The sequence below is a fragment of the Hemitrygon akajei genome, chromosome 5 (assembly GCF_048418815.1).
Source record: "Hemitrygon akajei chromosome 5, sHemAka1.3, whole genome shotgun sequence".
NCBI classification, from domain to species: Eukaryota; Metazoa; Chordata; class Chondrichthyes; order Myliobatiformes; family Dasyatidae; genus Hemitrygon; species Hemitrygon akajei.
The window spans coordinates 119,909,377-120,053,555 of NC_133128.1; the positions used below are offsets into that span (position 1 = coordinate 119,909,377).

At 49.7% G+C, this 144,179-nt stretch overlaps 2 protein-coding genes across 5 annotated transcripts; one reads left to right on the plus strand and one right to left on the minus strand.

Annotated features, from left to right (window-relative positions):
• Positions 1 to 17,128: 17,128 nt before the first annotated feature.
• On the minus strand, positions 17,129 to 116,711 carry igfbp2a (insulin-like growth factor binding protein 2a). 3 transcript variants are annotated; one of them, XR_012098998.1, is made up of 5 exons: positions 116,099 to 116,711; positions 101,449 to 101,654; positions 91,301 to 91,441; positions 22,262 to 24,500; positions 17,129 to 21,239 (listed from the first exon to the last, which is right to left on the minus strand). XR_012098998.1 is itself a non-coding variant. In XM_073046315.1 (4 exons), exons 1-4 carry the CDS (start codon positions 116,439 to 116,441, stop codon positions 24,489 to 24,491), a joined length of 702 nt encoding a protein of 233 aa, XP_072902416.1. In that variant the 5' UTR covers positions 116,442 to 116,711; the 3' UTR covers positions 21,447 to 24,488. The 3 variants fall into 3 exon arrangements, 2 of the variants coding, with proteins under 2 accessions (XP_072902416.1, XP_072902415.1); XM_073046315.1 differs by lacking the exon at positions 17,129 to 21,239 and having other exon boundaries at positions 21,447 to 24,500; XM_073046314.1 differs by lacking the exons at positions 17,129 to 21,239; positions 22,262 to 24,500 and adding an exon at positions 78,564 to 79,517 and having other exon boundaries at positions 116,099 to 116,706.
• LOC140728111 (insulin-like growth factor-binding protein 5) lies at positions 32,861 to 63,686 on the plus strand. Of its 2 annotated transcripts, none has more exons than XM_073046312.1 (4): positions 32,861 to 33,536; positions 49,870 to 50,093; positions 50,331 to 50,564; positions 58,744 to 63,686. In XM_073046312.1, exons 1-4 carry the CDS (start codon positions 33,194 to 33,196, stop codon positions 58,864 to 58,866), a joined length of 924 nt encoding a protein of 307 aa, XP_072902413.1. In that variant the 5' UTR covers positions 32,861 to 33,193; the 3' UTR covers positions 58,867 to 63,686. The 2 variants fall into 2 exon arrangements, with proteins under 2 accessions (XP_072902413.1, XP_072902414.1); XM_073046313.1 differs by having other exon boundaries at positions 32,872 to 33,536; positions 50,445 to 50,564.
• Positions 116,712 to 144,179: the final 27,468 nt, after the last annotated feature.

Here is a 144,179-nt window from a genome sequence, read left to right on the forward strand (position 1 = left end):
GTGGGAGGCTTTGGCTGCAAGAACAGGCAGAGGCTAAGGGTAACACACATAAAATGCTGGAGGAGCTCAGCAGGTCAGGCAACGTCTATGAAAATAAACAGTGAATGTTTTGGGCCAGGATATGAGAGGTTGCGTGCTGAGCCATTTGGAATTATTTATTTGATTGGAGAAATTAGGCTAGAGATGTAAGATAGGCATCCATTAGTCTTGAGAGACCATGGATTTGCACCTTGGAAGGTTTCAGAGAGAAGACACAGGTAACAATAAGTAAGCTTTATTTTATGGTCTAGAAATCTTTAGTCCTTAATTTGGTGTAGGTAGGATGGTAGTTAAGGTAGTGGAATGCTCCTCCTGTAAGCTGTGGGATTGCAGGATCCCTGGCAGTCTCCCTGATGTCTAACATCTGTGGGTAATGCATCCAACTTCAGCTCCTCACTGACCAGGTCAAGGAACTGACACTGGAACGGGATATACTCGGGATCATCCAGGAGTAGGGTAAACATTCTACTGAGGTGGTCACACCCAGAGTGCAGTCTTCAGACTGTGGGTAGGTGGCCATGAGGAGAAGAAATGGGATTAAAAAGCCAGTGCAGGGTTTCCCTGTGGCTCTTCTCAACAACAAATATACCCCTTCAGAATCTGCTGGGGGGTGGGGGGGTGACCTACCAGGACACAGCGGCAGCCAGCCAGGCCCTTGGCACTGTGGCCGATTCTGAGGCTCAGCAGGGAAGGGAAAAAAGAGCAATAACGATAGAAGACTCGATAGTTAAGGGGGTGGACAAGAGTTACTGTGGCCGCAAAAGAGATGCCAGGCTGGTGTATTGACTCCCAGATGCTGGGGTCCAGAATGTCTCAGGGTGGCTGTAGAATATTCTTAAGGGAGAGGGTGAGCAGCCTGAGGTTGCCACCAGTGATATAAGTAGAAAGTGGGGGGGGGGGGGGTTGGTGGAAGAGTCGGACCAGGTAGATAGCACAGATGAATGAGTAGCTAAGCAACTGGTGCTTGGGGCAGGGTTTCAGTTACCTCGTCTGGGGCAGGGGTGACCTGTACAAGAGGGGCATTTTTCCTTTCAATATTCAACAGGTTTCAATGACATTCCTCATCATTCTCCTAAACTCTAGCGAGTGCAAGCCATGAGCCACCAAAAGTTCCTCACGTTAATGCTTTCTATCCCGTGATCATTCTCACGAACCTCCTCCGGACTCTCGCCAACACATCTCCGATCGAGTCCTGAGCATTCTGAAGTGGGAGGGTGAACAGCCAGAGATCATGGTCCATGGGGGTGGGGGGGGGGGGGGATCAGTGACATAGGTAGGAAGAGTGACAAGCTTCTGTAAAGTGAGTTCAGGGAGTTAGGTGCTAAGTTAAAGGACAGAGCCTCCAGGGTTCTGTCTCAGGGTTGCTACCCATGTCACATGCCAGTAAGGCCAGAAGTAGGATGATCATACAATTTAACACATGGTGAACGAGCATGGTGAACATGGTAAGAGGGAGGGCATTAGATTTTTGGGCCATTGGGCTCTCTTCCAGGGAAGGTGGGACCTGTACAGATGGGATGATTTGCAGCTGAACTGGAGAGGGAGTGCCAGAAGGTTTGCTAATGCTGAACAGGGGAGGGCATTTAAACTAGGGTTGCAGGGAGATTCAGAGTGCCAGAACAGATAGTGGAGGGTTTGTAGAGACAGATCACATTAAGACCTCAAAGTCAAGACTCAAAAAGTTGAGCATGGTGCAACTAATGCCCTGAGCTGAAGATATTTTAAAGTAAGAACTATTGCTGGAAAGGCAGGTGAGCTCGGCATGGCTCAGCACGTGGTGGTATATTGTAGCCATTAGTGAGACTTGGTTGCAGGAGGGGCAGGACTGGCAGCTCAGTGTTCCGGGTTCTGTTGCTCTAGACACAATGGAGCGGGAGGGATAGTTTTACTTGTCATGGAAAATGTTATGGTAGTGTTCCGTCAGGACAGACTGAAGAGGCATTATGGGTGGAACTGAAGAATAAAAAAGGTATGACTACAGGCAGTCCCCGGGTTACGAACGAGATCCGTTCCTAAGTCTGTCTTTAAGTCGAATTTGTAGGTTAAGTCGGAACAGGTACATACGGTTCTTATTTAGCGTCGGTTAGTCAAATGTTTCAAGCCTTGTCTTGCACTAAAGTAAAGCTAATAGGCATATTACATTGATTACAAATACAAATACTTTATTGTCACCAAACAATTGGTACTAGAGCGTACAATCATCACAGTGATACTTGTTTCTGCACTTCGTGCTCCCTGAAGTACAAAAGAAAATGGTGGGCAGCGGGATCCTAAAGCCCCTCCGCTTCTATCTGACCAGCAGCCCAGCTCTTTTCCCACACTTCCTCGGTAATTTGTGCATCTTTCCAGTTTCCATCGATGCAGTGTGTCGTTGGCAGCTCTTTGAGGTTGGTGGATGCGTCCCACGGGGATCGATCGGCGGGTCGCATCGTCGGGTGCTCCAGGTCGGGCCGAGTGACAGGGGAGGCTCCGCTGCCACTTCCAACTGTCGGGGGCCCTGGGCTGTCGATCGGGTCGGGCCCCGAAGCCAACACTTAATCCCAGAGGGCTGGGCCACCAGCCGAAACAAGTCCGTGAACTGCGCCACGGCCGCGGAGTCCCCCGCTCCAGCTGAGCCCCAGGCTCAATTTCCGAGGTCAGTGGTGGAGGCCTCACTTCTGGCAGCTGTGGATGGCCACCAATGAGCATCCGGGGCATCTTGAGGTCTCTGACATCACCCCTGTGCACTCATCCACCCCAGAGAGGCGCTGGTCGGAATGGGCCATGTCTCCAGGCGCTCCAACACGGTAGCAGGCTGCGAGTCTCCGGGAACGTGGTGGACCTTGGACCAGGCCTCGACGATCGGGTCCTGGTGCAGTCCAGTGTTGAAGCAATTCTGGCATGTCGATGATCTCCAGCTGGGTCAGTAACTTCGCCAGGCTGTTGTTGATCTTGCTAGATGTAGCAAATTGGAGGTTTAGAAGGGTTTCTCTGTTATAGGAAAGTGTAGAGGGCAGTTTGCTCGGCAGAGCATGCGCAGAGTCGCCAGTTACTGGCGCCATCTTAAATAATGATTTTGATCGACTAACCAAATTTTCAATAGCCTTTCCAGTTCAATAATTAAACCATTGCATTGCTTAGTAATAATTGTAGCTTTCATTGGGGCAGGGCCTTTCATATGCTCCATTGTTTTCACTTCATCCTTTTAAATTGTTCCGATTGTTTACTGACTGTAGCCTAACGCTTTTCCAATGACCAATGGCATTTCACCTCTTTCCGATTGCTTTATTATTTCCAATTCATTTTCAATCGTGATTGTTTTCCTTTTCTTTGATGCATCACCAGCAGTGCATTCGTAAGTACGAGTTGTCCATAATTCGGACGTTCTTAACCTGGGGACTTACTGTATGTTAATGGGGCAATATTATAGACCACCCTGCAGTCTGCGGGATTTAGAGGAACAAATGGTTATAGAGATCGTAGACTGTTGCAAAAAAACATAAGGTTGATATAGTAGGTGATTTAACTTTCCAAGTATTAGCTGGGACTCCCATACTGTAAAAGGACTAGATGGGATAGAGTATGTCAAATGCGTTCAGGAAAGTTTCCTTAATCAGAACATAGAAGTTCCAACAAGAGAGTGTGCTGTACTTGATCTCCTATTGGGGAATGAGACAGGGCGGCTGACAGTGGTTTGTGTAGGGGAACACTTTGCATCCAGTGATCATAATGCCATTAGTTTCAAAGTAAATATGGAATAAAAATGGTCAAGTCTGCAGGTTGAATTCTAAGTTGGAGAAAAGCCAATTTTGATGTTATCAAAAGGGTTCTGGCAAGTATAGATTGCGACAGGCTGCTTGCTGGCAAAGATGTACTTGGTAAGTGGAATGCCTTCAAAAGTGAAATTTTGTGAACACAAAGCTCGTATGTGCCTGTCAGAATTAAAGATAACAGGTTTAGGGAACATTGATTTTCAAGAGATATTGAGGGTTTGGTTAAGAAAAAAGGGAGATGCATGACAGGTATAGGCAGGTAGAAACAAATGAGGTACTGACAGAGTATGATAAATGCTAGCAAACACTTAAAGAAAGAAATCAGGATTGTTAAAAGAAGACATGAAGTTTCTGTAGCAGACAAGGTGAAGGAGAATCCTAAGGGATTCTACAGATACGTTAAGAACAAAATGATTGCGAGGGACAAAATTGGTCCCCTGGAAGATCAGAATGGTAATCTGTGCCTGGACCCAAACGAGATGGGAAAGACCTTAAATGGGTTATTTACATCTGTATTTAATTGGGAAACAGACACGGAGTCTGTGTAAGTGAGGCAAAGCAGAAGCAAGGTCATGGACTCGATACTGACTACAGCGGAGGAGGTGTTGCTGTATTGAAGCAAATTAGGGTGGACAAATCTCCAGGGCCTGCCAATGTATTCCCTCAGATCTTGTGGGAGGCAAGTGCAGAAATTGCAGGGGCCTTGGTAGAGATATTTAAATCATCCTTAGTGACAGGTGAGGTACCAGAGGATTGGAGGATAACTAAACTTGTTCCACTGTTTAAGAAAAGCACTGAAAACAAACCAGGAAATTACAGGCCGGTGAGCCAGTAGTGGGAAAGTTATTGAAAGGTATTCTAAGGGACCTGATATATAAGTATAGACATGGACTGATTAGGGCATATATGTCAAACTCAAGGCCCGCAGGCCAAATCCGGCCCGCGGTGGAATTATCTTTGGCCCGCGAGATAATATCTAATTACTATTAAAGCTGGCCCCAGTAATCGAAGCGCCTATGGCGTATGATATGGCTAATGCTGAGTTTATTCAGGTACCAGGTTTTCAGGGTTTTTTAGTGTTTATTCGGCAGTCTTGCTCGGCAGTCTTCTTCATAAGAAACGGAATTTGTAAAGTGAAACACTTTGTAGTTATAGCAGAGACTGAGACACATGAGAGCAGGCTGAAAAAACGGAGGCAATGAAAGCTGCGTTTGCACGCGTCCGACTGATCCGGCCTGCATGAAGCTGCATTTTGCTCAATCCGGCCCGTGACCTAAAATGAGTTTGACACCCCTGGATTAGGGATTGTCAACATGGCTTTGTGTGTCATGACAAAGGGTCTCAGCCCGAAACGTTGACTACTCGTTTCCATGGATACTGCCCGACCTGCTGAGGTCCTCCAGCTTGTTGTATGTGTTGCTTTGAGCCCAGCATCTGCAGTGTACTTTGTGTTGGCTTTGTGCATGGTAGGTCATGTCTAACCAGTCTTGTAGAGTATTTTGAGGAAGTTACCAGGGAAGTTGATGAAGGCAAGGTAGTGGATGTTGTCTACTTGGACTTTAGCAAGACATTTGACAAGGTCCCATGTGGGAAGTTGGTCAAGAAGGTTCAGATGCTCAGCTTTCAAGATGGGGTAATAAATTGGATTAGACACTGGCTTTGTGGGAGAAGCCAGAGAGTGATAGTAGATGGTTGTCTCTCAGGCTGGAGGTCTGTGACTATGGAGTGCCACAGAGATCAGTGCTGGGTCCATTGTTATTTGTTATCTATATCAAAGATTTGGATGATAATTTGCTTAACTGGATCAGCAGATTTGCAGATGACACCAAGATTGGGTGTGTAGTGAACAGTGATGAAGATTATCAGAGCTTGCAGTGGGATCTGGGCCAGCTGGAAAAGAGGGCTGAGAAATGGCAGATGGAATTTAATGCAGGCAAGAATGAGGTGTTGCACTTTGTTAGGAACAATCAGGGTATGTAACACACAGTGAATGGTAGGGTACTGAAGAGAGCAGTAGAACAAAGGGATCTGGGAATACTGGTCCATAGCTCATTGAAAGTGGTGGCACAGGGGTTGTAAAGAACGCTTTCGGTACAAATGCCTTCATGGATTAAAGTACTGAGTACAGGTGACAGAGTATTTTATTGAAGTTGTACAAGATGTTGGTGAGGCCTAATTTGGAGTTGGTGTGCAGTTTTGGTCACCTACCTATAGGAAAAATGTAAATAAGGTTGAAAAAGTACAAAGAAAGTTAACGAGGATATTGCCGAGAGCAGAGGACCCAAGTTATAAGGAAAGATTGAATAGGTTAGGACTTTATTCCTTGGAATGTAGAAGATTGAGGGGAGAATTGATAGAGGTATTCAAAATAATGACAGTTACAGCCGGGGTAAATGCAAGCAGGCCTTTTCCACTGAGGCTGGATGGGATTACAACAAGAGCTCATGGCGAAAGGTGAGAAGTTTAAGGGGAACGTGAAGGGAGACCTCTTTCACTTAGAGGGTTGTGAGAGTGTGGAATGAGCTGTCAGCACAAGTAGTGCATACAAGCTTGATTTCAATATTTAAGGGAAGTTTGGGGAGGTGCATGGATAGGAGGTGTATGGAGGGCTATGGTCCTGGTGCAGGTCGATAGGAAGGGGTAGTTTAAATGGACTGGATGGGCTGAAGGGCCTATTTCTGTACTGTACTTTTCTAGGATTCTATGATTGTATGACCAGCACGTCTTAGAAACTGTGCCCAAAACTGCTTACAATATTCCAAATGCAGCTTGGCCAACGCCTTATAAAGCCTCAGCATTACATCCTTGCTTTTATATCTCGTCGTCTCATAATGAACACTAGCAGTGCCTTTGGACCACTGATGGTTTCACTTTCCGATGGAGTCCATCTCTGGAGTTAAGATCAGTGTCTGCTGAGCATAATGAACCAGCTGTTGAAACATTAGGCAATAAGACACAAGAGCAGAATTAGGCCATTCAGCCCATCAAGTCTGCTCCATCATTCAATCATGGCTGATTTATTATCCCTCTCAGCCCCATTCTTCTGCATTTCTGGTCTAAGTGGATGTCCTCTTCTATTCTGAGGCTGGGCCCTTTGGTCCTAGACTCACCTGTTATAGAGAACATTCTCTCCACATCCACCCTGTCGAGGTGAAATAGGTTTCAATGAGATCCCTCTTCATTCTTATAAACTCCAATGAGTATGGGCCCAGAGCCGTTAAATGTTCCTCATACATTAACTCTTTCATTGCTGGAATCATTCTCAAGAACTTCCTCTGTATTTTCTGCAATGCCAGCTTATTTTGTATTATATAAAGGGTCTAGGACTATTAATAATATTCCAAGTGGACATAATAGTGGATTATGATATCCACAACACTCCAAGTAGATGTCCATTTACTTAAATAGGAAACATCCTCTCATAGCATGGAGAGCCAGGCTCCATCCCCTGAACTCTGAGCAAACAGGTTACTGCAAGCATAAATGAGCTTCCGATACAACATTCTGGAATGGCTCACCCTCTGATCTGCTGCTGAACCTTGTTTAGCCTGTACCCGCACCCTCGTACTCCACCCTCACACCTGTGTCACTGCCCGTCTGTAAGCTGAGGTCACTGCTCTGGACCCAGGTGTTTGCCTTCAAGCTTTATGGTGAAGTTCTACAATACTAAGATCACTACTCACACATGGATCCTGCATCATAACATCTTTTATTAATTCCATCTGTCCCACCGCTCATTGTGAGACCACAGCTGATCTACACTGCTCTCTCTCTCTCTCTCTCTCTCTCTCTCTCCTCTCTCCTCTCTCTCCTCTCTCTCTCTCTCCCTCTCTCTCTCTCTCTCTCTCTCTCTCTCTCTCTCTCTCTCACTCTCTCTCTCTCTCTCTCTCTCTCCCTCCTCTCTCTCTCTCTTCTCTCTCTCTCTCTCTCTCTCTCTCCCTCCCTCTCTCTCTCCCTCCCCCAGATCTCTGGAACCCTCAGGTCCCTCATTCCTGAGGCAAAGTTTTGATCTGAATCATCGACAATTCCTTTTCCCCCTACAGATTCTGCTCAGCCACTAAATTCCTCCAGCAGATTACTTGTTACCCTCAGTTCCTCGAACTTTCAAACATTTATCTATCTGCACCCTAAATATACTCAATCCCCACCTCAGTGGTAGAGAACTGGGATCGACTCCCTCTGAGAGAAGACAGTTCCACACAACCTCAATTTTAAATGACTGGGTTTTATTCTGTAAATATGTCCCTTGGTGATTCACGCTATTCAATACATATTAATATCTACCCTGCCGTGCCTTTAGGATATTGTATATTTAAATGTGGTCACCCCCTCATCTCTCATAAACTCAAGCATACATGCCAGTGACTTGAACTACTGCTTGTGCTCATTTCTGATTGCCTCATTAAAGGAAGAACGTGGAAGTTTTAGAAAGGATGCAGAGGAGACTTACACCAATATTGCCTGGATTAGAGAGGGACATCATAAGAAAAGTCTGAGTGAGCTAGGAATTTTCTGTTTGGTGCAAAGGAGGATCGGGAGGGTGACTTGGCAGTGGTGTACAAAGGACCGATAAGAGGCATGAACAGACTGAGGTATTTTTTTCAGGGCAGAAATGGCTAACAAAATGGGGCATAAATTTAAGAGAAATGGAATAAAGTGTAGAGAGAGATGTCAGTAGTAGATATTTTGCACAGAGTGGTGGGTGCTGCAAGGGGTGGTGGTAAAGACAGATATATTAGGGATATTTAAGAAACTCTTAGCTAGGGCATATGAATGATAGAAAAAATAGAGAACCATGATATGTAGGACAGAAGGGTTTGATTGATCTTGCAGGAGGTTAAAGGGTTGGCACGATATTGTGGGCTGAAGGGCCTGTACTAGTCACAATCCTTGCAACAAAAGAACACAATTAAAGTAAAATAAGCATTTTAGAGCAAAATGACCAAAGTGGCTCACAGTGTTGCTAAACTGTAGTGATTAGGGTTGTGTCAATTTTGGTTCAAGAACCAAATGATTGAAGTGAACTTGCAGTTCTTGTGGGACTTCGGGCTTCTGTACCTCCAGGAACTTAGTACAGGACAGGCCCTTCGGCCCACAGTGTTGTGCTGATTCATTAAAAGAGTAATCAGATGCACTTCTTCCTGCGTTCCCCCTGCACATCCACATGCCCAAGTAAGAGCTCCTTAAAACAACCCTTCATAATTGCCTCCCCTAGCAGTGCATTCCAGCTACACATATCACCAAAACTCTGTCCTGGTCCAACATACCGATGTCAGGGTCAAGAAATATCACAAGACCGGCCTCTACTTCCTCAGGAGGCTATACAAATTCGGCCCTTACCAATTTTTATTGATGCACAATATCTAGATCATCACGGCAACTGCTCAGGGTGTAACCACGAGAAACTGCAGAGAGTTGTGGACACATCACAGAAACCAGTCTCCCCTCCACAGACCCTGTCTACACTTCCCCACTGCCTCAGTAAAGCAGCCAGCTTAATCAAAGACCCCACCCAACCCCAGACATTCTCTCGGTCTCCCCTAAGCACCTACCATCAGACTTCCACCCCACTGTTATAGAACAGTTCCCTAGTCTGATAAGAAGGACTCTTGATCTCATAGTCTACCTCATTATGATCGTGCTCTTCATTGTTTTCCTGCACTTTCTCTGTAGCTGTCATTCTATTCTGCATTTTTATTGTTTCACCTTGTCCTACCCCAATGCACTGTGTAGTGATCTATCTGTAATCACAATTGCGAGGCAAGAATTTTACTGTTTGTGACAATAATAAACCAATACTAATATTAATACCCCCATTCACTGTGGCAAATCACTTGTTCCACACACCTCCATTGAACTATCCCCTCTCATCTTAAATTCCTGCCCTCTAATATTAGACATTTCAACCCTGGGAGAAAGTTACTGGTTGTCAATCTATGCCCCTCATAATCTTATGAACCCCTCAACCTACGCCATTCCAGAGAAAAGAACCACAGTTTGTTCAGCCTTTCCTTGTAGCACACACCCTCTAATCCAGGCAGCATCCTGGTCAACCTCTTCTACACCCTCTCCAAAGCTTCCACATCCTTCCTATAATGGGGCGACCAGAAATGAAAGCAATACTCCAGATGCGGTATAAGCTGCAATATAACTTCCCTACACTTGAACTCAATTCCTCAGAACACCACTGGTCACAGACCTCCAGTCAGAATAAGTCCCATCAACTAATACTCTCTGTCTTCTATGGACAAGTCAATGCTGAGTTCAAATGGTCAAGTCACCATGGATACCATCCATCTGAATCGTCTGGATGAGCCCACCAGAAGGGATATCAAACACCTTACTACAAACCATGAAAACATCATCCACAGCTCTACCTTCATCATCAACTCATTGTTTAGGAGAACAAACATGAGATGCTGTGGACGAAAATGAGATTCCTGAATGGTAGGCTGCCTTCGAGGTGCCAGGGTCAGGGTTCAACAACATTCTAAAGTGGGAGGGTGAATAGCGGAAGTCATGGTGCACGTTGGTACCAATGACTTGGGTAAGAAAAAGAAGGAGTTCCTCAAGAGAGACTATAGGGAGTTAGGTAGAAAACCAAAAAGCGGGACCTCAAGGGTAGTAATCTCTGGATTGCTCTCTGTGCCACCTGCAAGTGTGGGTAAGAATAGGATGATCTGGCAGATGAACCAGCAGCTGAGGATTTGGTGCAGGAAGCAGTGTTTCAGATTTCTGGGTCATTGGGATCTCTTCTGGAGAAGGTTATGACCTGTACACAAAGGACGGGTACACCTGAACCCAAGGGGAACCAGTGTCCTTGTGGGCAGATTTGCTGGAACTGTTGGGGAGGGTTTAAACTACGTTAGCAAGGGGTGGGAGCCAGAGAGGTCAGAGGATGGTTCGTTTGGTGTAATGGTAGGTGCAAAGTGTAGAGAGTGTGTGAGGAAGGACAGACAAATGTGCACCTTGTAACTGCAGGTATATATTGCTGTGCCCTGACTCAAACCACAGGTACATCCACCTGAGTACCTTGTCTAACTACAGGTAACTGTGTCCATGTAATCACAGGTGCAGCCAGCTGTGGAGTGCGTGTCTCAGCATGTGTTGTAACAAACACAACATGACTTGCTGTGCAGATACCTCTGACGATCCTGTTTTTCCTGCTCTGTGGTTTACTGTGGTATGAATCCGGGGGTGGGGGAAATCCCCTCAGCAAGCCCACACCCGGGCTTAAAGCAGCCTCGCACAGGGGAAGAATGATCTACAGGAATCCCTGACTTCAGAATCAGAATCAGGTTTATTATCACTGACATGTCATGAAATTTGTTGTTTTGCTACAAGGGTACAGTGCAAAATATACCATAAATTACAATGGGAAATAAATAGACGGCGCAAAATGAGAGCAAAAATAGTAATGTACATGGGTTCATTCACTGTCCATTCATAAGTCTGATCATGGATGTGAAGAAGCTGTTCCTAAAACGTTGAGAGTTTATCCTCAGGCTCCGGTACCTCCCAACTGATGGTAGGAATGAGAAGAGGACCTGTCCTGGGTGATGTGTGTCCTTAATGATGGATGCTACTTCTTGAGACGTCGCCTTTTGAAGGAGTCCTCGATGCTGGGGAGGCGAGTGCCTGTGATGGAGCTGGCTGAGTTTATAACCCTCTGCAGCTTTTTCTGATCCTGTGCAGTGGCCCCTCCACTCAAGATGGTGATGCAACCAGTCAGGATTCTCTCAATACATCTGTAGGAATTTGTTAGAGTCTTTGGTGACATACCAAAGCTCCTCCAACTCCTAATGTGCTCAGGATAGATCTTCAGAATTGTTGACACCCGGGCACTTGAAACTGCTCACCCTTTCCACTGCTGATCCCTCGATGAGAACTGGTGTGTGTTTCCTTGACTTCCTCTTCCTGAAGTCCACAATCAATCCCTTGGTCTTACTAACATAGAGTACAAGGTTGTTGTTGACTCAACCAGCTGATCTATCTCAGTCCTCCACGCTTCCTTATCACCATCTGAAATTCAGCCAACAATAGTTGTGTCATTGTTGAATTTATAGATGGAATTTACACTGTATCTAGCAACACAGTCATGGGGGTACAGAGAGTTAAAGCAGTGGGCATCCTTGACATGCAGTATTGATTGTCTGTGAGAAGGAGATATTATTTCCAATCCACACTGACTGAGGTCTCCCAATTAGTAAGTCAAGGATGCAGATGCAATCTAAACTAGCTCCCAATCCCTGTGACCTCCAGCTCCACATGGGATGAAACCTTCCACCACGGCATCAAACAGAGGGGCTCGGGGAGGTTGGAACTGCAGCCCAGACCTCAGGATGGGCTTCTGGTACCCGGAACAGTGGGATTAGTCTTGCCCCTTATAGAATTGGACAGCACAGTATCAGCTTCTTCGACCAACACAGCTAAGCAGTTCTGTACATACCAAGAAGGGAGCCAAGAGCTACCCAAAGTTGATTGGAAGGGGACACTATCGGGGGTGATGGCAGAACAGCAATGGCTGGAGATTCTGGGGGTAATTCGGAAGGTGCAGGATAGGAAGCGTACATCCTGAAGATGAAAAAGTATTCTAAAGGGAGGATGAGACAATAGTGTCTGACAAGAGAAGTCTAAAGCAGCATAAAAGCAGCAGAGAGGGCAAACAATATTATAAAAATTAGTGGGAAGTTAGAGGATTGGGAAGTTTTTAAAAACCAACAAGTTGCAACTAAAAGTTGGCACCGAAGCATTCTGGCTGTCACGACCAGACTATGTAACAGTTTCTTCCCCCAAGCTATCAGACTCCTCAATACCCTGAGCCTGGACTGACACCAACTTACTGCTCTTTTGTCTTGTTTATTATTTATTGTAATGCCTGCACAGCATCCTGGGTAGGTCTGTAGTCTAGTGTAGTTTTTTTCTGTGTTGTTTTTTACGTAGTTCAGTCTAATTTTTGTACTGTGTCATGTAACACCATGGTCCTGAAAAAAACATTGTCTCATTTTTACTATGTACTGTACCAGCAGTTACGGTCGAAATGACAATGAAAGTGACTTGACTTGACTTGAAAAAGCTATAAGGAGAGAAAAGATGAAATAATGAAGGTAAGCTAGCCAATAATATAAAAGAGGATAGCATAAGTTTTTTATGGATATATACAGAGTAAAAGAGAGGTGAGAGTGGATGTCAGACAACTGGAAAATGATGCTGGAGAGGTAGTAATGGGGAACAAAGAAATGGCAGGTGAACTTGATTGCTATTTTGCATCAGGCTTCACTGTGCAGTGTGCCAGAGGTCTGAGAGTGTTGAGACCAGAAGCGAGTGTAGTTGCTATTACGAAGGAGAAGGTGCTTGGGAAGCTGAAAGGTCTGAAGGCCAGATGGTCTATACCCCAGGTGTAGAAAAAGGTGGTTGAAGAGATTGTGGAGGCATTAGTAATGATCTTTTAAGAATCACTAGATTCTGGAATGGCAGACAGAATACAGACTAGGGAAGTTTGTGGTTATGCACTTTGGTAGAGGAAATAAAGTCATATCCTATTTTCGCTAGCTCATCCTGAGTACCGAGTGATTGATTGAATGTTCCAAATCTGCCTCCTAGGCAGGACTTTGTCGAAAGCCTTGTCAAATTCCATGTAGACAACATCCACGGTCTTTCCTTCATCAACTCTACTGGTAAACCTCCTTAAAAAACTCTATAAGATTGGTTCGATGTGACCTACCACACACAAAGTTAATTGAGTTCTGTCCATACAAATATTTGCATGCTCTGTATAGTCTAGTGGAGGGGAGGCTGTTTTTTGTGATGTTCTAAGCTGTGTGGACAACTCTGTGCAGGTCCTTGACACCATACCAAGCCATGATGCACCTGGATAAGATGCTTTCTATACAATGCATTAATAAAAATTGGTGAGGGTCATTCTGAGAAATCAGGTTCATGGATTTGCTGAGTGGTAAGTAGGTTAACTATTTATTTACAGGACAAGACAGACACTGAACATTCAGTAAGACCTTCAAGCTACACTCAGTTACAAATGTTTATCTAAACGGAGTGCCCGAAGTGTCAGGACAAGACAGACACTAAGCGTGCACACTGTGGCAAATACTTATCTCAAATACATGCACGGGCACTCTTTGTTGCAGCACACCTCCACTACTTATTGTTCTTATGCACTACCGATCAGCCCGCGATGACCCGGAGAGCGAAAAGAGGTCGCGCTGTTACCGCATGCTAAATTTAAATTCCATTGGGGCCATGTTGTCATCAGCTAAATGGAAGGAGTTGCAATGCTCTTTACATGGGCTAAGCCCCACTTACCACAAGGGGAGTGGCTTTCGAAGTGTGAGTAAGTTAGACACGTACTCCGACAAAGATCATAGGAAGAAGAAGAAGAGGAAAGCCCTTAACTCCGAGAGGAGTCATCGGGACGCCGTTGTGACGACGTTTCTTTAGCAGGCTGAGTTGCTAGCTCGATGCTCAACCCAGCACGGATGGAAAGCGTGCAAGGGGGCCGGCTGGATTCGAACTCGGGAGCCTTCACTCCGAAGTCCGGTGCTGATGCCACTACACCACCAGGATCATAGGAGACATCCTGAATTTGCTTACCCTCCTGAGGAAGTAGAAACACTAGTGAGCTTTTGTGATCTGCGGGCTTTAGGCCTGATGTTTTAATACTTCTCAAAAAATGTTATTATTTTAAAATTAATTTTGTTTCCCTCGTTATAAAATTAAAAACATATTGTTATTAAGTGTAAGTATTTAAACAGGTTCCAAATGTAACTGATGCTTGTCTTTATTGCAGTGACTCAGTGTCCCTGACCCCCCCTGAGGATGTTACACGTGTAGTTCCCTTGCAGTTCGAACCTCACACAGCACCAACGTTACTTTTCTCATCTGTTCCTCAGGCTGTCTACAGTCCAAATCAAAGGTTAACTCTGTGACTCTGGATGTGATCATTTTTCTTAACACTTCTTTCAAAGTGTGATGATCTGATTTTGACATGTAAGGCGGGTTTTTGTTTTTGGATGGGCAACGATGTAGAAGAATGGCTTCAATTTCCTTGCCATGATTCCGGTCCAAAGAAGGAGAATGTTTCAAATTACATTATAACCAAAGGATTGACGTTTATGGAAAGGATGAGGAATTGGGTTGAAAGCTGTCAACTATTCTGCGGGAGTGCCCATTTGGAGAAGAGTTCAGTAAATCTGTAAGGACCGATCTACTTGTGTGACGGTGAGTCATGATAGAAAGGCAGGAGATGCTAATGTGAATCATCTTCAGTGGAAATAATGCCCAGCAGAGGAAAGAAGACACGGGTGTGAGTGGTTTACAAGCTCCCGAATGCTGGACAAAGTGGTGAAATGATAAAGCCAGGTGAGAAGGGAACTAACGTAGAACAGCAAATCGTAAACTCAGGAGTTTCTGCAGATGCTGGAAATCCAGGGTAAAACTCACAAGATGCAGGAGGAACTCAGCGGGTCAGACTGCATCTATGGAAAGGAATAAACAGTCAGTGTTTCGGGTGGAGATCCTTCATCAGCACTGTTCAGCAACATAAAACAGTAGAGGCCCTTCAGACAACAATGTTGTGCTAACCAAAAATTAACCTACTCCATAATCAATCAATCCTTTCCCTCCTACACAGCCTACAGCCCTCCATTTTTCTTTCATCCATGTACCTATCTAAGAGTCTCTCAAGAACATAGGACATTTGGCCCATGATGTTGTGCCAAACTTTTGACCTACCTCATGATCAATCAATCCCTCCCCTCATATGGAACCTGTAGCCATCAATTTTACTAAAACTCACTTGAAATGTCCCTAATGTATCTGCCTCTCCCACCACTCTTAGCAGATTGCCCCAGGCACAACTTTCATGGTCATGAGCGATTTTCATCTATATATTGATTGGATAAGTGGGAAATAAAGATTAAAGGTTAGCTTGATTTGTCATGTATGCATTGAAACTTCAAAACAAATAGTGAAATGTGTTGTTTTGTATCAACCAACAACACAGTCCAAGGGTGTGCTGGGGGCAGCCCACAAGTGTTTCCACTCTTCCCAGCATGCCCACAATTTACTACCCTCACTAAACTATACATCTTTGGAGTATGGGAGGAAACTGGAGGAAACGTGTGGTCACAAGGAGAAGGTATAAACTCCTTACACAGTGGCGGGAATCGAACCCCGATCACTAGCACCGTAAAGCGTTGTACTGACTGCTATGCTATGGAAATGATGAAGAAGTTGTGGAGTGTATCAGGGAGTGGTTCCTAGAGCAGCAGTTTCCTAGACCTAACTAGCAGCAGGCTATTTAAACTTGCTCACGGGTAATGAGATGGGATGAATAAAAGATGATATGATGTAGGATCCGTGCTGAGTAGTGATCTCAGTATTGTAGAACTTCACATAAAGCTTGAAGGCAAACACCCAGGTCCAGAGCAGTGACCTCAGCTTACAGACGGGCAGTGACACAGGTGTGAGGGTGGAGTTGTCTGAGGTGGATGGCCTAAGCAGGCTCAGGGACAGATCAATGGATGAGCCGTGCCAGATATTTCAACAGTTGGTTCATTCTGTTCAGTAGACTTTGATCACAGTTATAGGCATGGATTCCATCAGAAAATGGAACTATCCATGGTCCAAAGGCAAATGCAATGTTCATTTTAATTTGTATTTATTTATTTAGTGATACAGCCCATCCAGCCCTTTGAACATCCCACCCAGTAAGCCCTGACAACCCCAATTATCCTTAAGCTATTCACGGGACACTTTACAATGAACAATTAACCTACCTAGTACGTCTTTGGACTGTGGGAGGAAACTGGAGCTCCCAGAGCAACACCTTTGGATCCCACGGGAGGACGTTCAGACAGGTCCGGAAACGGACACTGAACTCCGATACCCTGAGCTGCAACAGGTTCACACTAACCACCACACCACCGTGGCATCCTATGCTAGCATTCGATTCTGGGGGACTAAGAGCTAAAAGCAAGGATGTAATGCTGCAGCTTGGAGTATTGTGAGAAATTTTGGTCCCTTTATCTAAGAAAGGATGTGCTGGCATTGGAGACGATCCAGAGGAGGTTCATGAGAATGATCCCAGGAATGAAAGGGTTAACATAGGAGGAGCATTTGATGGCCCTGGGTATGTTTTTTAGAACACAGAGTGGTAATCCCATTGAAACCTATAAACTATACAGAGTGGATGAGGAGAGGGTGTTTCCAATATGGGGGCAGTCTATTATTCAAGTTTTATTTTCTATTTTTATGTACTGCTGTCGCAAGGACAACAAATTTCATGACATAAGTATGCCGGTGATATTAAACCTGATTCCGATTCTCAGCTGACATAGTCAAAGACCCACGTCACTGCCAGGATATTCTCCATCTACAACCACAAAACAATTCTGAATCCAGGAAGCCATTCCCATGAATTCTTTGCTTAACGACCTCCTGGATGTGTCATGGTCCCGATCGTTTCTTCCCTATCCTGCTCCTAATTTCTGTTGATTGTGCCACAGTTCCAACCATTTATTTCCCAATGACTTCTAATTCACTTTGATGACAATACACCTGCTTTCCATCTAGAACTGCAGTATAAGAACTCTGGTGTCACAGCCACTAGTTGCCAGTTCGTTGGTCTTCTTCCTGTGAGATAACTACATTTTCCGACCGCTTAGAACCATTTGTTCTAAGTTTAGCTCCAGTTTCAAGGTTTACCTATGAGACCCCGTCTCTCTGAGTCAAGGTTCCATATCAGGGCTCCGTATCAAGATCCCTCCTGTTTGCTGTTCGGCGTTTACCCGTGTAAGCATCCAAACACAATCTCCGTGCCTGTGTCCTGCACTTGGGTTTGCTTCCTTCACACCTTGCAACAGAACAAACCGGCCACTATGAGCCCAGCAGACATGAAGACCCTGCAACAAGCCCTCGCCAGCCAGGGCTCCCTACTGGGTCTGCACGATCAACTCTTCCAGGATGTCGTGGAGAACTTCGGTTCTCTGTCTGCTAACATAACGAAGATCGGTGACCAGGTGGACCATGTATCCACTAATCTTACTCCATCCTGTACTGGAACTCAGTCAAATCAGTCCAGACAGTCTGTAGTGGCAACCCCCTACGTGTCAGCAACACCCCCGCCAAGAGAGCCGTACATAACTGAACCAGAACGCTACACTGGGAATTTGGAGAAGTGCCGGGATTTCCTTCTGCAATGGTCCTTGGTGTTCGATCAGCAGTCATCCAGGTACACCAAGGACAAATCAAAGGTAGCTTACATCATGGGGTTGTTGCCGGGAAGTGCCTTAGCGTGGGCTGCGGCTATTTGGGATAATCAGCCAAAAATCTGCTCTTCATTCCCCATCTTTATCACAGAGATGCAAAAGATCTTTGACCACCCCATCTGTAAGATGCCACTAAGCGTCTATTCACCCTCTGTCAGGGCTCCTGCAGTGTCGCCAAGTATTCTGTGGAGTTCCGGACGTTAGTGGGTAGAATGATGAGGCACTCCAAGGGGTATTCTGGAATGGCTTCAGCAACATGGTGAAGGACGAGTTGGCGGCAAGGGATGACACTGACAGCCTGGATTCGTTGATCTCCCTTGCCACCAGGCTGGACAACCATCTTTGAGAACGCCATAGGGAGAGAACTGGTCGTCCACCCCCTTTGGCCACTCCACGGCAACCTGCACTGTCTCTCATCAGCACAAGCCTCTCTCTTCCTCCTGCTCCTGGAATAGCTCCCAGCCCGGCCGTTTCCACCGCCCCAGGAGAGGAACCAATGCAGCTGGGATGGAACTGCGTTTCCCCTACAGAGCAACTAAGGAGATTAAGATCGGGGAAGTTCCTCTATTGCGGCCAGTCTGGCCACTTCCGTGCAACTTGTTTCCTTCGGCCAAAAGGGAAGGGCTCACCGGTAGAAAGGAGTACCCTAGTGAGCCAGACAACATTCCCTTCTGTCACCCGAACCCGGATGCAGATCCAAGCTACCTTAAGTCATAACCACCAGTCCCTGCCTCTGTCAGCTCTAGTGGACTCCTGTGCCGAGGGAAACCTGTTGGATGAAAACATAGCTTCCTGAGCCGGAATTCCTCAGAAGCCATTGAGTACCCCTCTGGAAGCACAGACACTGGACGGTAGATGTCTGGCCCCAGTTACTCACTGCACACCACCCCTGTCTCTTATTCTCTCTGGGAACCTTCAGGAACAGGTACAATTTAACCTAATTTCCTCTCCTCAAGCTCCTATCATTCTTGGGTACCCCTGGGTTAAGCCGTCATAATCCCCACATTGATTGGTCCATTGGGAAGATAGCCAGCTGGAGTCTGTTCTGTCGCTCCACTTGTCTTCAATCGGCCCTTTCCCCTGTGAAAGTCACCGCGACATTGTCTGCCACTGAAACCCTCGACCTATCCAAGGTTCCAGCAGAGTACCACGATCTGGGAGAGGTGTTCAGCAAACAATGGGCTCTTTCCCTGCCTCCACACCACTCTTATTATTGTGCTATTGACCTTCTCCCCGGAGCCCCCCTACCCACCAGTCAGCTGTGTAACCTGTCCCGGCCAGAAAAGGAAGCACTGGAGGTTTACTTAAATGAATCTCTCGTGGCGGGCATTATCCGACCCTCATCCTCCCCTGTTGACGCAGGTTTCTTCTTTGTGGGGAAGATGGACGGTTCACTATGCCCCTGCATTGACCACTGAGGCCTAAATAGCACAACCATAAAGAACAAATATCCTCTACCCCTTCTCAACTGCTTTCGAACCACTTCATGGAGCCACCATCTTCTCCAAGTTGGACCTGCGAAGTGCCTACCACCTCCTCAGGATAAGGGAGGGAGATGAGTGGAAAACAGTGTTCAACACCCCTCTTGGTCACTTTGAATACCTGGTCATGCCATTCGGTCTCACCAATGCTCCCGCCATTTTCTAAACCCTGATAAACAATGTCCTTAGAGATTTTATTAACTGTTTCATGTTTGTCTATTTGGATGACATCTTAATCTTCCCCAGCAGTCTTCAGGAACACACCCACCATGTCCGTCAGGTCCTGCAGAGGCTTTGGGAGAACAAACTATTCGTAAAAGCTGAGAAGTGCAAGTTTCATGTTCCTTCAGTCAGTTTCTTGGGGTACATCATCGAGAGCGGGCGAGTGACAGCGGACCCCGAAAAGATCCGGGCGGTGGCGGAGTGGCCTACACCCACGACACTCAAGCAACTCCAGCAATTTCTGGGGTTTCTGGGGTTTTCAAACTTTTATTGTTGTTTCATCAGGGATTACAGCTAGGTGGCAGCACCTTTTACTTGACTCACCTCTCCTAAGACCCCTTTTCACTGGGACCCCAAAGCGGACACTGCCTTCTTGGAGCTGAAGAGGCATTTCACCTCCGCTCCCAAGCTGGTTCAACCAGACCCCTCTTGTCAATTCATTGTGGAGGTCGACACCTCCAACTCTGGGGTGGGAGCGGTCCTCTCCCAACGTTCAGGCCCTGACCAAAAACTTCATCCCTGTGCCTTCTTTTCTCACCGGCTGTCCCCTGCCAAATAAAATTATGACGTAGGGAACCAGGAGTTACTGGCAGTCAAACTTGCTTTGGAGGAGTGGAGGCACTGGCTGGAGGGAGTGAAACATCCGTTTATCATCTGGATTGATCACAAGAACCTCACATACATCCAAACCGCCAAATGCCTGAATTCCCAACAAGCCCGTTGGGCGTTATTTTTTGGCCGGTTCAGATTTACACTCACCTGTCATCTGGGGTCCAAGAACAGGAAGCCCGATGCTCTCTCCCGTCAATACATTTCCGAGGAGGGTTTTCCCAACCCCGAGACCATCTTTCCACCATCCTGTGTAGTGGCTGCCCTCACCTGGGAGATTGAGGCCATAGTCAAAGAGGCTCAACGGACTCAACCTGACCCAGGCAACGAACCCTCCAATTGCCTCTTTGTGCCTGACTCAGTATGGTCTCAGGTTCTCCAGTGGGGGCACACGTCTCCTTTCGCCTGCCATTCTGGAATCGATCGGACTCTGTCTGTTCTGGTGGCCCTCCATGGACACTGACACCCATTCCTTTGTCTCTGCCTGTTCTGTTTGTGCCTGTGGAAAAGCCTCCCACCGATCACCTGCTGGATTGCTTCATCCTCTACCTGTTCCTAGCCACCCTTGGTCTCACATGGCACAGGTTTTCATTACGGGACTACCCCCTTCACATGGGAAAACTGCCGTACTCACCGTGGTCGACCGCTTCTCCAAAGCTGTGTATTTCGTAGCCCTTCCCAAACTCCCTACAGCTCGTGAAACAGCCAACCTTCTTGTCCATCACACCTTCCGCCTTCACGGGATTCCTTCGGACATTATTTCTCCCTGGGGTCCCCAATTCATCTCTCAGGTCTGGAGATCCTTTGGTCAAGTCCTTGGAGCCTCAGTAAGTCTGTCGTCTGGCTTTCATCTGCAGACGAACGGTCAAATAGAACGGGGTAAGGATTTGGAAGCAGCACTGTGCTGCATAACCGCTGACAACCCTTCTACCTGGAGTACCCATCTCGCTTGGGTAGAGTACGCCCACAACTCCCTGGTCAGCACCGCCACCGGAATGCCCCCTCTGTTCTTCACTCATGAAGATAACATTGCTGTGCCTTCAGTTCAGGCCCATCCCTGCCGGTGCCACAAGATCTGGAAAGACACACAAGCGGCCCTGCTCCGTTCAGCCGACCGCAACCGGAGGATTGGCGATTGCCATCGGATTCCTGCACCTGAGTATCAGCCTGGGCAGAAGGTTTCGCTCTCTTCTAAAGACATCCCCCTCAAGAATGAGCCCAAGAAACTCGCCCCCGCTTCCTGGGACCATTCAAGATTGAGAGTATTATCAACCCCTTGGTGATCAGACTCAAGCTGCCTAAATCTATGCACATCCATCCTTCATTCCACGTTTCCCAATTGAAGCCAGTATCTGTCCGCCCTATGTGCCCTCCTGCCGAACCCCTTCCACCCGCCCAGATCACTGACGACTACCCAGCGTATACTGTCTGGCGATTACTGGATGTGTGCTGCCAAGGCAGGGGCCTCCAATACCTGGTCGATTGGGAGGGATACAGCCTGGTGGAAAGTTCCTGGATTCCCTGCTCCTTCATCCCTCATCCAGGATTTCCATCCGGACAATCCGGACAAGCCTGAAGGATCACCAGGAGGTTCCCCTTGAGGGGCGGGGTACTGTCATGGTCCCGATCATTTATATCCCTATCTTGCTCCTAATTTCCATTGATTGTGCCACGGTTCGGACCATTACTTTCCCAATTGCTTCTAATTCACTTTGATGACAGCACATCTGGTTTCCATCTAGAACTATAGAATAAGATCCTGGCATCACAACCACTAGTTGCCAGTTCGTTGGTCTTCTTCCTGTGAGATAACTACATTCCCTGACCGCTTAGAACCGTTTGTTCTAAGTTTAGCTCCAGTTTCAATGTTTACCTATGAGACTCCGTCTCTCTGGGTCAAGGCTCCATATCAGGGCTCTGTGTCAAGATCCCTCCTGTTTGCTGTTCGGCGTTTACACCCGTGTAAACATCCAAGTGCAATTTCTGTGCCTGTGTCCTGCACTTGGGTTCGTTTCCTTCACTCCTTGCAACAGGATGAACCTAGCATGAGGAACATTGTCAGACACCTTACTAAAATCCATATGCACCACACTGCTATTGCACTGTATCTGAATTATAGAAGAGGAGATGTTTGGTGTCTTGAGCCCTGATGGAATTTTATACATTTCCATGAGACCTCCTCTCGCTGTCCACTGACAACAGATCTAGAGTCCTCCTGGTGTCTCCCTATAGATAAGGATGGGACTGGTCCTTGCGTTAAGACTTTAAGGTGAAGAAGGTCAGTTTTGCTGGCATCAGAAGGAATCTGGTAGATGAGAAAGGATACCAAGGCTTGCAGCAGGATGAGGACCTGCTGGAAAAACGGGCTGATAAATAGCAGAGGGAATTCCATGCAGGCAAGTGTGAGGTATTGCACTTTGAGAGGACAAACCAGGGTAGGATTTACACTGTAAGTGGTAGGGCAGTGAGGAGTGAGTGAGTGAGTGTGTGTGTGTGTGCGCGCGCGCCCTCAACTCCTGGTGGAGGAGTCGGGGTGCCGTCAAGACAAGCTTTTTGCATTGATCTTCTTGGTGATTGCTCATTGTACAGCGTGTCTTGGGCATCTGACACTCAGGAATATGAAATTCTCCAGATTTTTTTTTACGAGCTTGAGTTGCTAGCTCGACACTCAACCCAGGCACAGATGGAGAACGTGCAAGGGAGCCAGCCGGATAGTAGTTGATCAGCCATGATCTCAAAATGGCGGTGCAGGCTCGAAGGGCCGAATGGTCTACTTCTGCACCTATTGTCTATTGTCTATTCGAACTCAGGACCTCTCACCCCAAAGTCCAGCGCTGATGCCACTATGCCACCAGCCAGCAAGGAGTGAGGAGTGTAGCAGAACAAAAGGACCTGGTTACAGATGCATAATTCCTTGAAACAGATGAACAGATAATTCCTTGAAAATGGCTTTGCAGGTAATTAGGGTTGTAAAGAGAACTTTGCCTCATAAATCAGGGCATTACGTACAGGAATTGGGATGTTATGTTGAATTTGCATTAGACATTTCTGAGGACAAATTTGGAGTATTATGTACAGATCTGGTCGCCTACTTACAGGAAAGTTATTAATAAGACTGAAAGAGTACAGAGAAAATTTTCAAAGACGTTTCTGGGACTTGAGGACCTAAGTAATAGGGAAAGGATAGGACTTTATCTCCTGGAGTGTTGGAGAATGAGGGGAGATTTGATAGAGACATACAAAATTATGGGGGTATAGGTAGGGTAAATGCAAACAGGCTTTTTCCACTGAGGTTAAGTGAGATCAGAACTACAGGTCATGGGTTAAGGGTGAAAGGTGAAATGTTTAAGGGGAACATGAGGTGGAACTTCTTCACGAAGGGAAGAACGTGGAGCAAGCTGCCAACAGTGGTGGATGTGGATTCAATTAAATCAAAGAGAAGTTTGGAGAAGTACAGGGCTGGGAGGGGTATGGAAGGCTATGGTCCTGGCGCAGGTCGATGGGACTTGGCAGAAGACCAAGCCAGCACTGATTCGTTGGCCTGAAGAGCCTGTGTCTGTGCTGTAGTGCTCTATGACTTTATCATTCCTTATTCAACAGTCCTGCCCTCCCAGGACACAGTTTGGTGAATCTTTCCCTGCACCATCACTTTTGCAACCATGTCTAGTCAGGCCAAACCTGCACCTGGCACCTTATCTGTGGTCTCAACCAAACCCCATGTCGTTGCACACTCCGATCCTCTCAGGATGAATGCCAGTCTCCTTTGGCACACATCACAGCCTCACCATTCAGGAACATGCCCCTTCCCATCACTACCATCGCAGAGGAGGCACAGGAGCCCGAAGGCACACACTCAAATGTTTCAGGAACAGTTTAATACTATCGATATCACGAATTACAAAACTAAATTGTGCGTAATAAAAAGGAGTAACCAGATAGTATCATTGAAAATGCTGGCTGCTTTACTGAAGCAGCGAGAAATGTAAACACAGGGGTGAGGCTGAGTTTCCGTGACATGCTGAATTGTGCCCACAGCAATGACGTTCCTTGCAGTCACGGGTAGGATAGGTGCAATACCAAAATGTTGGAGGCTCAGCAGGTCAGGTAGGTATCTGAGGAGGGAAATAAACAGTTTATTTTTCAGGTTAAGGCACTTCATCAGGTCTGGCTTTTTGTGTGTGTTGCTCTAGATTTCCAGCATCTACAGAGTCTCTTGTGTTAATGGGATAGTATTCATGGATTCATGGACCATTTAGGAATCTGATAATGGAGAAGAAGAAGCTGAAGGTCATGGGTTAAGGGTGGAATGTGAAATGTTTAAGGGGAATCCGAGGGGCAACCTCTTCACTCAGAGGCTGGTGGGAGTGTGAAACGAGCTGCCAGAGGAAGTGATGGATGTGGGTTCAATTGCAATATTTAAGAGAGGTACATGGATGGGAAGGGTATGGTGGGCTGTGTTTCAAATGCTGGTTAATGAAATTAGCCCGAATAACCGCTCAGCCCAAACTAGATGGGCTGAAGGGCCTCATTCTGTGCTGCAGTGCTCTATCATTCTATGACTCTGTAAGAGAATAGCAGCACAATTAGGCCATTCAGCCCATTGATTCTGCTCTGCACTTCCACCATGGCTAAGTTGTTATCCCTCTCAAACCATTCTCCTCCCTTCTCTCCATAACCTTTTACAGCCTTGCTAATCAAGAACCTATCAACCTCTGTTTTACACACTCTCAATGACTTTGCCTCCACAACTATCTATGGCAATGAATTCCACAGATTTAAAACCCCCTGGCTAAAGAAATTCCTCCTCTCCTCTGATCTAAAAGGACATACTGAGGCTGCATCCTCTGGCCGTAGACTCCCCCCCCCCCCCCCCACATAGGAAACATCCTTTCCACACCCACTCTGTCTAGGCCTTTCAATATTCAGTCGGCTTCAATAAGAACCCCCCTCCCCCTTTCTTCTAAGTCCCAGCAAGTAGAGACCCAGAGCCATCCAAAGCTCCTCGTATGCTATGCCTTTCACTCTCTGGATCATTTTCGTGAACCGCTTCTGGACCCTCTCCAATGGCAGCTTACCCTTTCTTCAATAGAGGCTCAAAATAGCTCACAATACCCCAAGTGTGATCTGACCAATGACTTATAATGCCTCAGGTTTATATCCTTGCTTTTATACTCTAAGCCTCCTGAAATGAACGCTAACATTGAATTTGCCTCCTTACCACTTAATCAACCTGCAAGTTAACATTTTGGGAATCCTGCACGAGGACTCCAAGTTCCTTTGTACCTCTGATTTTTGAATTTTCTTCCCATTTGGCATTTCTTCTACCAAAAAGCATGACCAAACATTTCCCTACACAATATTCCATCTGCCACTTCTTTGCCCATTCTCCTAATCTGCCTCAGTCCTTCTGCCGATGCCCTGCTTCCTCAACACCACCAGCCCCTCCACCTATCTTCATATCACCCGCAAACTTGGCCACAAAGCCGTCAAGAATGGAGAGACATGGACACTGTGTAAACAGAAGAGATTTGTGTGGTTAGGCTTTCAACTACTAACTTAATTTGTTCACACAGAGCCATTTCAATGAAATGGGATTATGTGGATGAACTTAATTAGGTTTCTGGTGGTTGTTACAGACTCGGGTACCGGTGCACTCATTTGTATATTAACGATTCCCAGTTTCTCACCGTTTCAGTAACATGTTGCTTTTCTGTGGGGCTGTGTCAGGGTGTAGAACTTTCTGTTTGGTATTTTCTTTGTAGTTTAACTCTCCTCTGCTCCCTTTTATTTTTTATATATGCGTAATTGTTCAGTAAATCTTCCTGTAATTGTAGTGTAGTTTATTCTGTATTTCGAGCAGGTGTCATGCCACTGGAATCTGGCTATCTCGTAGGTTAATTGTTATCATTTGAATGTTGTTTCTCTCCAGTCTGAGTGTGAGACAACCACAACTGTCTTCTCCTTTGTCTTCTTTTCTTTGTTAATTATTTGTTCTTGTAACACTGTAATAGTGTTACACTAACCACTATGCTACTGACGCGATTGGCGTAAAGCTATTGCAGTGCCCGCGACCCAGGTTCGATTCCCACTGCGGCACGTTCTTCCAGTAACCGCATGTGTTTCCTCCGGGTGCTCTGGTTTCCTCCCACATTCCAAGGACGTACAGGTTAGTAGGTTACTTGGTTATTTGCATGTAAGTGGGTGGGGTGGGTTCATTGGGCCAGAGGGCCTGTTATTGTGCTGTATAGCTAAATAAAATAAATTACATCAGCCATAACTACCAAGTTTATGCCTCAGAAGAACCTCTGAATCAATATCACCCGATCACCTTGCAGGTAACACCCAGGTCCTCAGAACAGTGGCTTGGAGGAGCAGTGAGATCTGGTGAAGCAAGAGATTAGAATGCAGTGGTGACTCCAGGCTTCTCCTCGTGGGACTGCTGGTTACGTATGACAAATCCGTGCGGAGTTTAATGATCCAGCGATTTGGGAATTCAACTCTTGGGAAAACATTGCCACCTCGTTCGATAAGATGCTGTTGCCTCCCAGTGGATGAATCCAATATTGCAAGTGCAATCATCACCGGGCAAGAGACTGGAGGACAGATTCTGCCAAACTTTTAAAACTGTTTATCTCACTTTTTTTTAAAAAAAAGTTTAAATCTGTTTGAGTTCTCTGCGTGTTTTCTGCTAACTCTTCTCCCGGAGCTTTGGTAGCTCAGAGAACCTTGTACATGGCTTCGGAGTAGTTTGCCAGTGAGCAGGAGATCACGGCGAGCATGTGTAACGTCTCAGTAACTTGTCAGCTGTTTCTGGGAATTATCCACTGACAGAAGCTGCTAGCTTCTGAATGGTGAATGTGGAAAGACAGCAAGGAAAGCTGAGAGTTATTACCCTGCCACCATTAGACTCACCAGCCGTTGTGGGTAACTTTACTCACTCCAACTCTGAACTGATTCCGCAGCCTAGGGCTCTACAACTCGTGCCCTCAGTATTGGTTATTTATTTGTCTGTTTATTTATTTATTTATTGTTTGCACAATTTGCCTTCATTTGGACGTTGGTTGTTTGTCAGTCTTTCTGTGTAGTTTTTCATTGACTCAAATATATTTCTTTGTTCTACTGCAAATGTCTACATGAAAATGAATCTCTGGGTAGTAGATGGTGATTATATAGGCACTTTGAGAATAAATTTACATTCGATTTTTTTGAATTCTGACTTTCGTTTGACTTTCTGAAATCATCAAAAGGAGGGAAAGAGATTTAACAAGCCGGAGAGAGAAGTAGAGCAGTGCGTGGAAGTGGTTACTGGGGTGGGGTGTTTGTGGAGGCAGGCAGTGTGGTGGAGTTGGAGAGGATTATTTTCACCGACGGTGACAGTTGCCTGGAATGGGTTACCAGGGGTTAGTGGTAGGATCGGGCAGTTCGGTAGAGTCTAAGAGGATTTTAGATATATACGTGAATATGAAGGCAATGGAGGGGTGTCAGATGATACGCGGAAGGAGGACATTTAGTATAAATCGGCATCAAAGACGGCACAACATCGTGGGCCGAATGGCCTATCCCATGTGGTACTGTTCTGTATTCTGTGTTCTATAAAGCAGCGTGCAGTGAACTGACAGACACGATGTAGCAGGGACACTGGGGCAGAACATGGAACAGTACAGGCCCTTCGGCCCACATAGTTGTGCTGACCCTTTAACCTACTCTAAGAATAATCTAATGCTTCACTCCCACATAGTCCTCCATCTTTCTATTACCCATACAGCTATCCAAGAGTTTCTGAAATGCTCCTAATGTATCTGCCTCCATGCAGGGCTTTCCATGCACAGAGGAGAAAGAACACACATGGACACAGGGCAATGTGAGCAGGAATAGGCCATTCAGCCCCTCAAGTCCATTCCTCTTTACAATACGACCAGGGATTATCTATGCTCCATATTGGTCTCTGTGCTCTGATCACCAAAAAGTTATTTACCTTTAAAAGACTCAGGTCAGTGGGACAACTACAGTGGGAAAGGAGACAAGAAGTACATAGTCATAGAGTACCACAGCACTGAAGTATTCCCTTCGGCCCATCTACTTTGTGACTAACTCTTATCCTGCCTAGTTCCATCCAACCACACCCTGACCATAGCCCTCCATACTGCCCCATCCCTGTACTTGTCCAAAATAGAGATAGTCTGAGATTGATAAGGAGGGACAGAAGCAGACAGAGCAGGGTGATATAGAAGGGCAGAGAGGGGTAATGAGAGGGGTAGAGAGGAAGAGGAGACAAAGGAAGAGCAGCAAGCATTGGGAGAGAGAGAGAGGCAGGGACATGGAGAGGGAGGAATGGGAAGAGGGAGAGAGGTTGAGATGGGGAGAGGGACGGTGAGAGTCAGTGACAGGAACTGAGAGGGTGAAGAAGGGAAGGGACAGCGAGGGGAAGAAACCTGAAATAGCAGGAGGAAAAGGGAGAGGCAGGGACAGAGGGTGGCAGCGAAGGAAGGAAAATGAAAGGAAGGAGGGAGAGGCAGAGGGAGGGAGGGAGAGAGATGGGAGACACGGAGAGATGAGATTTGACTGGGGATGGTCAGTAAGTCTGCTGGAAGATGAACGTACAGGAACAGGTGGATTGTAAATTGTGGCTTTGTACCACACAGCAGCAAATGGGACCTGACCTGACACCGATCCATCACTGAATACCAGGGCCCCAGGATTAATCACCACCCAAACAAACGACAGATATGATCAGCAGAGTGAAGGGGCTGTCCCTCGGGGCAGAAAATTCCCACTCTGCGAGCGCAGTCACAGTCAGTGACCCAGGAGTACCAGTCCAATTCTGGCTGGTGGGGGTTCCTTGAATTTTTTTCTATTAGGGGCTGAGCGACAAAGGATTTGGACAGAGATGAGTCAGTCAGAGAATGTGGCATGAATGTGTAACAGAAGGTTCAAGTCCAACTAGATTTTAAAAGGTGGGTCAAAGTGTCTACAGATGTTAGCTGTCGGTGTCTCATCGGACGGCACAGACCCACGCAGGAAAGTACACAGAGCTGGAGGCAAACTATTCTCATGGGTGGACAGGATTCAGGGCCAGTCACGAGCACTGGTGTTAATGAGGAGATTGTCTGAAGGAGAGACCAGTGTTGCCTGTGGTCTGGGCTGATCCCAGACATGCTCGCCTTTATTAATCGAAGAGTTGAGTTCAAAGGTCATGAAGTAATGCCGCTTTACAAAAGTTAGTTAGGGCACATCTGGAGTAGTGCCTTCAGTTCTGGTTGCTGGTTATAGGAAGGATGTTGAGGCTTTGCAGAGTGTGGGCTGAAGGGCCTGTTCCTGGGCCGTACCCTTCTGTGTCCTACCCTCCGTGTAACCCAGAGTGCACGAGCCACAGGTCACAGGCTGAGGGAAAATTGGATCCATCATTTGCCAGTGAATCCGGAGCAGGTGCCACTGTAGAAAGTTGCAGGGAGTGGGGCGTTGAGGGGTCACGTGAGGAGGGAATCTGTGTGGGGAAAGTAGGGTCACAGACAGCTCAGTCAGAGTTTTGGTGAGAAGGAGGTGGAGGCTGTGGAGAGCATGGGGGATCCCGGAAGGAAGGGTAATGATGGGTGGGAGCCAAGTACAATAAACCACACAAGGGTTTTGGAATATTGGTGTTTTCCCCAAGGCCTGGAAACAAGAAGCAGGAATCCCTACTCGGGTGGTTAGGGATTTTTGGAATTCTCTGTCACAGGGAGCTGTCAGTGTTGGCCTATGGAATTCATTCAGGGCTGAGGCTACAGCCTAATCTGGTGCTGGGGACACCAGGTCAGAGGGCGAAGACACGGCACCATTCTACTCAGCAGCAAGCGGCTCGAGGCAATGCAGCCAGCATAATCAAAGACCCCACCCTCCCCAGACATTCTCTCTTCTCCCCCTCCCATCAGGCAGAAGATACAACAACACGTGCCACCAGGCTCATGGATAACTCCTACCCCAATATTATAAAACTCTTTAACAGTGGAGTCTTGTCCTCATAATCTACCTCATTATGGTCTTCCCCATTATTGTCTACCTGCACCATTTTCTCTGTAATTGGAACACTTTAATTTTGTAATTGCTTTACCTTATACTAAATAAAAACTATTTCTTTAACCTTACTTTCAACAAACATCTTTTTAGTCTTTTTATTTTCATATTTTTTTAAATGTATTTTCACTTTTGCCATTGTCAAGCATGTTGAACTACATGGTATGAAAAGCACTCTATAATAAGTTATTGTTATTATTCCTACATCAGTGGATTGTTCTGTATGAATGGTATGCAGGACAGCATGGTTAATATACCGCTGTTGCAGCACCTGCAGCCCAGGTTCAATTCCCACCGCTGTCTGAGAGGAGTTTGTACCTTCTCCCCACGACCTCCGGGTTTCCTCCAGATGCTCCGGTTTCCTTCCACATTCCAAAGACATACAGGTTAGTAGGTTAATAGGTCACAAGAGTGTAACTGGGGCGGTGCAGGCTCCTTGGGCTGGAACTGCCTGATACAGAGCTGTATCTCCTAAAAGCAGTACAAATTTCTCACTGCGTCTTGATACATGGAGGATGCTGTGGTCAGCATGGAGCAGTTGGGCCAAAGGGCCTGTTTCCATGTGGTAGGACTCTATAACTCAATAACTTCAATGAACCAATTCACCAGCCTCCTCCTGGGTCATCTTATTAAGTGATTCCCCACTGTCCGGTGTTGACCCCAAGCCTCAGGAGGGGGCAATCACCCATAGAGATGAAGTATTCACTGGAATGATGCTGAGCTGGAAGGGTTAAGCGGTGATACAGGCTGCATCGCGCTGAGTTTTGAAGAGTCAGAGAAACTGGGGTTACAATAGGGGAGAAGTTCAGGAGAGTGGAGAGAATGTCATTCCACTGATCAGTCAGGGTAATGTGTGTATCCTGCCCTGACGCACACAAGGGGATATGGAACGTGCACTGGAGCAGCTTGTTTTGGGGCTCACAAGGACTGTGCCTGGTCAGTGTTTGCTGGCCATCACAAGGAACACAAGGCATTTGGCCACCAGGCTTCTCCAACCTGTCCCACCATCCAGCAGGTGTCAGGAAACGCAGAGGGGGCTTGACCCAAAAGCAGAGCAGCAGAGCCGATTCAGCGGTGAATGATAACTTCAGTAATAGACCACTAAATAACAAGGGGCCACAAAGCACGAGAAAACAGAAACTGAACACAACTGGCAACAAGGAAGTTGAAAGCTAAGAGCGACGGGTTGAGTCCGCCTCGTTCAAAGAGTGAACAAGGACTGTGGGTGGGAACTGGGATTAAATAGGCTGCAGGTGATGAGTCTGGAGTGAGTGGCTGGTGAATCCCATTAGCTGGGAGGTGCAAGCAGGACCAGGCATTGACACTGGGCACTGACAGGTCCTTGATTAGAAAAGGGATCAAAGGGGGAAGGCAGAAGGATAAGACTGAGAGGGAAATTAAATCAGCCACAATCGAATGGCCTCAGTGTAACCATAGAAAATCAAGGGTTAGCGAGGGACATGGAACGAAGGAGCAGATGGAGACAGAAGGCGTGGAGAGTCAGAGGGGCAGCATGATAGCATAGTGGTACATGCAACATTTGACAGCTCCAACAATCATGGTTCACTTCCCGCCGCTGCCCGTGTATGTTCTCCCAGTGAGCGTGTGTCTTTCCTCACACACCCCATAGGGTTGGGGGGAGTAAGTTGTGGCCGTGTAGTGTTGGTGCCAGAAACATGCTGATTTTCCCGGCTGCCCCCAGCACATCCTTGAACTGGGTCGGTTCGAAAAGAGACACATTTCACTCTATGTTTCCATGTACAAGGTTAATGTGAGCGATTGGGGACAATGCAGCTGGGCAGAACGGGTGGCAGGGCCAGGATGGGGAATGGCAGAGCAGGTTTGACGGGCGGAAAGGCCCCCACTCTTCTGCCAAACGAGAGATCGTTTTCATCGGATCAACCCGAGAATAATTCTCTAGAACAAACGCTCCAACGTTCCTCCGCCAGTATCTCTCCTCTCGCTTTGTGCCGCTCTTCCTCTCCAACCGTTCCTTTCCTTCCATCGCCCTCCTGCTGCGTTCACTCCTTTCTCATCCTCTTTCTCACTCTCTCCCCTTCTCTCTGTGAATTTCTTTGTTTGACTCTCCATTTTCCTACACTTCCTCTCTCCTCCTGCAAATAGTAATTCACCCCAGCATGCCCCATCCTCTCCGTTCTGCCCCTGACATCCTCTCTCTACCCCCATCCCTACCCCCTCTCCCCCACACTCCAGTCCTATTCTCTCCCCCCGCCTCCCCTTGCACTCCGGCGTGAGGCTGCGGGAGAAGGTGCTGAGCGAGCGGTGGGAAGGAAAGGGGTCCGCCGCCGCCGCCGCTGCTGTTTAGAAAGCTTGCCGGATGAAATCTCTAGCTTGGTGTCAGTTTACAGCCTGTCGAGGTCCGCTGCTCCCAGCTGCCAACAACATTCCCAAATACTCTCCTTTCTCGGGCGGGGAGGAGGGATTTATTCAGATCGCTGGGCAGTTGCGTGAAACCGATTTAAAAAGAGCTGCCGGAGAGCGGGGACAGACAGATCGCAGAGGATAACACAGACAGGGTTCATTCCCACCCTCCCTCTTCACCACAGCCTGTAGACCGCTGAGGAGTTGTGTTCTGTTCTTTGCAGCTGAGGAGTTGCGTTCTGTTCTTTGCAACACAGAGAGGCGATTTGAAAACTTTTTGCATAAGTTTTGGAAAAGTTTTTTTTAAGTCTTTATTTTTTTGCTGCAAAGGTTGCCTGTGTGGCGAGAAGCCCCACGGGGCTCTTCCCCCAACATGCTGGTCTCCCTCCCGGTGTTGTTGTTTCTGTCTGGGGGTCAGTGGAGCGGCTCGCTGGCGCTGGGGCCCCGCGTCCACTGCCAGCCGTGCGACGAGAAGGCTGCGTCCGTCTGCCTGGCCCCGCCGGCCGGCTGCCAGCTGGTGAAAGAGCCCGGCTGCGGCTGCTGCCTCACTTGCGCGCTGGAGGAGGGTCAGAACTGCGGTGTTTACACCGAGGTTTGCGCCGCGGGACTCAAGTGTCTGCCGAAGCCGCAGGAGGAGAAGCCACTGCACGCCCTGCTCCACGGCCGCGGCGTCTGCAGCCCGGCCAAGAGCCACCAGAGCCCCGTGCCCACGCCAGGTGAGTGTCCGGCGCCAGTCACAGCGAGCGCACGAACGGCGCAACTCCGACACGGCGACGTGAAACTCGCGGAGAACGGCGCAAACTGCAGCGCAGTGGATCCGCGGAGAGCAGCGCTACTCTCCGAGCACCGGCGCAACTCCCGGACCGGTGTAAACTCCCAGAAAGACGGTCAGCTCTCAGAGAGCGATGCACCCCCGGGGACGAGCGCGCTGTCAGTTTCTCTGCTCAGACTTTCAGATTAAGAGGGAGGGAGAGAGCGTGATGAGATGGAGGTGAGAGAAGAATTCGGGGGAGGGATAAACACAGATGGGGAGAGTGGAACGGGCCTTGGGGAGAGACGGGAGAGGGAGTGGGATGAAATGAGGAGAGTAAAGGGCGACAGGCTGATCGTGGGGAAGGGAGAGGATGAGGTGGGTGGGAGGTGAGGGGAGAAACGGAGGAGTTTCCGCAGGAGGAGTGCAGGGTGAGGGAGAGGTGGGATGAAGGGTGAGAGAAAGGGTTTCGAAGAGAAGGGGAGGGGGTGACCGGGGAACTGAGATAGGGAAGGGTGAAGAGGGGCGGGAGAATGAGAGTTGGGATGAAGAAGAGGAAGTTGGGGAGGGAGGAGAGGTGAGCAGGTCGTGATGGTGAGGGGTGGAGGGGCAACGTTAGGGTTGGAGGTGAGGGAGAGAGGACAGGAGTAAGGATTGGGGGTATGAGGGCTTTGAGGGTGAGGTGTGGAGGGAGGGGAGGTGAACAGAGTGTGAGTGAGATGAGGGAGAGAGGAGAGGTTGGTGAGATACAGGGAGGAGGGAGATAGGTTGAGTGTTGGGGATGAAGGAGAGGGGAGGGTAGTGGAGGTGAGAGGGAGGGAGGTGGGGTAATGAGAGGGCTGAGGGGAGAGGAGAGGGTGATGAGTGGTAGGGAGGGAGATGGGTTGACAAGCCAACAGTTCACTAGAATTAGCCCAGCAGCTGCAGGAACCTGTTGATGTGTGTGTGGGTGTCCTGTCCACTGGCAATGCCCAGTGTCCCCTCCAGATGTGATTTCCAGCTGCTAACATTGTTTCTGACTGTCTACTACCTCTGCCAGATGTGTAGTGGCTGCCAGATGCTTGTTGCTCCCAGCCCGGATTTTACTGGTGCTCCCGCCCTTCCTGCCTGGCTGACTCCAGCTGTGATTCCAGATGCTGACATTAAACTCCAGCTGTCAGAGGTTCAGCTGACTGTGCATTGGAACATGGAACATAAAACACAAGAGCAGAATTAGGCCATTCTGCCCATCGAACCTGCTCTACCATTCCAGCATGGCTGATTTATTACCCCTCTCAACCCTGCCTCCTCCCCATAACTTTTGACGCCCTGATTAGTTGACCTCTACTTTAAATATATCCAAAGACCTCTACAACTGTTTGTGACAATGAATTCCACAGATTCACCACCCCCTGGCTGAAGAAATTCCTCCTCATCTCTGTTCTAAATGGATGTCCCTCTATTCCAAGGCTGTGTTCTCTGGTCCTAGACTCCCCCACTACAGGAAACATTCTCTCCATATCCACTCTATCTCGGCCTTTCAACATTCAATAGATTTCAATGAGATCTTCCTCATTCTTCTGAATTACAGAGAGTACAGGTCCAGAGCCATCTAATGCTCCTCATATTAACCTTTCCGTTCCTGGGATCATTCTCGTAAACCTCCTCTGGATCCTCTCCAGTGTCGACACATCTACGTGCGAATTCCAGACAGGATTCCCTGGAATCCTGGTGGTGTCCTACATCAGCTGGCCGGCAACCATTGTGTGGGGACGCCATGGGTTGTAGGGAGAGAACACAACTGTAGTAGACGGAGTGAAGTGTGGGAATATCTGGGAGCGCAACATATTGTAGGGAGAGGACCCAGCAGTGGGGTGGGAGAGCACGTAGGCAGATGAAGTGAACACCTGGGACAACTTCCTCATGTGGTGCTAGAGCTGCCCCTGAACTGTTACCTCTGTGAGAGAGTATCACGCTGACAGGAGACAGACGGGAGACTAAAGCCCGTGATCCTGTTGAGGGAGGGTCACACTTGAGGGGATGATTCTCTGGGAGTGGCGATACTGTGGGCGTGCTGCTCTGTGGGAAGGATGTCACTGAGGGAGGGTCACACTGTGGGGTTGTTGGTAGAGGGAGTGCCGCACTATGGGAGGAGGGTGGTACGAGGGGAGGGTCACACTGTCAGAAAGCTGCCTTTTGGATGAGGTGTTAAGTAACAGCCTGCAGGTGGTGGGACGGGTGTGTGTGTGTGTGTGTGTGTGTGTGTGTGTGTGTGTGTGTGTGTGTGTGTGTGTGTGTGTGTGTGTGTGTGTGTGTGTGTGTGTGTGTGTGTGTGTGTGTGTGTGTGTGAGAGAGAGAGAGAGAGAGAGAGGGAAGAAGTCGTTTCCAATAAATGTCCAATGGCACTGTGGGATCGGTCTGTGCACTGCTTATCTGTTCCCCACAAATGAACAATCACCAGTGGTAGGTGTGAGGTCGACTTCAACACTTAAGAAGTTTGATTAAGTACACGGATGAGAGATGTGTGGAGGGCTATGGTTTAGCCGATGAACAGGACAAGGCAGTATAATAGTTTGGCATGGACATGATGGGCCAAATGGCCAGTTTCTGTGCAGTAGAGTTCTATGACTTTATGACCAGAGTGTTGCATTCTTCCTTGGCTGCTGTACACCACACCCTTACCCCCCTCTCCTTGGTGGATCTACAAGGACTGAAGGGATGGGGGTGGGAGGGTAGCTCAGCTATTAAGCCCTGTAGTGGCCTTCATTACGTGTCCTCCCAGTGACACCAAGATAGGGATTTGCACACTGTGGTGGCTGGTGGGTGTTTGGGAAACCCCTGTTATTGCCACTACAACAGTTCAGTGAGACTGCAAAACTCATCTTCCCACTACGTGTCCAGTGAGATCCCAAACCCTACCCCTCCAATGCCACCTTCCTACGCACTGTGGTCCGAGCGGTGTCCACTAAGACTGCACACTCCGTGCTTCCACCTGCAATGGTCAGTGAGACCCCATACTTCACCTTCTCACCTACAATGGTCAGCGTGGTGTCCAGAGAGACCCCACACATCATCTTTCCAGCTACAATGATTAGCTTAGTGTCCAGTGAGACCCCACATTCCAACCTCATATGGTCAGTGTATTGTAGAGTGATACTCCACACCCTACCATCTGACCTACAATGGTCAGTGAGATCTCCTACCTCAATGGTCAGTATGGTGTCCCGTGAGACCCCATACCCTACCCTTCCACCTACAATGATTGGTGTGGTGCCCAGTGAGATCCCACACTTCACCCTCCCACCTACAATGGTCAATGTGGTAACCAGTGAGATCCCACACTTCACCCTCCCACCTACAATGGTCAATGTGGTAACCAGTGCACTCTGCAGATGAGCAGTAGTGGACAACAGTGGCTAGTGGTTGGACAGTAGGAGCAATGTTGATTTTGTAATGGCCAGTGGACAACACGAGCCTCTTTTGAACCATGGTGAGCAAAATTCAGCAATAGCCAGTGGTAGCACTGGTGGTCGTTAGGAGTGGATCTGTAACGGTCAGTGGTGGACAATGGTGAATATTGTTCATCTGTCATGGTCAGTGTGGGACAGTGGTGGGAGCTATGGGCACTCATGGTCAGTGGTAGACAACAGTAGCCATCAATGGACATCAGCTGGTAGTGGTTGTGGACTGTGTATTAGGGGACAATGATGGACAGAGGTGAGCAATGCAGGTCGGTGATGGACAACAGTGGGCCCCAGCAGGAATTGGCTGGCAGTGATGAGATTGGTCAGTGGTGGGCCATGTTCATCTATAGTATCAGTGGTGGTCAGTAATCATTAGTGGGAGACAACATTGGACATTGGTTGGCAGTTAGTGATGGACAACAGTGGTGGGTTGTGATGAGCAGTTGTGGGTAACAGTGGACGGATTGGTGCTCAGTAAGGGTCAGTGCTGGACAACAGTGTGTGTTAGTGGACATCGACAGGCAGTGGTGCACAATGGTGGACCACAATAGATAGTGGTGAGCAAGGTAAATCAGTGATTGGGAGTGGTGAGCGGTGGGCAACAGCGGCTGTCAGTGGTGAGCAGCAGTAGACAGTGATGGGAGTGCACCAGTAGTCAATGCTGGTAAGTATTTTTCTCAGAACATAGAACATTACACAGAACAGCAAAGGAACGGTCCTTCAGGCCACTATGTTGTGTCGATCCAAATAAATTAGTAATCAAATGGCCAACTAAACTAATTCCTCCTGCCTACACAGCATCCATATCCTTCCGTTGTCCTCACGCTCATGTGCCATCTGAACCTCTCTTTAAAGCCCCCCATGAATCTGCTTCTACCACCACTCCAGGCTGCACATTCCAGGCACCTCTCAGTGTTTAAAAAAAAACTTGCCTCCCTCATCGCTTTTAAAATTGTCCCCTCCACTTCTCCCCCTAAATGCAAGCCCTCTTGTACTAGACGTTTCAACAGCGGGACAAAGATGCTGTCTGTCTACTCAGTCTATGCCTCTCATAATCTTACAAACCTCTATCGGATCTCCCCTCAGCCTCCACCACTCTGGAGAAGACAACCCAAGTTTGTCCAGCCTCTTGTTGTAGCACATGCCCCCCACCCCCCCGGTAGCATCCTGGAAGCCCCCTCTGCACCCTCTCCAAAGCCTCAACATCCTACGACAGGGTGACCAGAACTGTATGCAGTACTCCAGATTTACTAGTTTATAAAGCTGCAATATAACCTGCTGACTTTTGATCTCAGTGCCTTGACTAATAAAGGAAAACATGCCTTTGCTGCGCATTAACCAGTGCGGTACGGTTACACAGCCGTTAGTATAATGCTAATGCAGCACCAGCAACTCGAATGTTCAGACTAGAGGCCTGTGACACAGGGATCGGTTCTGGGTCCACTGTCGTTTGTCATCTACAGTAATAACTTGGATGACAATGGTGTTTTTGTGGCTAGTAAATTTCAGGGAGCTTATGTAAAGGTAGTCAACACAGGTAGACGGGTGGGGGGGGAGGGGGTGGGTTGAGAAAATATTTGGCACCCTAGCCTTTAGTCAGAAAAAAACACTCATATGAAAGCTGGGATGTCATATTACAACTGTACAAGACGTTGATGAGATCCCACCTGGAGTACTGTGTTCGGTTCCTGAACATAGAACATAGAAATCTACAGCACATTACAGGCCCTTCGGCCCACAATGTTGTACCGACCATGCACCTACTCTAAAAACTGCCTAGGCTACCGCATAGCCCTCTATTTTCCTAAGCTCCATGTACCTGTCTGAGAATCTGTTAATAAGACCCTATTGTATCCGCCTCCACCACAATCACTGGCAGTGCACTCCACGCACCCACCACTCTCTGTGTGGAAAAACCTACCCCCAACATCCCCTCTGTACGTACTCCCAAGCACCATGCACCCCCTCATGTTAGCCATCGCAGCCTTAGGAAAATGCCTCTGGCTATACACGCGATCAATGCCTCTCATCATCTTGTACACCTCAGCTCACTCAGCTGTAGGAAGGATGTGACTATGAGGGAAAGGGTGCGGAGAAGATTATAGTCGTAGAGCATTTCAGCACACAAATAGGCCCTTCAGGCCATCTAGTCTATGCCAAACTAATTCTGCCCAGTCCCATGTCTGGACCATAGCCTTCTATGACCCCTCCCATTCATACACCAATTCAAACTTATCTTAAATGTAGCTCTGTCGAAAATGCTGGAGGAACTCAGCAGGTCAGGCAGCATCCATAGAGCTGAACAAAGAGTCGACATTTCAGACTGAGACCTTTCTCCAGGGTCTCAACACTATACTACTGTGGGCTCTTCACCAGGGTGCTTCATGCGTTACTTGTTTCTTTTGCCTGGAGCGGTGGAGGCTGAAGGGAGACAGACCTGATGAAGGTTTGTAAAATTGAGAGGCATAGATACATAATCAGTCTTTTTCCCCAGGGAGAAAATGTCCGTTCATACAGAGCGTAGCTTTAAAATGAGATGGGAAAGTTTAAAGGGAATGTGCGGAACACACACCGAGCGGTGGTGGTGAAGGCAGACACAAAGTGAAGTTTAAAAGCACATGAACGGACTAGGAATGGAGGGAAATGGTTGATGTACAGGCAGATGGGATTGGCGTTGTGGTTGACAAAGATGGGGCACTGAAGAAGGGCCTCTTCATGTTCTGTATTAGAGGCATAGTCTTAAAACACTGCATCTAGTCTGTGCCAAACTATTAATCAGCCTAGACCCATTGACCTGCAACCAGACCTAGTCCTTAGTACCCCTCCCATCCATGTACCTATCCAAATTTCTATTAAATGTTAAAATCAAACCTGCATCCACCACCTACACTGGCAGCTCCTTCTTCATTCTCACCTCTCTGAGTGAAGAAATTACCCCCCATGTTCTCCTTAAACATTTCACTTTTCACCCTTAACCCACGACCTTTAGTTCTAGTCTCACTCAACCTCAGTGGAAAAAGCCTGCTTGAATTTACCCTGTCTATTCCCCTCATAATTTTGTAAACCTTGTAAATTTTCCTTGATCTCTTTCAATCTTATGGATGTCTTTCCTGTAGGTAGGTGATCAGGACAGCACACAATACTCCAGTTTAGGCCTCACCAATGTTTTCTATAATTTCAGTATGACATCCCATCTGCTGTACTCAATACATTGATTTATGATGGCCAGAAGCTCTCTTTAAGACTTGATGTTCTGCTACTCTCAGGATCACTCATTGTGTAACTGTACAGAGTCACAGTTTATTGGCAAGGTTAGGGTTAATATTCTGTAGTTGCAAGACAAGCCATGTGCTTACTCTGGAACAGTCGATGTGATCTTTGACAGAATGCCAAAGCTTTTAAAAATATCGATATTATTTTTAAACTGCTCGGATCGGGTTTATTTTTACTGCTTTGTTGAACGCTCAGCCTCTCACCCACAGCAGCCTGCTTATTGTGCAGGTGGGGGCTGAACAATCGCTAACCAGCCCGTGGGGCCGGGGGTCAGAGTTCAGGGAGCGGGAGTCCGCAGCCGCAGTGATGTGGGTGAGGCAGTCGCTCTGCCCATCAGCCTCACTCCATCCATTGAGCATGAGATTCTGCAGATGAATGCTGGAGGAACTCAGCAGGGCAGGCGGCATCTGTGGAAAGTCGAGCCCCTGGAAGGAATGCAAAGGGAGGGAAAGGAAGGGGGGGAGAAGCCCAGGATGGGAAGGTGGGAAGCTGGCAGGATGGAGAATAGGTGGATGTGCGAGGGGGAGGGGGAGGAAATGCGAAGCTGGGAGGTGAGTGGTGGAGAAGGTAAAGGGATAAAGGAGGAGGAATCTGATTGGAGAGGAGAATGGCCCATGGGAGAAAGGGAAGGAGGAGGGGCACCAGAGGGAGGGTGGTGGGTAGGTAAGGAGAAGAGAAGGGGCAAGAGGGGGAACCACAATGGGGAATCTAAAAAGAGAAAGGGAAGGGGGAGAAATCGATGTTCGTGTCTGGTTAGAGGCCACCCAGATAGTATATGAGATGTTACACCTCCAGCGCGAGAGGAGGCCATGTTGGAATGAGGAGTAGAATTAAAATGGGTGGCCACTAGCAAATCTTGCCTGTTGCAGATGGAGTGAAGGTTTGGACTCTGTGCACCATGGCACACGTGACAATAATAAACCAGTTCCAATTCCTTGCTTTGGCATATTTACAATTGCAAAACTAACGGAACACTCTGGCCGTGGAAGGGACGGCAAATGTTTCTTCTGCCTCTGCTTTCCTTGGGAGTTTACTGCTGTCAATGTACCGGAGAACGTTGACCGGGGGCAGCTTTACAGAGAGACCCGTGAGGGTCTAACACAGACCGAGCAGCAGCCACGCCACTCCCTGAGCTTAATGTCATATCAGCTGAATACAAACAGGATCTTTATTCTCTAGAGCAGGGCGGTCCATTCAAACCAGCATAGGTTGCACCACTGTGCTTTTAAAATGACAAAGGCCGCACGCAAACTGACCTTCACTGGGGGACGGTCCCACACACACACACACTGACCCTCACTGGGGGACAGTCCCCCACACACACTGACACTCACTGGGGGACGATCCCACACACACACAGACCCTCACTGGGGGTAAGTCCCCCACACACACTGACCCTCACTAGGGAACGGTCCCACACACACGCTGACCCTCACTGGGGGACGGTCCCACACACACACTGACCCTCACTGGGGGACGGTCCCACACACACACACTGACCCTCACTGGGGGACAGCCCCACACACACGCTGACCCTCACTGGGGGACAGACCCCACACACACACACGCTGACCTTAACTGGGGGACGGTCCCACTCACACACTGACCCTCACTGGGGGACGGTCCCACACACACACTGACCCTCACTGGGGGACGGTCCCACACACACACACTGACCCTCACTGGGGGACAGTCCCCCACACACACTGACACTCACTGGGGGACGATCCCACACACACACAGACCCTCACTGGGGGCAAGTCCCCCACACACACTGACCCTCACTGGGGGACGATCCCACACACACACTGACCCTCACTGCGGGACGGTCCCCCACACACACTGACCCGCACTGGGGGACAATCCCACACACACACTGACCCTCACTAGGGAACGGTCCCACACACACGCTGACCCTCACTGGGGGACGGTCCCACACACACACTGACCCTCACTGGGGGACAGCCCCACACACACGCTGACCCTCACTGGGGGACAGACCCCACACACACACACGCTGACCTTAACTGGGGGACGGTCCCACACACACACTGACCCTCACTGGGGTTCAGACCCACACACACTGACCCTCACTGGGGGACGGTCCCACTCACACGCTGACACTCACTGGGGGACGGTCCCACACACACACTGACCCTCACTGGGAGACAGTCCCACACACACACTGACCCTTACTGGGGGACGGTCCCACAAACGCTGACCCTCACTGGGGAACGGTCCCACACACACACTGACCCTCACTGGGGAATGGTCCCACACACGCTGACCCTCACTGGGGGACGGTCCCACACACACACTGACCCTCACTGGGGGACAGACCCACACACACTGACCCTCACTGGGGGCCGGTCCCACTCACATGCTGACCCTCACTGGGGGACGGACCCACACACACACTGACCCTCACTGGGAGACAGTCCCACACACACTGACTCTCACTGGGGGACGGTCCCACACACGCTGACCCTCACTGGGGAACGGTCCCACACACACACTGACCCTCACTGGGGAATGGTCCCACACACGCTGACCCTCACTGGGGACGGTCCCACACACACACTGACCCACACTGGGGGACAATCCCACACACACGCTGACCCTCACTGGGGACGGTCCCACACACACACTGACCCTCACTGGGGGACGGTCCCACACACACTGACCCTCACTGGGGTACGGTCCCACACACACACTGACCCTCACTGGGAGATGGCCCCACACACACGCTGACCCTCACTGGGGACGGTCCCACACACACGCTGACCCTAACTGGGGGACGGTCCCACACACACACTGACCCTCACTGGGGGACGGTCCCACACACACACTGACCCTCACTGGGGGACAGACCCACACACACTGACCCTCACTGGGGGCCGGTCCCACTCACATGCTGACCCTCACTGGGGGACAGTCCCACACTCACACTGACCCGCACTGGGGGACGGTCCCACACACACGCTGACCCTCACTGGGGAACGGTCCCACACACACACTGACCCTCACTGGGGAATGGTCCCACACACGCTGACCCTCACTGGGGACGGTCCCACACACACACTGACCCACACTGGGGGACAATCCCACACACACGCTGACCCTCACTGGGGACGGTCCCACACACACACTGACCCTCACTGGGGGACGGTCCCACACACACTGACCCTCACTGGGGTACGGTCCCACACACACGCTGACCCTCACTGGGGACGGTCCAACACACACACTGACCCTCACTGGGAGATGGCCCCACACACACGCTGACCCTCACTGGGGACGGTCCCACACACACGCTGACCCTAACTGGGGGACGGTCCCACACACACACTGACCCTCACTGGGGGACGGTCCCACACACACACTGACCCTCACTGGGGGACAGACCCACACACACTGACCCTCACTGGGGGCCGGTCCCACTCACATGCTGACCCTCACTGGGGGACAGTCCCACACTCACACTGACCCGCACTGGGGGACGGTCCCACACACACGCTGACCCTCACTGGGGGACAGACCCACTCACACACTGACCCTCACTGGGGGACGGTCCCACTCACACACTGACCCTCACAGGGGGACGGTCCCACACACACACTGACCCTCACTGGGGGACAGACCCACTCACACACTGACCCTCACTGGGGGACGGTCCCACTCACACACTGACCCTCACTGGGGGACGGTCCTACACACACACTGACTCTCACTGGGGGACGGACCCACACACACACTGACCCTCACTGGGGGACAGACCCACTCACACACTGACCCTCACTGGGGGACGGACCCACACACACACTGACCCTCACTGAGGGATGGTCCCACACACACACTGACTCTCACTGGGGGACGGTCCCACACACATACACTGACCCTCACTGGGGGACGGTCCCACACACTCACTGACCCTCACTGGGGGACGGTCCCACACACACACTAACCCTCACTGGGACCCGGTCCCACACACACTGACCCTCACTGGGGACAGTCCCACACACACACACTGACCCTCACTGGGGGACGGTCCCACACACACACTGATCCTCACTGGGGGACAGTCCCACACACACACACTGACCCTCACTGGGGGATGGACCCACACACACTGACCCTCACTGGGGGACGGTCCCACACACACACTGACCCTCACTGGGGGACAGTCCCACAAACACACTGACCCTCACTGGGGGACGGTCCCACACACTCACTGACCGTCACTGGGGGACGGTCCCACACACACACTGACCCTCACTGGGGGACAGTCCCACACACACACTGACCCTCACTGGGGGACAGTCCCACACACACACACTGTCCCTCACTGGGGGACAGTCCCACACACATACACTGACCCTCACTGGGGCACGGTCCCACACACACACACTGTCCCTCACTGGGGGAAGGTCCCACACACACACTGACCCTCACTGGGGGACAGTCCCACACACACACTGACCCTCACTGGGGGACGGTCCCACACACACACTGACCCTCACTGGGGGATGGTCCCACACACACACTGACCTTCACTGGGGGACAGTCCCACACTCACACTGACCCTCACTGGGGGACGGTCCCACACACACACTGACCCTCACTGGGGGACGGTCCCACACACACACTGACCCTCACTGGGGGACGGTCCCACACACACACTGACCCTCACTGGGGAACGGTCCCACACACACACTGTCCCTCACTGGGGGACGGTCCCACACACACACTGACCCTCACTGGGGGACGGTCCCACACACACTGACCCTCACTGGGGGACGGTCCCACACACACTGACCCTCACTGGGGGACAGTCCCACACACACTGATCCTCACTGGGGGACGGTCCCACACACACTGACCCTCACTGGGGGACGGTCCCACACACATACACTGACCCTCACTGGGGGACCGTCCCACACACACTGACCATAACTAGGGGATGATCCCACACACACACTGACCCTCACTGGGGGACGGTCCCACACACATACACTGACCCTCACTGGGGGACGGTCCCACACACACTGACCATCACTAGGGGATGATCCCACACACACACTGACCCTCACTGAGGGACGGTCCCACACACTCACTGACCCTCACTGGGGGACGGTCCCACACACACACTTACCCTCACTGGGGGACAGTCCCACACACACACTGACCCTCACTGGGGGACGGTCCCACACACACACTGGCCCTCACTAGTGGACAGTCCCACACTCACACTGACCCTCACTGGGTGACGGTCCCACACACACACTGACCCTCACTGGGGGACGGTCCCACACACACACTGACCCTCACTGGGGACGGTCCCACACACACTGACCCTCACTGGGGGACGGTCCCACACACACACTGACTCTCACTGGGGGACGGTCCCACACACACACTGACCCTCACTGGGGGACGGTCCCACACACACGCTGACCCTCACTGGGGGACGGTCCCACACACACGCTGACCCTCACTGGGGGACGGTCCCACACACACACTGACCCTCACTGGGGACGGTCCCACACACACTGACCCTCACTGGGGGACGGTCCCACACACACACTGACTCTCACTGGGGGACAGTCCCACACACACACTGACCCTCACTGGGGGACGGTCCCACACACACGCTGACCCTCACTGGGGGACGTTCCCACACACACTGACCCTCACTGGGGGGACGGTCCCACACACACGCTGAGTCCCACTCACACGCTGACCCTCACTGGGGGACGGTCCCCACACACACACTGACCCCCACTGGGGGACGGTCCCACACACACTGACCCTCACTGGGGGGACAGTCCCCACACACACACTGACCCTCACTGGGGGACAGTCCAACACTCACACTGACCCTCACTGGGTGACGGACCCACACACACACTGACCCTCACTGGGGGACGGTCCCACACACACACTGACCCTCACTGGGGGACCGTCCCACACACACACTGACCCTCACTGGGGGGGGCGATCCCACACACACACTGACCCTCACTGGGGGACAGTCCCACACACACACTGACCCTCACTGGGGGACGGTCCCACACACACACTGACCCTCACTGGGGGACCGTCCCACACACACACTGACCCTCACTGGGGGGGGCGATCCCACACACACACTGACCCTCACTGGGGGACAGTCCCACACACACACTGACCCTCACTGGGGGACCGTCCCACACACACACTGACCCTCACTGGGGGGGGCGATCCCACACACACACTGACTCTCACTGGGGGACAGTCCCACACACACACTGATCCTCACTGGGGGACGGTCCCACACACGCTGACCCTCACTGGGGGACGGTCCCACACACACACTGACCCTCACTGGACAGTCCCACACACACACTGACCCTCACTGGGGGACGATCCCACACACACGCTGACCCTCACTGGGGGACGGTCCCACACACACACTGACCCTCACTGGACAGTCCCACACACACTGACCCTCACTGGGGGACGGTCCCACACACACACTGACCCTCACTGGGGGACAGTCCCACACACACACACTGACCCTCACTGGGGCACGGTCCCACACACAAACACTGTCCCTCACTGGGGGACGGTCCCACACACACACGACCCTCACTGGGGGACGGTCCCACACACTCACTGACCCTCACTGGGGGACGGTCCCACACACACTGACCCTCACTGGGGGACGGTCCCACACACACACTGACCCTCACTGGGGGGACGGTCCCACACTCACACTGACCCTCACTGGGGGACGGTCCCACACACACTGACCCTCACTGGGGGACGGTCCCACACACACACTGACCCTCACTGGGGGGACGGTCCCACACACACACTGACCCTCACTGGGGGACGGTCCCACACACACACTGACCCTCACTGGGTGACGGTCCCACACACACACTGACCCTCACTGGGGGACGGTCCCACACACACTGACCCTCACTGGGGGACAGTCCCACACTCACACTGACCCTCACTGGGGGACGGTCCCACACACACACTGACCCTCACTGGGGGACAGTCCCACACACACACTGACATTCACTGGGGGACGGTCCCACACACACACTGACCCTCACTGGGGGACGGTCCCACACCCACACTGACCCTCACCGGGGGACAGTCCCACACACTGACCTTCATTGGGGGACGGTCCCACTCACACACTGACCCTCACTGAGGGACAGTCGCACACACACACTGACCCTCACTGGGGGACAGTCCCACACACACACTGACCCTCACTGAGGGACGATCGCACATACACACTGACCCTCACTGGGGGACGGTCCCACTCACACACTGACCCTCACTGAGGGACAGTCGCACACACACACTGACCCTCACTGGGGGACAGTCCCACACACACACTGACCCTCACTGAGGGACGATCGCACATACACACTGACCCTCACTGGGGGACAGTCCCACACACACACACTGACCCTCACTGGGGGACAGTCCCACACACACACTGACCCTCACTGTGGGACGGTCGCACATACACACTGACCCTCACTGCGGGACGGTCCCACACACACACTGACCCTCACTGAGGGACGGTCCCACACACACACACTGACCCTCACTAGGGGGACGGTCCCACACACACACTGACCCTCACTGGGGGACGGTCCCATACACACACTGACCCTCACTGAGGGACAGTCCCACACACACACTGACCCTCACTGGGGGACAGTCCCACACACACACTGACCCTCACTGAGGGACGGTCGCATATACACACTGACCCTCACTGGGGGACAGTCCCACACACACACTGACCCTCACTGGGGGACAGTCCCACACACACACTGACCCTCACTGAGGGACGGTCGCACACACACACTGACCCTCACTGGGGGATAGTCCCACACACACACTGACCCTCACTGAGGGACGGTCGCACATACACACTGACCCTCACTGGGGTACGGTCCCACACACTCACACTGACCCTCACTGGGGGACAGTCCCACACACACACTGACCCTCACTGGGAGACGGTTCCACACACATACACTGACCATCACTGGGGGACAGTCCCACACACACACTGACCCTCACTGGGGGACAGTCCCCACACACACTGACCCTCACTGGGGGACGGTCCCACACACACACTTACCATCACTGGGGGACAGTCCCCACACACACTGACCCTCACTGGGGGACAGTCCCACACACACTAATGGGTCCTGTGTGTGCCTAGACACACAAACACATACTGGTTGATTGCTCCTGTGTGTGTTCTGTCTGTAAACTGACACCAGTCCGTGTGATATATTTAAACTCCAGTCGGTCCTTGTCGGCTTCCGGAGTGGAATCTGTTGTTGCTTTTGTCTCGTTCCAGGAATTATGAAACACTGCCCTTCCTCGGTCTGCTTCCCCTCCCCACCTCCTCGTCCCTTGGACCAACCAGCTCTCTGTCGGGATTTCAGAACACACTCCCTGCCAAAGCCCTTTCTGCTCCAGCCCGTGTCCCTCCCCCTCCCCCAGTCCTGTACCGAATTTAATTTCACGCGGTTACACAGAGACAGTCTCTTTATCCCACCTCGGCATGGTACCAACCTACACTAATCCCATTCACCTGCACTCAACCCTCATTTCTCTGCTGCTTTCCCTTCCAAATATCTGCCAAAATGTTTCTGAATGTTGCTGCTGTAGCCACTTCTAACACTTCCTCTGGAGCTTGTTCCAGATTCCCACCACCCTGTGTGTGAAAAATCTACCCCTCAGATTTCTATCAATGTCTACCCTCTCACCTTAAACCTGCACTCTCCAGTTGCAGGCACTCCTGCCCTACAGTAGTTCCAGAACCACTTGAGGCCGTATTATTCTGTTACCTTGTTTTCCTTGCACGTTTTTCTAAGGAGATAGGGAGATTAGTTTGTTGTGTCTAACTTTCATTTCTACTTCACGCATGATGTCTCAACATTAATACTTTATGCCCAAGTGTGCCAGATGCCTTCTTCACTAGCCTCTCCACCTGTGTCGCTATCTTTTTTTGGGGAACTGTGAATGTTCACTTCAAGGTCTCTGTGTTCTTCAGTGACAGGGGATGTTTTGATCCACTCCCATAGAGCCTTCGAAGTTGCTGCACAATTGATTGGGTGGCTAAGAAGGCGTTTGATGTATTGGGCTTCATTGGCCAGGGGACTGAATTCGGGGCAATGCTACAGCCATATAAACCCTGGTTCGACCCCACTAGGAGAATTGTGTTCAGGTCATTATAGGAAGGGTGTGGAAGCTTTAGAGAGGGTGCAGAGGAGATTTACCAGGATGCTGCCTGGATTAGAGAGCATGTTTTATGAGGGTAGGTTGAGTGAGTTAGGGCTTTTCTCTTTGGAGTGAAGGAGCTAACTTGATTGAGGCGTACATAAGAACCATAGACAGAGACTTTTTCCCAGGGTATTGTTCAGAATTCATTTCCCATCTAGGATTATCAAACACAGTGTGAGTGCCAACCCCATCAGCAGTGCCCCTCCCTCAGTGTAAACCACACCCCTCACCCCAGTACCGCCGTCCCTCAGCACTCTCCGGTCTCTGTTACAGAGAGGGTGTCCCCCAAATCTGAGGAGTCACCGGCTTCCGAGGGGACAGAGGACGGTTACATCACCAAACCTGCACTGAAGAAGCACGTCCGTCTGTCCAACCAGAAGGTGGAGGCGCTGAAACGGGACCAGAAGAAGCGGCTGCGCGTGTCCAAGATCATCTCGTCCTCGGAAAACACGGCCCACGACCGGCACCAGTCCGCCTACAAGCACGACTCCGAGCTGGTGAGTCAGCACATCCCTCTGCTCCCCCACAATCTCTCCTCACCGCACTCACACCCCACCCCAGGAGGGGATATGCAGATGAACGATACCTCCCCATCACTGGGGCTAAGAGCTGTGGTAACAAGTGTGCACTCTCTCTCTGCGGGGCCTGTGCTGGGGTCAGGGGTTTGAAGCTGGCGGAGGAGGGCTGGGTGGTGAGCTAGCGTACGCTGTACTAAGCCGGTGCTCTGTCCGCAGACTCCGTACCGCGCAGACGGCTCAGGAGTTGTGGTCGCCGTTGGACGGTCAGGCCATTGTGGACTGGGGCGTAGAGACCGTTCCCGCTGTAACAGGCTGGCGCTCTCTCTGCAGGGTCCGTGTCGACGGCAGATGGAGGTGGTGCTACAGAGCCTGAACAAGGCGGTCTACCTCAGCCCCGATGAGGTCTACATCCCCAACTGTGACCGCAAGGGTCTCTATAAACGGAAACAGGTTAGTGATCCTCTTGTCCCACCAGCTCGCCTCTGGTGTCGAGCCACAGTCACACACCGCGTCAAATACCCCTACCTGGATGCATCGCAGTTTGGTACGGCAACTGCTCTGCACGGGACCGCAAGGAATTGCAGAGAGTTGTGGACACAGCTCAGCACACCACAGAAAACCAGCTCCCCTCCGTTGAATGTCCACACCTCTCACTGCCTCAGTGAAGCAGCCACCCACCCAAAACGTTCTCTCTCCTCCCCTCTCCCATCAGGCGGAGGGTGCAAAAGGCTGGCTACTGTTCAGAGGCCTGTTTATAGCTCTCCTCAAGGGTTTATTTTTTTACCCCTGTGGTTTCTTAACTCTACCCACAAGGATTCTACATCTATCAGTCCTGTGTCACCTCTTTCTAAAGATATGTTTTAATTTTTTGCCAATGGAGCTTCCCTACCACCTCTGCTTACCTGCCTGTCCTTCCGATACAATGTGTATCTTCGTTGAGTTTATAACAATGATCTTCTGTCAGCCACAATTTAATGATGCCCAAAGTATCACACATGCCAACTCCAACTGCACTACAAATCATCTACCTTATTTCATACACTGCATGCATTCAGATATAACATCGTCAGTCCTGTATTCATCACCCATTTCAATTTTATCCGCATGTTAACTTGGGTTAAGTTCATCACCCTTTCTCGAGTCATAGAACACTACAGAGATACACCCTTCATCCCATCTCTTAATCTGCTTTGTCCCATTGACCTGCACCTGGACCATAGGCCTCCCTACCCCTCCCATCCATGTATCTATCTAAATTTCTCTTAAGTGTTGAAATACAACTCCAGTCCAGCACTTCCGCTGGAGGCTCGTTCCACATTCTCACCCTCATCTGAGTGGTCTCCCCTCAAGTTCCCATGAGACAGTTAACCTTTCATCCCTAACCCATGACCTCTAGTTCTCATCACACCCAACCTCAGTGGAAAAAGCCTGCTTGTAACTACCCTATCTATAAATCTTCTATACCTCTATCAAATCTCCCCTTATTCTCCTACACTCCAGGGAATAAAGTCCTAACCTATTCAACTTTTCAATATAACTCAGGTCCTCAAGTCCTGGCAACATCCTTGTAATTTTTTTCTGCACTCTTTCGGTGTCATTGATACCCTTCCTGTAGGTAGGTGACCAGAAGTGCACACACTACTCCAAATTAGGCCTCACCAACATCTTGTACAACTTCAACATAACGTCCCATCGCCTGTGCTCAGAACTTTGATTTATGAAGGCTGCTAATATGCCAAAAGCTCTCTTTATGACCCTAATTACCTGTGACGCCACCTTCAAGGAATTGGAAATCAGTATTCACAACAACATTCACTCTAATTTTTTTTACAGCTGTGCGGAGCAGCCATTGCTCTGAACAGGAAATTCTTACATGGCCTCAAAACTACGTGGCACTTTAAATCTGTGTTTTTTTTTTGTCATATGCATGCTAGGATTAATTAGAACAAAGATTGAAAAAACCTATTTATTCATTGAAGGGCATAATGAAATACAATACAGCAAAGAAAATCTTTCATGTATCGTATACATTTTCTCATCTGTCTTTATTCCAGTTGTGTGGGAGCATTTCAGTTAATGTGTGGCTGAGCACCCACCCAGCTTAGATGGAGCAATAGTTCTCAGATCCCTCTATCGTACAACACTCCTCAGTTCCCTACCGCTCACCGTGTAAGTCCTACCCTGGTTTGTCCTCCCAAAGTGAAACACCTCACACTGTCTGTGTTAAATGCCATCTGCCATTTTTCAGTCCAATTTTCCAGCTGGTCCAGATCCCGCTGCAAGCCTTGATAGCTGTCCTCATGGTCTAGCAAGATCCCAATCCTGTCGTCCACAAACTTGCCGTTCCAGTGTACTACATTTATCATCCCGAACGTTGATACTGATGACAATCAACCATGGACTGGAGCCAGCACTGACCCCTGCGGCACTCCACTAGTCACAGTCCTCCAGTCAGAGAGGCAGCACTCTCTGGCTTCTCCCATGAAGGCCATGTCTAATCCAATTTACTACCATCCTGAATGCCAAGCGACTGAAACTTCTTGATTCACCTCTCATATGCAACCTTATCAAAGGCCTTGCTTGAAGTCCATGTAGTCTAGATCCACTGTCTTGTCTTCATCAACATCCCTGGTAACTTCCTTAGAAAAAATTCTAAGATTGGTTAGGCACGACCTACCATGCACAAAGCCATGTTGACTATCTTTAATCAATGCCTGTCTATCCAATAGTTATATGTTCAGTCCTTTACGATGCCTTCCAATAAACTATTCACTTCTGATGTCAGGCTCACTGCCTATCATTTCCTGGCTTATTTTTAAAGCCTTTCTTAAACAACAGAATAACATTAGCTATCCACCAACCATCCGGCATTTCACCTGTTGCTAAGGATGTTTTAACTATTTCTGTTTGGATACACAATTTCTGCTATAGCCTCCCACAAGGTCTGCGGGAGTACCTTGTCAGTCCCAGAGGATTTATCCATCCTAATCTCCCTCAAGATAGCAAAGACCTCCTCCTCTGTAGTCTGTATTGGGTCCATGACACCACTGTTGCTTTGCCTCACTTCTATAGATTCTGTTTCCATCTCCCTAGTAAATACAGATGCAGAAAAATCCATTTAAGATGTCCTCCATTTCTTTTGGCTCCATGCATAATGACCACTCTCATCTTCAAGCAGACCAACTTTGTCCCTTGCTATCCTATTGCTCTGAATGCATCTGAAGAAGTCCTTAGGATTCTCCTTCACCTGATCTGCTAGAGCAACCCCATGCTGTCTTTAAGCCCTCTTGACTTCCTTAAGTGTTCTCGTGCATTTCTTATACTCCCCAGGTACCTTATGTGTTCTTTCCTGCCTGTACCTGCTACACACTTCTTCTTAGCAAGAGGATCATAAGTCTTAAATACCATGTTCCCTAGACCTGTTATCCTTACTTTTTAATTCTGAAAAGAATGTACGAACTTTGTACTCTCAAAATTTCACCTTTGAAGGCCTCACACATACCAAGTACACATTTGCCTAAAAACAGCCTGTCCTAATCCGCACTTGTCAGATCCTCTCTGTTACCATCAAAATTGCCCTTTGTTCTATTTAGAATCTCAACCCGAGGACCAGACCTATTCTTTTCCATAAATGTGTTGCAACCAATGGCATTGTGATCACTAGGTGCAAAGTGTTCCCCTGCACCAGCTTCTATCTCTAGCCCTGTCTCATTCCCTAATAGGAGATCTAGAATTGCAATCCCTCTGGACGGGACCTTTATAGAACCATAGAACATTACAGCACAGAAACGGGCCTTTTGGCCCTTCTTGGCTGTGTCGAACCATTTTTCTGCCTAGTCCTACTGACCTGCTCCTGGGCCATCTCCCTCCAAACCCCTCTCATCCATGTACCTGTCCAAGTTTTTCTTAAATGTCAAAAGTGAGCCCGCATTCACCATTTCATCTGGCAGCTCATTCCACACTCCCACCACTCTCTGTGTGAAGAAGCCTCCCCAATGTTCCCTTTCAACTTTTCCCCCTTCACCCTTAACCCACGACCTCTGGTTTTTTTCTCCCCTTTATGTTTTGAACAAGGAAACTTTTGTGAACACACTTGACAAACTCTATCCAATCTAGCCCTTTCACAGCATGGGAGTCCCAGTCAATATGTGGAAAGGTAAGAATCACTTGTTATCACAACTCTAAATCCCACGGTCTATTGGCTGGTCTATAATATAATCCCATTAATGTGGTTATCCCTTTCTCAACTTCCACCCACATAGCCTCACTAGATGAGTTCTCCAGTCTATCCTGTCTGACCACTGCCGTGACATTTTCTGTGATTAGTAATGCCACCCTCCCACTCTATCGCACCTAATACAATGGAACCCTGGAATACTGAGCTGTCAGTCCCACCCCTCCAGCAACTACGTTTTACTAATGGCTACAATACCATAATTTCACGTGCTGATCCATGCCCTGACCTCATACAGCTTTCCTCAGAACAATAGTCTCACTATACTCAATCTTTCGACTCCTGGCTTAATAACATCTTTCCTCACTATCTGCTCTGGTTCCCACCCCCGTGCAATTCTCATTTAAACCTTCATCCATCCACACACCCCCCCCCCCCCCCCCCCCGCGTGCTGCACAAGTAAACCTTCCCGCAAGGATACTAATTCCCCTCTAGGTGCAAACCGTCCCACCTTCCCTGGAAGAGAATCCAAGGATCCAAAAATCTGACGCCCTCCCTCCGGCACTAACTCCTTAGTCATGTGTTAAACTGTATGATCTTCCTCTTTCTGGCCTCACTAAGGTGTGGAATGGGTAGCAAACCTGAGATCACAACCCTGGGTGTCCTGTCCTTTATCTTAGCACCTCGAGCCCTGCAGGACCTAGTCACCCATCTTAATCATGTCGTTGGTGCCGTTGTGGATCCTGAGCTCTGGCTGCTCGCCCTCCCGCTTAGGGATGCTGTGGACTCAGTCTGAGATGTCCCTGACCCTGGAGGCAACATACCATCAAGCAAAATCTCATTTTCGCTGTTGAATTACACCCCCCCCCTCACCACCCCCACCTTTAGTTTAAAGCCTTATCCACAGTCCTAGTTAGCAATTCTCCAGGACCCTGGTCTTAACATGATTCAGGTGGCGCCCATCCCATCAGAACATTTCCCTCCTTCCCCAGTACTGGTGCCAATATCCCACAAATTCATATCCACACCAATATTTCAGCTGCGCGTTTAGCTCTCTGATCCTATTATCTCTTTGCCAATTTGCACATAGCTCGTTAACAGACCAGAGGTTAATGGTTCTGCACTTTAATTTAGTCCCTAGCTGCTCAAATTCCCTCAGCAAAACCTCTTTTCTCGGTTTTTCCTTCGTTGTTGGGATCCACATTGGGCCGCAGTTGCACATTTCCCTTCCCACTCCATGATCCTGTGCAAGCAGACGTCACAGCCTTCAGCACTCCTGATCCTTTTAACAGAGAATTGTATCTATTCCCCTTACTATACTGTATCCAATAACATCCACATTTCCCTCTTCTCTTCCGCCCGCCCCCGAGTGGCTCCCTGAACCACAGTGATCTGGTTCGGTTGCTCATCCGTCCTACAGCTCTCACTCTCATCCTCACAGCGAGCAATCCTAAACTGGTTGGGCAAGTTTAAAGGCCAAGGCCCCTCCAGCACTGCATGGATCCGCCCACCTGCCTCACTCACAGTCCACCCCCTTGCTCCTGGCCACAGGCTGAATTTGAAGTCATAATCTAATGGGTGTAAACACACTCAAAATGCTGGAGGAACACAGCAGGTCAGACAGAATCCCTGGAGAGGAGTAAACAGTCTGAGTTTCAGATCGATACCCCTTGTCAGGATGGGAAAGAAGCCCTTTCCGAGGGTTGAAACATCGACAATACACTTTTCCAGGGATGCTGGCAGGGCTGATGAGTTCTACAGCGTTTTGTGTGTGTGGCTCGGATTTCCAGCAACTGCAGATTTTTTCTTGTTTGTAAGAAGGTGGGGGTGGGGGGGGGGTGCATAAGGAGTCCGAGCAGGTGAGGGAGGATGAGTGGACAGAGGAAGTAAGAAGTTGGGAAGCGATAGGTAGGATGTCCGTGTTTTCTCAAAGGCCTTTCAGCCCCATTGGCCTGTGCCGACCAAGATGCCTGTGCCGACCAAGAACCCCTTCGACACCAATACAATTTGCCTGCATTAAAAGACTAAAGATTAGCTTTAATTGTCACATGTACATCAAAACATACAGTGAAATGAGTCGTTTGCATCAAATCAAATCAGAGAGGATTGTGCTGGGCAGCCTGCAAGTGTTGCAGCTCTCTTAGATTCTGGCTAGATCCCACTTGTTCGGTTCTACTTGCCTCATTAGAGGAGGTGGAGGCTTCAGAAAGGGTGCTGAGGAGATTCACCAGGGGAAGTGGAGGTGTTAGCGAGGGTGCTGAGGAGATTCACCAGGGGAAGTGGAGGCGTTAGCGAGGGTGCTGAGGAGATTCAGCAGGGGAAGTGGAGGCGTTAGCGAGGGTGCTGAGGAGATTCACCAGGGGAAGTGGAGGTGTTAGCGAGGGTGCTGAGGAGATTCACCAGGGGAAGTGGAGGAGTTAGCGAGGGTGCTGAGGAGATTCACCAGGGGAAGTGGAGGCGTTAGCGAGGGTGCTAAGGAGATTCACCAGAAGAAGTGGAGGCGTTATCGAGGGTGCTGAGGAGATTCACCAGGGGAAGTGGAGGTGTTAGCGAGGGTGCTGAGGAGATTCACCAGGGGAAGTGGAGGCGTTAGCGAGGGTGCTGAGGAGATACACAAGGAGAAGTGGCGTTAGCGAGGGTGCTGAGGAGATTCACCAGGAGAAGTGGAGGCGTTAGCGAGGGTGCTGAGGAGATTCACCAGGAGAATTGGAGGCGTTAGCGAGGGTGCTGAGGAGATTCACCAGGAGAAGTGGAGGCGTTAGCGAGGGTGCTGAGGAGATTCAGCAGGGGAAGTGGAGGCGTTAGCGAGGGTGCTGAGGAGATTCACCAGGAGAAGTGGAGGCGTTAGCGAGGGTGCTGAGGAGATTCACCAGGAGAAGTGGAGGTGTTAGCGAGGGTGCTGAGGAGATTCACCAGGAGAAGTGGAGGTGTTAGCGAGGGTGCTGAGGAGATTCACCAGGGGAAGTGGAGGCGTTAGCGAGGGTGCTGAGGAGATTCACCAGGGGAAGTGGAGGCTTCAGAAAGGGTGCTAAGGAGATTCACCAGAAGAAGTGGAGGTGTTAGCGAGGGTGCTGAGGAGATTCACCAGGGGAAGTGGAGGCGTTAGCGAGGGTGCTGAGGAGATTCACCAGGAGAAGTGGAGGTGTTAGCGAGGGTGCTGAGGAGATTCACCAGAAGAAGTGGAGGTGTTAGCGAGGGTGCTGAGGAGATACACAAGGAGAAGTGGCGTTAGCGAGGGTGCTGAGGAGATTCACCAGGGGAAGTGGAGGCGTTAGCGAGGGTGCTGAGGAGATTCACCAGGAGAAGTGGAGGCGTTAGCGAGGGTGCTGAGGAGATTCACCAGGAGAAGTGGAGGTGTTAGCGAGGGTGCTGAGGAGTTTTACCAGGGGAAGTGGAGGCATTAGCGAGGGTGCTGAGGAGATTCACCAGGGGAAGTGGAGGCGTTAGCGAGGGTGCTGAGGAGATTCACCAGGGGAAGTGGAGGCGTTAGCGAGGGTGCTGAGGAGATTCACCAGGGGAAGTGGAGGCATTAGCGAGGGTGCTGAGGAGATTCACCAGGGGAAGTGGAGGCGTTAGCGAGGGTGCTGAGGAGATTCACCAGGAGAAGTGGAGGTGTTAGCGAGGGTGCTGAGGAGATTCACCAGGAGAAGTGGAGGCCTTAGCGAGTGTGCTGAGGAGATTCACCAGGAGAAGTGGAGGCGTTAGCGAGGGTGCTGAGGAGATTCACCAGGAGAAGTGGAGGCGTTAGCGAGGGTGCTGAGGAGATTCAGCAGGAGAAGTGGAGGCGTTAGTGAGGGTGCTGAGGAGATTCACCAGGAGAAGTGGAGGCGTTAGCGAGGGTGCTGAGGAGATTCACCAGGGGAAGTGGAGGCATTAGCGAGGGTGCTGAGGAGATTCACCAGGAGAAGTGGAGGTGTTAGTGAGGGTGCTGAGGAGATTCACCAGGAGAAGTGGAGGCTTTAAAGAGGGTGCTGAGGAGGTTCACCAGGAAGCTGTCTGGATTAGACGCAAGTTTTATGAGGATAGGTTGAGTGAGTGAGCTAGGGTTTTTCTCCTTGGAGTGATGGAGGATGAGAGGTGACTTGATAGAGGTGTATTAGAGGCATAGATAGAGTGGAGAGCCAGAGACTTTCTACCCAGGATGGAATTGACTAGCATGAGAGGGCGTAATTTTGAGATGATTGGAGGGAAGTATTAAGTGGAATTACATGGAGGAACCTGGTGGGTGAGTGGGAGAGGCAGATACATTCGGGAAATCTAAGGAACTCTTAGATAGGCACATGGATGATGAAAGATTGGAGGGTTGTGTAGGAGGGAAGGGTTAGATTGATCTTAGAGAAGGTTGAAGGGTCGGCACAATATCTTGGGCAGAAGTGCTGTAGTGTTCTATGTACACCTCCATCAGGTCAGCCGTCTTTCTACCATGTTAACACGAACTCTGACCTGTTCTTTCAGTGTAAGCCATCGAAGGGGAAACGGAGAGGCCTGTGTTGGTGCGTGGACAAGTACGGCTTCAAGCTGCCCGACTCCGATTACATGCACCATGACTTCCAGTGCCAGACGCTCGAGACAGATTGACACGCGCCCTCCAGCCCAGTCTCTCCTCTTCCTCCTCAACCAACCGACCATCTCCAGAGGACTTCCCTCCCGAGCTGTTAGCCCAACTCAGGACTGTAAAACAGCTCGGCCATGAGTGCAGCAAAAATCCTAAAGTATAATAATTTTACAAAATAGTATGCTATCATTACTTTTTGGGACACCGGATATGTCAAGCTACGAGCAGCTAGTTTTAATTACTTTTTGTTCTCTCGTGAAAGAACCTGTTGCTAAACGGAATTTTGACTTTTGAGACAAAAGGAAGGCTCAAGATTGGGTAATTTTGTTACTTGTCAGCATGAGATACCCTTCCTGTATTGTACGATGATCTTTCGCTCCCAGTGAGGTAGTGGGATGAATGGTGCCCGGTGATGGAGCCCACAGGCTGGGAGATTCCCGGAAAGAGCAGGGGAGGGGAGATCTGTCACTTTGTGCATCTTCCCCTTTTCTGGCGCTGTTGGGAGGAGAAGGGATGATGGGCAAGAAGTTTGTGGAAGGGGGATGATGCCTCATGCTGTTGGTCAAGATGGTTAAGATGATGTGAGACGGGGAAGGGACGAATACCACTCAGTGCCCCCAGCTTCCAGTCCAAACCCGCTACCCTAGTCACAGGGCACAGGTTGAGATCCCATCCATTTGGTGCTGCTGCTGTACTGTTTATGGCCACCAGGGGGCGACTCTTTAGAGCCAGCAGTGGCGCCCCCTAATTGCCAGCAGCTGGTACAGCAATGTGAAACCCTTTGTGCCTCGAACTCTTCTTGGTGGCTGGGAAGGGTTTAGGGAGGCTTCTACCAACCTACCCCCCCCCCCCCCCCCGCCCCCACCCACCTGCTGGGAAATGGCCTTGCCTTCCACTGGACCGGAGGATCCACTATCCACTATCCACTTTTCCTCACTATCCACTTCTGTTCAGTTGGGTTCTGGGGCAACTAGCTCGCCATCCTGCCCCACCAGTCACCGTGGAGCTGTTCGACCTTCGGCACCGTTGCACCTGTCAAGGTGCCCACTCCTTACCCTGCACCTGCCCATCATTGCCCCTGGCTCAGACCAAGCCAACCTGGCGGTTTCTCTTCCTCCCCACAGCCCCGGAGACCCTGGTTCGATTCTGATCTCTGGCACTGTGAAGAGTGGTCACTGAGTATTCTCCCTGTGACCACATACTCTGGTTAGCTCCCACATCTCAATGGCGTCTGGGGTTGGTGGCTCAGTTGGCCTCTGTACATTGCCCCTCGTGTGTTGGTGAAGGGTAGAATCTGGGGGGAGTTGATGGGTATGTGGGGAACAGGGAATATTATGGGGGGACAGTGGGATTGTTCTGTGAGCTAGCATAGACTCAATGGGTCAAAGGGTCCCCATCCTAATCAAATGGGGTTGTAGAGGCTGTAGGTATCTCACAGTTCCTCAGCCACATCTCGAGTGAGTGCCCCCCACCCCAGTCCGAACAGTGAACTCAACCAACCAGTGGGGACTTCCTCCTCCTCAGGGTAGGATCTGTGAACCTGGAGGAGGAGGAGGAAGAGGTGGGAATGTGAATAATCTTGAGTTCCCGGGGTGGGAAACATGACGAAACACAGCTCCCAGTGGAAGAAATTCCATCGGTGGGTTTTGTGTGAAATTGAAAATGGGATGTACTCTGAATATTATGACTGCATTTTGACCATGTTACTCTCTGTGTTGTATTTGTGGGATCGCTTGAAACCTTAACTCCATTACTCTTCAGAGTTTAGAACCACAGCTGAGTGGTTTCATGGTAAACTCTCTTTATCCCCTTGTCCCTGTTAGCGAATATTCCGGAGTTATGTGAATATAGCGGATATTAAATCGAGACAGAACCAGTCTTCAACTTTTTGATAATTGAAGTTAAAAGCACAGGCTGGCCCACAGACTGTGAGATATTGTTTGCAAAATGGTGAGCATGAGACGTTTGCAAATGCATCAGCCAAGTGTTAAGACAATGGGATTGTGTAGTTGGCCTGCATCAATCCAGGCATTTATGGGTTTAAGGAATTGTAAACTAGTTCAGGATCTCACAATGTTGCGAGCACCTGGATCCACATCCCCAGTGCCTGATGTGGGGAGATCCATTAACAGGACCCAGACACAGCTGGGGTCCGACACATGGACCGTTCTGGGTGAGGAGACCAGCTGGTCAGAATGGAGGGTGGTGAATGTGTGGAGATCCGTTCCTCGAAGGGAGTCAGATGCTCGGAGGAAGGAGAACAGGGAAGGTATTACACTAGTGGGGGAAGAGTTGAACAAGAGCTACAAGATTAGGGGGTAGTCGTTTGGACCTTCTCACCAAGGGTGGTGAATTTATGCAGGTCTTTATCCTGAAGGGACACACACAAAACTCTGGAGGAACTCAGCAGGTCAAGCAACGTACACAGGGGGATGTATAGTTGATGGTTCGAGCTGAAACTCTTCATCAGAATGGGGGTCAGATACTCAGCAGGTCAGACGGCGACCGTACAGGGAGATGTAGAGATAACCTGTATTGCTGATCTGAAATGCAAACCCCCTTTTACTCTCTCCACAGCCCCTCCACCACACAGTCATCTCCCTCTCCCCTCACTCCCACCCTTGTGCTGAAAGCTGCTGAGGACTGACTAAAACTGAGCCACACGTAACAGGGAAGTAGAAGAATCTTTATTCACAAGGCAAAACTTTCAAAGTGAGTCTGGGGATCTCACCCTCAGGGCTCATGACGCATCTCAGCCTGAAACTTTGAATGTTTATTCCCCTCCATAGATGCTGCCTGACCTGCTGAGTTCCTCCAGCATCTTGTGTGTGTTGCTGTGAGTAGGTACTAGTTCTGCCAGGTAGATGAGGGAAGTGGTGGAGGGGAACTGGTTGGGTCTGCTGTCAAGAGAGTGAAGGAGCTTTTGAGGCTGTCCTGATGACACATGATGAAGGATCCCAGGATGTCCTGATGAGAGATGATGAAGGATTTCAGCCTGAAACATCTACTGTTCATTTCTGTCTATAAGTGCTGCCTGACCTGCTGAGTTCCTCCAGCATTTTGTGCATTTTGCTGTGGATTTCTATCATCTACTGCAAAGTCCCTTATTTATGCATGGAGGTGGTTCATTGGGAGTTAACAGGGTTGGGGAGGGAGATAAGCATTTGAATGATCAGCACGGTGAGGGGGCTGTAGAACTCAGAGTGAGACTTTTAGTTGAGGTGAAGTGGTTATATTGAACGTTGTGAGGGTGAGGTTGGATCACCCTCTTATCAACCTTCGAAGATGAATGGAATCTGATCATAGACTGGTGATCTGGAGATGAGGAGCCCTGCAGGTTCACAGACCTTTCTTGGGGAAGGCAATTCCCTGACTTCATCTAGTCTGGGCCTCGTACATCCTCAGCTTCACACCAACACTGAGGAACAGACTCGGGGGTCTGGCCCTCGCCCTCCTATTCCTGCTCACATCCCAAGAGGCTGACCCGCTGGAAGTGTGCCTGAGTGGGTTGTCCCTGAGGGTCTTTGGGGGGCAATCGAGGGGCTTCCTAGCTTGTGCTGCATGTAAGGTTACAGATTCTATTCCTGCTTCCATTACAGAAGCAGGAATACTGGGCTGGATAAGAGAGGATTGATGTGACAAAGGGAGGACTTGTCCAGAGTTCAGGGAGATCAGTGTTCAGAGGCAATCTGATCATGAACTGGTTATCTGGAGACCAGGTTCACAGACCTTCCTCAGGGAAGGAGATCTCTGATCTACTCCATTCTGGGCCCTGCACGCCCCCTGCTCCACACCAACATTTCAGCACCACTGACACAGGTCATAAGCACCCTGAGGAGTCAACCTATCTTGACCATCTACCCTTCAACCCCACTGACATGATCCAGTGTCTCTGAATTCCCAGTGACCCTGTGATCCACTAATCTCCCAGTGGCCATGGCCCAGTGCATCCAATCTCCCATAACCACAGCCCAGTGTGCCACAGAGTGTCTTCTAGTGTCTAATCTCCAAGAAACCATAAGCTAGTGTGTCTCATCTCCCAGTGACCATGATCCAGGGTGTCTCCAATCTCCCAGTGACCATGATCCAGGGTGTCTCATCTCCCAGTGACCATGATCCAGGGTGCCTCCAATCTCCCAGTGACCATGATCCAGGGTGCCTCCAATCTCCCAGTGACCATGATCCAGTGTACCTGTGATCTCCCAGTGACCACAACCAAGTGTCTCTCTGGCATTCCTGTGACCTGGGTACCTCCCCAGTGCTCCAGTAACTCTCTGGTCTGCAAGGGTCACTGCAGTGAGAACCTGCCCTCACTCCATGTGGTGTGGCACTGGTGATAGTGGTGTTACAACAGGGAGCATTCCGCCCGGTTGGTGAGTAGGTGTGCAGGAATGGGAGAACTGGGAAGGGTCGAAGTCCTTCATGTTCCATGATATCACCAGGAGGCCACATCGGGATCAAAGGGATGTTTCCTGCCTGGTTCAATGTCATGCTGTTGTAAGAGAAAGAGGATAAGGTTCAGAATGAGTGATCACCCTGCCCTACCCAAACCAAATGTGCTAATTTTCAGCAATACACTGCCTAACGTTTCAGCCCAAAGTGTCACAACCTGTGTAACTCCCAACCCAACAACCTTGTGACTGGACGAGACTTTCTTTCATGTCTAATGAAGCAGAAAGTTTTAGCTAATATTCCGTTCAATGTTTTGTACTAAATATTTTTGTTATATTTCTGATGAGGTGGACACTGTATGCTATTTATTCAACTCTAATTTATCTTATCCTTCACCTTTGTCTTTTGTTATGACAAGGCCTTTATTTAATAAAGATATGTACACAGCCAATGAGTGAGCTGGATTAATTTACCCATTCCTTTATGAGGGGCATGTTTAGGGTAAATGCAAGCAGGCTTTATCCTCTGAAGTTGGGTGAGACAAGAACTAAAGGTCATGGTTTAAGTGTGAAAGGTGAAATTTTTAAGGGGAATTTCTTCACTCAGAGGGTGTTGCGAGTGTGGGATGAGCTGCCGGTGGAAATGGTTTCGAATTCAACATCTGAGAGAAATTTGGATAGGTACACAGATGGGAAGGGTATGGAGGGCTGTGGTCAAGGTGGGATGAGTCTGAGTAACAGTTTGGCACAGACTAGATGGGCCAAAGGACAAGAGTGGGAACTTCTTTACTCATAGAGTGGTGTGAATGTAGTGTTTCATCATAGTACGGATATTGATAACCAGAGTGTGACAGGGAGGATGGCGTACGGACGTACCCTTCAATTGGTGGTGTGGGGGGGGGGGAGGGGTTAGACAACCAGTCCATCTGAGTGTGTGGCATTTGTAACAAAGCGGATAAATTAATGACACCAATTTGATTGTGACATTTAAGAGAAGTTTGGACAGCTACATGGATGAGAGGCGTATGGAACTAGGCAGACTAATAGTTTAGCACAGAGTAGATGGGCTGAAGGGCCTGTTTCTGTGCTGCAGTGCTCCATGAACTACCTGAGCAGCACTGAGTCCGATATGGACATGGACCCTGTCCCACTGAGACCAAGAACAATGGACTCTGTTCATGGTGGGAATTGGGGTGTCGGGTGTGACGACCATCTGGACCATTGGGGTGGTGGGGGTAAACACTGATTTATTTAGAACAGGCCCTTCCAGACCAACAAACCACACCACCCAGCAACCCATCTATTTAACCCTAGCCTAATCACAGGACAGCTTGCAATGACCAATGAACCTACAAACCTTCAGATTGGGAGGAAACCCATATGCTTACCGGGGGGGATGTATAAACTTATTACAGTGGAGGGCGGAATTGAACTCTGATGCCTATGCTGTAATATGCCACCGAGGCGCCCCTAGCAGCATCGTGATCTTTTGCTGTCCTTCTGGCGTAGATGCTCCCATGGTGCTGTAGGAGAGGCAGGTCTGCAGTATAGACCCAGTGCTGGTATACTTCTGTGCAAATGATCTGTCTAGATGGCACGCATACAAACATGTGACCTCGGTACATGTGCTCAGTGCAAAAGCATTACAGCACCAGCTATCCAGGTTCAATTCCCGCTGCTGTCCGTAAGGAGCTTGTACGATCTCCCCCGACTGAGGGGCTTTCCTCCGGATGCTCTCATTTCCTCCCACGTTCCAAAGACGCACTGGTTAGGGTTCGCAAGTTGTGGACACGCTACACTGGCACCAGAAACACGGCAGCACTTACGGGCTGCCCCGAGCACATCTGTAGATCGTGCTGGTCATTGACGTAAACACGTCTCACTGTATGCTTCGATGTGCACATGACAAATAAAGCTAATCTTTAAGAAAATGATTAGCCAATTCGAATAATTCCAAGTACACATTGTGGGGGAGGAGGGAGAGAGGGTGAGGGGACCTGCAGGTGGTGGAACTGATGCTGTAACAACTTACCCACTGCACCTCTGCCCTTGACTGGATGGCGGAGGTAGTGGGATTGGGAGGGGCTATTGGAGTCACATACACCATAACTACTGTGTTGGAGAGCAGAAGTGCTGGGATGGGGGGGACGTGGATGGATTGATGGGATGGTGTCGACTTTCTTGAGAGTTATTTATTTGGAGATACAGCCCTTCCAGAACTTGGAGCTGCGTCACCAGATGCCACCAATTAATAATGGGACAATGTACAATGACCAATTCACCTACTAATGGGGACATCTGTGGAACATTTGAGGAAACGGGAGCATTTAGAGGAAAGCCACTCGAGTCAGACATACAAACTCTTTACAGACACTGCTGGAATTGAACTCCAAACTCCGACGTCCCAAGCTGTCATAGTGTTGCGGGAGGGGGGAGGCACACGGGGAAAGATTGAAGAATTTCCCACAGTTGTGTCTAGAACCAAAGAGTTTAGTAACAAACCAATTTTATGGACAGACTACCTGGCATTGACTGTACTTCATCACAGGAAAGTTCAGCATGATCTTCAGAATGAGAAAATGAAACTAGCTTAATTTGTAGATCACAAAAGGACGGGTTGCAATTGAGTCCCGGGGGAACCAATATCCTGGCGGGGAGGTTTGTAAGGCAGTTGGGGAGAGTTTAAACTAGAATTGTTGGGGGGTGGGAACCAAACTGAAGTGACGGAGGAAAGGGTGGTTGGCTCACAAATAGAGAAAGTTTGGAGACCGTGCGAAAGGAAGGATAGGCAGGTGATAGAGAAGGGACACACTCAGTGCAATGGTTGAAAATGTGTCTATTTTCAAGCAAGGAGCATCATGAATAAAGCGGATGAGCTTAGAGCATGGATCAGTACTTGGAGTTATAATGTTGTGGCCATTACAGAGACATGGATGGTGCAGGGGCAGGAATGACTACTTCAAGTGCCGGGTTTTAGATGTTTCAGAAAGGACGGGGAGGGAGGCAAAAGAAGTGGGGTGTGGCACTGTTGGTCAACGATAGTGTCACGGCTGCAGAAAAGGAGGAAGTCATGGAGGGGTTGTCTACAGAGTCTCTGTAAGTGGAAGTTAGGAATAGGAAGCGGTCAATATCTCTACTGGGTGTTTTTTTTTATATAGACCACCCAATAGTAACAGGGACATTGATGAGCAGATAGGGAGACAGATTCTGGAAAGGAGTAATAATAACAGGGTTTATGTGGTGGGAGATTTTAATTTCCCAAATATTAATTACCATCTCCCTAGAGTAAGGGGTTCAGATGAGGTGAAGTTTGTTAGGTGTGTTCAGGAAGGTTTCTTGACACAATATGTAGATAAGCCTACAAGAGGAGAGGCTGTACTTGATTTGGTATTGGGAAATGAACCTGGTCAGGTGTCAGATCTCTCAGTGGGAGAGCATTTTGGAGATAGTGATCACAATTCTATTTCCTTTACCATAGCATTGGAGAAGGATAGGAACAGACAAGTTAGGGAAACGTTTAATTGGAGTAAAAGGAATTATGAGGCTATCAGGCAGGAACTTGGAAGCATAAATTGGAAACAGATGTTCTCAGGGAAACTTATGGAAGGAATGTGGCAAATGTTCAGGGGATATTTGCCTGGGGTTCTGCATAGGTGCATTTCAATGAGACAGGGAAAGGATGGTAGGGTACAGGAACCGTGGTGTACAAAGGCTGTTGTAAATCTAGTCAAGAAGAAAAGAAGAGCTTATGAAAGGTTCAAAAAACTAGGTAATGATAGAGATCTAGAAGATTATAAGGCTAGCAGAAAGGAGCTTAAGAATGACATTAGGAGAGCCAGAAGGGGCCATGAGGAGGCCTTGGTGGACAGGATTAGGGAAAACCCCAATTTTCCCATACTTGCTCTACAAGTATGTGAAGAGCAAAAGGATAAGACGTGAGAGAATAGGACCAATCAAGTGTAACAGTGGAAAAGTGTGTATGGAACCTAAGGGGATAGCAGAGGTACTTAATGAATACTTTGTTTCAGTATTCACTTCGGAAAAGGACCTTGGCAATTGTAGGGATAATTTGCAGGGGACTGAAAAGCTTGAGCAAAGAGATATTAAGGAAGAGGATGTGCTGGAGCTTTTGGAAAGCATCAAGTTGGATAAGTCACTGGGACCGGATGGGATGTACTCCAGGCTACTGTGGGAAGCGAGGGAGGAGATTGCTGAACCTCTGGCGATGATCTTTGCATTATCAATGAGGACGGGAAAGGTTCCAGAGGATTGGAGGGTTGTGGGTATTGTTCCCTAATTCAAGAAAGGGAGTAGAGATAGCTCAGGAAATTATAGACCAGTGAGTCTTACTTCAGTGTTTGGTAAGTTGATGGAGAAGATCCTGAGAACAGGATTTATGAACATTTGGAGAGGTATAATATGATTAGGAATAGTCAGCATGGCTTTGTCAAGGGCAGGTCGTGCCTTACAAGCCTGATCGTATTTTTTGAGGATGTGACTAAACACATTGATGGTGGTAGAGCCGTAGATGTAGTGTATATGGATTTCAGCAAGGCATTTGATAAGGTACCCCATGCAAGGTTTATTGAGAAAGTAAGGAGGCATGGGATCCAAGGGGACATTGTTTTGTAGATCCAGAACTCACTTGCCCACAGAAGGCAAAGAGTGGTTGTAGGTGGGTCATTTTCTGCATGGAGGTCGGTGACCAGTGGTGTGCCTCAGGGATCTGTTCTGGAACCCCAACTCTTTGTGATTTTTATAAATGACATGGATGAGGAAGTGCAGGGATGGGTTAGTAAATTTGCAGATGACACAAAGGGGAGCATGCCTATTGAGAATAGGTTAAGTGAACTCAGCCTTTTCTCCTTGGAGCGACAGAGGATGAGAGGTGACCTGATAGAGGGATACAAGATAATGAGAGGCATTGATCATGTGGGTAGACAGAGGCTTTTTCCCAGGACTGAAATGGATAACAGGAGAGGGCTTAGTTTTAAGGTGCTTGGAAGTAGGTACAGAGGAGATGTCAGGGGTAAGTTTTTTTTTATGCAGAGTGGTGAGGGCATGGAATGGGCTGCCAGCAGCAGTGATGGAGGCAGAAGCGACAGGGTCTTTTAAGAGATTCCTGGATGGCTACATGGGAGATTAGAAAAATAGAGGGCTATGAGTAAGTCTCGGTAGTTCTAAGGTAAGGACATGTTTGGCACAGATTTGTGGGCTGAAGGGCCTGTATTGTGCTGTAGGTTTTCTATGTTTCTAAATCAAACAGAAAATTTGCTTTGTTCCAAGTTAAATTTCACTACAATTTACTTGCAGGACTGTGGATTACCGGATACCATTAATACAAAAAGAAAATCTTAGGGAAAAAAAACACATAAATAAGAAAATGTCAGAACTGCTCAGTAAGTCAAAGGGAGGCCTTGAACAGGTCACTCTAAGATTTCAAGTCTTTTCTAGTAAAGTTTTCCAGCTGAAAACTTGTTTACCTGCACAAGATCGAAAACAGCTGCAGAAACTTACAAACTCAGCCAGCTCCATCATGGGCACTAGCCTCCCCAGCATTCAGGACATCTTCAAAAAGGAGGCAGCCATCATCAAGGACCCCCACCACCCAGGACATGCCCTCTTCTCATTGCTACCGTCAGGAAGGGGCACATGAGTCTGAAGAGAGACACACTCAACGTTTTGGGGGGGGTCAACATTTATATAAATTAAATAAATAGAGGACATACACACACACGCAGTGGATTCCAGTTAATCGGGACAAATCAGGATCAGCACATTTTGGCCCAATTAAGCCAAAGTTCATGGAAAAAGTAAGAAAGGTATAAAAAAAAGACAAACAACTGTTTAACTGAGTAACAAATTATGTATTGAAATGAAATACAGAACAAATTAGAACATTATCAATACTACTACAGTACTATCAAACTGTGTATTAGCTCCTAATTGTTATCGAAGGAGTTCAGTGTCCACTGCCACATTCTTTTGATTGAATGTAAATAAACAAAATCAGCGTAGACACCTAGAGTGGACAATGGGCTGCTTTCATACAACGACTGCATCCTCCAAATCTTCATTTTCATTGTAACATGCAAGATGATTGTCGATACCTTCGAATTCTTTGTAGTTTCTAACTTATTAAGGTAGTGAAATTGTTTCATTTTCACTGCCGGCCATTTCTGACAGCTCCAAGCCTGAATGCTTGAAACCACAGTGAACAAAACGGTTCTGAGTTATCTTACTGTTTATTCCTCACCAGCTACCAGTGACAAAAAATACTCTCTTGAACACAAGCAGATACAACCGATGCTACTTAAAAACTGTTCATCCGAAGCACAGCGTATTGTTGAACAGCCACACAAGTGCATGTGACTGACACTAGTTAGAAACTGTTCGGCGACTGTCTCCTGCCCCAGTTAAGCAGCACAGTGTCCCAAATAAACAAAGGGATACACGGGCATTTTCTCGATTAGTTTTTGTCTTTAAGATTTGGCCCAAATAAGCAGCTACCCCAATAAATGGCCCAGTCATCAGGAATCCACTGTATGTGTGTGTGTATGTTATGTACAGCACTGTACTGCTGCCACAAAACAACAAATTTCACAATGTTGTTAAGACATAGGAGCAGAATTAGGTCATTCGGTCCATTGAGTCTGCTCTGCCATTCCATCATGGCTAATTTATTATCCCTCCCAACCCCATTATCCTGCATTCTCCATAAACTTTGATACCCTAACTAATCAAACTCCACTTTAAGTATACTCAATGACTTGGTCTCCACATCCAGCCATGGCAAAGAATTCCACAGATTTCATGCTCAGCTCTGCTCTAAATGGTTTTCCCTCTTTTCTGCAGCTGTGCTCTGATATTAAGCCTGATTCTGATTCAGAGGCTGCCAGGCTGGGTGGGACTGTCCACAGTGAAGACAAGTAGGCAACTGGGACTCACCACTGAAGGTCATGGAAGAGAAAGGGGCTCCCTGTTACAGAAACCCTGCCAAAGTCCAAGGAGGCAGGAGCTCCATTTACCAGCAACACGTATGGAAAATTCAAAATGCCAACAGGAAAGTCAACAGAAGACAGCAAAATAATGCTGAAAAAGAACATGCACACACAATGGCGACAGGTGAAAATAGGCAGGTGGAACAGCAAAGGAAGTTGGGAAAGGAACTTGCAAAATAAATCAATATTTCTCCAACTTCCAATAATTTCTTCCCCCTTCTTTCTTTTACCATTCATTCTAGTTCTTCTCACCTGCCCATCACTTCCCTCTGATGCCCCACCTTCCCTTTCTTCCATCTACTTTCCTCTCCTGTCCAATCCCTTCATCAGTCCATTACCTTTCCACCTATCTCTTCCCAGCTTCCCACTTCATTATCCCCTCCCCAACACACCCATCTTCCCCTCACCTATCACCTTCCAGCTTGTACTCTTTTACCTTTCCAGTCTTGATTACATCAACTCTTTATTTCCCTTCATAGATGCTGCCTGACCTGCGGAGTTCCGGCAGCATTTTGTGTGTGCGCGCGTGTATACATGTGTACTCCGGATCCCCAGCATCTGTAAGATGTCTTGCATCAATAAAATGTTTTACCATTTTATTGGGGAAGGGGTCGACTGGGCCATTGGTGGCCCTTAAGACAGAAGAACTGATACCATTAAATATCAAAAAGAATTGACCGTGATTCTGGTCACTTCAGTATAGGAAGGATGGGGAAGCTTTAGAGAGAATGCAGAAATTTACCAGGATGCCGCCTGGATTAGAGACTGCATGTCATATGAGGATAGTTTAAGGGAGCTAGGCCTTTTCTCTTTGGAGCAAAGAAGAGATGACTTGACAGAAGTGTACAAGATGATAAAAGGTATAGATCGAGTGGACAGCCATAGACTTTTCCCCAGGGCAGGAATGGCCAATGCTATGGGGCAGAACTTTAAGGTGTTTGGAAAAAAGTTTGGGGGGGGGGGGGGGAGCTGGTGGAATGTAAGTTTCTTTTGTATACAGAGTGGTAGATGTGTGGAACACACTGCCGGCCATGGTGGTAGAGGGAGATACAGTAGGAAGATTTAAGAGTCTCTTAGATGGGTACATGGATGATAGAAACACAGAGGACTGTGTGGTAGGGAAGGGTTAGATTGATCTTGAAGTAGTTTTAAAGGTCGGTGCAACATGATGGGTTGATGGGCCTGTACTGTTCTAAGTCCCAGAGCAAATGCTGGTAACTGATGCGTGTGGTCAAGTGCTTGATGGTTAGCAGTCATGGTGGGCCAAAAGGCTTGTTTCTCTGTTGTATGACTCCACAGTAACCTCAACACCAATCCAAACATTGTCCCAGCCCCCACTGCATAAGGTGTGCAAGGACGATGAGGAAATGACCGAGCTGTGAGCTGCTATTTATTGTCAACAATCTTTCTCCCCACTGCCATCAAGCTCTTGAACCAATCTGAAAATCCCTAATTTGACTTCCAATTATATCCCACTCACTCGCAAATCATGTTACATTTACTTTGTCATGTAGGTTGTATGTAATTTATCTTAATATAAGTTTAGACCGTAAGACTAGGAGCAGAATTAGGCCAATCAGCCCATTGAGTCTGCTCTGTCAGTCCATCACAACTGATTTATTACCCACTCAACCCCATTCTCCTGTATTCTTCCCGGAACATTTGACGCTCTGCCTAATCAAAAACATATCAACCTCTGCTTTAAATACACGCAATGACTTGGCCTCCATAGGCGTCTGTGGCAAAGAATTCCAGATTCACCACCCTCTGGCTAAAGAAGTTCCTCCTCATTTCCCTTCTAAATGGATGTCCCATTATGCTGAGGCCCTCTGGTCCTAGACTCCTCCGCTACAGGAAAAAATCCTCTCCATATTCACTCTATTTAGGCTTTTCAATATTCGGTTTCAATGAGATTCCACCCCCCCCCCCCATTCTTCTAAACTCCAGTGTGTACTGGCCCTCATCAAACACCCCTCATATATTAACCCTTTCATTCCTGGAATCCGTCTCATGTCCATGGCAATAAACTTGAAAGATTGTGTTCTGTTTCTGATGGATTTGTTGGAGGTGGCGATAAGCTTGATTGGATTCCCTTCGCAGATATGACTGAGAGCCTGAGGAGATGGTTTACATGGTTGCCAGAAGATGCTGGTAAAGTCTCTGATGAGCATTGTTGAAGTGAAACTGGCGGAGTCCATCGGAAGCTACTGACCAGACTGTCACCTGGGTGAGGGTGCAGAGGACAAACACCCATTGTCAGGCTATGACCAAGGGTTACCACAGGCTCTATGCCGGTGTAGGGAGCTTTCGCCTGCTGCGTAAACACCAGCCGATCAGCCACAAGCCCTTCAACATATTGGGTGGACAATCAATGTTGGAGTATTACTGGCTGAGCCAATGGCAAATCCACAAGTGGACTTGGTGAAAGTCAGCATGAGGTCACCTGCTTAGGGTCAGAAGGGATGGAGCAGGGTCTGGTGGACAGTGACCAGCGTCCGTGTCGGGCCGGAAGATAACGGGAAAGGTAATGGAATGTCGACCTTTGTAAGCGGAGTCTGGAAACAGTGGGGGGTGGGGAGGATCTTTCTGAGCCCTGGGTACGAGTACAGGGACAGCTCTGGCCTCCCTCTGCGAACTTGAAGGTGAACCAAGGCTCATTAGGACTCCACAGGAAGGTTATATTCCCTGGAATCCCCAACATAGGGAGAAACCTTGCAATGAGATCCTCCATGGGAGACCATATGACAAAGAAGCAGAATTAGGCCATTCAGCCCATCTTGGCTGAATTACCCCATTCCACCCCGTTCTCCTGCCTTCTCCCCTTAAACTTTGATGTCCTGATTAATCAAAATCTATCAACCTCTGCTTTAAATACACCCAGTGACTTGGTTTCCACAGCCATCTGTGGCAATCTGTGGGAAGGGTTAAACTGATCTTAGAGTAGGTTAAAAGGTTAGTAAAATCTCATGGGCCAAAGGGCCTGTACTGTTCTGTGTTCTAAGAGAAACTCAACAAACAGCATTGGATCTATGGTGAATCGTCCGTTGGATTCAGAATTGTCTTGCCCAGAGCAGGAAGAGGGCAGTGGTTGAAGGGACTTATTCTGGCTGGTGGTGTTCCGCACGGATCTGTACTGGGACCTCTGCTGTTTGTGATGTGAGTGAGTGACCTGGGTGAAAATGTAGGGTAGCAAGCTTGCAGATTGGTGGTGTTGTCAATAGTGTGGGATATAGCTCAGGTGCAGATGAAGTTTAACATCGCCAGCTGTGAAGCGTACTTTGGGAGATCAGATGTAAAGCGTCAGTACACTGGGAACCGTAACAACACTGATATACAGAGGGCCAAGTTCACAGCTCCCTGAAAGTGACCGCTCAGGACAGAGGCGGCAAAGAAGGCAGACGGCATGCTTGCCTTTACTAGTCGAGACACTGGGTTCAAGAGATAGTAAACTATGCTACAGCTGTGTAAAACTCTGGTCAGGCCACATCTGGAGGGTTTGGAGAGAGTTCACCAGGATGCTAAGGAGAGGTTGGACAAACCTGGGTTGTTTTCTCTAGAGAAGCGGAGGCTGAAGGGAGATCTGATGAAGTTCAATGGATGATGAGATTATCTTTCGTCCAGAGTAGAGGGCATGCATATGAGGCGAGAGGAGGAAAGATCTTTTTCTTCACAGAGTGGTGGGTGCTTGGAACGTGCTGCCAAGTGCGGTGGTGAAGGCAGATATGCTACAGGGTCTTAGATGGTTACGGGGGTGGGGGGGGGGGGTTCAGTAGTGTAGAGACAACTGCAATCGTTCTACAGCACCGATTACTGATCAGGGTTCGATTCCCGCCACTGTCTGTAAGGAGTTTGGACATTCTCCCCAGAACTGTGCGGATTTCTTTCGGGTGTGCCATGGTACAAAGACGCACAGGTTGGAGTTAGTGAGTGGGTCGTGGGCTGGAAGCATGGCAACACTTGCAGATTTCTCCCAGCATGATCCTCACGCTGAGCTGGTCATTGACGCGCACAGCACGTCGCTGTACGCTTTGATGTACATGTGACAAACACACGTAATCCATTGAAAAAAAACTCTCACTGTGAATGTGCAGAGAACCATCCAGGTCAGATATTGGGGTAACATCGGGCACTGGGGGACAGTGTGAGGGAGCTGGATTAACGTTAGTGGGGATACAGTCAGTAACATCGGGCGCTGGGGGACAGTGTGAGGGAGCTGGATTAACGTTAGTGGGGATACAGTCAGTAACATCGGGCGCTGGGGGACAGTGTGAGGGAGCTGGATTAACGTTAGTGGGGATACAGTCAGTAACATCGGGCGCTGGGGGACAGTGTGAGGGAGCTGGATTAACGTTAGTGGGGATACAGTCAGTAACATCGGGCGCTGGGGGACAGTGTGAGGGAGCTGGATTAACGTTAGTGGGGATACAGTCAGTAACATCGGGCGCTGGGGGACAGTGTGAGGGAGCTGGATTAACGTTAGTGGGGATACAGTCAGTAACATCGGACGCTGGGGGGACAGTGTGAGGGAGCTGGATTAACGTTAGTGGGGATACAGTCAGTAACATCGGGCGCTGGGGGACAGTGTGAGGGAGCTGGATTAACGTTAGTGGGGATACAGTCAGTAACATCGGGCGCTGGGGGACAGTGTGAGGGAGCTGGATTAACGTTAGTGGGGATACAGTCAGTAACATCGGGCGCTGGGGGACAGTGTGAGGGAGCTGGATTAACGTTAGTGGGGATACAGTCAGTAACATCGGGCGCTGGGGGACAGTGTGAGGGAGCTGGATTAACGTTAGTGGGGATACAGTCAGTAACATCGGGCGCTGGGGGACAGTGTGAGGGAGCTGGATTAACGTTAGTGGGGATACAGTCAGTAACATCGGGCGCTGGGGGACAGTGTGAGGGAGCTGGATTAACGTTAGTGGGGATACAGTCAGTAACATCGGACGCTGGGGGACAGTGTGAGGGAGCTGGATTAACGTTAGTGGGGATACAGTCAGTAACATCGGGCGCTGGGGGACAGTGTGAGGGAGCTGGATTAACGTTAGTGGGGATACAGTCAGTAACATCGGGCGCTGGGGGACAGTGTGAGGGAGCTGGATTAACGTTAGTGGGGATACAGTCAGTAACATCGGGCGCTGGGGGACAGTGTGAGGGAGCTGGATTAACGTTAGTGGGGATACAGTCAGTAACATCGGACGCTGGGGGACAGTGTGAGGGAGCTGGATTAACGTTAGTGGGGATACAGGCAGTAACATCGGGCGCTGGGGGACAGTGTGAGGGAGCTGGATTAACGTTAGTGGGGATACAGGCAGTAACATCGGGCGCTGGGGGACAGTGTGAGGGAGCTGGATTAACGTTAGTGGGGATACAGTCAGTAACATCGGGCGCTGGGGGACAGTGTGAGGGAGCTGGATTAACGTTAGTGGGGATACAGTCAGTAACATCGGACGCTGGGGGACAGTGTGAGGGAGCTGGATTAACGTTAGTGGGGATACAGTCAGTAACATCGGGCGCTGGGGGACAGTGTGAGGGAGCTGGATTAACGTTAGTGGGGATACAGTCAGTAACATCGGGCGCTGGGGGACAGTGTGAGGGAGCTGGATTAACGTTAGTGGGGATACAGTCAGTAACATCGGGCGCTGGGGGACAGTGTGAGGGAGCTGGATTAACGTTAGTGGGGATACAGTCAGTAACATCGGGCGCTGGGGGACAGTGTGAGGGAGCTGGATTAACGTTAGTGGGGATACAGTCAGTAACATCGGGCGCTGGGGGACAGTGTGAGGGAGCTGGATTAACGTTAGTGGGGATACAGTCAGTAACATCGGGCGCTGGGGGACAGTGTGAGGGAGCTGGATTAACGTTAGTGGGGATACAGTCAGTAACATCGGGCGCTGGGGGACAGTGTGAGGGAGCTGGATTAACGTTAGTGGGGATACAGTCAGTAACATCGGGCGCTGGGGGACAGTGTGAGGGAGCTGGATTAACGTTAGTGGGGATACAGTCAGTAACATCGGGCGCTGGGGGACAGTGTGAGGGAGCTGGATTAACGTTAGTGGGGATACAGTCAGTAACATCGGGCGCTGGGGGACAGTGTGAGGGAGCTGGATTAACGTTAGTGGGGATACAGTCAGTAACATCGGGCGCTGGGGGACAGTGTGAGGGAGCTGGATTAACGTTAGTGGGGATACAGTCAGTAACATCGGGCGCTGGGGGACAGTGTGAGGGAGCTGGATTAACGTTAGTGGGGATACAGTCAGTAACATCGGGCGCTGGGGGACAGTGTGAGGGAGCTGGATTAACGTTAGTGGGGATACAGTCAGTAACATCGGGCGCTGGGGGACAGTGTGAGGGAGCTGGATTAACGTTAGTGGGGATACAGTCAGTAACATCGGGCGCTGGGGGACAGTGTGAGGGAGCTGGATTAACAGTAGTGGGGATAGTCAATGACACTGGGCACTCGGGGAGAGAAGTCACACACGTGTGAACAGTCCCTCCGGCTCCTCTCCCACAATACTAATCCCTGGTTCTCAGGATGATCACTCCCTTCTCAGCAATCTAAGGTGCTGTGTTCAAGCCCCCCTCCAGGGACTGAATCACGGAAGTGTCAAGATCACAGTGGCCATTCTGCCTACGTTGTCTGTCCAATCAATCACAGCCCGACTCTCTACCCCTTCTCTCTTCTGCTCCCTCCCATCTGGCAGAAGACACAAAATTCTGAAAGCACGACCCGGGTCAAGCACAATTTTACCACGCTGTTCGTTATTATATCTGTAATGATAAGATGGTCTCTTATCATTGAGCACTGCAGAATAAACAGGTTCTTCAGCCCTTCAACTCCATGCCGATCTATTATTCTACCTTATTGCGTTGACTTGCACCCAGACCATAGCCCTCCATACCCCTCCCATCCTAGTAATTACCCAAACTTCTCTTAAATGTTGCCATCGAGCCCACATCCACCACTTCTGCCAGCAGCTCGTTCCACACTGAGTGAAATGGTTCCCTCATCTTCCCCTTAAATCTTTCACCGTTAATCTCTAGTTTTAAACCCTATGATCTTGCATCTTACTGTTTACTGCTCTGCTCTTTTCCTGTCGCGGTTACACTTTTCGTGTACGGTTATTGGCCTACCACCTCAATGACCTGATCTGTACGGGCAGATCCATGGCGTCACCACCCCCCCCCCCCCCCCCCAATCATCACCAGACACAGACATCCAGCTTCACACGGGAGTCTGTCTGGCTGCTTCCAGAGGAAGTTGATGGGGTTGTTTCAATGGTTGGGGGATTCAGTTCAAGAGCTGCGGGCGATGTAACTCTGTTACAGCCACACTTGGTCACCTCACTTAGAGAAAGGACATGGAAGCTCTAGAGGGTGCAGGGGAGATTTACCAGGATGCTGCCTGGATTAGAGAGCATGTCTTATGAGGGTAGGTTGAGTGAGCTCGGGCTTCTCTCTTTGGAGTAAAGGAGGATAAGAGGTAGCTTGATGGAGGTGTACAAGATGATAAGAGGCATAGATACAGCGGACAGCCAGAGACTTTTACCCACGGCGAAGGAGAGGAGGGAGGCATAACTTTAAGGTGATCAGAGGAAAATATACTGGGCATATCAGAGGCGAGTTTCGTTACTCAGAGAGTGGTGAATGCACAGAATCACTATCAACGACAGAGGCAGATACTTTGGGGACATTTAAGATAATCTTAGGTTGGCACATTGATAACAGAAAAATAGAATGCTATGTGGGAGGGAAGGGTTAGTTTGAATTTAGAGTAGGTTAAAGGGTTGGCACAACAATGTGGGCTGAAGGGCCTGTGTTAGCGTGTTCTCTGTTTTATGTTCCAGGTCCACGAGTCCCAGTATATAACCAGAGGTGACAGGCCAGCGTCAGAGAACGAGGTCCTGTTTCCTGGGACCAAGGATCATCCCTAGGACAACACACAAACTTCTGGTGGATCCCAGGGGGTTGAGCAGCATCCACTGGGGAGAGGGATGGTTAACTTTTCAGGTTGAAACCCTGCATCAGGACTGAGAGTGGAGTGGAGTGGGGGGGGGGGGGGGGGGGGGGGAGATGCCCAGAATAAAGAAGGGGTGAGACGGAGGCCCTAATCTTTTGGACCAGTGTCCCATGTGAGGTTAATATCTGTGTAATTAATATCTACTAAGTGTAGTGGGGGAGATGTCAGAGGTAGGTTCTTTTTAAATACACAGAGGGTGATGGGTGTATGTAACACACTACCAGGGGTGGTGGAAGAGTCAGATATTTTAGGGAGATTTAAGGAACCCTTAGAAAGGCATGTGAATGACAGAAAAATGGAGGCACATGTGGGAGGAAAGGGTTAGATTTACCTTAAAGTAGGTTACAAGGTACGGCACAATGTCGTGGGCTGTACTGTGCCGTAGAGTTCAATGTTACTTATTCAAAAATACCAATCAGTGGAATTAAATAAAATACCAAAAATGCCAATTCCTCCAGAAGATGGTCTTAGCACCAGATGCCAGCAGTGTCGGCCCCTCGTGTCGCCAACAGCGGGTGGGGTGGGGTGGGGTGGGGGTGGGTGGTGCTGTCCACGGGGGCTTGCCGACTTTTGCCATACACCAAGTACAGAAAATGTAGTGTTCCGAAGTTCACAGCGGCGAGGAACGCTGTGAGATTCTCGGGGACCTGCAGGCAGTTGGGCAGCCCCAAGCGCTGATACCAACATGCTATTTCAAGCTGCACCAGTCCCCCAATGCATGCACTGCTCCTGGAGTCCCATGTGCAACAATGCATGTACCAATGCTAGAATTGTCCATACAAGAGTACAAACAGGACTCCGGAGGATTGTCCGTGCACTCGTGCATGCACCACATGCACCAGTACATGCAGCACTCCAAAGGACTATCCATGCAACACTGCATGCATTGCTTCAAAGCTGCCCACGCCCAACGGCACGGTCTGTCGTAAAGAGATTGACAACCACGGCTCCCACTGAGCTCAGCTCAAAGCCTGAACCCATGGGGAGGGGGTCTGAAACCCTGACCCCACACCAACACCATTCCCTCTCCCTACCCCCTCTGGAACCTCCCCAGTCCCTGTCCCCCCACCCTGCACGCCAGGCGCAGTGGTCAGTCCTCAGGTGGTGTGTGGGAGCTGGAGCTTGGCGTTGTTCTCTGGTGACAAGCAGCAGCGATGGCACTCGGGGTCTCCGCGGACGGTGGGCGATCCCGGGATCACCTTCCCTGTATGAGGGTTCACGCACCAGCACTCACCCCGCTGTCCGTTCAGCGACGTCTTACACTGGAGACAGACAGGGAGACAACCAGTCAGCCTCGACGATCACAAAACAGCAGCAAGTACCCACCACGGGACGTGGAAACTCCCTCCGTTCTGTCCAACCAGAAACTCCATGACCCCCGTACCTTCCCACCACGCACTTCACCCCAGTACCATCCAATCACACCCCCCCTTGCCGTCCCACCGCGCACTCCCCCGTGCCGTCCCACCGCGCACTCCCCCGTACCTTCCCACCGCGCACTTCCCCCCGTGCCGTCCCACCGCGCAATCCCCCCCGTGCCGTCCCACCGCACACTCCCCCGTGCCGTCCCACCGCACACTCCCCCGTGCCGTCCCACCGCGCACTCCCCCCCGGGTGCCGTCCCACCGCGCACTCCCCCCCGTGCCGTCCCACCGCGCACTCCCCCCCCGTGCCGTCCCACCGCGCACTCCCCCCCGTGCCGTCCCACCGCGCACTCCCGTGCCGTCCCACCGCGCACCCATCCCCCCCGTACCGACCCACCACGCACTCCCCCTTACCGTCCCACCACGCATCCTCCCCCCTTACCGTCCCACCACGCACTTCCCCCTTACCGTCCCACCTCGCACTCCCCCGTACCGTCCCACCACGCACTCCCCCTCCCCTTACCGTCCCACCGCGCACTCCCCCCTCCGTAGGGGGGCAGGTATGAGCGGGTTGAGACGGAAGGGCCCTCCGAGAGATTTTTCTCGGTCTCTCTCTCCCTCTCTGACTCCCCGTTCCAACCCCTTCGGCTCCGGCTGACCATCTTACAGCCTCCACGGACAAAACGGAGAACCTCAGTTGGGAGACACGGATAACAGGTAAGAATTGCATAGAGTTTGGGGTTCGAGTCCCCTGGTTTAAGAAGTTGGGGTTAGAGGCTCTGCATAGAGTTTGGGGTTCGAGTCCCCTGGTTTAAGAAGTTGGGGTTAGAGGCCCTGCATAGAGTTTGGGGTTCGAGTCCCCTGGTTTAAGAAGTTGGGGTTAGAGGCCCTGCATAGAGTTTGGGGTTCGAGTCCCCTGGTTTAAGAAGTTGGGGTTAGAGGCCCTGCATAGAGTTTGGGGTTCGAGTCCCCTGGTTTAAGAAGTTGGGGTTAGAGGCCCTGCACAGAGTTTGGGGTTCGAGTCCCCTGGTTTAAGAAGTTGGGGTTAGAGTCCCTGCACAGAGTTTGGGGTTCGAGTCCCCTGGTTTAAGAAGTCGGGGTTAGAGGCCCTGCACAGAGTTTGGGGTTCGAGTCCCCTGGTTTAAGAAGTCGGGGTTAGAGGCCCTGCATAGAGTTTGGGGTTCGAGTCCCCTGGTTTAAGAAGTTGGGGTTAGAGGCCCTGCACAGAGTTTGGGGTTCGAGTCCCCTGGTTTAAGAAGTTGGGGTTAGAGGCCCTGCATAGAGTTTGGGGTTCGAGTCCCCTGGTTTAAGAAGTTGGGGTTAGAGGCCCTGCATAGAGTTTGGGGTTCGAGTCCCCTGGTTTAAGAGTTTGGGGTTAGAGGCCCTGCATAGAGTTTGGGGTTCGAGTCCCCTGGTTTAAGAAGTTGGGGTTAGAGGCCCTGGACAGAGTTTGGGGTTTGAGTCCCCTGGTTTAAGAAGTTGGGGTTAGAGGCCCTGCACAGAGTTTGGGGTTCGAGTCCCCTGGTTTAAGAAGTTGGGGATAGAGGCCCTGCATAGAGTTTGGGGTTAGAGGCCCTGCATAGAGTTTGGGGTTCGAGTCCCCTGGTTTAAGAAGTCGGGGTTAGAGGCCCTGCATAGAGTTTGGGGTTTGAGTCCCCTGGTTTAAGAAGTTGGGGTTAGAGGCCCTGCACAGAGTTTGGGGTTCGAGTCCCCTGGTTTAAGAAGTTGGGGATAGAGGCCCTGCATAGAGTTTGGGGTTAGAGGCCCTGCATAGAGTTTGGGGTTCGAGTCCCCTGGTTTAAGAAGTTGGGGTTAGAGGCCCTGCACAGAGTTTGGGGTTCGAGTCCCCTGGTTTAAGAAGTTGGGGATAGAGGCCCTGCATAGAGTTTGGGGTTCGAGTCCCCTGGTTTAAGAGTTTGGGGTTAGAGGCTCTGCATAGAGTTTGGGGTTCGAGTCCCCTGGTTTAAGAAGTTGGGGATAGAGGCCCTGCATAGAGTTTGGGGTTAGAGGCCCTGCATAGAGTTTGGGGTTCGAGTCCCCTGGTTTAAGAGTTTGGGGTTAGAGGCTCTGCATAGAGTTTGGGGTTCAAGTCCCCTGGTTTAAGAGTTTGGGGTTTGAGTCCCCTGGTATAGGAAGCGGGGTTAGAGGCCCCTGCACAGAGTTTGGGGTTAGAGGCCCCTGGTATAGGAAGCGGGGTTAGAGGCCCCTGGTTTAAGAGTTTGGGGTTAGAGGCCCCTGGTTTAAGAGTTTGGGGTTCGAGTCCCCTGGTTTAAGATTTTGGGGTTAGAGGCCCTGCACAGAGTTTGGGGTTCGAGTCCCCTGGTTTAAGAAGCGGGGTTAGAGGCCCTGCATAGAGTTTGGGGTTTGAGTCCCCTGGTTTAAGAGTTTGGGGTTAGAGGGCCCTGCACAGAGTTTGGGGTTCGAGTCCCCTGGTTTAAGAAGTTGGGGATAGAGGCCCTGCATAGAGTTTGGGGTTAGAGGCCCTGCATAGAGTTTGGGGTTCGAGTCCCCTGGTTTAAGAGTTTGGGGTTAGAGGCTCTGCATAGAGTTTGGGGTTCAAGTCCCCTGGTTTAAGAGTTTGGGGTTTGAGTCCCCTGGTATAGGAAGTGGGGTTAGAGGCCCTGCACAGAGTTTGGGGTTAGAGGCCCCTGGTATAGGAAGCGGGGTTAGAGGCCCCTGGTTTAAGAAGTTGGGGTTCGAGTCCCCTGGTTTAAGAAGTTGGGGATAGAGGCCCTGCACAGAGTTTGGGGTTCGAGTCCCCTGGTTTAAGAAGTTGGGGTTAGAGGCCCTGCACAGAGTTTGGGGTTCGAGTCCCCTGGTTTAAGAAGTTGGGGATAGAGGCCCTGCATAGAGTTTGGGGTTCGAGTCCCCTGGTTTAAGAGTTTGGGGTTAGAGGCCCTGCACAGAGTTTGGGGTTCGAGTCCCCTGGTTTAAGAGTTTGGGGTTAGAGGCCCTGCACAGAGTTTGGGGTTCGAGTCCCCTGGTTTAAGAAGTTGGGGATAGAGGCCCTGCATAGAGTTTGGGGTTAGAGGCCCTGCATAGAGTTTGGGGTTCGAGTCCCCTGGTTTAAGAGTTTGGGGTTAGAGGCTCTGCATAGAGTTTGGGGTTCAAGTCCCCTGGTTTAAGAGTTTGGGGTTTGAGTCCCCTGGTATAGGAAGCGGGGTTAGAGGCCCTGCACAGAGTTTGGGGTTAGAGGCCCCTGGTATAGGAAGCGGGGTTAGAGGCCCCTGGTTTAAGAGTTTGGGGTTCGAGTCCCCTGGTTTAAGAGTTTGGGGTTAGAGGCCCTGCACAGAGTTTGGGGTTAGAGGCCCCTGGTTTAAGAAGCGGGGTTAGAGGCCCTGCATAGAGTTTGGGGTTAGAGGCCCCTGGTTTAAGAGTTTGGGGTTCGAGTCCCCTGGTATAGGAAGCGGGGTTAGAGTCCCTGCGTGGGGTTTGGGGTTGGAAGCTCCGGAGCAATACATATTTAATTTGATTAAGGTCTGGTTCCAACATCTAACTGAAACCGCATCCTGCCTTAGACTGGTTGTTACGAGCAGAAATCTGCCACGCGAAGGCCAGGAAACTGAAGCGGATGCGAGAGTAAGTTACCAAAATGGGCCAGGCTCTGGATAAATCAGGACCAAATACGCCATTATGGAAAATGTGTAAAGAATTCCTGGAAAATGAGATAGATTTACAGAGACTGAGCGCGCGGATGAATAAGAAGCTGGGGAATGAATTTTGGCCATTGGGGGAACCTGGGATCTTGAGAAGTGTAAGCGAGCAGAGAGACAGGTGTGGCGACAGAATGTCTCACAGAAATGGAGAGATCTAATTACGCGTTGGTATACCGTGGCCAGCAGACTTAATGAGCGCTCCCGCCAGACCTCCTGGGAGGTGAATGCAAGAAATAGAAAGATACCCATCAATGATAGTAACGGAAAACCCAGGGGCTGGCCGGTACTGAAGGCCTGATGTGAAATCTCTGATGAGCAGCGTAGGAATAACGATCATATTGTAAAACCTGGTGATAAAAGGCCGGCACCGGATATGACTGGGCTGCAGACCCTATTTGACCCTAATGAGGACACTGAGGAGGAGGAGGAGCAGCAGGTCCCTTCGCCTGCGGGGACTGCGAATCCCGTCCTGCCTGTACCTTCAGAACCTTCCACTCCCCCTGTGCCCTTGACCCATGATCGCCCCCCCCCCCCCCACGCACTCCCGACCCCAAGTCCACGGTTCACCACCCCATTGCGCCCCGTACCCGAGCTAAAACCAGGAAAGGGGACACACAAGGTACTAAACCTGCGACCCCTAAGAACCGCATGGCTCGTAAATGGACTACAAGACGGAACCTCTATGTGGGTGACGGCCCATTGATAGACCCCCAAGGGGACGAGTTTGACCCTGACTCAGACTTTACCACCTCCAGTGATGATACTGACCCCGAGGATAATCCTGACGCAGCCCTTGCTCGAAAGTACCCTGATTGGCCCTATCCCACCACAGATCCGGGTAGATCCAAGCACCCCCCCCCCCCCACCCCACCCGACAGATGCCAATGCGAGAGGTCCCTAACCCTCATCACAATCCAGCCCAGGCTGAGGATGCTGTGCAAAATCCCTTGACGGTTTCTGTGTATACCCCCGAAGCCCAATGGAATGCTGGTAGTGATGCAGGGCGCTCCGGACAGAAAGCAGAAGCTGGAGCAATTCGTTGAATATTTGCTGAGTACTATTAAGATCTACAGGGCGACCCCAAGGGATCTTTTTAGTTTCCCTGCATCAACCAGTGACGGTCTACTCTTCCCATGCGGTAACTGCCCTTCTAACCATGCACCAACTCAACATCTCACTCAGGCGCGACTCAGCTGCCATGAGATTGCTCTTATCCATAATCCGTTGCTGACGTTTGCCTATTGTACCACACTTAACCCTGCTACCTTAGTGGATCACCTGCCCGACCTTCTATCCCAGCCTCCCCACTCCTGCGTAGACCGAAACCACTTCCTCATTTCCCCACGGCCAGACCTACAGGACATTAAGTTCGACAATCCGGACCTGATACTTTTTGTGGACGGCTCGTCCTCTGTCTCCCCGGACGGTGTCCGGCAATCAGGTTATGCCATTGTGACCCCACACACCACCTTGGAGGCGGCAGCCTTCCACCCACCAGTCTCGGCCCAACAGGCTGAGCTTTTCGCCCCCACTCGCGCATGCATCCTCGCCTCAAGTCAGACAGCCAATATTTACACGGATTCACGCTACGCATTTGGGGTCGCTCACGATTTTGGCACACTATGGGTGCAGCGGGGCTTCCAAACGTCGGCTGGCAAAAGCATTGCCAATTTGCTCCAAGCCATCCAGCTCCCCGGTAAGCCTGCTATTATAAAATGTGCCGCCCACTTATCCGATGACTCTCCCGTTAGTAAAGGCAATGCCAGGGCAGACCTGGCAGCCAAGCGAGCCTCCTCCTCTAAAGCAATAACTGTGGATTCGGCCCCACACCTTCTGCCGGTTGATAGCCCAGGCATATCCGACATCGCGCAATTACAGGGGGACGCCCCTGCGACAGAGATTGATGTTTGGAAGAAACATGGTTGCATTATTAATGACGCAACGGGCCTCTGGCAGACCCCAGCAGGTCAGACTTGTAATCCTGATACTCTCCTGCCTGTCCTGCTCGACCGCCTCCACTCTGACACTCACCTCGGCAAGGAGGGAATGTGTATGTTGTTGTTAAAAACATGGTGGTCCCCCAGTTTGAATGAGGCAGCGGACAGACGGGCAAAGGGTTGCTTAATTTGCCAGAAAGTAAACCCGGGTAAATCTATTAGATATGATAAAGGGTGCACCCCAACCCCAGCAGGACCGTTTGACACATTACAAATGGACTTTATTGAGTTACCTAAGGTGAATTGTTACAAGTACTGTTTGGTTATAATCGACGTCTTCAGTAAATGGATTGAAGCCTTCCCCACAACGAACAACAAGGCTTCCACGGTAGTGCGAATACTGCTGAAAGCAGTTATTCCTTGTTTTGGTATCCCACAAAGACTCTCATCTGATAATGGTCTGCACTTCATTGGGAAAGTAAACAAACAACTCTGCAAAATACTAAACATTGAACAACAATTCCACGGTGCCTACCACCCCCGAGCCACAGGAATCGTGGAACGTGCAAACGGCACCCTGAAGGGCAAACTAACTAAATTGACCCTTGAACCAGAACTAAATTGGCTTAAAGTCCTTCCCCTGGCACTGTATCATATGTGCATTACACCTCAAACCGGTACCAGGCTAATTGCTGCTGAAATAGTTTACGGGCGCCCAAACAGAACCCCATGGGGCAGTGACCACAACCCCCTGCCAATACAAGTAGATCTACAAATGATGGGTGAGGAATTGCAGTGTTATCTTAAGCATTTAACTTTGTCTCTTAAGTCCCTACACACTCAGGTGAAGGAAGCCTCAAGACCTGTCCTTGATAGAGAAGGCGAGTGGCAGGGAGCAGAACCAGGAGGCTGGGTGTTAATAAGGAACTGGGATCGACCCAAGCTGGGACCCCCGGTGGAAAGGACCGTACCAGGTCCTCCTGCAGACCCCCTCTGCTGTCAAAGTGAAAGGACAAGAACGTTGGATTCATCTGAGCGACTGCAAGCACTGGACCCCGGACTCGCTAGAAACTACAGATAAATGAAGGGACTGATAAACGGACTTGATTGAACTGTTGTGTGTTTAAATTCCTTTTTCCTTGTGGTGCCACATCCTTGAAACTGTACTCTGGTAATGGAAGGTAGGATGCTCTTGGTTATCTATATTATTTTAGGGATAGTGGGGTATAGGGCAAGGTTGAGGGATGGCTGGACGAGGAACCAAACCCCCTAACGAGATCGAAGGGGGACATTTCAAGACAGAAAATGGATTGGGGTTTCCCCAAAGGCCCCACACTTGGAAGATCCCCCTCGGGGTTTATAAGTGATAACTATTACCAAAACGTGCACAAACGACTGTATGGCACTACAACCATCGTTTGCTATCCCCACCCCGCCAGTGTCCCCTCGCTCTTTACCGTTTTCCTGCACTGGGATCGTGCCGATCAACCCTTCCGATGTGCCCCCGCCAGCAAAACATTGCCTGAGGGAAAGAGGGTGGAACTCACCTATGACTCTTCCACGGCCCCGGTCGCGGACTGCCTATTTCCTCCGTCCACCGGTAAGCGGTCAAATCATGGACTCCTTCCGCGGATGAGAAAAGATCTCTGGTGGGAGGGGAATCCCAAGCCCCTGAAGGGTGACCAAGTATATGAGAACTGCTACTTCGGAACAGGGTGGGGATGTTCAGACGTGTATGTCTCGAATGACGTCACCTGCCTCTCCAAGCCCCGTAGGAAAAGAGAGTGTCACCCCACCAAGGACCCCTTAGGGATCTCTTACTCTTGCCATGAGACAAAGTGCCAGTCCCTGACCCAGGGGGTGCAACTCCTTTGTGGGGAGGGGAACCGCACCCACCTCCGGGTCAACGATCAGGTATTCCTATGACCTGAATATCGCAGGGGTACCAAACGAGTGTACGCCTCTGCTGGTATAGGAGAATGGAGTGATACCATCCACCTAAAGGGTAAGGGTTGCATTGAGACCATGTATACCCTCCCAGGGTATTTTTTCTTCTATAACGGCATTGCCACCAACTTCCTGGAGTACCCTTACCCTTCCTCGGTGGCCTACGGCACCTTCCTCCCCACCGCGGTCCCTTGCCCTGGGACTTGGGGTCCCCTGTCCCACCCGTCTGGGAGGTACAAGAGAGAGGTCTCCCAAGAATTTTGTGCAGATTACCAAGTCCTGACCACCCTAACCACAGGTCAGGTGGCCGGATACGGGGCAGCTGGCTTTCTCTCTTTGGGGGCATCAGGTAACGCTATGGCGGCCCACAATCGGAACTATCTGGCCTGTGGTCTCATGAGCCTCGGGAACGCCACCAGGGGAGCATTGAGACTCATAACCAACAGCCTTAACCAACTGCGGCTCTTCTCCATGCAAAACCGCTATGCACTTGATTATCTCCTCGCCAGGGAGGGTGGGCTCTGCGCTATCGTAAAAGACAAATGCATAATGGGGCTAGACGATGCTACCACCAACATAACGCGGTATATGAACAAAATAGATGAACAGTTAGGATCCATTAAGGAAGGAACAGCTTGGGCAGGATGGGGGGACTGGGGACTAAGTGCATGGAGGGACTGGGTGATCAACGGGGCTATTTACACGCTGACGGCCATTATAGGGATTATTGTCTGTATTGCCATTGTCAAATGTGTCCTGAACCGCATGATGGCCTCGTTAGGGGACCTGCTGCCGGCTAAGCCACTGATGGTAGTACGGGCAACTGTCGAGGCCACCGAACTCCTCAAACCTGCACCAGAGGATTTTCACGATATTGATGAGAGATCATTTCATGATCACAGGAGAGAATGAGAATGTGGAGAGGGTAAGGGGTACGTGTAGAAGGGGTGGGCGAGGGATAAGTGTAGCAAAATATGTAGACAGGAACAGGGAGAGGATACGTCATTGGGGAAGTGTAGGAGGACAGGGAAGAGGAAGCTAAAATAAGATGCCAAACAGCATGTGGCAACCACAAAGAAGAGGAACCTGCGACCACAAGACAAAGTGTTTGGCAAAGTATTTTGAGCTGTATACCTACTTTGAGTGTTTTGCTTGCGTCCATACCCATTCCAAGTATTACACTTGCGTCTATGCTTATTCCGAGTATTTCCAGTGCTTAGCTATGCAATGGCCAATCAATTGATGAATTTGAATCGGTAACCATATTTGCGAATGTAGTACCCTGCTTTTGGGTATAACTATGACCTCTGTGGACCGACAAATTGGGAGTTGGCTACCTTACGCCCGAAGTGCGTGGGGCTGTGAACTCCTCCCTCAATAAAAACCGTTTCAGAGGTAATTTCGTGTCTCTGGTGTTTTTCCTCAATTGAGCAGGCTAATAATTTCAGGTTGACACCATCACGCACTCCCCCGTACCGTCCCATCACTCCCCCCTCCGTACCGTCCCATCGCGCACTCCCCCGTACCGTCCCATCGTGCACTCACCCTTACCGTCCCACCGCGCACTCACCCCTTACCGTCCCACCGCGCACTCCCCTTCCCCTTACCGTACCACCACGCACTCCCCCCTTACCGTCCCACCGCGCACTCCCCCGTACCGCCCCACCGTGCACTCCCCCCCTTACTGTCCCACCGCGCACTCCCCTCCCCTTACTGTCCCACTGCGCACTCCCCCCTTACCGTCCCACCGCGCACTCCCCCCTTACCGTCCCACTGCGCACTCCACCCTTACCGTCCCACCGCGCACTCCACCCTTACCGCCCAACCGCGCACTCCCCCCCCTTACTGTCCCACCGCGCACTCACCCTTACCGTCCCACCGCGCACTCCCCCCGTACCGCCCCACCGCGCACTCCCCCCTTACCGTCCCACCGCGCACTCCCCCCTTACCGTCCCACTGCGCACTCCACCCTTACCGTCCCACCGCGCACTCCCCCGTACCGCCCAACCGCGCACTCCCCCCCTTACTGTCCCACCGCGCACTCACCCTTACCGTCCCACCGCGCACCTCCCCTCCCCTTACCGTCCCACCACACACTCCCAGGGTCAGACATAGAGAGAGACTCCCTCTACACTGTCCCATCACACACTCCCGGGGTCAGACACAGAGTGAAACTCCCTCTACACTGTCCCATCACACACTCCCAGGGTCAGACACAAGAGTGAAGCTCCCTCTACACTGTCCCATCACACACTCCCAGGGTCAGACACAGAGTGAAGCTGTCTCTACACTGTCCCATCACACACTCCCAGGGTCAGACACAGAGTGAAGCTCCCTCTACACTGTCCCATCACACACTCCCAGGGTCAGACACAGAGTGACTCTCCACACTGTCCCATCACACACTCCCAGGGTCAGACACAGAATTAAACTCCCTCTGCACCATCCCATCACACACTCCCAGGGTCAGACACAGAATTAAACTCCCTCTGCACCATCCCATCACACACTCCCAGGGTCAGACACAGAGTGAAGCTCCCTCTACACTGTCCCATCACACACTCCCAGGGTCAGACACAGATTTAAGCTCCATCTACATTGTCCCATTTCACACCCTGTTGTGATTCAAGGAAGGCTCGAGGAAGAAGCTAGGAAATTATAGGCTGGTGTGCCTGACATTAGAGGCAAGTTTTTGGAAGACGTTCTAATTGACTGGATATAAATGTATCTGGATTGACAGGGACTCATTAGAGCCAATCATCTTGGCTTTGAGTGTGGTGGGTTGTGTCTACCCAGTCTTATAGTTTTTTTGAGTAAGTTACCAGTAAAGTGGATGACGGCAAGGCAGTGGATGTTGTCCACACGGACTTTAGCAAGGCCTTTGACCTGGTTCAGCATGGCACGTTAGCCAGGAAAGTTCAGTCGCTTGGCATTCAGGATGGGGTAGTAATTGGATTAGACACTGGTTGCACAGAGAGTGATAGTAATGGCTGCCTCTCTGACTTGAGGCCTGTGAGTAGTGGTGTGCCACAGGAATCGGTGCTGGGTCTGTTGAAGCTCCCTCACAGTCCCAAAGCCATGGTGAGCATTGGAACTAAACCCTCTATATACCGCAGCAAATTTCCGTCATGTACAATTCTGAAAATGCTTGCAGCTTCTCCCATGGTCCATGCAGTGATCGCACAGCGTGATGCAGAGTCAGAGGCAGTACAGAAACAGTCCCTTCACCCGCCGAGTCCAACACCACCCATTAACTAACTTCTGTTCTTTTTAAATCCCCCACATTCACGACGACTCCCCTCAGATTCTCCCCCTCTCCCACACACTGGGATCACCAACCCTCATGGGGTTAGGCGTGGGAGGAAATGGGAGCACCCACGGGAAACACAGGGGGTCACAGGGAGAACGTCCAGGCTTCACGTGGACAGCTCCAGGGGATGGATTCGAAGCCAGGGCTCTGTTGCTGGATTACCCACTGCGTCACTCAGTAACAAGCCAGGCACTTTATTGGGAATGTGCACGCCACAACAAGTTGCATTTATTTAGCATCTTCTGCGAGGCCAAAGTCCTGTCAACCTTCACCCGTTCAAGAACGGTGAGATAATGTTGCAGCTGTATAATACTCTAGTTGGACCACGCTTGGATTAGTGTTCAGATTAGAGGAAAGATGAGCAAGCTTTTGAGAGGGTGCAGAGGAGATTTACTGGGCCGCTGCCTGGCTCTATCAGCATGTTTTATGAAGATAGGTTGAGTGAGCTAGGGCTTTTCTCGTTGGGGCATAGGAGGACGAGAGGTGACTTGATAGAGGTGTTCAAGATATTAGGAGGTGTACATAGAGTGTAAAGTCAGAGACTTTTTCCCAGGGTGGCTAATATGAGAGGGCACAATTTTAATGTGACTAAAGAGAGGAACTCAAAAGGAAAGAAACTTTTAACAGAGTGGTAGGTGTATGGAACAAGGATGGTGATAGAGGCAAATACATTAGAGGTATTCAAGAGACTCTTAGATAGGCAAATGGATGAGAGAAAAATCAGTTGATCTCGAGGAGGTTAAAAGGTGAGCACAACATTGTGGGCCGAATGGCCTGTACTGTAGTTCTATGTTCAACTGTTGGACAGAGTGTAGTGGTGGATGGAGGTACCTGCTTCAGCTTGTAGAGTCCATGACGGTCACAGTTCGGGATGTAAAGAGCGTACAGATGCTCCAGGGGGCCACGCTCATCCGGTAAGCGTAGAGACGCGATCCTCTCCAGCACCTGGTCCAGCTCCAGCTGACATGTCGTCTGTGGACGAGGAAGGAGACAGAGTTAATGCCCAGCACTTGAGGGCATTAAAGTGTGGGGCCACCACACCGCGTCTCACAGGGGTTGGGGGGGGATGGGGTCAGAAGCCCTCTTGGGGTCAAGCCCAGAGTGGAACCAGTCTGGTGCCACTGCGGCTCACCGCCCAGCCACAGCTCATCCACTTCCGAGACCCTTACCCAGCTCTGCTCCGAAGTGAGACTCCACTCACCCTAACAGCAATGCACAACAAGGGTCTCCATGACAGGCTCACTGAGAATGTAAAGAGGCACTGGATCGAGAGACATTCTGTATGGACACAGAATTGGCTTGCCCACAGAAGGCAGAGGATGGAGTGTATTCTGTCTGAAAGCTGGTGACTGGTGGTGTTCCACAGGGATCTGTTACGAGAACCTCTGCTTTTTGAGATTTTTATAAACAACTTGGATGAGGAAGTGGAAGAGTGGATTAGTAAGTTTGCAGATGGCACGAAGGTTGGTGGAGCTGTGGATTGTGTAGAAGGTTGTCATAGGTTACAAAGAGTCATTGACAGAACTCAGAGCTAGACTGAGAAGCAGCAGATGGAGTCCAATCCAGAAAATTGTGAAGTTACTCACTTTAGAAAGCCAAACAAAGGCAGGATTCTTAACATTCTGAGCAGCGTGGAGGATCAGAGGGTCCCAGAGATCGCTCCAAGCTGCTGTGCAAGATGTTTAGAAGGCTCTTGGTGTGTTGTCTTCATTAGTCAGGAGATTGAGCTCAAAGGCTGCGAGGTAATTTTGTAGCTCAATAAAACTCCAGTTCAACCACACTTGGAAAATTGTGTTCAGTTCTGGTCGCCTCATTAGAGAAAGAATGTGGAAGCTTTAGAGCGGCTACAGAGGAGATTTACCGAGCTGCTGTCTGATTTAGAGCATGTCTAATGAGGATAGGTTGACAAGCTAGAGTTTTTCTCTTGGAAGCGAAAGAGGATAAGAGGTGACTTGATAGGGGTGTACGAGATGATAAAAATCATAGATCGAGTGAACAGTCAGCACCGTTTTCCCAGGTTAGCAATGGCTAATAGGAGGGGCATAGTTTTAAGGTGATTGGAGGAAAGTACGTCAGAGGCTGATCTTTTATTTTACACTGAGAAGGGATGGGTGTGTGGAACTCACTGCCGTGGGTGGTGGTAAATTAAGGACATTTAATAAACTCTTAGATAGGCCCATGAATGATAGGAAAATGGAGGCAAATCGATCTTTTAGGTTGAAAGGTTGGCACAACATAGTGAGCTAAAGGACCTACACTGAGATGTAGTGTTCTATACCCATAACACTCCTCCTACACTGAGGTTCTTCAAAACACTGCTTCTGCATCCCAATCCTTGAATTGTTCTGAGGCTGTGCCCCCTGGTCCTAGACTCTCCCCGCTATAGGAAACATCCTCTCCACATGCGTTCTGTCGAAGCCTTTCAATATGTGTAACATCGAAAATTTCGGTCTTTAATGATGGATGCCACTGCCTTGGGGAAGCACCTTTTGAAGATGCATTTGATCTGGGGAGGCTGGTGCCCATGATGCATCTGTACCTTTCTATTGCTTGCTAATTGCACGTAGAAACATTTCTTAAACGTAGAAACCACCTCCTCTGGCAGCAAGTTGCAGATATCGCCCACTCTGTATAATTGAAAACAAACTCTTTCCTCTCCCCCAAGTCAAGGCCCCCTTGCTTCTGATACTCTTCCCATGCGAGTAAGATTCAGCCCCGTGATGTCTCTCTACAGTTTTATATTCTTCTATCAGGTCAGCCCTCTGGCTTTGCTCCAGGGAAAACAAGGTCAGAGTGTCCAAACAGGGAGCACAGGAGCTCAATGCTCTAACAGCGATCGGGGAATCACCTCCTGAAAGCAGTTAGTACATCTTCCCCGCTGGGTGCTCTGCCTTCCTGCCACATTCCAAAGGGTTACAGGTAGTAAACTGTGGGCATGCCGTGACTGGCATGTGCCATGGGCATGGCAACACTTGCAGTCTGCCCCCATCCTCAAACTGCTGCCGTTGACACAAACAACACATTTCACTGTAGGTTTTCGAGTTCATATGACAAATAAAGCCAATCTTACTAATCTCCTTTCCCCCTCCCCCCCACCGTAACCGAGGTTCTCCAGTGCAGCTAGCATTGTGGTGAGTACTCTGCACCCTCTCCAACCCAACCGCATCACTCCTGCCATGTGGCGACCAGAACTCCAAGCGTGTTCTTACCTGTGTTATGTAATGTGACCCCACATATTCTGTGTCACCTGCCTTCTTCACCACTTTCAGGGAGCGACAGCCTGTACCCCAAGGTCCCTCTGTCCGCCAGCATTCGCTGCCCATGTCCTACCCCTATCTACAGCACAGGACAGGCTCTTCAGCCCACAATACCGTGCTGACCCTTTCCATTTCACCAGTGTAAAGGAACCAAAATAATTGTTGCCCCAGATCTGACACAGCACAAAAAGAAACCCAATATGATAAAGAAGACAATAATTTTAAAAAAGCACAATAAATGTTACACATAGCTTATAAACAAAGATTGACTGTATGTCCATAAAGTGACACTAGGCACAGGAGTGTCTGTGCATTAGGTGACAGGAAAAGATAAAGAATCTGAAAGATTAATTTAACCTTTTCCTCTCTCCGTTGCCCTCCAGTTTTCTATCTAAGTGCCTTATCTAAGAGTTTCTTACACGTCTCTAATGTAACCTGCTTCTACCTCCACCCCGGCAGCACATTCCAAGTATCCACTATTCTCTGTGTACAAAAAAACTTGCCTCTGATATCCCCTCTATACTTTCCTCCAATTACCTTTCAATCATACCCCTGGTATCAGCCACTTCTGCCCTGGGAAAAAGTCTCTTGCTGTCCACCCTATCACCTTGTACACCTCGATCTCATCCTCCTTTGCTCCAAAGAGGAAAACCCTAGGTCACTTTAACATATTCTCAGAAGACACGCTCTCTAATCCCAGAACCCACAACATTGTGGGGCGAAGGGCCTATACCGTTCTATGCATTAGGATTAGGGTTAGGCATGGAATGGATAGCTAGAGACTGCGGAAATGGCTAATATGAGGTGGCATAACTTTAAGGTGATTGGAGGAAAGTGTGGGGGGGGGGGAATGTCAGATGTAAGTATCTTACACAGAGTGGTGGGTGTGCAGAACACTGTCAGGAGAGGTGGGAGAGCCAGATAGATTATGGACATTTAAGAGACTCTTAGACAGACACATGGATGACAGAAGGACTATGTAGAATGGAAGGGATGGGTTGATAAAGGGTTGGCATAAGATTACATGCTGAAGAGCCTATATTGTGCCATACGATGTTCCACGTTCTATTCCCCACTGTTCTGAAATGAGTTGTCTTCCCGTCAATCCTCTGCAACTTCCCACTGACCCTTCCACCCCCCCCCCACCCCCAAGACAGCAGGACCCTGGTCACAATGAAGTCACTAACCCAGTTCTCCTGTTTCCCCACCCCACGTGCTCTGCCCCTCCCACACTGGGGAGAGTATCCCCCATTCTTCCAGCAGCCCCTCCTGAATTCCTCCCCTCTATTAAATCCCCCCGTCTCGACCCAGCCTGCTCCAGGACGAGGCCCGACCACCACAGTCTCTCCACAGGAGGGCAGCTCCTCGACCCTGAACTGTTCCGAGTGGCCTCCCTCTGCCTCGGCTGCATGTGCCGAGGGCCCAGGGTCAGGCACCGAGCTCAGCACGTTTAATTAGTGATGTATAAAACTTGTGTAACGTTGTTTTGCAGTCAGGAATGTGTGACATGTGAGATCAGAGCGACAGATACACTGGTGAAAAAGTCCTGCACAGAGACGAGGTACAGGAGCTTGAAGACCCACACTCAACGTTTCAGGAACAGCTTCTTCCCCTCCACCATCAAATCTCTGAAGGGTCCATGTATAATACCTCACTATTTTGCAATCTTTTTGCAATACTCGTTTATATTACTGTAATTTCTGGTAAATTTTTTTATGTATTGCACAGTACTGCTGCTGCTAAACAACAAATTTCACTACACACACACACACAAGAGAAAATCTGCAGACACTGGAAATCCAGAGTAACACACACAAAATGCTGGAGGAACTCAGCAGGTCAGGCAGCATCAGTGGAGGGGAATGAACAGTAAACATTTCAGGCCAAGACCCTTCATCGGGACTGGAAATGAAAGGTGAAGAAGCCAGAACAAGGTGGAGGGAGAAGTAAGAAACTGGGAGGCTGAATGGCTGAAGGAGTTTTATCAAAGAGGGGAGTGGACCAGGAGGGAAAGGGAAGGAGGAGGGAAAGCAGAGATGGGTGATAAGGAACTGAGAAAAGAACTAGTGAGAGGGGAACCAGAACATGGAACAGAAACACAGAGAAACGAACAGAAGGGGAGATTACCTACAGTTACAGAATTCGAAGTTCATGCCGTCGGGATGGGTGCTACCCAGGCAGAATATGAACTGTTGCTCCTCCAACCTCATCGTGGCAGAGGAGGCGGCTACGGACTGTCGGGTTGGAATGTGAATGCGGAGTGGAAATAAGCCGGTTGGCCACTGGAAAACTGTGCTTGAAGTGAAGGCACTCAACCAAACAGTTCCCCATCAGTCTCAACACTGTAGATTAGGGGCTGCACCGGGATACATTTCTCAATAAACTTGTTCTTGATTCTAATGTGGTCAAATAGGATGTTGGTATGTTCGTGCTGGTGTGAACGGCCCGTGTTGAATGCCCCCCTGCTTCTATGACCCTATGAAAATGAGCAGACGAAACCCAAAATATCAGGAAGTCGAAAGATCATAGGAGCAGAATGAGGCCATTCAGCCCATCGGGTCTGCTCGACTATTCCATCAGGGCTGATTTATTATCCCCCTCAACCCCATTCTCCCCCATAGAGAAAGGTGAGGCGGAACAAGTGATGAGGAGGACAGATGTACAGAGGGATGGTCTGACGGCACATGGAGTTAAATGTGCAGAAAGAATAAGTAAATTTAGGAAGGGCAACAAAATTCTAGGGGCGTATAGCCCGATTGGAGTTCGGGGAGCTGGGTTAAGCACAATAGGCAGCGATTTAAACAGACAGAGGAGAAATGGGCTAAAAATTCTATATCTGAATGCACAAAGTGTCAGAAATAAGGCAGATGAGCTTGAAGCTCAGGTGCGAATGGGTAACTATGATGTTGTTGGGATAACGGAGACATGGCTGCAGGGAGATCAGACCTGGGAAATGAATGTACAAGGGTATACGTGCTATCGTAGGGACAGAAATGTGGGCAGGGGTGGCCCTGTTGGTGAGGAATGAGATTCAGTCCTTTGCAAGTGGGGACATAGGGTCAGGAGAAGTAGAGTCTGTGTGGATAGAACTGAGGAACAGTAAGGGCAAAAGGACACTAATGGGTGTTGTCTACAGGCCACCAAACAGCAGCATGGATATTGTGTGCAAGTTGAATAGGGAGTTAACATTGGCATGTGGCAAAGGTAATGTCGCAGTAGTTAAGGGGGATTTCAACATGCAGGTGAACTGGGAGAATCAGGTTGGTGCTGGACCACAGGATAGGGAGTTTGTAGAGTGCCTACGGGATGCATTCTTGGAACAGCTTGTACGAGAGCCGACCAGGGACAAGGCTATTCTGGATTTAGTGTTATGTAATGAACAGGATTTGATAAGCGATCTTGAAGTAAAGGAGCCATTAGGAGGTAGTGATCATAATATGATGTTTTTATCTGCAATTTGAGAAGGATAAGGGCAGCTTGGAGGTGTCAGTGTTGCAGTTGAACAGGGGAAACTATGGAGCCATGAGGGAGGAGCTGGCCAAAGTTGACTGGACGGATAGCCTAGCAGAAAAGACAGTGGAACAGCAATGGCAGGTATTCCTGGGAATAATGCACAAGGTGCAAAATCAGTTCATCCCCCGGAGAAGGAAGGATTCAAAGGGGGGAAAGGGGACACAGTGGTTGACAAAGGAAGTCAGAGATTGCATAGCATTAAAAAAAAGGAAGTATGACAGAGCTAAGGTGAGTGGGAGGACAGATGATTGGGAAGTTTTTAAGGAACAACAGAACTTAACTAAAAAGGCAATACGGGGAGAAAAAATGAGGTACGAACGCAAGCTAGCCAGGAATATAAAGGAGGATAGCAAAAGCTTTTTTAAGTATGTGAAGAGAAAGAAAATAGTTAAGAACAATGTTGGGCCCTTGAAGAATGAATTGGGTGAAATTGTTATGGGAAACAGAGAAATGGCAGAAGAATTTAATGAGTACTTTAGATCTGTTTTCACTAAGGAAGACACAAGCAATCTCCCAGATGTATGGATGGGCCAAGGGCATAGGGTAACAGAGGAAATGAAACAGATTGACATTAGGAAGAAAACGGTGATGAATAGACTGATGGGACTGAAGGCTGACAAATCCCCAGGTCCAGATGGTCTGCATCCTAGGGTACTAAAGGAGGTGGCCCTGGAAATTGCGGATGCATTGGTAATCATTTTCCAATGTTCCTTAGATTCAGGATTAGTTCCTGAGGATTGGAGAATGGCTAATGTTATCCCACTTTTTAAGAAAGGAGGGAGGGAGAAAACAGAGAACTATCGTCCTGTCAGCCTGACATCAGTGGTGGGGAAGATGCTAGAGTCCATTACTAAAGATGAAATAGTGGCATATCTAGATAGCAGTGATAGGATTGGGCCGAGCCAGCATGGATTTACCAAGGGTAAATCATGCTTGACTAATCTGTTGGAGTTTTTCGAAGATGTAACCAGGAAGTTAGACAGGGGAGATCCAGTGGATGTAGTGTACCTCGATTTTCAGAAGGCATTTGATAAGGTCCCACATAGGAGATTGGTGGGTAAAATCAAAGCTCATGGCATTGGGGGGAAGACATTGACATGGATAGAAAACTGGTTGGCAGATAGAAAGCAAAGGGTAGCGGTGAATGGGTGTTTCTCGGAATGGCAGGTGGTGACTAGTGGGGTGCCACAGGGCTCGGTATTGGGACCACAGCTGTTTACGATTTACGTCAACGATTTAGATGAAGGCATTGAGAATAACATCAGCAAATTTGCTGATGATACTAAGCTGGGTGGCAGTGTGACATGTGATGAGGATGTTAGGAGAATTCAGGGTGACTTGGATAGGCTGGGTGAGTGGGCAGATACTTGGCAGATGGCGTTTAATGTGAATAAGTGTGAGGTTATCCATTTTGGGAGTAAGAACAGGAAGGCAGATTATTATCTGAATGATGCAGAGTTAGGTAAGGGAGAAATACAAAGATCTAGGAGTCCTTGTTCATCAGTCACTGAAGGTGAATGAGCAAGTGCAGCAGGCAGTGAAGAAGGCTAATGGAATGTTGGCCTTTATTACAAAGGGAATTGAGTACAAGAGCAAGGAAATCCTCTTGCATTTGTACAGAGCCCTGGTGAGACCACACCTGGAGTATTGTGTGCAGTTTTGGTCTCCAGGGTTAAGGAAGGATATCCTGGTTGTAGAGGAAGTGCAGCGTAGATTCACGAGGTTAATTCCTGGGATGTCTGGACTGTCTTACGCAGAGAGGTTAGAGAGACTGGGCTTGTACATGCTGGAATTAAGGAGATTGAGAGGGGATCTGATTGAAACATATAAGATTATTAAGGGATTGGACAAGATGGAGGCAGGAAATATGTTCCAGATGCTGGGAGAGTCCAGTACCAGAGGACATGGTTTGAGAATAAGGGGTAGGTCATTTAGGACAGAGTTAAGGAAAAACTTCTTCTCCCAGAGAGTTGTGGGGGTCTGGAATGCACTGCCTCGGAAGGTAGTGGATTCTCTGGATGCTTTCAAGAAGGAGCTAGATAGGTATCTTATGGATAGGGGAATCAAGGGATATGGGGACAAGGCAGGAAACGGGTATTGATAGTAGATGATCAGCCATTATCTCAAAATGGCGGTGCAGGCTCGAGGGGCCGAATGGTCTACTTCTGCACCTATTGTCTCCTGCCTTCTCCCTGTAACTTTTAACACCCTTACTAATCAAGAACCTATCAACCTCCACTTTTAAAATACCCAATTGTTGGCTTCTGTGGCAATGAATTCCATAGTTTCACCACCATCTGGCTAAAGAAATTCCTCATCTCTGTTCCAAATGGATGTCCCTCGATTCTGATGTTGTGCCCTCTGGCCCTAGAAGAGGGGGGGGAGAAGAGAATGAGAGGTAGGAAGAGTGTGGTGGGAGGAAGGGGAGGGAGAGGAGGCACAAGATGAAGAAGGGGGGATGACAGGAGGAACAGGGAGATGAGTGACGGGTTGGAGAGAGGGAGGAGGTGGAGCAGGGTAGAGGGAAGGGTCAGGGTTAGATGAGAGTGGGACAATGTAGAGGACAGTGTCACGGGGGTAGAAATGAGAGGGAACGAGGGAATGGTCAGGGATGGGGAGGCAGTCAAGTGAAGGGTCATGGGGGTGTGAGGGATCATGGAGAGGGGGAGGAGGCAGGGTGTCAGTTTTAGTGCTGGGATGGGCTTTGAGCAGCCTGACTGGACAGGTTGCCAAGAGGGAGAAGTGCTCAGATGTTCGGGATGCTGCTGATTTTTGTGTGTGGAGAGGGTGCTGGTAAAGTCAGTCGGCAGTGGTTTATTATTACTGAAACAAAACAAATGGATGAAGATAAAACAGTGGATGTGGTGTATATGAACTTTAATAAGGATTTCAACAAGGTTCCCATGGTAAGCTATTCAGAAAGTCAGATGGCATAGGAAACTTGGCTGAGCAGATACACAATTGGCTTGCACACAGAAGGAAGATGATGGTTGTAGACGGACTGTATTCTGTCGAGAGGTCGGTGACCAGTAGTGTTCAGAAGGGATCTGCTGTGGGACCTCTGCTCTTTGTGACTTTTATAAATGATTTGGATGAGGACGTGGAAGGGTGAGTTAATAAGTTATTAGAAGACACAAAGCTTGATGGAGTTGTGAATTGTGTAGAAGGTTGTCAAAGATTACAACGGGACATTGATAGCATTCAGAGCTGGGCTGTGAAGTGGCAGACGTACTTCAATCCAGGAAAGTGTGAACTGATTCACTTTGGAAGGTCAAATTTGAAGGCAGAGGACAGGGTTAATGGCAGGATTCTTAGCATTAGGTTTGTTAGCAGGTTGGAGAAATAGAGGTGTCTTTGGGGTGGGGAGAGCCATAGATCTCGCAAAGCTGCAGCACAGTTAACAGAGTAGTTAGCAGGCATACGATGGGTTGGTGTTCATAGTCGGGGACTGAGTTTCAAGGCAATGTTGCAGCTCTATAAAACCCTGGTTAGACCACACTTGGAATATTGTGTTCAGCTCTGGTCGCCTCATTATAGGAAGACTGTGGAAGCTTTAAAGAAGATGCAGAGGAGATTTACCAGGATGATGCCTTGATTAGAGAGAATGTTGTAGGAGGATAGTTTGAGAGAGTTGGTTCTTTGTAGCAAAGAAGGATGAGATGATACTTGACAAATGTGTTTAAGATGACAAGCAGCATAGATAGAGTGAATAGCTATAGAAATTTTCCCCAGGGCAGGAAAGGCTAATACAAAAGGGACATAATTTTTAGGTGATTGTTGGAAAATATAGAGGGGGGGGTGATGTCAGAGGTAGGTTTTTCTTTTTACAAAGAGGTGGATGTGTGGAGTGTCAGGATGGTGGTACTGGTGATACATTAGAAACATTTAAGAGCCTCTAAGATAGGCATATGGATGACAGAAAAATGGAGGGCTATATTGGAGGAAGGAGTTAGATTAATCGAAGATTAGGTTAAAAGGTCAGCACATCGTGGGCTGAAGGGCCTGTACGGTGCTGTAATGTCCCATGTTCAGTTCTCACTGACAGGAATTTTGTCTTGCATAGTACTCACACAGATCACAATGCATTGAGTAGACAAGGGAAAGCTGTAACAGAATGCAGGATGAAGTGTAACAGTCACAGAGACATTCATTGTGGGGCAAGGGGTGTGTGGAGGGGAGGGGACACCAGCAGGCAGTGCTGTGGATTACCAGTTGGGGCCGTGTCCTCCGGGGCTCCTCGATGCCTTTGTTCCCTCGGTCCATAGATCGCCACTGGGCGTTGTTGCGCTCCCGGATGACCGCAGTGGTCTTCATGCCGGTGCGGGTGGGCTTGCGGCCTACCACGCTGATGTTCGGATAGTTGAGGTGATTGTCGCTGATGTCGGAGCTTGGCCAGACGTCACGGGTCTCAGCACCTTCCGGAGGGCAGAGGAGAGAAACGCTTATAGTGCAGGGTATGGGTAGGAAAGAGGTACAGCAAAGTCACACCAGGCACGTGGCAGCCCCCCGTACTCTGCCTGACCCCCAGTTCCCTAGACACTGCCCCTCCCAGTGTCACCCTCCCTCAATATCACCTTTCCCACAGTGAGCTCACTCAGTACCTCCCCTCCAAGTGTGACCCTCCCTTGGTAGTACCCCCGCCCCCACAGGGAGAAGCTCACTCAATACCTCCCCTTCCACATGACCCGGGGGGGGGGGGAGAGGGAGAGGGAGTGGGGGGAGAGTGAATATTCCCCTAGTGAGCATCAATGTGTGTGTAGCACTGTCCTCCTGCAAGGGTCAGTGGCAGTCACCCCACTCCTCTCCTACCCTCTCCCCAATCACGCACTCTCTCTCTCTGCCTCCTCCTCCCACCAACTCAGAAGACGGTCCAACTCCTCCATAGATTTGCAGGCAGCTAATAAACCCATCAGCCAACCTGAGCTGTCCCGACCCCCAGGAATCTGAATCGTGGCAGCTTCTCTCCGAACTCCCTGTGCCAGGACTCAGGCCTCTGCAAGCTACAAGCAATAAATCAGCTTGTAAAATTAATTTCTAGAGCAGGCCGTTGCCAGGAATTGCATTTTCTTTTTTTGCCAAATTGAAAACAGCTTCCAGTTCCCAACCCTGAAGATCGGCCCGTCCCTGCAACATTCATTTGTGTTTTGAGGCTTCCACTGGGGGTATAAAATCATGAGGGACACACATAGGATGAATGCACACAGTCTTTTTCTAAAGAAAAGGGAAATATTTAAAATCTGAGAGGCTACTTACTGGGTACATGGAACAAGCTGCCAGAGGAAGTGGCCGAGATGGGCACAATACCAACATTTAAAAAGCTGTTGGACAGGTACATCAATAGGAAAGGTTTAGAGGAACATGGGCAAAGCTTGGGCAAAAGGGACTTGGCTTAAATGTGAATCTTGTTTAGCATGGAATCCGTGAACTTTGGGCTCACTCTCAAGGACTCTATGACTTATGTTCTCAGCATTATTTATTAATGCTATTTGTTTCCTTTCGCCCTGCACTGTTTAATGTCTTGTGCACATTGGTTGTCTGTCTTCGTGAGTCGTTTTTCATCGATTCTACTGCGTTTCAATTTCAATTGTGTTTTTCAACAGTGAATGGCTGAAAAAACTGAATCTCAGGGTAGTTCAGTTAATTGGGACACACAGTGACCAGAATATTTTGGCCCAATTAGCTGAAGTTTCATGGAGATAGTTAAAAAGGTATTTTTAAAAAAGCTACAGTTTAACTGAGTAACAATTTTATGTATTTAAATGAAATACAGAACAAACTAGAACACTACCAACACCATTATAGTACTACAAAACTGTGCAACACACACAAAATGCTGGATGAACTCGGCAGGCCAGGCAGCACCTATGGAAAAACGTCTAGTCGACGTTTCGGTCCGAGACCCGTCAGCAGCACTGGAGAGGAAAAAAAAGGACGAGGAGTCAGAGTAAGAAGGTGGGGGAGGAGTGGAAGACACACGAGATGACCGATGAAACCGGGAGGGGGAGGGGTGAAGGAAAGAGCTGGGAGGTTGATTGGTGAAAGAGATACAAGTCGGGAGAATGGGGAACCCGATAGGAGAATGAAAAGGGGGAGGGAGGCAGATGAGGAGATAAGGTGAGAGCATGGGGAATGTTGAGGGGGGACATTTCCGGATGTTTGAGAAATTGATGCTCATGGCATGACGGCTTCGCCGAGCACCCATGCTCCATCCACCAGAAAAGGCGGGATCTCCCAGTGGCCACCGTTTCAATTCCACTTCCCATTCCCATTCCGACATGTCAGTCCATGGCCTCCTCTACTGTCACGATGAGGCCACTCTCAGGTTGGAGGAGCAACACATTATATTTCATCTGGGTAGCTTCTAGCCTGATGGCATCAATTTCTCAAACCTCTGGTAATGCACCCCCCCCTTCACCATTCCCCTCCCTCACCTTATCTCCTTACCTATCCATCACCTCCCTCTGGTGCTCCTCCGCCTTTCCTCTCTCCCATGGCCTTCTGTCCTCTCCTATCAGACTCCCCCTTCTCCAGCCCTGTATCTCTTTCACCAATCAACTTCCCAGCTCTTTATTTCACCCCTGCCCCTCCCTCAGTTTCACCCATCACCCTGTGTTTCTTCCTCCGCCGCCCCCACCTTCTTAATCTGACTCCTCACCTTTTTTCTCCAGTCCTGATGAAGGGTCTCGGCTTGAAACATCGACTGTTGACTCTTTTCCACAGACACTGCCTGGCCTGCTGAGTTCCTCCAGCATTTTGTCTGTGTTGCCTGGATTTCCAGCATCTGCAGATTTTCCATTGTTTGTACGGGACTATAAACCTGTGTTTTAGTTCCTAATAGTAACTGATGGAGGAATTAACCCAGAGTACGCTGCCATAATCTTTTGATTGACTGCAAATGAACAATCGACACAGACACCAATGCAGACAATCGACCCCCTTCAAACAATGCTTTTGACGATTGCATCTTCCAAATCGTCATCTTCATTACTTGAAGTGGTTTTCACTCCCAGCCGCTTCCGCCATCTCCAAGCCTGAATGCTTGAAACCGGAGTGAGTACAACTTGCTCACTGCTTATTTCTCACCAACTGCCAGCGACAAACAAAAAAAATCACTGCTTGTTGAACACAAGCACACACAAATGATTCTACTTAAAAACCATTCACTCAAAGTATGGTGTACTAACAGCCACACAACTGTGCATGACTGACACTAGTTATGAACTGTTCAGCAACAGTCTCCCATCTCAGTTAAGCACACAGTGTCCCAAATAAACAGACTGACTCCCGGCTGTCTTCTCAATTAGGTTTTGTTCTTTAAGAGTGTCCCAAATAAGTGGCTGCCCCTATTAACAGATGGCCCAAATATCTAGAATCTACTATATATGGTGACATTTATGTACTTCGAGAATAAATTTGTATCAAACTTTTGAGCTTTGACTCTGTGACACCTTTCTCAAACCTGTCTGGTTTGTTCTTCCCCCTGCAGATCATAGAGGAGACGTTAAGACTTTAAGGCATTGGTCAAACCACATTTGGAGTACTGTCAGGAGTTCTGGGTCCCATTTGACAGAGACCAGAGGAGGTTCACGAGAATGATCCCGGGAGGGAAGGTTTTAGCGTATGAGGAGCGTTTGATGGCTCTAGGCCTGTACTCACTGGAGATTAGAAGCCTATCGAATATTGAAAGGTCTAGATAAAGTGGTCATGGGGAGAATGTTTCCAATACCGGGGGAGTCTAGCACCACAGGGCACAGCCTCAGAATTCAAGGTTATTCCTTTAGAACAGAAATGAGGAGGAATTTCTTTAGGCCAGGTGAATGAATCTGTGGAATCTGGGGAGGTGGAGAGAAGTTAAGATGGCACTGAACAGCGACTCCTTTGCTTCCATCTTCGGAAACAGCTCTATTTCCATCTTTAACATCTCTATTTTTCCCTTTCAGGGTTCTTTTGAAGACCCTGACCTGGAGTTACACGCTGACTTCGGTTCTTTGCTGGAATGGGACCTGCTCACGGGGTTTCAGGACTGGCTGTTCTTCGGCACACCAAGGGTTCGGCCTGAGAGCCTGGCTCGAATTTGGAAGCCTAAGATCTTGGGGCTCTGGTGACAGGCGGATCAAGGGTCAGTGTCATGGCAAGAGACCCGTGTGTCATTGGGTGAGTCAGAAAATCTACTGCAGTGGGCCCTAAGACCCAGGATCTTTGTGATCTTTAGGCGCAGAGCTCGAAAACAGCGATGTAACGGACTTTTAGCAATGTAAACCAGTGAGTTGTTTATTATATCTCCCCACTCGCTGGGAAAATCATTCTCCCTTATTAGGGAGAGAGAGAGCCTGTGGTATGTCGAATACCGGGTGAAACGCAAAGTCTTTGGGGTAACTGCAAGTCTGTCTTTGCTGTTGCTTTGCTCACACTGAGTGCTCGGTGATAGTACCAAGGTTTGCTTTTTTTTGCTGGTGGGGGGAGGGGGGATCGTTGCTTGCTGCCGCTTACGTGCGGGTGGGAGGGGAGCTGGGGTGGGGGGGGGGGAGTTTGGAGTTCTAACATTTAACCGTTGTTCATTCTTTGGGGCACTTCTCTGTTTTCGTGGATGTTTGTGAAGAAAAAGCATTTCAGGATGTGTATTATATACATTTCTCCGACATTAAATTGCCACAAACGACTGTGGAGGTCAAGTTATTGGACATATTTCAAGAGGAGTTTGACAGGTTCTCAATCAGTTCGGGTATCAAAGGTTATGGGAGAAGGGATAATAAATCAGCCATAACGGAAAAGTGGAGCAGACTCACTGGGCTAAACAGACTGATTCTGCTCCTGTCTTACAGTAGTCTTCGCTCAGCAAATGCTCAATCCTCTGTTCAGCTCCCCTCCTCTTCCTCAGCACCAGCTTTCATCAGGCAGTGAAGTAGTACCCGGGCAGATGGGGCTCGACAGCCGTGGTCATCAGCTCATGTGGAAGGAAAACTCTGATCTCAAAGCTCCAAACAACACACACAAAATGCTGGTGGAACACAGCAGGCCGGGCAGCATCTATAGGGAGAAGCGCTGTCGACGTTTCGGGCCGAGACCCTTCGTCAGGACAGACGAAGGGTCTTGGCCCGAAACGTTGACAGTGCTTCTCCCTATAGATGCTGCCTGACCTGCTATGCTCCACCAGCATTTTGTGTGTGTTGTTTGAATTTCCAGCATCTGCAGATTTCCTCGTGTTTGATCTCAAAGCTCTGCTGCCTGGAGGCTGCACCCATTCATGGGGAAGGCTTCGGGAGTGAATCCTGATGAAAAACCTGGAGCTGGAATCCCAAAGGCAGTCCAACGTTGAGCTCAACACAGACGGACAACTCCTGCGATGGTGTCGGTGCAAACTGTATCAGTCTCTGCCATTCCTTTGGATTTATCAGCTGCATGGAGAGAGGGAGCCTTCTGCACGGGCAAGAGCTTGCCCTCCATATCCTACTGCCCTGACTTGCGTATTGACTGGAGACTGCTTGGACAGGACGGCCATGTTCGGCCCCGATCCATGGAGGGCCCCCACATGGCAAACCTTTGGCCCCTACAGTCAATATGCCATTCAACAAGATCACACACAGTCCCTTCACCATTTCCATCCCCGTAAAATCCCAGTTCTTGCACTTTCCTCACAGACCTGTAGTAAACAACATAGTGTACAGACACAGAACAGTACAGGCCCTTCAGCCCACAATGTTGTGCCGACCTTTTAATCTAGTCTAAGATCAATCTAACCCTTCCCGCCCACATAGCCCTCCATTTTTTCTTCAACCACGTGCTCTTAAATACCCCTAATGTCACTGTCTCTACCACCACCCCTGACACCCACCAATCTCTTCAATAACCCACACTTTTCCTCTGATCACTTTAAGATTATGCCCCCTCATATTAGTCATTTCCACCCTGGAAAAAAGTCTCTAGTTGTGTTCACTCGATTTACGCCTCTTATCATCTTGTACACCTCTATCATGTCATCTTGCATCCTCTTTCACTCCAAAGAGAAAAGCCCAAGCTCACTCAATCTATCCTCATAAGTCAAAACATATCAGAGGTCACATGCTGGACAAGTACCCTGAGGCACAAGAGATTTTTTGCAGAGGCTTGAAATCTAGTGTAGTGCACACAAAGTGCTGGGGAAACTCAGCGGGTCCAGGCAGCATCTAAGTACCCTGAGGTGGTATCCACTGATCCACAGGCCACAGTTTGAAATGGCGCACAGCGGTAACGGTCGAACATTCTGACCCCCTTTTCTGGCAGTGTGAAGCAGCAGCTCTGCCCGCTGTGCCATCGTGCCACATACCCTCTTTCTGGAACAATTTTCCTTTCCAATACCTGGCATGGGTATGTATTTGCTTAAATTCTTTTCGATATGCAGCATGGTAACAAGTCCTGCCAGCTCAATGATCCCGCACCGCCCAATTAACCTACTAACTTTTGTGCACTGGGGATGTGGGAGGAAACCCACGCGGTCATGGGGAGGGCGTACAGACTCCTTTCAGACAGCAGCAGGAATTGAACCCAGGTCCTGACGAAGGGTCTCGGCCCGAAATGTTGACTGCTCATTTCAACGGATGCTGCCCGACCTGCTGAGTTCATCCAGCTTGTTTGTATGTGTTGATTTGACCCCAGCATCTGCAGTGTACTTTGTGTTTATTGAACCCAGGTCGCTGGCGCTGTAAAGCATTACACAAACCACTACACAACCGTACCACCTCCAATTCTACATTGTGGAAAGAAGTGAGGACAGGATTCACTGCGAGGGAGAGGGAGGCTCCCATTGGAACTGCCGGAGAATGTGACAGATCCCAGCTCCCTGCCGCACCACTCTGTAACCACAGGCAGAAAATACACGGAGTGCTGATAGCTGCTCTGGCAACACTTGTAAAGCAAGTCGTAAAACACCAGAATTCTAGGAAATTTAACGGAAAAAAACAAACGTGGACAAATGTGGAACAGATCGGAGCATTCAGCCTGCTGACCTATAGTTCCCTCTTTGGTGAAAACATTCGCTCCCGCCTTTTCTCCAAAGCTTTCCACTTGAAAACAAAGTTTAGGGCCAAGCCTGAAATATCCGGAAATGAAGCCTGAGAATTCGCAGTCTCGCACAGAACCAACTTGCTCTATGCACGGTGATACCAGAGGGCACGTATTTAAGCTGAGAGGGGCTAAGTTCAAAAGAGGTGTGAGGGACGAGCTTTTTTTTACCGAGAGCGATGGGTGCCTGGCATGTATGGCCTCAGGTGGTGTTAGAGGCAGATACGTTAAGGACATTTAACAGACTCTTAGACAGGCAAATGAATGTGATGAAAATGGAAAGATATGGACATCACACGAGGAAATCTGCAGATGCTGGAAATTCAAACAACACACACAAAATGCTGGTGGAACACAGCAGGCCAGGCAGCATCTATAAAGAGAAGCACTGTCGACATTTCGGGCCGAGACCCTTTGTCAGGACTAACTGAAAGGAAAGATAGTAAGAGATTTGAAAGTAGTGGGGGGAGGGGGAAATGCGAAATGATAGAAGACCAGAGGGGGTAGGATGAAGCTAAGAGCTGGAAAGTTGATTGGCGAAAGTGATACAGAGCTGGAGAAGGGAAAGCATCATGGGACGGGAGGCCTCAGGAGAAAGAAAGGGGGAGGGGAACACCAGAGGGAGATGGAGAACAGGCAAACAACTAAATGTCAGGGATGGGGTAAGAAGGGGAGGAGGAGCAGTAACGGAAGTTAGAGAAGTCAATGTTCATGCCATCAGGTTGGAGGCTACCCAGCCGGTATATAAGGTGTTGTTCCTCCAACCCGAGTTTGGATTCATTTTGACAGTAGAGGAGGCCATGGATAGACATATCAGAATGGGAATGGGACGTGGATATGGACATTATGTAGGCATTTGATCACAAGCTTAATTGGGTCAGTACCACATTGTGAGGCGAAGGGTCTGTTCCTGTGTTGTACCGTTCTATGATACCTTCTCAACATCTCCCCTCCACCCTGCAGCACACAATGCCCCTCCAGAACACAATGCTTCTTGCCCAACCTCCTCACACCAGCACACAGACCCACCTGCCACCTCCTCCCCACTGCAACTCCATTCTATCTAGGCCTTTCCATATTTGATAGGTCTCTAACTCATTCTTCAAATTCCAGCGAGTACAGGTCCGGAGCCATCAAACTTGGTTAAGTCAGTAACCATCTCTCAGTGAGGTCTGACGCCAAGGACAGAAATCACCTTCAATGGATCGCGAGAGACTCCGGGCTACTGAAGACAAGAGTGCTTGGGAATAGTTTCGTTGGGAATCTTCACTCCATTCACAACAGGCAGGTATCCCACTGGCCAACCGTTTTACTACCAATCCCCACTCTCATTCCATGGCCTCCTCTAATGCCACAATGAGGTCTCTCTCTGATTGGAGAAGCAAGACCTCATTGTCTGGGTAGGCTCCTACCTGGCAGCATGAACATCCATTTCTCTAACGTCCGGTATTGTCTCCCCACTGCCCTTCCCTCTTTTTGCATTCTGGCTCCTCTCTCAGCCCTTCTCTTCTCCTCACCTCCCTCTGGTCCCCCTCCTCTCTCCCTTTCTTCCGTGGTCTACGCTCCTCACTATCAATTTCAGTTCCTTACCGCTTCCACCGATCACCTCCCAGCTTCTCACCTCATCTCACCTGCCAGTTCGTACTCCCTTCTCTTCCTCCTCACCTCTTATTCTTCCCCACTTCCATTCCAGTTGTGCTGAAAGGTCCAAAATGTCGACTCTTCATTCCTCTCCATTGATGCTGCCTGACCTACTGAGCCCCCCCCAGCATTTTGTGTGTAAGAAATTAACTTTATTTGTCACATGTACATCAAAACGAAGTGAGATGTGTCATTCTGCATCGAATCATAGCAGTGAGGATTGTGCTGAGCAGCACCCAAGTGTCAACACGCTTCCAGCGCCAATTTACTCACCCTAAACCTTGGAATATGGGAGTAAACCGAGGACCAGGCCGAAAGACGCAGTCACGGGTAGAACATACAAACTCCTTACAGACAGCAGTGGATATCGAACCAATACGCTACTGGACGTGGGACTGAGAATCAACTCTGTCGGTCAGGAGCTCACTGAGCCCTCGTGTGGAAAGGACATACCACCTTCACAACTGCCCCCCCCCCCCCCCACTCCTTCACACCTCTCCTGCCCCGACCATGGGGGAGTGTGTGGTGCCCACAGTGACCAACCAAAATGCCAGATGAGTGGCATAGGACCAGCAGCCTCACTCCAGAGGCCACCGGAGAGGAGGGCGGCTTTTGCGAGCTGCAGCAAGATCGGAGAGATCGTCCAGGCCAGGACCACCAGACGCAAAAATAGTTACTTTCCGAGCAGTAAGGCTGATCAACACCTCGACCCGTTAACCCACCCTCAACACCCCCAATCGCCAATACTTTATCATTTCCTGTCAGTCACCTCATGAACAGATACTCCATCGCTTTACGGACATACAATCAAATTATGTACAAAAACTATCGGATGCATTTATATTTTTTATTTTATTATTGTGTTCTTTATCTTATTGTGCTTTTCTCGTGCTGCACCAGATCCAGAGTTAGAATAATTTCATTCTCCTTTAGTTGTGTGCTCCGAAAGATTAACAATCTTGAGAAACGAGCCAGCGTTAGTGAGCCCCTCACATTCTAACCCTGTCCTGTTTGCCTGACTTGCTCTCATCTCTCCCCAGGGTCCAAAATCAGTGTCCGTGATGCCAGAGTTGCAGCTGAGGAACGTGGGCAAAGAGCATGGAAAATTTACAACCTGTTGTTTATATCGTAGGCACAGTGGTTGAGAAAGAACTTCCAGCATGACCCCGCCTTCCGACACAGGGCCCACAGCCCCATAGGTCACGGCCCAGAGTACACACCGCGTAAACACAGTGAGCACCTCTACCCCCACCCCACAGACCGCCCCAACTGGCCTCTGAGTGGAAGCCTCTCCCCACCTTCCCTCTGATCCTTCACCAATCACCGCCCCAGTAAAGAGGTGGCACGGTAGCATGGAAGTTAACCTCATGCTTTACAGCTCTAATGATTGGAAGTTCAGTTCCCACCGCAGTCTGTAAGGAGCTTGTACGTTCTCCCTGTGACCACGTGGAACGAGCTGCCAGCAGAAGTGATGAATGTGGGTTTAATTTCAACATTTAAGAGAAGTTTGGATAAATACATGGATGGGACAGGTCAAGATAAAGGTCAATAGGACTAGGCAGAATACACCAGAACAGACTAGATGGGTCAAAGGGCCTGTTTCTGTGCTCTATGACTAGCTGAAGCATGGGATGTAGGAAGGTGACGCTGTGATACAAATATCTCTGAGCACTGCGCCCACATCCCGAACCCAGAATCAGAATCATTTATCAGATCTACACTGAAACATTTAGTGAAACCGCCAACACACACAACGATGAGCCGGGGGCAGCCCACAAGTGCCGCCACCCATTCTGGCGCCAACATAGCATGCCCACCATGTTTGGCCGAACAACAGAGCACAACGGCTGAGGAAAAATCGGAGGGGCTGGGGTTTCTTCTGTAACTGAGGAAGCAGAGGGGAGACTCGACCGAGGTGTGCAGATGATGAGGGGGCTGGATGGGGTCAATGGGAAGATTAACAATGACCTTTATTCACATCTACATTAAAACATACAGTGCAAAGTCAGTGGCCAGTCCGAGGATGTGCTGGGGGCCACACTTCTGGTGCCAACATAGGATGCCGACAACTTATTAACCCTAACCCACACGCCTTTAGAATGTGAGAGGAGACTGAACCCACATCTAACACTTTCGCTGGCGGGTGGTTCCTTACTCACACCATCCTGAGTGAAGTAGTTCCCCCTTTGGGCTCCCCTTAAATATTTCACCTTTCACTCTTAACCCATGACCTCTAGCTGTAATCTCACCCATCCTCAGTGGAAAAAGCCTGCTTGCATTTACCCTATCTATACCCCTCAAATTTGTATACCTCATTCCTACACACTCTAGGAAATAAAGTCCGAACCTATTCAACCTTCCCCTCTAACTCAGGTGCTCAAGTTCCAGCAGCACACTTGCAAATTTTCCTCTGTATTCTTTCTATTTTATTGACCTTTTTCCTGTAGGTAGGCGACCAGAACGGAACACAACACTCCAAATTTGGTCTCGATAATATGTTGCACAAATTCAACGTAACATCGTAACCACCGTACTCAGTACTTTGATTATTAAAGGCCAGTGTGCCAAAAGCTCTCTTTATGACCACATCTACCTGTGATGCCATTTTCAAGGAATTATGGATCAGTATTCCCAGATCTCTCAGTTGTACCAGACTCATCGGTGCCCTACCATTCACGGTGCAGGTCCTACCCTGGCTTGGCCTCCCAAAGTGCAACATCTCATACTTGCATGCATTAAATTCCATCCGCCATTTCGCAGCCCACTTTTCCAACCTTCCTCGCTGTCCACGACACTCCTTCTCCTGGTGTCACCTGCGAACCTGGGCAAGGATGTCGCAGCAGTTGAACAGGCAATGCATGGATGTGTGGCCACAGCAGCTGCATTTCCAGAGTTTTACTAATTCATAGGGTGAACACACACAGTTATTTTCCCAGAGTGGCAGAATCAACAACCAGAGGGCACAGGTTTAAGGTGAGAGAGCAGAGACTGGGGGAGTCCAGAACCAGAGGCCACAGTTTAAGGATAAGGGGTAGGCCATTTAGAACGGAGTTGAGGAAAAACTTTTTCACCCAGAGAGTTGTGGATCTATGGAATGCTCTGCCTCAGAAGGCAGTGGAGGCCAATTCTCTGGATGCTTTCAAGAAAGAGTTAGATAGAGCTCTTAAAGATAGCAGAGTCAAGGGATATGGGGAGAAGGCAGGAACGGGGTACTGATAGTGGATTATCAGCCATGATCACAGTGAACGGCGGTGAAGGCTCGAAGCGTCAAATGGCCTGCTCCTGCACCTATTGTCTATTAACAGGAACCCAAGGGGCAACTTTTTCCACCAAGAGGGTGGGCAATCTATGAAACAAGATGCCAGTGAAATGGTTGAGGTAAGTACATTATTAGTATTTAAAAAGCATTTGAGCAGGTATATTGATAGGACAGGTTAAGAGTGATATGGGCCAAACACTAGCAAATGGGAATGTTTGCCAGCATGGAGCACTTGGGCTGAAGGGCCTGGCTCCATGGAGCACCACTCTGAGACCAAATTCACTATGTGTTCTTCAGATCACTGATCCACAGGCGAATGTCACCTCGGTTCTAACCGTGAAATGTTCAGTCAGGTGATGGTGAGAGTTACTGAGACCAGATATCAGCCAGAACACCTCCCTCCCCACCGGGGCTAGTGTCCCACATGGGGGGGGAGGGGCAATGAGCTGATATTAAAACAAACAACAGTACAGCATAGTACAGGCTCTTTGACCCACAAAGCTTTGTCGACCCTTTAAGCTACTCTAAGATCAACCTAACCCTTGCCTCCTACATAGTCCTCCATTTTCCTCCAATTACTTTAAAATTACGCTCTCTGGTATTAACCATTTTCACCCTGGGGAAAAAGTCTGGCTGTCCGCTCTATCAATGCCACTTATCATCAAGTTCTACCACATTCTCCTTCACTCCAAAGAGAAAACCCCAGCTCACTCAGCTTATCCTCATAAGACATGCTCTCTAATCCAGGCAAAAACCTGGTAAAACTACATTGCGCCCTCTCTGAAGTTTCCACATCCTTCTTATAATGAGCTGATCAGAACACAACACAGTATTCCAAGTGTGGTCTAACACTTGTTCAATCATTCACAGTCCAGGCTGGAAAATGCACGTAAACCCTTGTATTTGTATTTAATAACTGGTAGAACCTCCTTTAGCAGTAATAACCTCCACCAAGCGTTTCCTGGAGCTGCTGATCAGAATTACACAATGGAGAGGAATTTTAGACCATTCCTCCATACAAAACTGTTTCAGTTCCTCAATATTTCTGGGATACCTTGCATGAACAACCCTCGTCAGGTCACGCCAGGTCTGGTCTCCGACTTGACCATTACAACACAGAAGTTTTCTTTATTTTAAACCATTCTATTGTTGATTTACTCTTGTGTTTCGGATCATTGTCTTGTTACATTCAACTTCTATTAAGCTTCAGGTGATGGACTGTAAAATATCTTGATAAAATTTTGAATTCATTGTTCCCTCAACAATTGCAAACTGTCCAGGCCCTGAGGCAGCAAAGCTGCCCCAACCCATGATGCTCCACAGTAGGGATAGGGATGCTGGTGTGCAGTGCCCTTTTCCCTCCAAACACAGCAGTGTGCATTTCTGCCAGAAAGTTCAACTTCTGTCTCATCTATCCACAGAACATTGTTGCAGAAGCGTTCTGGAACATCCAGGTGGACTTTTGCAAACGTGAGGTGTGCAGCAAAGATTTTTCAGATAGCACCAAAAAACACCAAACAAAAATAGTGTTCATGGAAGATACCATTCTTGTTTAGTGTTTTTCTTATAATTGACACATGAACCAAGATTTTAGTAAGTTCTAGGTATTTCTGCAGGACTTTTGCTGTTACCCTTGGGTTCTTTTTCACTTCCTTCGGTTCTGCACACTGTGCTCTTGGTGTGATCTTTGCAGGATGCCCACTCCTAGGGAGAGTAGCAACAGTAACGAGCTTCCTCCATTTATAGACAATTTCTCTTAACGTGGACTGATGAACATTCAGGTCTTTAAAAATGCTCTTGTAACCTTTTCCAGCTTCATGCATCTCTACAATTTTTCTAAGGTCCTCTGAAAGATGTTTTGATCAAACATGGTGCACTAAACCGATCGCTCTTGAGAACAGCAGGCTTTGTCAGTAAACTGACTGTGTGTGTGTCTTTTTTATAGAGCAGGGCACCTCTACAACCCACACCTCCAATCTCAGCTCACTGATTGGAACACTTGACTCCAAATAGCTATTGTAGAAGGCATTACCCCAGAGGTTCACATACTTTTTTTTTTAAACGTAAATTGATCACTTAAATGGTATACTCGGTATTGACGAGGAGCAGTACCATTGTTTGTATTATCATTTATGCAGATTGTGTTTGTCTAGAGTTGTGACTTAGATGAAGATCAGACCACATTTTGAGTTATTAATGCAGAAAACCAGGTAATTGCAAAGGGCTCACAAAACTTTTTCTTGCAACTGTAACTGAGTTATGACAACCAGGGATTTTGATCAATTTAACTGGAATTTTCATTTGTGAATCTCATGCACCTTTCTTAACAGTAGAGCCCAAAAGACAGGGAAAATATAAAGCTTGAAAAGCTAAATATTCAAAAACCGAAATGTTAGCAAATCAGAAGCATTCATCCTTCTTTGCTCAGTAGTTAGCTGAGCCACATCTCGCAGCTACTTCAGGCAGCAGTCTTTTTGGTTAAGTCTCCATTAGCTTTCCACAATGTGATGGAGCATGAGAACACCACTCAAGGTTCTCTGGTTATCCAGCCTCTCGTTATAGCACATACCTTTTAATCCAAGCAGCATCCTCGTAAACCTCTCCGGCACTCTTTCCAAAGCCTCGACATCCGACCTATAATGAGGTGACCAAAACTGCACACAATACTCCAAGTGTGATCTAACCAACTTTGTAGACCTGCTACGTGACTTTCTAACGTTTGAACTCAATGCCTCGACTAATAAAAGCAAGCATGCCTTAACCACTCTATCAACCTGTGTAGCCACTTTTCAGGGAGCTATGAATTTAGACCCCAAGATCCCTCTGCTCGTCATTACTATAAACCCAAACTTTGCTCAACTTTTGGCACCTTGCAAACTTTTTTTACGCGGGTTGGGGGTGGAGGATTTGCCGGAGTTTTACCTGCGTCCCGGGAGCGATTATATTCCAGATCCCTGCGCTTGGCGCACAGCCCGTGCCCTTGGACGAGAGCTTGGAGCGGGAACTCGGTGTCGCTGCGGGGGTAGCAGCGGAGCCCGGCGCCGCAGCGCGGAGTGTAAACCCCACACGCCTCTCCCAGAGTGCGGGCGCAGCTCCAGCAACAGCCGCAGCCCGGCTCCCGCACCGTTTCACTGCAGTCGGCCGGCTCCGTGCAGCTCGCCAGCTGCTCGCTGCTGCAGGGCGGGCAGCGGAAAGCCACTTCGGCCGCCCCGCCACTCGCCAGCAGCGCCAACAGCGCCAGTCCCACCAGCCCGGCGGCGCCCATTGTCTGCCGCGCACCAACTCGGCGGCGTCCAACCGGCAGGTGGAGCGGGGCAGCGCCGGGTCCCAGCGCCCTGCGCCTTATGGAGGGAATGATCCTCTGGGTCCCAGCGACTGCCGGTTTACTGAAGGGAGGGTTCCGGGAGCCGAAGCGCAAGTCCGCCGGTTCCCAGCGCCCGCCGCCTCGCAGGAGGGAGGCTTCCTCTGAGTCTTAATGCCGGTGGTATAACAACGGGTCCACTGGTTCCCAGCCGCTTTCTAGAGAGGAAGGGCTCCACTGGGTCTTAGCGCCGGATATGTTATATCCGCAGGATCCCAGTGCTTGCCTGCTACTTACAGTGGGATGGGATGGGATGGGGGGGTTCGCAGGGTCCTGGCACGGACGGGTTACAAGTGGGGTTCTGCCGGGTTCCAGCTCCTGTGGTAGTGAGGGGAAGGGAGGGGAAAGACCAGCAAGTGCTGGAGCCGGAGGTTTTCAAGGAGAGCACTGGTCCACCGGTTCCAGCAAGCTTTCGGGAAAGGAAGGGCGCCGCCAGGTCTTAGCGCCGGTGTTGTACGGACGAGAACTGATCTGCTGGATCCCTGTGCCTGCCTTATTCACAGCGGCTGGGGTGGAGATGGGCGGGCTGAAGAACGTGGGGCCGCCTGATTCTAGTGCCTTCTGAAAATCGAAGACCTACACAAGGAAGAGGCCAATCGGTCCTTCGAGCCTGCTGCATAAGTTATAATTTCTCTGTAGTTTAAATATCTGTCAATTACCGCCGCCAATCTCAGTAATGACTAACCTCCACCCCTCTCTGGGGCAGAGAATTCTAATGGAGGGGTCATCTGGGACATGCTCCCTTCTCATCAGGGAGGAGGTACAGGAGTCTGAAGACACACACTCAGTGCGCCGGGTTCAATCCCCGCCTCAGGCGCTGTCGGTATAGGGTCTAGACGGCCACATTGGTCTCGCCCAGGTCCTCCCACATCCTAAGGTCACGCAGGGTTGGGAGGGCACCATAACTTGCCTCCAATGTGTGAGTGAGGGGTAGAATCGGTGGGGAGGAGGTGGGTGATGAGAGTGGGGAGAAGAGGTTGCAGAGAAACAAATGGGGTGATGTGATTCTGTTAACACCCCCCCCCCCCCCCGCCCCATTGCAGTGTCCCACAGTGTAGAAACAGGCCACTCAGCCCATCACACCCATGCTGTCCATCAAGTACTAATGGTTCTAAACCCACTACAACTCAAGTCTGAACAACGCTGTGGAAGTCCACGCCACCACGAACTGGCTGTGAACTCCTGATCCCAGCTCCCCACTGCTGGAGTACCTTTTTCCCCAGGTTAGGTAGCATAGTGGTTACCGTGCCAGCGATCCGGGGTTCAGTCCCACCATCGTCTGGAAGGAGTTTGTACATTCTTACCGTGACAGTGTGGGTTTCCTCCGGGTGCTCTGGTTTTCTCCCACATTCCAAAGATGTACAGGTTACGCTTAGCAAGTTGTGAGCATGCTACGTTGGGGCTTGAAGCATGACAATGCCACCCCCAGCACATTCTCGAACTGTGTTGGTCGATGACACAAACATCGCATCTCACTGTATGTCTCGATGCTTCAATGTACCTGCGACAAATAAAGCTAACCTTTCACCTTTGAACCTTGCATCTATGTGTATCTCCAGTTCTCTAGTTTTAGATACCTCTGCTGTGGAAAAAAAATGTTTCACAGTGTGTAGTCTATCAAAATCTTTCATAACTTTGTGTAGCCCCTCAGCCTCCTCCCGTCCAGGGAAAACAGGCCCAACCCATCCAGTTTCCCAACAAGATGGATGTTGACAGATGGTTGAATGAGAAGGGACTGGAGGGGTGTGGGGAGAGAGCAGGAGAGTGACGTTGAGATTAAGATGGATCAGCTGTGATCTTATAACTTAGTGGAGCAGGCTTGAAGAGCCGATTGGTTTCCTCCTGTCCCAGGCCACATCCTGATGAGTCTCATCTCCTCTACATCTCTCTAGTGTCATAGAGACATAGAGCAGGACAGCACAGAGCAATCATGTCCTCCCTGTAGTGCGGTGACCATGCACCCTGTCTTCATACGTCACCCTCCTCAACTCAGGGACCAACCAAAAGAACCTTCTCAGCACCGCACCCAATACAAACACAGCAGAAGGTCTATCCGGCGTCCAATAGAGGAGACATTGCTTGGCTGCTGTTCCTCTCTCTCTACGTCCTTGACAGTGTGGCTAGGCAAAGCTCAAATATCATCTATAAATTTGCCGATAGCAGAATCAGAATCAGGTTTATTATCACTGGCATGTGACGTCAAATTTGTTAACTTAGCAGCAGCAGTTCAATGCAATACACAATATAGAAAAAAATAATAAATGAAATAAAAATAATAATAATAAATAAGTAAATCAATTACAGTATACATGTATTGAATAGATTAAAAAACATGCAAAAAAAAAATACTATATATTAAAAAAAGTGAGGCAGTGTCCAAGGGTTCAATGTCCATTTAGGAATCGGATGGCAGAGGGGAAGAAGCTGTTCCTGAATCGCTGAGTATGTGCTTTCAGGCCTCTGTACCTCCTACCTGATGGTAACAGTGAGAAAAGGGCATGTGTGTGCTGGAGGTCTTTAATAATGGACGCTGCCTTTCTGAGACACCGCTCCCTGAAGATGTCCTGGGTACTTTGTAGGCTAGTACCCAAGATGGACCTAACTAGATTTACAACCCTTCTTTCAGTCCTGTGCAGTAGACCCTCCATGCCAGACAGTGATGCAGCCTGTCAGAATGCTCTCCACAGTACAACTACAGAAGTTTTTGAGTGTATTTGTTGACATGCCAAATCTCTTCAAACTCCTAATAAAGTATAGCTCCTGTCTTGCCTTCTTTATAACTATATCGATATGTTGGGACCAGGTTGGATCCTCATAGATCTTGACACTCAGGAACTTGAATCTGCTCACTCTCTCCACTTCTGATCTCTCAATGAGGATTGGTATTTGCTCCTTCGTCTTACCCTTCCTGAAGCCCACAATCAGCTCTTTCATCTTACTGACATTGAGTGCCAGGTTGTTGCTGCGGCACCACTCCACTGGTTGGCATATCTCACTCCTGTATGCCCTCTCGTCACCACCTGAGATTCTACCAACAATGGTTGTTTCGTCAGCAAATTTATAGATGGTATTTGAGCTATGCCTAGCTGCACAGTCATGTGTATATGGAGAGTAGAGCAGTGGGACACATCCTTGACACAACTATTGTTGACAGAATTTCAGATGGTGACGAGGGGGTGTATAGGGGTGAGAGATCAGCTGATTGGGTGGTGTCACAACAACAATCTTCCACAACCTTGATTGTTGTCTTCAGGAAGGAGAAGTCGAGGGAACACACACCCATCCTCAACAAGGGATCAGTAGGGGAAAAGGTGAGTAGCTTCAAGGCCTTGGATGTCAACATCTCTGAAGATTTATCTTCAGCCCAATATATTGGTGCAATCACAAAGAAGGCATGTCAGAGCCTATATTTCATTGGAATTTCAGGAGATTTGGTATGTCACCAAAGACTAGCAGTTTTCTACAGATGGAGTTACATCACAACCTGTTCTGGAGGCTCCATTAAACAGGATTGCGAGTGTCTGCAGACTCAGCCCGCTCCGTCATGGGCAAAACCTCCCCACCATCGAGGACATCTTCAAAAGGCAGGGCCTCAATAAGGTGACATCCATCACTAAGGACACTCGCCACCCAGGACATAGCCTCTTCTCATTACTACCATCAGGGAGGAGGTATGGGAGCGTGGAGACCCACACTCAATGATCCAGGAACAGCTTCTTCCCCTCTGCCATCAGATTTCTGAGTGAACAATGAACCCACATACACGGCCTCAATATTTCTTTGCACTAGTTATTGATTTTGTGATTTATAATGATTTTATATATTGCTCTGTACTGCTGCCACAAAATAAATTTCATGACATATAAGACAATGAGCATATACCTGATTCCTTAATTATAGAGAACAACACTATTCTCAGTGCTTCAGAAGTCTCACCAGTGCCCATAAAATTGTGTCAAGACTTCCCTTATTTTACCTCTGTACCACTTGTAACGAAGTGTAAAGTCTGTGAGCTTCCTGAGTAGCTGCTTTTGACACACTGGGATTCCAAGATCTCTCTGCACTACACACACAAGAAGGTAGCATCCATCACGAGGGCTCCTCACCACATGCCCTCTTCTTGTTTCTACCATCAGGGAGAAGGTACAGGAGCCTGAGGACTCACAGTCAATGATTCAGGAACAAGAGTCATCAGATCTACCATCTGATTTCTGAACAGTCTGTGAACACTAACTCTCGTTAACTCTCTCTGTTCACTATTCAGTTACAAGAGCCTTAGGTCCCACATCAGCAGGTTCAGGAATAGTTATTACCCTACACTCATCAGGCTCCTGAACTATCATGGATAGCTTGGCTCACTGTAACCCTGAAATGATTCCACAACACACAAACTCACTTTCAAGGTCTCACCAACTTATGTTCTCAGTATTTTTTTTATTTGCACAATTTGTCTTCTTTTTTATATTGGTTATTTTTCAGTCTTTGTTCTTGTACAGTTTTCATAACTTCTATTGTGTGGCTTTATTTTCCTGTGAATGCCTGCAAGAAAATGCATCTCAAGGTGATATGTTACATATACATACTTCAATAATAAATATACATAGCATACACACACACTCGTGCACGCACACCCACATACACACTTGCATGCATACACTAACGACCTCTCTGATTTCTCTCTGTCTCCAACTCTCTCAAACTTTCAGTCTCCCTCCCATTATCTCTGTCTGTCTCATGGCCGCTCCGTTCAGAGTAAATCTAAATGTTCATAACTAATAATCTGCGGAGAACAGGAGCTGTCAGGGATAATTACAGTTAGTTTGATACTGTATCCAGGATGGTAATCACATAGTAACTGCAGCCTGTTCACCCCGTTATGGATACCAGGCAGCAATTAACAGCTTCAACACTCTGTTGTTGGAAAACCTGCCCAGATGATGACAATGTCCTTGCTCAACATTTCAATGTTCCTGAACTTTGGAACATTCTCCAGTGTCAACAAACCAGTGCAGAGTACAAATACCTATTGAGCACCCACCCCCAACACACCTGTCACACACACCAATACACACACACTTCATAAGAATGGGTCTTGAGGTACAAAGGAACTTAGGAGTCCTCGTGCAGGATTCCTAAAGGTTAATTTGCAGGTGGCAAGGAAGGCAATTGCAATGTCAGCATTCACTTTGAGAAGACTGGAACAGAAAAGCAAAGATGTAACGTTGAGACTTTATAAAGCACTGGTGAGGCTTTGCTTGGAGTATCGAGGCAATTTTGGACCCCTTATCTTAGAAAGGATGTGCTGAGGAGGTTCAGGAAAATGATTCCAGGACTGAAAGGCTTGTCATACACAGAGCTTTTGATGGCTCTGGGCCTGTACTCACCAGAATTCAGAAGAATGAGGGGTGACCTCATTGAAACCTAACAAATGTTGAAAAGCCTTGATAGAGTGGATGTGGAGAGGATATTTCCTATGATGGGGGAGTTTAAGACCAGAGGACACAGATAGAGTGGATGTGGAGAGGATATTCCCTATGATGGGGGAGTTTAAGAGCAGAGGACACAGATAGAGTGGATGTGGAGAGGATATTTCCTATGATGGGGGAGTTTAAGACCAGAGGACACAGATAGAGTGGATGTGGAGAGGATATTTCCTATGATGGGGGAGTTTAAGACCAGAGGACACAGATAGAGTGGATGTGGAGAGGATATTTCCTATGATGGGGGAGTTTAAGACCAGAGGACACAGCCACAGAATGGAGATGAAGAGGAGTTTCTTTAGCCAGAGGGTGGTGAATCTGTGGAATTCGTTACCACAGGCAGCTGTGGAGGCCAAATCATTGGGTATATTTAAGGCCGAGGTCAGTAGATTCTTGATTGGTCAGGGCATGAAAGGATATGGGAGGAAGGCAGGAGAATGGGGCTGAGAGGGGAAATGGATCAGCCATGATGATGCTCGATGAAAATGGCCTAATTCTGCTCCTATATCCTATGGTCTTATGAGAGACTGCAGTTAGACGAATTGACTGGACAGGCTGGGACAGTTTTCTTTAGAGAAAATTCTCTTTACCATACCTGATTGGGGCAGGCATGGTAACATTTTAATGGCACTGAGTGGAGAGTGAAACACTACCTTGTCGTTCCTTTATTTTTGGAATATTTATTTATTTTTGTTATTTATGAATTTACTGCAGCAAAAGAACAAATTTCATCCTGTAATATATAACTGAGACTTGATGTTAACAGATGAATATGTTTGCACACTATATTATGACTAATCTTTTTTTATCACTAATTTTATTGCAACACCAACAAATCACATACAATATAACCAACTGCCGATTACATTTTGATTGTTTAACTCAGCCACCCCCCAACCATCATCCCCACCCCTCTCCCCTCCACCAACCAACTGAATACACAGACAGAGCATTCCTATTTTAACAGAAGATCTTTTAAGTTAGATGGTTTATAAAAGCAGTTTTGAACCCTGGGAATGTCATTAGGTTTAAGATGTGTTTCCTGTAACAGCGCGATATCTATTTTCTTTCTGCGTAAGAAATCAAAAACCTTTGAACACTTGTAGGGAGAGTTTAATCCTCTAACATTAAGTGATACAATAGTAAGATGTTATATTATGACTAATCTCGAAGAAAGATACATTAAGGTCACAAATAGTGAGGCGGCAAAGTAGTGTAGCGGTTAGTATAACACTATTACAGCACCAGCGATCTGGGTCCAATTCCCGCTGCTGTCCGGTGTTGGCGCGTGGCCTAGTGGCAAAGGCATCGGTCTAGTGATCTGAAGGTCACTGGTTCGAGCCTCAGCTGAGGCAGTGTGTTGTGTCCTTGAGCAAGGCACTCAACAACACATTGCTCTGTGACAACACTGGTGCCAAGCTGCTTGGGTCCTAGTGCCCTTCCCTTGGACAACATCGGTGGCATGGAGAGGGGAGGCTTGCAGCTTGGGCAACTGCTGGTCTCCCATACAACCCTGCCCAGGCCTGCGCCCTGGAAACCTTCCAAGGCGCAAATCCATGGTCTCACGAGACTAATGGATGCCTACATTTTTTTTCTGTAAAGAGTTTGTATGTTCTCCTTGTGAGCGTGTGGGTTTCCTCAGAGTGCTCTGGTTTCCTCCCACAGTCCAAGACATACAGGTTTAAGTTAGTGAGTTGTGGGCATGCTGTGCTGCTACTAGAAGCATGGTGACACTTGCGGGCTGCCCCCAGCGTGTCCTCGGACTGAGTTGGTCATTGATGCAAACGAATTTCACTGCATGCTTGGTATCTCGAGGTACCGTACATGTGGCAAATAATCTTTCTTTCAAATAGACCACCGATGTGCTGAACCTCCTCGAGAGAGGTGGTCAACTGGACCTGCTGACACTTTAGGAACGTCAGTTACGCCTCGCCAAAGGAGGATGTGAATGTGTGTTTAGTGAGATGTTAATGCCAGGTGATCATTTCATGTCTGTACAGAGTTAACTGATCATATAATTTTATGCATTTAAGTAATCTTGATTTTAAGCCTGGTCTCCCACTATAGAAGAATGTGCAGAAGAGGGCAAAGGTCACCTACACCTGTCCGATAACAAACCCTGGCATATTTTGCTAGCTTTGGAGAGGGTCCATAGGAAGTTCATGAGAATGATTCTGGGAATGAGAGGGTTAATGTACGAGGGGTGTCTGATGACTCTCTGTCTGAACTAACTGAAGTTTAGAAGAATGAGGGAGAGGGGCTCTCATTGAAATGTATTAAATATTGAAAAGCCTAGATAGAGTGGATGTGGAGAGGATGTTTCCTATAGTGGGGGAGTCTAGGACCAGAGGGCACAGATAGAGTGGATGTGGAGAGGATGTTTCCTATAGTGGGAGAGTCTAGGACCAGAGGGCACAGATAGAGTGGATGTGGAGAGGATGTTTCCTATAGTGGGGGAGTCTAGGACCAGAGGGCACAGATAGAGTGGATGTGGAGAGGATGTTTCCTATAGTGGGGGAGTCTAGGACCAGAGGGCACAGATAGAGTGGATGTGGAGAGGATGTTTCCTGTAGTGGGGAAGTCTAGGACCAGAGGGCACAGATAGAGTGGATGTGGAGAGGATGTTTCTTATAGTGGGGGAGTCTAGGACCAGAGGGCACAGATAGAGTGGATGTGGAGAGGATGTTTCCTGTAGTGGGGGAGTCTAGGACCAGAGGGCACAGATAGAGTGGATGTGGAGAGGATGTTTCTTATAGTGGGGGAGTCTAGGACCAGAGGGCACAGATAGAGTGGATGTGGAGAGGATGTTTCCTGTAGTGGGGCAGTCTAGGACCAGAGGGCACAGATAGAGTGGATGTGGAGAGGATGTTTCCTGTAGTGGGGGAGTCTAGGACCAGAGGGCACAGATAGAGTGGATGTGGAGAGGATGTTTCCTATAGTGGGGGAGTCTAGGACCAGAGGGCACAGATAGAGTGGATGTGGAGAGGATGTTTCTTATAGTGGGGGAGTCTAGGACCAGAGGACACAGATAGAGTGGATGTGGAGAGGATGTTTCCTATAGTGGGGGAGTCTAGGACCAGAGGGCACAGATAGAGTGGATGTGGAGAGGATGTTTCCTGTAGTGGGGGAGTCTAGGACCAGAGGGCACAGATAGAGTGGATGTGGAGAGGATGTTTCCTATAGTGGGGGAGTCTAGGACCAGAGGGCACAGATAGAGTGGATGTGGAGAGGATGTTTCCTGTAGTGGGGAAGTCTAGGACCAGAGGGCACAGATAGAGTGGATGTGGAGAGGATGTTTCTTATAGTGGGGGAGTCTAGGACCAGAGGGCACAGATAGAGTGGATGTGGAGAGGATGTTTCCTATAGTGGGGGAGTCTAGGACCAGAGGGCACAGATAGAGTGGATGTGGAGAGGATGTTTCCTATAGTGGGGGAGTCTAGGAGCAGAGGGCACAGATAGAGTGGATGTGGAGAGGATGTTTCCTATAGTGGGGGAGTCTAGGACCAGAGGGCACAGATAGAGTGGATGTGGAGAGGATGTTTCCTGTAGTGGGGGAGTCTAGGAGCAGAGGGCACAGATAGAGTGGATGTGGAGAGGATGTTTCCTATAGTGGGGGAGTCTAGGAGCAGAGGGCACAGATAGAGTGGATGTGGAGAGGATGTTTCCTATAGTGGGGGAGTCTAGGAGCAGAGGGCACAGATAAGTGTGGATGTGGAGAGGATGTTTCCTATAGTGGGGGAGTCTAGGAGCAGAGGGCACAGATAGAGTGGATGTGGAGAGGATGTTTCCTATAGTGGGGGAGTCTAGGAGCAGAGGGCACAGATAGAGTGGATGTGGAGAGGATGTTTCCTATAGTGGCGGAGTCTAGGACCAGAGGGCACAGATAGAGTGGATGTGGAGAGGATGTTTCCTATAGTGGGGGAGTCTAGGACCAGAGGGCACAGATAGAGTGGATGTGGAGAGGATGTTTCTTATAGTGGGGGAGTCTAGGACCAGAGGGCACAGATAGAGTGGATGTGGAGAGGATGTTTCCTGTAGTGGGGGAGTCTAGGACCAGAGGGCACAGATAGAGTGGATGTGGAGAGGATGTTTCCTGTAGTGGGGGAGTCTAGGACCAGAGGGCACAGATAGAGTGGATGTGGAGAGGATGTTTCCTATAGTGGGGGAGTCTAGGACCAGAGGGCACAGATAGAGTGGATGTGGAGAGGATGTTTCTTATAGTGGGGGAGTCTAGGACCAGAGGACACAGATAGAGTGGATGTGGAGAGGATGTTTCCTATAGTGGGGGAGTCTAGGACCAGAGGGCACAGATAGAGTGGATGTGGAGAGGATGTTTCCTATAGTGGGGGAGTCTAGGACCAGAGGGCACAGATAGAGAGGATGTGGAGAGGATGTTTTCTATAGTGGGGGAGTCTAGGACCAGAGGGCACAGATAGAGTGGATGTGGAGAGGATGTTTCCTATAGTGGGGGAGTCTAGGAGCAGAGGGCACAGATAGAGTGGATGTGGAGAGGATGTTTCCTATAGTGGGGGAGTCTAGGAGCAGAGGGCACAGATAGAGTGGATGTGGAGAGGATGTTTCCTGTAGTGGGGGGGGGAGTCTAGGAGCAGAGGGCACAGATAGAGTGGATGTGGAGAGGATGTTTCCTGTAGTGGGGGAGTCTAGGACCAGAGGGCACAGATAGAGTGGATGTGGAGAGGATGTTTCCTGTAGTGGGGGAGTCTAGGACCAGAGGGCACAGATAGAGTGGATGTGGAGAGGATGTTTCCTGTAGTGGGGGAGTCTAGGACCAGAGGGCACAGATAGAGTGGATGTGGAGAGGATGTTTCCTATAGTGGGAGAGTCTAGGACCAGAGGGCACAGATAGAGTGGATGTGGAGAGGATGTTTCCTGTAGTGGGGGAGTCTAGGACCAGAGGGCACAGATAGAGTGGATGTGGAGAGGATGTTTCCTGTAGTGGGGGGGGGAGTCTAGGAGCAGAGGGCACAGATAGAGTGGATGTGGAGAGGATGTTTCCTGTAGTGGGGGAGTCTAGGACCAGAGGGCACAGATAGAGTGGATGTGGAGAGGATGTTTCCTGTAGTGGGGGGGGGAGTCTAGGAGCAGAGGGCACAGATAGAGTGGATGTGGAGAGGATGTTTCCTATAGTGGGGGAGTCTAGGAGCAGAGGGCACAGATAAGAGTGGATGTGGAGAGGATGTTTCCTATAGTGGGGGAGTCTAGGAGCAGAGGGCACAGATAGAGTGGATGTGGAGAGGATGTTTCCTATAGTGGGGGAGTCTAGGAGCAGAGGGCACAGTTAGAGTGGATGTGGAGAGGATGTTTCCTATAGTGGGGGAGTCTAGGACCAGAGGGCACAGATAGAGTGGATGTGGAGAGGATGTTTCCTATAGTGGGGGAGTCTAGGACCAGAGGGCACAGATAGGGTGGATTTGGAGAGGATGTTTCCTATAGTGGGGGAGTCTAGGACCAGATGGCACAGATAGAGTGGATGTGGAGAGGATGTTTCTTATAGTGGGGGAGTCTAGGACCAGAGGACACAGATAGAGTGAATGTGGAGAGGATGTTTCCTATAGTGGGGGAGTCTAGGACCAGAGGGCACAGATAGAGTGGATGTGGAGAGGATGTTTCCTATAGTGGGGGAGTCTAGGACCAGAGGGCACAGATAGGGTGGATTTGGAGAGGATGTTTCCTATAGTGGGGGAGTCTAGGACCAGATGGCACAGATAGGGTGGATTTGGAGAGGATGTTTCCTATAGTGGGGGAGTCTAGGACCAGAGGGCACAGATAGGGTGGATTTGGAGAGGATGTTTCCTATAGTGGGGGAGTCTAGGACCAGAGGGCACAGATAGGGTGGATTTGGAGAGGATGTTTCCTATAGTGGGGGGGGGGAGTCTAGGACCAGAGGGCATAGCCTCAGAAGGACGTCCCTTTAGAACAGAGATGAGGAAGAAATGGGGCAGGTGGGGCCAAAGTGACCATCCGGTACTACAACATGGAGGTCACCAGCTGGTTTATGACCACCACCCTGCCTTGATAGGAAAGCATCCTGAGAAGGCCTGAACAGCGCCCTAGCCGGGCCATGACTTTCGTCTCCAGGTCCTGCTAGTTCGCCAGCTAGATCTCCCCAGAAGGACTCAGGTAGACTCCCAATAGAGGAGACGTCTAGTGCTCCACTCAAAAGCTCTCAGCTCCTCCAGCAGGGAGTCCACCTGCCACTGACCCACTAAAATTCCAAAACATTTTGCCTATTTGATCCTAGCGGAGGACGCCGCCGAGAAAACTTCTTGGCACTTGCGCATCCTCCACAGATCACTGGAATATGTCCCCATCAGGAGCACGTTGTCAGCGTAGTCCGAAAGGACGACCTCCATGTCTGGTTTGCGCAGAACCAGACCCGACAGTCTTTGTCAAAGAAGGCTCAGGAATGGCTCGACACAGATCGCATACAACTGTCCAGACATGGGGCACCCTTGACGTACTCCTCTTCTGAAAAGAATGAGTACTGTCAATGACCCGTTGAACTTAACAAGGCACACTGCGGCAGAGTATAGGCGTCAAACTCAGGCTACTGAGTATTGTCCGAGCCCAAATGCCTGGAGCGTGCCCACCAGGAAACTGTGGTCTACCCGGTCAAATACCTTCTCCTGTTCAGGACAGAGAAACGCTGCCGGGGACCCAGTCTCCTGGAGCAGGTGGATCAGGTCCTATACTATAGACATTGTCCTGGGTGGAGTGGCCCAAAACTGTGTAAGATTTGTCAGGATGGATCACCTGTCTCATTACCAAACCTAGATGGTTGGCCATTGCCCGGGCAAAGATCTCGTAGTCCGCGCACAAGAGGAAGACCAGGCGCCATTTCTTTAGCAGGCAGAGGTCTCCCTTCTTGGGCAGTAGGATCATGAATGCTCTCCCCTATGTCAAGGCTGTAGTCATTCCCCAGGACATCCCAGAAAGCCTGATAAAACTCCACACTCAGTCCATCTAAGCCAGGGGATTTACCCCTCCGGAGTTGCTGAAGGGCAATAGACAGCTCCTCCTGAGTCAGGGGAGCGTCCAGACGCACTGCGTCCTCTGGGCTGACCACGGGCAGATCTTTCCAGACCTCATTGCATGCATCTGCATTTGACAGGTCTGGTGAGAATAAAGTCCGATAGAAAGAGCGGACTTCTTTATTGATTTCATCAGGGTCTGTGACAGAAGTGCTATCAGCAGCCAGTAATTCCACTAGCTGCTTTTGAACTCCCCGCCACTTCTCCAATGAGTAGAAGGGTGAGCCGCGGTCTAAATTCTGCAACATTTGGATCCATGACTTCACATATGCACCTCGGGACTGCTGGAGCTGCAGATTCCTTAGTGCATCCTTCTACTCCTGGTATTCCTGCCATAGCTGTTGGTCTCCAGCGGTCGGACCAAGACAGGATTCTAGGTCAAGCAACGCTCTCTCAAGCCGCTCAATCTCAGAGCCCCGCCTCTTTGTTGACCCCCTGGTGTACTCCCGAAATAAAGACTGGATGTGGGCTTTGCCCTCATCCCACACAGCCAGAGGGAGCAGAACTCTCTCCATCTCTCTCTCCAGGTGACCCAGAATGCTCGGAACGAATCCCGGAATCGGTTGTCCTCCGGCAGCTGGTTGTTAAAATGCCAATACCCCGATCCCACCCGAGGGTGCAGAGGGGTAAATTCCATCCACACAAGATGATGGTCCGAACACGACACTGGCCGCATGGAGGATGGCGACACGCGGGAGATGCACGCCTGAGAGGTATATAGGCGGTCTATCCGGGAACCTACTCCTCCAGACCTTCTGGAGAAGGCTCTAGAGTCAGGATAAAGATTCCGCCAGGTATCCACCAAGTCAAAGGAGTCGACTAGCTCCTTTAACTTTTTTGCCGATGCTGGGTCGCGTTGGAGGCCCGAGCGGTACTCCACCTCGAGGGTACAGTAGAAGTCTCCCCTGAGGATGAAGCAGTCCCCAGGATCAATGGAACTCAGCAAAGTGGACAGCTGACAGAATAGGTGTGTCTGCATCACCCTGTGCCTCGGGGCACACACAGTGATAAAATACCAAGGTTCACCATCCAGGCACACGGCCAGGTGGAGCAGACGGCCGGGCGTGACATCTTGGACTCTAACGATTTCCAGCTGGGAGGTTAGGGCCAACAGGATCGCCACCCCACTAGAGTTGAAGTTGAGGTGACTCACATAGACCTCTCCCTGCCACTCCAGGAGCCAAGCCGACTCGTACCCTGGGGTGGTATGGGTTTCCTGCAGGAAACTCACTGCATATCTCCCATCCCTGAGGACTGAGAGATTGTTATATCTGCGGAGAGAACCCCTGCTACCGTTTACATTTAGACTAACTACAGTGAACTTAATCTCGGGAGTACACTAGGCCTCAGCACCAGTACCTTTCCCGGTGAGAACCGAGGCACCCTCAACCACACTATCTCGAAAAAAAAGCAAGAATGCTCTTTGCTTTCCGGGCTCGAGTGGTGCCAACGTCACCCTGTGACCCACCATCTCCCGAAGGAGTGAGGCTGCTTCCCACTCTGATGTCCCTCACCAGGTCATCCAGGAAGGATTTCAGCTGTCGTCTGTCATTCCCCAACACAGCTTTCCTCTTCTCCTTCCCCTTCCATCTGAGGATGACTCGCAGGGACTTCACCAGCCTCGGCATGCTAGGCCAGCGCAGGAACGCTAGTTTAGGCCGATGCTTTGCACCCTCAGAGGTGAGAATGAACTGTCTGATCTCCTCCACAGGTATCAGTGGGGATTTCTCAGGAGGGGTGAGGATGTCCATTGTCTTGCTATCAAAGGAGTCTCCCTCCACCCCTTCACTACAAGTAGACCCCCCCATCTTCCTCCCCCTGTGTACTAATAGACGGCTGCACTTGTAACCCACACTGCGCAGCGGGTACCTCACTCATACCTGCCTGCTCCACCGTCGCATCAGTGTGCCTCACCCACAGTTACGACGATGGAGGGATAATCCCCAGAGATTCCCCGCAGGCCATGAGTGGATGGGGTCAGCATGCAGAGTACATCACCCTCCCCAGGAGACAGGTATGAAGGGGACCCCAGCAACTCTGGTTCTAGGGGTACATGGCAGCTTGATGCTGAGTGAGAGAGGCTGGTCTCCCCTTCGCTAACACTATTTGATACACTTGCCTCCAGGGAGGTACTAACTACTAAATCCTGGGTGGAGGGCTCCAGGGCTGTCTCGGTTGAGGGAACAGGGCTAACACAACCCTTCTGCACAAACATTCCACCTACTGCAGGACTGGAGGCCACATCTGGAGATTCAAGTTTAGAACCGGCCTCCACTCGGATTCCCACCCCTTCCGAGGACTCCCCCACCTCTACATTCCCTGCCCTCTTGGGGGAAGATCCCCTTCTCCTCTTCAAGCCGGAGGAGCGCACAGCCGCAGGATTCGCTGATGCAGCGACACGCTCCGCTTCCCCGAGCCTCCCGCACCACTTCAGGGCAAGTGCGTTTCTCGCAACACAACGCCGGAGCTCTGCGTTCTCAGGGGCCGACTTCTTAGGGTGTTTGGATTTCCTCTTCGCTCTCTTGACCCTCGGAGCTCGTCCCTGTCCCCTGCACATAGCCTCAAGATCTCCCGCCCGAAACCACAGGGGCAAGAGGAGAGGCTGAAACAGGCGCATGAATACGGACAGGGGTAGGGGTAGGGGCAGGCGCAGGGGCAGCTGGGGCACTGGTGCCGGAAGTGGACTCCCTAGGGTTTTGAGTGTTGGCACTCCCTCCGAAAGTGCCTCACTTCCCCACACACATGGCATGGCGGGTGCTCAGAGTTCCAGTACACCTAATGGTCTACCCCCTTGTGCCGGACAGTAAACCCCCCTCAGCGTCATCCTCCCGTTCCAGCTGCTTGGACAGCTGGCACCGGAAAGAGATTGTGTCTCTTAAATTTGTGTCTTATGGCAGTTATCTCTGACTTTACTTGTCCCAAGCAGGCTGGATAGGGAAGCAGGACCTTGCTGGGAATGAAAAGCTTGACGAAACCGAGGACGATTCGTTGCGTGGGAGCTGTCACACCAGCTCCATCTATAACAAGATATTTTCAACCGTGATCCCCCAACTGAGAGCCCAGTGCACCAACTCATCATTCCCCAGATAAAACACTGCCTTCCCGAGCTCTTTCTCGGCAGCCAAAATGCCGCCTCCCTCAGCCAAGTCCTCCACGGCCTCCGCACATTGTTCCAGGACGCAAAATACATCGCACCCCACGCTCGTCTTCCACCGACTGAAACAGGGCATTGTCCGAGGTTTTGCAGAACTCCCCGAAGGCCTGCGACTCCCTGGAGACCGGTCCGGCGTTATGTCGGAATCGAGAACGATGCGGCGGGGCCGGTGATAAAGTCCTGGAGCGTTTTCGGTCCCGAGAAGCCGGAACGTGGTACGGACGGATCAGATTCCCTTAAACAGCTGGAATGGAGAGAGGATTCTTCTGTTGCTGGGGCAGTGGGAAGGCACCCAACACTCGACAGTACCTCACTGGCTCGGCGCCAGAAATTCCAATGCCAGGAAAGGCTCCGTCGGTCCTGAAGAATTCCCAGGCCGTGAGAGGTCGAGACGTCTAGAAAATGCTCCGCCTCCTACACCGAACGAGAGTCACGCCGACAAAGGAGGAGAGATGTTTCCCCGGTGTCAGTGGGGAACAACCGTTTTTGTCTCGCTGTTTTCGCAGCGGCTTCTTGGCGAGGTGCCAGCGGCCACAGCTGGGAGCTACTCGGTGAGTTAGCAGCCGCCAACAAACGCAGTGTAAACTGGCAGAAAAACTCGGAACGAAGCCTCCACACGAAAACAGCCACTCACTCAGACCCTTCGACTCCCCTCCGAAGTACCTCACGAACTTCATGCAGCAGTTTTTCCTCGATTTCTCCCAGCTTAATCAGAACAGCTCCAGCTGAGTCTAACCCTGGGAGTGTGTGATGGGACAGTGTGGAGGGAGCTTCACTCTGTCTGACCCTGGGAATGTGTGATGGGACAGTGTAGAGGGAGCTTTACTCTGTGTCTGACCCTGGGAGTGTGTGATGGGACAGTGTAGAGGGAGCTTCACTCTGTGTCTGACCCTGGGAGTGTGTGATGGGACAGTGTAGAGGGAGCTTCACTCTGTCTGACCCCGGGAGTGTGTGATGGGACAGTGTAGAGGGAGCTTCACTCTGTGTCTGACCCTGGGAGTGTGTGATGGGACAGTGTAGAGGGAGCTTCACTCTGTGTCTGACCCTGGGAGTGTGTGATGGGACAGTGTGGAGGGAGCTTCACTCTGCGTCTGACCCTGGGAGTGTGTGATGGGACAGTGTGGAGGGAGCTTCACTCTGCGTCTGACCCTGGGAGTGTGTGATGGGACAGTGTAGAGGGAGCTTCACTCTGCGTCTGACCCTGGGAGTGTGTGATGGGACAGTGTAGAGGGAGCTTCACTCTGTGTCTGACCCTGGGAGTGTGTGATGGGACAGTGTAGAGGGAGCTTCACTCTGTGTCTGACCCTGGGAGTGTGTGATGGGACAGTGTAGAGGGAGCTTCACTCTGTGTCTGACCCTGGGAGTGTGTGATGGGACAGTGTGGAGGGAGCTTCACTCTGCGTCTGACCCTGGGAATGTGTGATGGGACAGTGTAGAGGGAGCTTCACTCTGAGTCTGACCCTGGGAGTGTGTGATGGGACAGTGTAGAGGGAGTTTCACTCTGTGTCTGACCCTGGGAGTGTGTGATGGGACAGTGTAGAGGGAGCTTCACTCTGTGTCTGACCCCGTGAGTGTGTGATGGGACAGTGTAGAGGGAGTTTCACTCTGTGTCTGACCCTGGGAGTGTGTGATGGGACAGTGTAGAGGGAGCTTCACTCTGTGTCTGACCCTGGGAGTGTGTGATGGGACAGTGTGGAGGGAGCTTCACTCTGCGTCTGACCCTGGGAGTGTGTGATGGGACAGTGTAGAGGGAGCTTCACTCTGTGTCTGACCCCGTGAGTGTGTGATGGGACAGTGTAGAGGGAGTTTCACTCTGTGTCTGACCCTGGGAGTGTGTGATGGGACAGTGTAGAGGGAGCTTCACTCTGTGTCTGACCCCGTGAGTGTGTGATGGGACAGTGTAGAGGGAGTTTCACTCTGTGTCTGACCCTGGGAGTGTGTGATGGGACAGTGTAGAGGGAGCTTCACTCTGTGTCTGACCCTGGGAGTGTGTGATGGGACAGTGTGGAGGGAGCTTCACTCTGCGTCTGACCCTGGGAGTGTGTGATGGGACAGTGTAGAGGGAGCTTCACTCTGTGTCTGACCCCGTGAGTGTGTGATGGGACAGTGTAGAGGGAGTTTCACTCTGTGTCTGACCCTGGGAGTGTGTGATGGGACAGTGTAGAGGGAGCTTCACTCTGTGTCTGACCCTGGGAGTGTGTGATGGGACAGTGTGGAGGGAGCTTCACTCTGCGTCTGACCCTGGGAGTGTGTGATGGGACAGTGTAGAGGGAGCTTCACTCTGTGTCTGACCCCGTGAGTGTGTGATGGGACAGTGTAGAGGGAGTTTCACTCTGTGTCTGACCCTGGGAGTGTGTGATGGGACAGTGTAGAGGGAGCTTCACTCTGTGTCTGACCCTGGGAGTGTGTGATGGGACAGTGTGGAGGGAGCTTCACTCTGCGTCTGACCCTGGGAGTGTGTGATGGGACAGTGTAGAGGGAGCTTCACTCTGAGTCTGACCCTGGGAGTGTGTGATGGGACAGTGTGGAGGGAGCTTCACTCTGCGTCTGACCCTGGGAATGTGTGATGGGACAGTGTAGAGGGAGCTTCACTCTGAGTCTGACCCTGGGAGTGTGTGATGGGACAGTGTAGAGGGAGTTTCACTCTGTGTCTGACCCTGGGAGTGTGTGATGGGACAGTGTAGAGGGAGCTTCACTCTGTGTCTGACTCTGGGAGTGTGTGATGGGACAGTGTAGAGGGAGCTCCACGCTGTGTCTGACCCTGGGAGTGTGTGATGGGACAGTGTAGAGAGATCCTAGGAGGTGTGTGAAGGAATGGTGTAGAGGAAGATTCTGAGTCTGGCTTTGGAAGTGTGTGATGGTTCAGTGGAGAAGGAAATTCGCTCTAAATCTGACACCGGGATGGTGCGATGGGACAGGGTAGAACAACCTTCACTCTGTGTCTAACCCTGGGAATGTCTGATGGGACTATGTCGGGGGAACTTCACTCTGTGCCTGACCCCAGGAGGTGTGTGAAGGAATAGTATAGAGGAAGATTGACTCTGTGCCTGATCCTGGGAGTGTGATAGATCAGTGTGGAGGGAGTTTCACTCCGTGTCTGATCCTGGGAGTGTGTGATGGGACGGTGTGGAGGGAGCTTCACTCTGTGTCTGATCCTTTTTTTAATTTTTTACAAAATTCCTTTATTACAAATATTGGTGCTATGCAATATATACAAAACAGTGGCAAACACAATTACTTCATTACAAATAGACAATACACATTACACCAAAATGTTACCATCTCTATCAATGATGACATTTACACCCCGCATAGCCCAATGGTCCCGGAATGCCTCTAAGGTCACCGTGGACTGCGTGTGTTCCTGTTCAATATTCACCCGAGCTCGAACATACCCCCTAAATATTGCCAGGCAGTCGGCCCGGGCAGATCCTCCCGCCACCCGTTTCCAAGACCCTCGGATGGCTGATTTCGCCAGCCCCAGGAGCAAGTTAACAAGGACATCCTCATCCCTCCATGCCTCACTCCTTATAAATAATAGGGTGGGGCTAAGATGCAACCAAAAGGTGAGAAGCAGCCCACGCAAATATGCAAAAAGGAACTGCAGCCTCGCACACTCCATGTACATGTGGTACACGGTCTCCTCCAGCCCACAGAAGTGGCATGCGGGTGGGAGATCCGTGTACAAACTGAAGAACTTATTGCAGGGCACCGCTCTATGCAGCACCCTCCAGCTGAGATCCCCCAGGTGCATGGGAAGAACCCCCTCGTAAAAGGTCTTCCAGTGGGGACCCCCCTCACCTCCAGGTGGGAGGACCGACCGCCATGGTGTGTCCGGACGGTGGACAAGGGCAAGGAAGTGGAGGGTGTGGAGCAGCAGCCCATACAGGTACCTCCTACTTGCATCCCTGAATGGGATTGTGGGTGTCGAGGAGAGACAGCTGAAGTTGTGTGGACTTGGCTCTCGGATAAGATTGCGGGGCCTGAGCCCGACAAGCAGCTCGGCCTGAGTCGGTTCACACACCTGAGCTGCACCGACATCCACTGAGGTAGGGCAAGGGTCGACCAGGACTCCGCCCTCTGCCAGAGGGGGGATCCCGGTCTGAGGCAGCCATGTTCCAGACTCTCAGTAGGTCCTGACAGAAGCTGGGCAGACTCCGCAATGCAGCATATAGAAACATAGAAAATAGGTGCAGGAGTAGGCCATTTGGCCCTTCGAGCCTGCACCGCCATTCAGTATGATCATGGCTGATCATTCAACTCAGAACCCTGTACCTGCTTTCTCTCCATACCCCCTGATCCCTTTAGTCACAAGGGCCATATCTAACTTCCTCTTAAATATAGCCAATGAACCAGCCTCAACTGTTTCCTGTGGCAGAGAATTCCACAGATTCACCACTCTCTGTGTGAAGAAGTTTTTCCTCATCTCAGTCCTAAAAGGCTTCCCCTTTATCCTTAAACTGTGACCCCTCGTTCTGGACTTCCCCAACATCGGAAACAATCTTCCTGCATCTAGCCTGTCAAATCCCTTTAGAATTTTATACGTTTCAATAAGATCCCCCCTAAATCTTCTAAATTCCAGCGAGTATAAGCCTAGTCAATCCAGTCTTTCTTCATATGAAAGTCCTGCCATCCCAGGAATCAATCTGGTGAACCTTCTTTGTACTCCTTCTATGGCAAGAATGTCTTTCCTCAGATTAGGGAACCAAAACTGCACACAATACTCTAGGTGTGGTCTCACCAGGTCCTTGGGTTCTTGTACAACTGCAGTAGAACCTCCCTGCTCCTGTACTCAAATCCTTTTGCTATTGATGCCAACATACCATTTGCCTTTTTCACCGCCTGCTGTACCTGCATGCCCACTTTCAAAGACTGGTGTACAATGACACCCAGGTCTCGTTGCACCTCCCCTTTTCCTAATCGGTCACCATTCAGATAATAATTTGTTTTCCTGTTCTTGCAACCACAGTGGATAACCTCACATTTATCCACATTAAATTGCATCTGCCATGAATTTGCCCACTCACCTAACCTTTCCAAGTCACCCTGTATCCTCTTAACATCCTCCTCACAGCTAATACTGCTGCCCAGCTTCATGTCATCCGCAAACTTGGAGATGCTGCATTTAATTCCCTGATCTAAATCATTAATATATATTGTAAACAACTGGGGTCCCAACACTGAGCCTTGCGGTACCCCACTAGTCACTGCCTGCCATTCTGAAAAGGTCCCGTTTACTCCCACTCTTTGCTTCCTGTCTGCCAACCAATTCTCTATCCACATCAATACCATACCCCCAATACCGCGTGCTTTAAGTTTGCACACTAATCTCCTGTGTGGGACCTTGTCAAAAGCCTTTTGAAAATCCAAATATACCACATCCACTGGCTCTCCCCTATCCACTCTACTAATTACATCTTCAAAAAATTCCATAAGATTCGTCAGACATGATTTTCCTTTCACAAATCCATGCTGACTTTGTCCGATGATTTCACCGCTTTCCAAATGTGCTGTTATCACATCTTTGATAACCGACTCTAGCATTTTCCCCACCACCGATGTCAGGCTAACCGGTCTATAATTCCTCAGTTTCTCTCTCCCTCCTTTTTTAAAAAGTGGGGTTACATTAGCCACCCTCCAATCCTCAGGAACTAATCCAGAATCTAAGGAGTTTTGAAAAATTATCACTAATGCATCCACTATTTCTTGGGCTACTTCCTTAAGCACTCTGGGATGCAGACCATCTGGCCCTGGGGATTTATCTGCCTTTAATCCCTTCAATTTACCTAACACCACTTCCCTACTAACATGTATTTGTCTCAGTTCCTCCATCTCACTAGACCCTTGGTCCCCTACTATTTCCGGAAGATTATTTATGTCCTCCTTAGTGAAGACAGAACCAAAGTAGTTATTCAATTGGTCTGCCATGTCCTTGTTCCCTATGATCAATTCACCTGTTTCTGACTGTAAGGGACCTACATTTGTCTTGACCAATCTTTTTCTCTTCACATATCTATAAAAGCTTTTACAGTCAGTTTCTATGTTCCCTGCCAGCTTTCTCTCATAATCTTTTTTCCCTTTCCTAATTAAGCCCTTTGTCCTCCTCTGCTGGACTTGGAATTTCTCCCAGTCCTCAGGTGTGCCGCTTTTTCCGGCTAATTTGTATGTTTCTTCTTTGGACTTGATACTATCCCTAATTTCCCTTGTCAGCCACGGGTGCACTACCTTCCCTGGTTTATTCTTTTGCCAAACTGGGATGAACAATTGTTGTAGTTCATCCATGTGATCTTTAAATGCTTGCCATTGCATATCCACCATCAACCCTTTAAGTATCATTTGCCAGGCTATCTTAGCTAATTCATGTCTCATACCTTCAAAGTTACCCTTCTTTAAGTTCAGAACCTTAGTTTCTGAATTAACTATGTAACTTTCCATCTTAATGAAGAATTCCACCATATTATCGTCACTCTTACCCAAGGGGCCTCGCACGACAAGATTGCTAACTAACCCTTCCTCATTGCTCAATACCCAATCTAGAATGGCCTGCTCTCTAGTTGGTTACTCGACATGTTGGTTCAGAAAACCATCCCACATACATTCCAAGAAATCCTCTTCCTCAGCACCCTTACCAATTTGGTTCACCCAATATATATGTAGATTGAAGTCACCCATTATAACTACTGTTCCTTTATTGCACACATTTCTAATTTCCTGTTTAATGCCATCCCCAACCTCACTACTACTGTTAGGTGGCCTGTACACAACTCCCACCAGCGTTTTCTGCCCCTTAGTGTTATGCAGCTCTACCCATATCGATTCCACATCCTCCAGGCTAATGTCCTTCCTTTCTATTGCGTTAATCTCCTCTCTAACCAGCAAAGCTATCCCACCTCCTTTTCTTTCCTGTCTATCCCTCCCGAATATTGAATATCCCTGGATGTTGAGCTCCCATCCTTGGTCACCCTGGAGCCATGTCTCTGTGATCCCAACTATATCATATTCATTAATAACTATCTGCACATTCAATTCATCCACCTTGTTACGAATGCTCCTCGCATTGACACACAAAGCCTTCAGGCTTGTTTTTACAACACTCTTAGCCCTTATACAATTATGTTGAAAATTGGCCCTTTTTGATTTTTCCCTGGATTTGCCTGCCTGCCACTTTTACTTTTCACCTTACTAGTTTTTGCTTCTACCCTCATTTTACACCCCACTATCTCTCTGCACTTGTTCCCATCCCCCTGCCACATTAGTTTAAATCCTCCTGAACAGCAGTAGCAAACCCTAGGACATTGGTTCCAGTCCAGCCCAGGTGCAGACCATCCTGTTTGTACAGATCCCACTTCCCCCAGAACTTTTTCCAATGCCCCAGAAATTTGAATCCCTCCCCCTTGCACCATTTTTCAAGCCACGTATTCATCTGAAATATCCTCCTATTTCTACTCTGACTAGCACGTGGCACTGGTAGTAATCCAGAGATTATTACCTTTGTGGTCCTACTTTTTAATTTATCTCCTAACTCCCTAAATTCACCTTGTAGGACCTCATCCCATTTTTTACCTATATCATTGGTACCTATGTGCACCACGACCACTGGCTATTCACTCTCCCATTCCAGAATGTCCTGCAGCTGCTCAGAGACATCCTTGACCCTTGCACCAGGGAGGCAACATACCATCCTGGAGTCTCGTTTGCAGCCGCAGAAACGCCTATCTATTCCCCTTACAATTGAATCTCCTATCACTATAGCTCTCCCACTCCTTTTCCTGACGCCCACCAGTGGTAGCCGTATATCTTCGTGAAGACAGCAGCCCCTCCAGAGGAAGAATGTCGCCAACACGTGCCACCTGGGAGGGTGCTCGGCATACAGGAATCTCTGCAGAGTCCTGAGGTGGAGAGCCACCAGCTGCGTTCGAACGTACACCAGCAACTGTCCGCCCTCTCCCACTGGGAGACTCGAGACCGCTGCAGAGACCCAGTGTTTCCTGTTACCCCAGGAGAAGTTCACAACTTCCTCTGCATTCTCGCAACAAATGGGGCAGGAGGGGCCAAGGTGACCATCCGATACCACAACATGGAGGCCACCAGCTGGTTTATGACCACCACCCTGCCTCGATAGGAAAGCACTCTGAGAAGGCCTGACCAGCGCCCCAGCCGGGTCATGACTTTCGTCTCCAGGTCCTGCTAGTTCGCCAGCCAGATCTCCCCAGAAGGACTCAGGTAGACTCCCAGAAAGAGGAGACCTCTAGTGCTCCATTCAAAAGCTCTCATCTCCTCCAGCAGGGAGTCCACCTGCCACTGACCCACTAAGAGTCCGGAACATTTCGCTCAGTTGATCCTAGCGGAGGATGCCGCCGAGAAAACTTCTTGGCACTCGCGCATCCTCTGCAGGTCATTGGGATCTGTCATCATGAGGAGTACATCATCGGCGTAGGCCGAGAGGACGACCTCCATGTCCGGTTCATGCAGAATCAGACCTGTCAGCCTTCGCCGAAGAAGGCTCAGGAATGGCTCGACACAGATCACGTACAATTGACCGGACATGGGGCCCCCCTGACATACTCCTCTTCTGAAGGGAATGGGTGCTGCCAGTGATCCATTGATCCTAACAAGGCACTCTGCAGCAGAGTATAGGAGCCAAACTCGGGCCACAAAGTGTGTTTTGAGCTCAAAAGCCTGCAGAGTGCCCACCAGGAAACTGTGGTCTACCCGGTCAAATGCTTTCTCCCAGTCAAAAGAAAGAAACGCTGCCGGGGACCCAGCCTCCCGTTGCAGGTGGATCAGGTTCCATACTAGGTGGACATTGTCCTGGATGGAGCGGCCCGGGACCGTGTAAGATTGGTCAGGATGGATCACCTGTCTCATTACTGAACCAAGATTGTTGGCCATTGCCCGGGCAAAGATATTGTAGTCCGCGCACAAGAGGGAGACCCAGCGCTAGTTCTTTAGCAGGCGGAGGTCTCCCTTCTTGGGCAGTAGGACCACAACAGCTCTCCGCCATGAGAGGGGCATTTCCCCGGTAGCTAAGCTCTCCCCTAGAACAAGGCTGTAATCATCCCCCAGGACATCCCAAAAAGCCTGATAAAACTCTACAGTCAGACCATCTAAACCAGGGGATTTACCCCTCCGGAGTTGCTGAAGGGCAATAGACAGCTCCTCCTGAGTCAGGGGAGTGTCCAGATGCACTGTGTCCTCTGGGCTGACCAAAGGCAGATCTTTCCAGACCTCTTTGCACGCATCTGCATTTGACAGGTCTGGTGAGAATAAGGATTGATAGAATTAGCGGCCTTCTTTGTTAATTTCGTCGGGGTCCGTAATGGAGGAGCTATCAGCAGCCAGTAACTCCACCAGCTGCTTTTGAACTCCCCGCCACTTCTCCAACAAGTAGAAGGGTGAGCCGCAGTCCAAATTTTGCAGTATTTGGATCCGAGACCTCACATATGCACCTCAGGACTGCTGAAGCTGCAGATTCCTGACGAAGGGTCTCGGCCTGAAACGTCGACAGCGCTTCTCCCTATAGATGCTGCCTGGCCTGCTGTGTTCCACCAGAACTCTCTCCATCTCTCTCTCTCTCCAAGTGACCCAGAATGCTCGGAATGAATCCTGGAATCGGCTGTCCTCCAGCAGCCGATTGTTTAAGTACCAATACCCAGAAGCCACCCGAGGGTGCAGAGAAGTAAATTCCATCCACACAAGGTGCTGATCCGAGCACGACACCGGCCACATGGAGGACGCCGACACGCGGGAGATGTAAGCCCGAGAGATATACAGGTGGTCCATCTGGGAATCTCCATCTCTAGATCTTCTTGAGTCAGTGCGAAGATTCCACCAGCTGTCCAAGTCAAAGGAGCTGACTAGCTCCTTTAACTTTTTTGCCGATGCTGGGTCGTGTTGGAGATGATCCCCAGGGACTCCCTGCAGGCTATTAGTTGATGGGGTCGGCATGCAGGTTATATCACCCTCCCCAGGAGACAGGCATGAAGAGGACCCCAGCAGCTCTAGTCCAAGGGATTCACCGGCAGCCTGATGCTGACAGTGAGAGAGCTTGGTCTCCTCTCCACTCATACTATTTAATACACTTGCCTCCAGGGAGGCGCTTACTGCTAAGTCCTGGGTGGAGGGCTCCAGGTCTGTTTTAGTTGTGCAAACAGGCCTAGCACTAGCTTCCTGCACAACCACACCACCTACCACAGGACTGGTGGCTACATCTGGGGATTTAGGGTTAGAACCAACCTCTAACTGGATTCCCACCCCTTCCTGGGGTTCCCCCACATCTACATTCCCTGCCCTTTTGGGGGAACGTTCCCTTCTCCTCTTCAAGCCGGAGGAGCACACAGGTGCGGGATTCACCGACTGAGCAGTACTCTCCGCTTCCATCACCCCGTCCAACTGTGCACTTACCCGAGCCTCCCGCTCCACTTCAGGGCAAATGGGCGTGAGCTCTGCGGTCTCGGGGGCTGACTTCTTAAAGTGTTTGGATTTCTTCTTCGCTTTCTTGCTCTGCACAGGCTCCACCCCATCCCTCGCCTAAACCTCCCTGCACGTAGCCTCAAGAACTCCCACCTGAACCACAGGGGCAGGAGCAGGGACTGAAACAGATGTAGGAATAAGGACACGAGTAGGGGCAGGTGCTAGTGTAGGTGCAGGAATAGGGTTGGGGTAGAGGTAGCTGGGGCACTGGTGCCCAAAGTGGACTCTCTAGGGTTTTGGATGTTAGGACAGTCCCTCTGAAAGTGCCTCACCTCCCTGCATACATGGCACCGTGGGCGCTCAGAGCTTCAATACACGTGATAGTCTACCCCCTCGTGCCGGACAGTAAACCGGCCCTCAACGTCGTCCTCCCTTTCTAGCTGCATGAGTACCTGGCGCTGGAAAGGGATTACGTTACGGAGTGTGCGTCTCTTAAATTTATGTCTGATGGCAGTTATCTCTGACCTTACTTGTCCCAAGCGGGCTAATGGGGGAAGCAGGTCCTCGTTGAGGATGAAAGGCTTAACGTGACCGAGGACGATGCGTTGTGTGGGAGTTGTCACCAGCTCCATCTGTAAAAAGATGTCTTCCACCGTGATCCCCCTACTGAGAGCCCGATGCAGCAACTCATCATTCGCCAGATAAAACACTGCCTTCCCGAACTCTTTCTCGGTGGCCAAAATACCATCTCTCCCCAACAAGTCCTCCATGGCCTCTGCACACTTTTCCAGAGTAAAAGTCCAGGACACAAAATACATTGCACCCCGTGTTCTACTTTCACCGACCGAAACAGGGCGTTGTCCGAGGCTGGAGAGGGAGCTTCACTCTGTGTCTGACCCCCTCCCCCCCGAGTGTGCAAATGGACAGTGTTTAGGGAGCCTCACTCTGTGTCCGTCCCCAGGAGTGTGTGATGGGACAGTGTGGAGTGAACTTCACTCTTTGTGTGACCCTGGGAGTGTGTGATAGGTTCGTGTAGAGGGAGTCTCTCTCTGTGTCTAACCCTGGGAGTGTGTGATAGGTTCGTGTAGAGGGAGTCTCTCTCTGTGTCTAACCCTGGGAGTGTGTGATGGGACAGTATAGAGGGAGTCTCTCTCTGTGTCTGACCCCAGGAGTGTGTGATGGGACAGTGTGGAGTGAATTTCACTCTTTGTGTGACCCTGGGAGTGTGTGATAGGTTTGTGCAGAGGGAGTCTCTCTGTGTCTAACCTTGGGAGTGTGTGATGGGACAGTGTGGAGTGAACTTCACTCTTTGTGTGACCCTGGGAGTGTGTGATAGGTTCGTGTAGAGGGAGTCTCTCTCTGTGTCTAACCCTGGGAGTGTGTGATAGGTTCGTGTAGAGGGAGTCTCTCTCTGTGTCTAACCCTGGGAGTGTGTGATGGGACAGTGTAGAGGGAGTCTCTCTCTGTGTCTGACCCCAGGAGTGTGTGATGGGACAGTGTGGAGTGAATTTCACTCTTTGTGTGACCCTGGGAGTGTGTGATA

Excerpts from the sequence above, each read along its gene's own strand:
- LOC140728111 (XM_073046312.1), top strand. The coding sequence starts at position 33,194 with ATGCTGGTCTCCCTCCCGGTGTTGTTGTTTCTGTCTGGGGGTCAGTGG. Across the intron at positions 33,537-49,869 it reads GAGCCCCGTGCCCACGCCAG|AGAGGGTGTCCCCCAAATCT; the intron begins GTGAGTGTCCGG and ends TCTCTGTTACAG. Across the intron at positions 50,094-50,330 it reads ACAAGCACGACTCCGAGCTG|ACTCCGTACCGCGCAGACGG; the intron begins GTGAGTCAGCAC and ends CTCTGTCCGCAG.
- igfbp2a (XM_073046314.1), bottom strand. The coding sequence starts at position 116,441 with ATGGGCGCCGCCGGGCTGGTGGGACTGGCGCTGTTGGCGCTGCTGGCG. Across the intron at positions 101,655-116,098 it reads TAATCGCTCCCGGGACGCAG|GTGCTGAGACCCGTGACGTC; the intron begins GTAAAACTCCGG and ends GCCCTCCGGAAG. Across the intron at positions 91,442-101,448 it reads GGAGGACACGGCCCCAACTG|ACGACATGTCAGCTGGAGCT; the intron begins GTAATCCACAGC and ends CCTCGTCCACAG.